At 47.0% G+C, this 142,052-nt stretch overlaps 6 protein-coding genes and 1 pseudogene across 24 annotated transcripts; 4 read left to right on the top strand and 3 right to left on the bottom strand.

Moving 5' to 3' along the window:
* Positions 1 to 17,579: 17,579 nt before the first annotated feature.
* LOC100272618 (aldose 1-epimerase) lies at positions 17,580 to 20,800 on the top strand. 3 transcript variants are annotated; one of them, NM_001147081.1, is made up of 5 exons: positions 17,627 to 17,781; positions 17,883 to 17,932; positions 19,345 to 19,471; positions 19,825 to 19,929; positions 20,000 to 20,800. In NM_001147081.1, exons 1-5 carry the CDS (start codon positions 17,676 to 17,678, stop codon positions 20,620 to 20,622), a joined length of 1,011 nt encoding a protein of 336 aa, NP_001140553.1. In that variant the 5' UTR covers positions 17,627 to 17,675; the 3' UTR covers positions 20,623 to 20,800. The 3 variants fall into 3 exon arrangements, with proteins under 3 accessions (XP_008666819.1, NP_001140553.1, XP_008666812.1); XM_008668597.4 differs by lacking the exon at positions 17,883 to 17,932 and having other exon boundaries at positions 17,580 to 17,781; positions 20,000 to 20,744; XM_008668590.3 differs by lacking the exons at positions 17,627 to 17,781; positions 17,883 to 17,932 and adding an exon at positions 18,037 to 19,208 and having other exon boundaries at positions 20,000 to 20,726.
* Positions 20,801 to 39,888: 19,088 nt separating this feature from the next.
* On the top strand, positions 39,889 to 62,776 carry LOC100216602 (uncharacterized). 8 transcript variants are annotated; one of them, XR_004855455.1, is made up of 13 exons: positions 39,889 to 40,407; positions 43,492 to 43,602; positions 45,457 to 45,531; positions 46,466 to 46,526; positions 52,921 to 52,994; positions 53,093 to 53,197; positions 53,825 to 53,932; positions 54,879 to 54,982; positions 55,530 to 55,795; positions 60,799 to 61,017; positions 61,823 to 61,967; positions 62,048 to 62,140; positions 62,258 to 62,776. XR_004855455.1 is itself a non-coding variant. In XM_008666633.4 (12 exons), exons 1-12 carry the CDS (start codon positions 40,108 to 40,110, stop codon positions 62,348 to 62,350), a joined length of 1,488 nt encoding a protein of 495 aa, XP_008664855.1. In that variant the 5' UTR covers positions 39,911 to 40,107; the 3' UTR covers positions 62,351 to 62,776. The 8 variants fall into 8 exon arrangements, 4 of the variants coding, with proteins under 4 accessions (XP_008664855.1, XP_008664860.1, XP_008664867.1 ...); XR_004855456.1 differs by having other exon boundaries at positions 62,037 to 62,140; XR_561014.4 differs by lacking the exon at positions 55,530 to 55,795 and having other exon boundaries at positions 39,903 to 40,407; positions 62,037 to 62,140.
* Positions 62,777 to 62,819: 43 nt separating this feature from the next.
* Positions 62,820 to 63,515, bottom strand: LOC100272462 (uncharacterized). The gene has a single exon (NM_001146935.1). It carries the CDS (start codon positions 63,375 to 63,377, stop codon positions 62,997 to 62,999), a length of 381 nt encoding a protein of 126 aa, NP_001140407.1. The 5' UTR covers positions 63,378 to 63,515; the 3' UTR covers positions 62,820 to 62,996.
* A 27,910-nt stretch (positions 63,516 to 91,425) lies between these two features.
* Positions 91,426 to 92,566, top strand: LOC100384854 (uncharacterized). Its single transcript, NM_001177290.2, has one exon. The coding sequence runs from the start codon at positions 91,793 to 91,795 to the stop codon at positions 92,345 to 92,347; it is 555 nt and encodes a 184-aa protein (NP_001170761.1). The 5' UTR covers positions 91,426 to 91,792; the 3' UTR covers positions 92,348 to 92,566.
* Positions 92,567 to 93,345: 779 nt separating this feature from the next.
* Positions 93,346 to 95,921, bottom strand: LOC109943565 (glucose-1-phosphate adenylyltransferase large subunit 2, chloroplastic/amyloplastic-like). Of its 10 annotated transcripts, none has more exons than XR_004855676.1 (5): positions 95,601 to 95,747; positions 95,158 to 95,217; positions 94,856 to 94,939; positions 93,642 to 93,781; positions 93,350 to 93,526 (listed from the first exon to the last, which is right to left on the bottom strand). XR_004855676.1 is itself a non-coding variant. In XM_020547046.2 (3 exons), the coding sequence occupies exons 1-3, from the start codon at positions 95,761 to 95,763 to the stop codon at positions 93,413 to 93,415; spliced, it is 417 nt and encodes a 138-aa protein (XP_020402635.1). In that variant the 5' UTR covers positions 95,764 to 95,921; the 3' UTR covers positions 93,346 to 93,412. The 10 variants fall into 10 exon arrangements, 1 of the variants encoding a protein (XP_020402635.1); XR_004855678.1 differs by having other exon boundaries at positions 93,351 to 93,526; positions 94,856 to 94,934; XR_004855675.1 differs by having other exon boundaries at positions 93,354 to 93,526; positions 94,856 to 94,904; positions 95,601 to 95,744.
* An 11,609-nt stretch (positions 95,922 to 107,530) lies between these two features.
* On the bottom strand, positions 107,531 to 121,978 carry LOC103644320 (uncharacterized). Its single transcript, XM_023301056.1, has 10 exons — positions 121,680 to 121,978; positions 121,502 to 121,577; positions 112,010 to 112,153; positions 111,587 to 111,860; positions 111,405 to 111,507; positions 110,595 to 110,731; positions 110,441 to 110,522; positions 110,217 to 110,343; positions 109,976 to 110,130; positions 107,531 to 107,867 (listed from the first exon to the last, which is right to left on the bottom strand). Exons 3-10 carry the CDS (start codon positions 112,151 to 112,153, stop codon positions 107,531 to 107,533), a joined length of 1,359 nt encoding a protein of 452 aa, XP_023156824.1. The 5' UTR covers positions 121,502 to 121,577; positions 121,680 to 121,978.
* LOC109942546 (DCN1-like protein 1) lies at positions 118,012 to 121,230 on the top strand (annotated as a pseudogene).
* Positions 121,979 to 142,052: the final 20,074 nt, after the last annotated feature.

Raw genomic sequence — 142,052 nt, 5'->3', positions numbered from 1 at the left:
TTGTTAGTGCACAAAATTCTCTTGCTTTAGAAGTTAAAAGAAATGAAATGCTCTCATGTGAATTATCTACATGCCATGAATCTATTTCTAGCTTAAAGAGTATTAATGATGACTTGAATGCTAAGTTAGAAGTAGCTAAAAAATCTAGCTCATGTATTGATCATGTAGTAATTTGTAATAGGTGTAAGGATTTTAATGTTGATGCATGTGTTGAGCACCTTACTTCCATTGCAAAGTTAAATGGTGAAGTGGCTAGTCTTAGTGCCCAACTTAAGACTAGCAAAAATGATTTTGATAAACTAAAATTTGCAAGGGATGCCTACACTATTGGTAGACACCCCTCAATTAAGGATGGGCTTGGCTTTCAAAGGGAAGCCAAGAACTTAACAAGTCAAAGGGTTTCTGTTGGGGACTTGCTCTCAAATGCTATGAATTAAGAACAAGGCAACATAAAATGTTAAATATCAATGCCCTTCGTCCGTCGAAGCATTATCTCCACAAGGATCAAATGAGCTTCGGACGAAGGTCATAGACATAATATTACGAAGGTTTCACCTTCGTAATTAAACTTATAAAGTTAATATAAAGTAAGGCAAAACATGAAACATTAAAGATAAATAAATAACAACATTCACGTATATTATTATATGAATTTAAGATGTTTAAACACAATGATTAGGTACATTTGTACCTTTGCCTTGACAAACAATAATTCCCGAGTGATGTGTTAGCAATTACAGGAATGCGTGAACAGTAAAGGAATATTGTTCACTATTTATAGGCACAGGACACAGCTCATGAAGAATTACAATTATGCCCCTCATAAAAGTCTACAACAATGACTCAGACCTTTGAGGGCTAAAAGGTCATTTTATCTTTAAGTCGGTTCGACCCTTCGTCTTCGGATATGTTGTAGTTCCGAAGCTTCGTAAACGGTGTCTTCGGTATCATGTTCAAGCAGCTTCAGCTGAAGCTGTTTCTTTTTGCAGGACCTTCGGCGACGAAGCATGGTCCCAACAGTAGCCCCTTCGCGGTGCTAGATCGTTTTTCGTAACGAGCTTGATCCGTGAAAAAAGTCTCTTAGGCTTCAGGAAGCCGAAGGTCCGAAAAACACCTTCCCTGAGCTCGTTGTCGAGAAACGATACAGCTTTCGAGCGTGTAGCGGTCCCACCATGCAGGTTCACTGTTCTGGTTTTTGCGGCCCACCGTTCAGCGGGTGCGAGCGACTGTTTGCCTGGTGTAAGAATCCTGACGATTCACCTTCTTACCTGCAACACTATATAAACAGACGTGTAGGTGTGAAGTTACCACAACATTCATTGCTATTGCACTGTTTTGTTGCCAAAATTTTCAACCATAGCCGAAGCTTGACTTTCGCATTCAAACGAAGCTCCAATTTAGTGTTTGCTTCGGCAGAAGAATAGCTTCGGAAAAGAAGGCTATTATTTTCCAAGAAATTTTTCAAGAAATTCAAAATTAAATGGCCAGAGTGCGCTCTACTGCCAGAGTTGAGCGCGAGGGGGACGAAGCCGAAGGTGTGGAAACTGTTCCTATCTCGGAAGCAATGCAGCGATCTGGATTGGTGACATCGGAAGAAGTTCCCGCTGCCGAAGCAGAACAAGCCGCTGCCGAAGCAGAACAAGGAGATATTGAGGAGGCTGATTCTGACGGTGATTACAATATCACAGTACCGAGCAAGCCTAGCCATCTGGACATCGGAAAGTCGACTATCTCCAAGGCTGATTTTCCCAAGATGGTGAAGTCGGGCTACTTCATCGAAGATGAGAAAAAACTGATTTGCTTCGGTGGAGAGGAAACTACCCCGAAGCCAGAGAAGGATGAAATAGTGATTTTCAAGAGTTTTCTTAAAGCTGGCTTGAGATTTCCTTTGAATAGGATGATTGCTGATGTGCTACAAAAATTTGGGATCTATTTTCACCAACTGACTCCTAACGCCATTGTTAGGCTTAGTGTTTATATCTGGGCTCTCCGAAGCCAGGCGGTGGAGGCATTTGCCGAAGGTTTCTGCCAGGTACACGAGCTACATTACCAAACCAAGGCCAGAGAGGATGGGTTACACGAAAATTTTGGTTGTTATAATTTTGCCTATCGGAAAACCACAAAATTTCCTGTGATCAGCTACCGAAGCAAGTGGCCGGCAGGCTGGAAATCAGAATGGTTCTACGTCAAAGTTGACGATGACAAGGAAAAGCTGGTACAGAGTCCACTTGAACTGATCTTCGGAGAAACCAGACCCCGATGCAATATGACAGCAGAAGGTCCAACCCGGATCGCGCTGGCTGAATTCAAGACTATTGCAGAGCACATTGGCACTAGAGATTTAGTGCAGGAATTTCTGGCCTTCAGAGTATTTCCAACTATGAAGGAGTGGACTATGCTGAAGCTTACAGGGGAGAAGAAAGAGGGGGAGCTTGTCCGACTACCCTACCATTATAAGTTCAAGAAATATTTTAAGGCACCCTGCCAAGAATGGCTCGATACAATCGAAATAATGAGTACTAAAATTCTTGGAAATTACTCTAAAAAAGAGGACCAATTGATGACAGCAGCCTTTGGTACCTGGCCGAAACGAAGGCTAAACAGAGTACTTGATGCTATAGGCTTCGAATATCCTGACTATGGTCGATTGGGCGGAGATGCTGACGGCCCGAAGAGAAAAAGAATTGCCAGCGCTGTTGACGAAGAGAGCACCAAAGTGGCCAAAAAGAAAAAGGAGATTTTTGAAAAATTGAGTCCTGAAAAGTTGAGCCCTGAGCCGAAGGTGGCTACTGCAAGAAAGAGAAAAACTGCACCTCCAGAACCAAAAACGTTGGTTCGAGAAGAAGATACTCCTGCAACGCCTTCTGCTACCGATATAGAAGAGATTATGAAGGTAATGACTGAACCCTTGCCTGTCAAGCTAAGTCCGCTGGCGCCGGAACTGACGAAGTTTTTTCAGAAGGACAAAGCAGCTTCGGCAGAAGAAGGTCCTGCACTGCCAAAAAAATGAAGAATTATTCAGATAGCAGATGTGATTCATCAGACGCCGCCACCGGCGACAGTGTCAAAAGTTGCTTTTGTCGAGACCGCCGAAGCAAAAGGCGCCGCAGCCGAAGCCACCAGAGTGGAAAGCCCCCGAAGCTGAAACCGGCGCAGCCGAAGCTACCGGGGCTGAAACCGGGGCCACAGAAGATCCGAACCTGGAAGACACACTTGAAGTTATTGATAATATACTCCTGAAAATGGCTGAGGAAGAAGCTGCTGTGGCTGCAGCGAGCACAGCTACTGAAAAGGGGAAAAAGCAAGTTGAAGACATTTTGGAAGAAAGAGATTTTAACTTTCAAGATTTACTTGGGCAAGAATTGACAGATGCTGAAAAAGAAGAGCTTAAAAAATATGCCATATCCTGCGGATATAAGCCAGGGGCTACACTGTTTGGTGGGGTTAACGAAGGAAAGCTGAGATGCCTTCGAAACCGCAGCGAAGCTAAAATTGTTAGAACCCTCTCCAAAAACATTGGCCTGCCGAAGCTAGAAGCGGACCTCTACCGCTACCAACGACACCATATCGCAGGAAGTTTACTTTATGCTAATTTTAAGGTAACAAATATTATTGCTATTTTTTTATTATTATTATTATTATTATTATTATTATTATTATTATTAAGGTCGTTTTTTAACGAAGATTGTTTTGACAGAGCATATTGTTAAGTAAGGTTCTAAAAATGCAACAAGATCTCGAAGACGAGAAGAACAAAGCCATCATCCAAGATTTGGCTGAAAAGGTTGAAAATTACGAAGCTGATCTGAAAAAGAAGGACTTCACCATCCAAGACCTTGAAATCATGGTTAAAGAGCACGAAGGTGCATTAGAAAAGAAAGACTTTGTTATCCAGTCTATAGAAGGCTCCTTGGCTGAAGTCCAAGCAGAGAACGACAGCTTAAAGAATGAATTGCTGAAACAATCAGAAAAATTTGAGCAAGAAAAGAAACACCTTGAAGCAAGCCTTAAAATTGAGATGGATAAAAATTCAAATTTGCAAAAATCCTTGAAGGAACTTCAGGGGAAATGCCTAAGCTTCGGCAGCCGATGCGTGCAGCGGCTGAAGGATGTGTTTCATTCTATCGGAGCCAGCTCTGAAAAATTTACACCTTCAGCTGAAAATCTGCCCAACACATTAGAATATATTGAAGGCGAGGTTGATGCTCTTGACGAAGTTATTGGTGGGCATGCCGACTTCTGCGCCCTGGTAGCTTCTCGGGGCACAGCTACCGCTTTTCTGAAGGCTGGCTGTACGCATGGAAATATTGTGAATAGATCAAACTTCAGCTTATCAGCATCAGATCTGATAGATATCCCAAGCCTGGCCCGAAGCATTGGAAATAGATTCATGACCCAGATCTGGGTAAATGGCGGGCGAAAAATGGCGGGTGATGAAGCTCGAAGTCATCTTAAGCCGGTAAGAAACTTATATTTGTTACTTTTACCTTCTCCTTGAAATTTGCACCTTTCTTATTCTGCTGTTTGATATACGCAGGATGACAAAGCTGAAGAATAACGAAGCTGAAGTTTGACGAAGCCTAGCCTGAAGCTTAATAGTTGCTTACAATATACTTTCCTGCAAAAATTCTAGAGAAACTTTTGTAATATAGTTATGGAACAACTCATGTAAATTTGTACATACCTTGTAATATATTTTGTTTCTGCTATCTGTGTACAATCTGCTTTGCTGTGGACGAAACTTCTCTTTTGAGCCGAAGGCGAAAAACACCTTCCCTTCTTTTCGTACACAACGAAGCATAAAAAATTTTCCTTCGAAGTTTTTCCTCATTGCTGAAGCACCTGTCTTTTTTGTGTGGTATGATGATGATTCTATATATGTCTAAATGAATGTTTATGAATGCAGATGACATGATGAAATGTATTGTGCAAATGAATATTGGGACACATGTTCAAAAACCATAATCACAGCCCTTCATCCCCTTAGGAATGATTCAAATCTTTTTGCCGTTTACTTTTCGGCTTCACCGTTTACTTTTCGGTGTATCAGCGTTGACTTTTCGCTGTAAGCCTCCCTTAGGAGCTTCTTCGCCTTTTACTTTCAGCGGAATCAGCGTTTATTTTTCGCTGTAAGCCTCCCTTAGGAGCTTCTTCGCCTTTTACTTTCGGCGGAATCAGCGTTTATTTTTCGCTGTAAGCCTCCCTTAGGAGCTTCTTCGCCTTTTACTTTCGGCGGAATCAGCGTTTATTTTTCGTTGTAAGCTCTGCATTCCCTTAGGAACAACTTTTGAGCTTCTCCCTGTTTCCTTTTCTTTTTTCCTTTGCATTTACATTTACATCTTTGGGGGATATCACTCTCATAGAATTGAAATAAGGAAAATTACATGTTGTGGCCCCATTAAAAACCTTTCTCCCCCTTTGGAAAGGAAAATGGTGCCACAAAAAAGAATAGAAAAAATTACATCAAGCTAAACATAATATCGCCGAAGCTCATCCGCATTCCATGATCTAGGAATGTCGTTGCCGTCCATATCCTTCAATCTGTAGGAACCGGGTCTTGATGAAGATACTACCAAAAAGGGGCCTTCCCACTTCAGCTGTAATTTGCCTACTGTCTCAGGGTTGGCTACTCTTCGAAGTACCAAGTGTCCTGGTTCAATGTTCTTCAGCTTGACCTTTCTGTCACGCCATTTTATTGTTTCAGCTTGATATTTATTGATGTTTTCCACAGCTTGAAGCCTGATCCCTTCTATAGCATCTTTTTCTACATAGCAATCAGCTTCGTCTTCGCCTTCCGCCGAAGCTACTGTTCTTATTGATCCTGCTTTGGCCTCCTCCGGGGTTATTGCTTCGTCACCAAACAATAGTTTGAAGGGCGTAAAACCTGTTGATCTTGACATGGTTGTGTTATGGCTCCACACCACTTTGATTAACTCGTCTGGCCACTTTCCCCTGGGCTGATTGAAGATTGACTTCATTATTCCTGTCATTATGATCCCATTAGCTCTTTCGACAAGTCCATTTGACTCTGGATGTCGGACTGATGCAAAATGGATTTTCGTGCCAATTTGATCACAAAATTCTCTGAAGGCTTCAGAATCAAACTGTGTCCCATTGTCCACAGTGATGGCCTTCGGCACTCCGAAGCGACAAACAATGTTTTGCCAGAAAAACTTTTGAATAGTAAATGAAGTTATTGTAGCTAAGGGCTTTGCCTCAATCCACTTGGAAAAATATTCCACTGCCACTACCACATATCTTAAGTTCCCCTGTGCTGGTGGTAATGGGCCTAGCAAATCAAGGCCCCACCTTTGCAACGACCAAGTGGGTTGTATTAATTGAGTTAAAGACGAAGGTTGTTTTTGAGCTCTTGCACATTTCTGACAACCTTCGCACTTTTGGACTAAATCCGCTGCATCCGAAGCTGCCTTTGGCCAATAAAATTCTTGACGAAAAACTTTCCCAAGCAAAGGCCTAGATCCAATGTGAGATCCACACAGGCCTGCGTGTATTTCCTTCATCAATTATATGCCTTCGGATCTGGATAAACACTTGAGCAACGGGGAACAGACCCCTCGCTTGTATAGTTCCCCTTCTATTATGACATATGGTCGAGCTCTTGCTTCTATCCTCCTGTTATAAGCTTCGTCATCTGAAAGAAAATTACCCTGAAGGAAAGAGATGATTTCAGTTCTCCAATCTTCACTATAGACAGGGGATATGTTAAGAACCGCTCTTTCAAGAAGCTCGACCGAAGGTGCTTTTATTGTTTCGAAAAATACTTCCGAAGGTAAAGGCAGCCCCTGTGCTGCTGACTTGGCCAATAGATCAGCGTATTCATTTTCTCCACGAGGAATATTTTTGACAGAGAATCCTTCGAAGGAAGCCTCAATCCTTCGGACTGTATCTAAATATTTTTCAAGCTTCGGGTCTCTTGCTTTATAGCTCTTGTCAATATGACCAGAAATAACTTGGGAGTCAGTTTTAAGAATGGCCCTTCTGATTCCCATTGCCTTTAACTTCCGAAGACCCAAGAGCAGAGTTTCGTACTCAGCGATATTATTTGTGCAACTAAAATCAAGTCTTGCCGCATAACAAGTTTTAACTTTGGAAGGTGAAACCAACACAGCAGCCGCTCCTGCTCCGAAGGTTCCCCAAGACCCATCGCAAAACATTGTCCATGCTTCGGCATCTTTATTCGTTTCTTCCTCCTGAGCCCCTGGCGTCCAGCCAGCAATGAAGTCTGCCAACGCTTGGGACTGAATCGAAGATCTATGGACATAATCAATACAAAATTCATTGAGCTCTGCAGCCCATTTTCCAATCCTTCCAGTAGCTTCTCGGTTTCTCATAATATCCTTCAGAGGTTGTGAAGAAGGAACAATTATGTTGTAAGCTTGAAAATAATGCCGAAGCTTCCTGGAGGCCATCAAAACAGCATACAGTACTTTCTCCAATTCTGTATAATTTTTCTTTGATAAACTAAGAACTTCGGATACGAAATATATTGGAGTCTGCCTCTTAACTTGGCCTTCAAGCTTCTCCTGGACAAGTGCTGCACTTACCGCTGAGTGCGAAGCTGCCACATATAATAACAAAGGAGCCCCTGGCGTTGGTGGAGTTAATGTTGTTAGATCTATCAAATATTACTTCAGTTCTTCGAAGGCTCTCTGCTGAACTGGTCCCCATTGAAAAACTTCGGCTGACTTCAGCACTTCGAAAAATGGTAAATTTCTCTCTGCTGATCTAGATATGAATCTGTTGAGAGATGCCAGCCTTCCTGTCAATCTTTGAGCCCCCTTCTTTGTACTTGGTGGTTCCATTCGAAGTATAGCTTCGATTTTGCTTGGATTAGCCTCAATTCCCTTTGTTGAAACTAAGCAACCAAGAAATTTCCCCTTCTTTACTCCGAAGACATATTTTTCTGGATTCAGCTTTAAGCCAGCCTGTCTAAAATTAGCGAAAGTCTCCTGCAGATCAGCAATGTGGTTATCTTGCTTCGTGCTTTTTACAATGATATCATCAACATAAGTTAGCACATTCCTGCCTATCTGAGAATGGAGGACCTTCGCTGTCATTCTGCTGAAACTTCCTCCGACATTCTTGAGCCCCTCAGGCATCCGAAGGTAACAATATGTTCCACTGGGGGTTATGAAGCTGGTTTTCGGTTCATCCTCCTTCTTCATCCAGATTTGGTGATAGCCTGAATAACAATCCAGCAGACTCATAAGCTCTGATGAAGCTGTTGCATCGACTAAGGAATCTATCCTTGGCAATGGAAACTCGTCCTTCGGACAGGCCTTATTGAGATCAGTAAAATCGATGCACATTCTCCATTTACCATTGGCCTTCTTTACCATAACAGTGTTAGCCAACCATTCTGGATATTTTACCTCTCTGATAACTCTAGCACTGAGGAGTCTTTTCACTTCGTTGCGAGCACTTTCGGCTTTGTCATCAGACATCTTCCGAAGCCTTTGCTTTCTTGGTCTGAAGGATGGATCAACATTGAGCGAGTGCTCAATAACATCCCTATTTACTCCGCAAAGATCATTAGCTGACCAAGCAAAAACATCTTTGTTGTTGAACAAAAACCTTATCAAGGTTTTCTCCTGCTCTTCGGACAGTTGAGATCCCAATAGCACCTTCTGCTCTGCTATGTCCTCACATAAGAGCATGGGCTTCGGCTGATCAGCCGAAGCAGCTTTTTCCCTTCTGAACTTGTATTGCTCACAAGCTTCAGCTCCATCTATGTTGTGGATTGCTTTTGAGTCTGTCCAATTTCCTTCGGCCCTTCTGGCAGCTTCCTGACTTCCATGAATAGCAATGGGCCCTTGGTCCGAAGGTATCTTCATGCAAAGATAGGCTGGATGAAGGATTGCTTCGAAGGCATTGAGAGTACCATGACCAATGATTGCATTGTAAGGGTATTCCATATCAACAATATCAAACACAACTTGTTCAGTTCTTGTGTTGTTGATAAATCCGAAGGTTACTGGCATTGTGATTTTGCCGAGTGCGACAATCTGCCTTCCTCCGAAGCCACAAAGGGGATGCGTGGCAGCATGAATTTTGTCTTTGGGCTCTTGCATTTGTCTAAAGGCCTTAGCAAATATAATATCAGCTGCGCTGCCTGTATCAACCAAAACATTATGGACCAGGAATCCTTTGATCACACAAGAGATAACCATAGCGTCGTTGTGTGGGTAATCCTTGAGCTGAAGATCCTCTTGAGAGAAAATAATTGAAATGTGAGACCATCTTGACTTGATGAAGGGTCCCTGCACCCCGACATGTTGTACCCTTCTCTGTGCCTCCTTCTTCTGCTTCTTATTGGCTGGCTCTGAGCATGAACCGCCTGTTATCGGGAGTACCAGCTTCGGAGCCGAAGCAGCTCCAGCTTGATCGTTGAACGAAGCCATCAGCTCAAAAAAGTGGAAGTGAGTTCATCGGAGGTGGGCGCCAATGTTGGGGACTTGCTCTCAAATGCTATGAATTAAGAACAAGGCAACATAAAATGTTAAATATCAATGCCCTTCGTCCGTCGAAGCATTATCTCCACAAGGATCAAATGAGCTTCGGACGAAGGTCATAGACATAATATTACGAAGGTTTCACCTTCGTAATTAAACTTATAAAGTTAATATAAAGTAAGGCAAAACATGAAACATTAAAGATAAATAAATAACAACATTCACGTATATTATTATATGAATTTAAGATGTTCAAACACAATGATTAGGTACATTTGTACATTTGCCTTGACAAACAATAATTCCCGAGTGATGTGTTAGCAATCACAGGAATGCGTGAACAGTAAAGGAATAATGTTCACTATTTATAGGCACAGGACACAGCTCATGAAGAATTACAATTATGCCCCTCATAAAAGTCTACAACAATGACTCAGACCTTTGAGGGCTAAAAGGTCATTTTATCTTTAAGTCGGTTCGACCCTTCGTCTTCGGATATGTTGTAGTTCCGAAGCTTCGTAAACGGTGTCTTCGGTATCATGTTCAAGCAGCTTCAGCTGAAGCTGTTTCTTTTTGCAGGACCTTCGACGACGAAGCATGGTCCCAACAGTTTCCATTCTCAACAAAGGGAAAGGGAAGGCCCCTATGACTGGTAGTAGTCAAAAGAACCATGCTTTCATTATCATGATAGGAAATTTTCTAGAAATGTTCATCATGATAGGAGTTACAATGCTTTTGATTCACATGCCATGATTGCTTCAAGTTCTTCCTTTGTGCATTGTAGAGATATGCCTAGGAAAAATGTTGTTCATCATATGCCTAGGAGAAATGTTGTTCATGTACCTAGGAAAATGCATAATGAAAATGCTACAGTTATACATGCCTGCAACACTGATTTTGTACTCACATGTAAAAATAAGAAAGTAGTTGCTAGGAAATTAAGGGCAAAATGCAAGGGATACAAAACTTGCATTTGGGTCCCTAAAGCTATTGTTACTAACCTTGTAGGACCCAACAAGAGTTGGGTACCTAAAACCCAAGCCTAATTTGCCTTACATGTTTATGCATCCGGGGGCTCAAGCTGGATTATCGACAGCGGGTGCACAAACCACATGACGGGGGAGAAGAAGATGTTCACCTCCTACGTTAAGAACAAAGATTCCCAAGATTCAATCATATTCGGTGACGGGAATCAAGGCAAGGTTAAAGGACTAGGAAAGATTGCTATTTCATCCGAGCACTCCATATCTAATGTGTTTTTAGTTGATTCGCTCGGGTATAACTTGTTGTCTGTTAGTCAACTTTGTAATATGGGTTATAATTGCTTATTCACAAATGTAGATGTGTCTGTCTTTAGAAGGAATGATGGTTCATTAGCTTTTAAGGGTGTACTAGACGGCAAACTCTATTTAGTTGATTTTGCAAAAGAGGAGGCCGGTCTAGATGCATGCTTAATTGCTAAGACTAGTATGGGTTGGCTGTGGCATCGTCGTCTAGCACATGTGGGGATGAAGAACCTTCACAAACTTCTAAAGGGAGAACATGTGTTAGGACTAACAAATGTAACTTTCAAAAAAGATAGACCTTGTACAGCTTGTCAAGCAGGTAAACAAGTGGGAAATGCTCATCACAGCAAGAACGTGATGACCACATCAAGACCCCTAGAGCTGCTGCATATGGACCTCTTCGGACCCGTTGCCTACCTAAGCATCGGGGGAAGTAAGTATGGTCTTGTTATAGTTGATGATTTTCCCCGCTTCACTTGGGTATTCTTCTTGCAGGATAAAACAGAAACCCAAGGGACCCTCAAACGCTTTCTAAGAAGAGCTCAAAATGAATTTGAGCTCAAGGTGAAGAAGATAAGGAGCGACAACGGGTCCGAGTTCAAGAACCTTCAAGTGGAGGAGTATCTTGAGGAGGAAGGAATCAAGCACGAGTTCTCCGCTCCCTACACACCACAACAAAACGGTGTGGTAGAGAGGAAGAACAGGACGCTCATAGACATGGCGAGGACGATGCTTGGAGAATTCAAGACGCCCGAGCGATTTTGGTCGGAAGCCATGAACACGGCTTGCCACGCCATAAACCAGGTCTACCTTCATCGCCTCCTCAAGAAGATGTCGTACGAACTACTAACCGGTAACAAACCCAATGTTTCATATTTTCGTGTATTTGGGAGTAAATGCTACATTCTAGTGATGAAAGGTAGGAATTCTAAATTTGCTCCCAAAGCTGTAGAAGGGTTTTTGTTGGGTTATGACTCAAATACAAAGGCGTAAAGAGTCTTCAACAAATCATCGGGTTTGGCTAAAGTCTCTAGCAACGTTGTATTTGATGAGACTAATGGCTCTCCAAGAGAGCAAGTTGATCTTAATGATGTAGATGAATATGATGTTCTGACGGACGCAATTCGCACCATGGCGATTGGAGATGTGCGACCACAGGAACACCAAGAGCAAGATCAACCTTCTTCCTCAACAATGGTGCACCCCCCAACACAAGACGATGAACAGGTTCATCAAGGAGAGGCGTGTGATCAAGGGGGAGCTCAAGATGATCATGCAATGGAGGAAGAAGCACCACAGGCCCCTCGAACTCAAGTCCGAGCGACGATTCAAAGGAATCATCCCGTCGACCAAATATTGGGTGATATAAGCAAGGGAGTAACAACTCGCTCTAGATTAGTTAATTTTTGTGAGCATTACTCTTTTGTCTCTTCTATTGAGCCTTTCAGGGTAGAAGAGGCCTTGCTAGATCCGGACTGGGTGTTGGCCATGCAGGAAGAGCTCAACAACTTCAAGCGAAATGAAGTTTGGACACTGGTGCCTCGTCCCAAGAAAAATGTTGTGGGAACCAAGTGGGTGTTCCGCAACAAACAAGACGAGCACGGGGTTAGTGCTGTAAGTTTGGGTCGTGCCTGCTGGGCCAGCACGAGCCCGGCACGAAATTAATGGCACGAAGCCCGGCCCAGCGCGACCAAAAAATACTTGGGCCAGCACGACACGTTACGCGGGCTGGGCTGTGCTTCGGTTTTCGGCCCGACGGCCCAAGTAGCCCGGCACGCCATAGTGGGCCATGCTCGGGCCAGCCCGGCACGATTTAGGGTTAGGGTTATTTTTTGGACGTCTCACGCAGCAGTCACGCGGTCACACCCTCACGCGCCGCCGCTCGCTCATTTTATTCGCCCTCACGCTGCAGCTCTCGCAGTCTTGCTCTCGCTGGCTCCTCGGTTCCTTCGTCAGTCCGTCCGCCGTCCTCCTCCGGTCCTCCCTCCAGTCCTCCGCTGGCGATGGATCTGTGGGCGGTGGCTCCTCGGTTCCCGTGACTCCATGCAGTCCTCGCCTCCTCGGTTCTGCGGCTCCTCGGATTCGGAAGGAGTCTTTAGAGGAGGCTGTTGCGACCTGCGATGGATCTGTTGAGCTCTGCCGGCATGGATCTGTTGAGCTGGCCGACTGGGCTCTGCTGCTGCGACCTGCGAGGAGTTTCCCGTCGAGCGTGATGTTGTGCCTGAATGCCTAGCTGGCCTCTTTTTTATGGAGAGGTATGCATGCTTCATCGTTGCATACATACGCATACGCTGCTGCAGCTGTCCGTCTACGAACGTACTACAAACGACGTGTGTGATCGAAAGTCTTAGGACGAACACCCATGTATTTGTGTGACTCGAAGAAAAAAACTTAGTGTATATGATGATTAATTGCGGGTCGGGTCTGGGCCAGCACGGCCCGATGCAAGCCCGTCGTGCTTTAGGGTCGTGCTGGGCCTATGTTTTAGGAGGTGAGCAAGTTTTGGCCCGACCCGAAAGAAATTCGTGCTAGCACGGCCCGAAATATTTAAGCCCGAAGCACGACTGGCCCATGCCGTGTCGGCCCGGCACGGCCCAACTTGCAGGACTACACGGGGTGGTGACAAGGAACAAGGCACGACTTGTGGCAAAAGGTTATGCCCAAGTCGCAGGTTTGGACTTTGAGGAGACTTTTGCTCATGTGGCTAGGCTAGAGTCCATTCGTATTTTGTTAGCCTATGCCGCTCACCATTCTTTCAGGTTGTTCCAAATGGATGTGAAGAGCGCCTTCCTCAACGGGCCAATCAAGGAGGAGGTGTACGTAGAGCAACCCCCTGGCTTTGAGGATGAACGGTACCCCGACCACGTGTGTAAGCTTTCTAAGGCGCTCTATGGACTTAAGCAAGCCCCAAGAGCATGGTATGAATGCCTTAGAGACTTTCTAATTGCTAATGCTTTCAAGGTTGGGAAAGCCGATCCAACTCTTTTCACTAAGACATGTGATGGTGACTTATTTGTATGCCAAATTTATGTCAATGACATAATATTTGGTTCTACTAACCAAAAGTCTTGTGAAGAGTTTAGCAGGGTAATGACTCAAAAAATTGAGATGTCGATGATGGGCGAGTTGAACTACTTCCTTGGGTTCTAAGTGAAGCAACTCAAGGACGACACTTTCATCTCCCAAACGAAGTACACGCAAGATTTGATCAAGCGGTTTGGGATGAAGGACGCCAAGCCCGCAAAGACTCCAATGGGAACCGACTGACATGTCGACCTCAACAAAGGAGGTAAGTCCATTGATCAAAAGGCATACCGGACTATGATAGGGTCTTTACTTTATTTATGTGCTAGTAGACCGTATATTATGCTAAGCGTATGCATGTGTGCTAGATTTCAATCCGATCCAAGGGAGTGTCACCTTGTGGCCGTTAAGCGAATACTTAGATATTTAGTTGCTACGCCTTGCTTCGGGATCTGGTATCCAAAGGGGTCTACCTTTGACTTGATTGGATACTCAGACTCCGATTATGCTGGATGCAAAGTTGATAGGAAGAGTACATCAGGGACGTGCCAATTCTTAGGAAGGTCCCTGGTGTCTTGGAGTTCTAAGAAACAAACTTCCGTTGCCCTATCCACCGCTGAGGCCGAGTATGTTGCCGCAGGACAGTGTTGCGCGCAACTACTTTGGATGAGGCAAACCCTCCGGGACTTTGGCTACAATCTGAGCAAAGTCCCACTCCTATGTGATAATGAGAGTGCAATCCGCTTGGCGGATAATCCTATTGAACACAGCCGCACTAAGAACATAGACATCCGGCATCACTTTTTGAGAGACCACCAGCAAAAGGGAGATATCGAAGTGTTTTATGTTAGCACCGAGAACCAGCTAGCCGATATCTTTACCAAGCCTCTAAATGAGTCAACCTTTTGCAGGCTGCGTAGTGAGCTAAATGTCTTAGATTCGCGGAACTTGGATTGATTTATAGCATACATGTGTTTTATGCCTTTGATCATGTTCATTTATGCATTTTGTTGTTTATGGTGCTCAAGTTGTACGAGCAATCCTCGGACCTCAAAAGTCCATGTGTGAGTGATGCACATATTTAGGGGGAGATGTGCTATAAGTTGATCCTTTGAGACTAACCATGTGCTTGAGTTTTCTTAAATTAGTCTCAAAGGTGTATTGGAAGGGGAATGTGGACTTGGACCATGAAAGACTTCCACTGCACTCCGATGAGAGGGTAACTTATTCCAAGTTCATCTCCATGCTCTTATTGCCTTTTACTCCTAATTGAAGATTTTGGTGAGGCAATGAGGTTACAGGGCCAAAAATGATCCTGTTTTGGTGTTTGATGCCAAAGGGGGAGAAAATAAGGCTAAAACAAATGGATCAGCTACCACTTGAATTTTAAAAAAAAGTAGAGTTAGAGCTTTTGTTTTGCCAAAATACTCTTACCGTCTCTTATTGTAAAAAATTGGTCTCTTGTGGGGAGAATGTTTGATTATGGGAAAGGGGGGGAGTCTTTGAGTATTTGATAAATTTCTCTTAGAACACCTCTCTTTATGTCTCAACAAGTGTGTTTGACTTAGAGATAGTAAATTGAGTTTGATTTGCAAAAACAAACCAAGTGGTGGCAAAGGATGATCCAAATATGCCAAATTTGAATCAAAAAACAATTCTTGTTCTTATTTGCATTGATGTTGCACTTCTATGTGTTGCTTTTTGTTGTGTTGGCATAAATCACCAAAAAGGGGGAGATTGAAAGGGAAATGTGCTCTTGGGCCATTTCTAAGTTTTTTGGTGATTAAGTGCCAACACAAAATGATTTAAGTGTTAAACTGTGCCAAATGGTGGATGAAGTGCAAATCAACACAAAGGTATGATTCTAGACTTAGTACATTGGTTTTTGTGTACTAACATATTTGTCTAAGTGCTAGAATCAGAGAAAAGATAAAAGGAAAATGACTTGGCTGAAGCAGCCAAGACTCTGCGCAGTCTGGGTGCACCGGACTGTCCGGTGGTGCACCGGACAGTGTCCGGTGCGCCAGGCTGGCTTTGGTCAAACTGGCCGCTCTCGGGATTTCGTCGGTGGCGTACAACTATAATTCATCGGACTGTCTGGTGGTGCACCGGACTGTCCGGTGGTGCACCGGACTGTCCGGTGAGCCAACGGTCAGCCGCGCAATCCGCGCGTGACGCGTGGCCGAGCCAACGGTCTGATGGGGGCACCGGACTGTCCGGTGTGCACCGGACAGTGTCCGGTGCGCCAACGGCTCTAATTCGTCAACGGTCGGCTGCGCCAGATTAGGAAAGCAATCAGCACCGGACACTGAACAGTGCCTGTCCAGTGGTGCACCGGACTGTCCGGTGCGCCACCCGACAGAAGGCAAGGATTGCCTTCCTGGATTGCTCTCAACGGCTCCTAGCTGCCTTGGGGCTATAAAAGGGACCCCTAGGCGCATGGAGGAGTACACCAAGCATACTTTGAGCATTCTTAATCATTCACACTCCGTCTTTGCGCACTCGATTGACATTCTTAGTGATTTGAGCTCCGTTCTAGTGGTGAAATTTGTGCTATTCATTTGAGCTCAAGTCTTAGCTGTGTGTGTGCGTATTGCTGTGGATTTGTGTGTGTTGCTTCCCTCCCTTACTCTAGTGCTTTCACTTTGATCCTTATTGTAAGGGCGAGAGACTCTAAGTTGTGGAGATTCCTCGCAAACGGGAAAGAGTAAAGAAAAAAGAACACCGTGGTATTCAAGTTGATCATTGGATCACTTGAGAGGACTTGAGTGCAACTCTCGTCCATTGGGACGCCACAACGTGGAATAGGCAAGTGTTATACTTGGTCGAACCATGGGATAAATCATCGTGTCTTGTGTGCTTGTTTTTCACTGTGACCATTGTGTTTCACACGAGCTTAGTTATTAGCCACGTGATTTAAATTGTGCTAACACTTAACCAAGTTTTGTGGCTTTAAGTTTTAAGTTTTACAGGATCACCTATTCATCCCCCTCTAGGTGCTCTCATATACGCAATCGAAATATGTAGATCCAACCTGGTTCTTCTCGGATCTGGTTCGGTGGACCGAATCGAAGAGGAAGACGACGGCGGCGACGAGTTGCGCTTCCTTTTGTCGCCAACCTTGGACGAAGACGGCGGACGACGAAGCCGTTTGGCGATGGCGACTCTCCTCCGAGGAGCTGGGGGGACCTCGCTTCCAACTTCGATTACGGTGGGTCGCTCCTCCTCGCTTGCAAGAGCCGACACCGCTCCGCCGCCAGACCCGCCCGTGCAAGCCCTCTTCTCTCCCCGCTTCCTCGATGCCAGTGGCGAAGCACGCCGGATCGAGGGCTCCGCCCCGGGAGACGCAGTCGCCAGCGCGCGGAGGGAGGAGGCGGAAGTTTCAGCGCGGCGGGTGCTCGATCCGTCGCACGGATAGCGCACGGTGGGGAACCTCCACATTTACGGTGTATGCCTGATGCGCTATAGTTTAGGGGACGCTTTAGAGGACCTTGTTGGAGCCGTAGGGAACCTGACGGACCCCTATATTTAGCGGACATGAGCATTTAGCGGCTCTTGTTGGAGCTAGCCTTAGTTCGTCTAACCATAGATAAGTTGTGGGAGAGTTAGTCAAGAACCAATGAGAACCTAAAATACATTGTTGATTTCAGATTCGGACGCTGAACATAGTATGTGCGTTCTCATCTATTTACTTTTTTTTTTACAGAATGATGTAAACATATAGACACATAAGATAATTATAAAGAGTATTTTTTGTTTGTTATAAAAAGTACAGAATTATTATTATATATATAAAACAATATATAGATACATTATAATGTTATCCCACGCTAGTAAAGGACCCCCGCTAGTAAATCGAGCTCGGAGGCGAATCTCTCGCTAACTGTCATCAATGGCGGCCGAGCCCAAGATCCTAGAGCTCTCCAACGGCAAGATCACCGCGAGGATCTCCAACTGGGGCGCCACCATCACCTCCCTCCTCGTCCCCGACGCCCAGGGTCCGCATCGCTCGCTTTTCTCTTTGTTTCGCCTCCTCTGGGTTACTTCTTGGCTTCTTCGGTTCCCCGGTAACCCATCCTGTTGGCTAAAATCGGCACAGGGAGTGTCGCTGATGTGGTGCTCGGATTCGATGGCTTGGATCCGTACGTGGTGAGAGACCCCCCTCGAATAATCCTCTCCAATATCTGTTCTTAATCTTGGGTTTGCTCGTCAGGTGTTGTGCCCTTTGACTTTTGACTGTTGATCGAGTGAGTTGAACATCTGTAAGGCACCAAATCATCAGTTATTAATCAGTGGGGCAAGCTCAGTCATTGATAGGACATTTGGTCTATCATTATCTTTATAAGGATGACAAAAGATTAGATTGTCCTCCCTCCCTCACTAAAGTCAAGCAGTTTGTGATCTGTATTACAATTACAGTCCTAGCAAGGACAATTGGAACGGCAAATTGGTGCCAAAAGTATTTTTCGGTACAGCTTCAGATGCAAATGACAAGGGGAAGACTCTTCCAATGGAAAATTGTTAGCTTTCTGGCGATATAAGTTAGTTGCCTATCCAAAGATGGACCTTTGAAACCGAGGGAATTTCCTCTAGAAAAAAAGATCTATGAGTGACTGTGTTTTAATTAGTTTTATGAGGGGGCTGTTTGGTTTGCTGCATTAGCCTATATTTAGGCTTATGTAGTGCAGCTTACACATATTTGGTTGCCCGCAGAGCTTCTTATGCAGGCGTACACAATGCTCAAAATAGGCCCAACGCAGCATTACTCAGTATGTCAGATTAGATCATACTACCTCCGTTTTTTATTATTTGACGCTGTGTAGTATAATTTTACACTAACAAACATCAACTAAAAAAAATTGGAGGGAGTATTATATAATGCATATCTGAATAAGCTGAAAGTGCACACAAAAATGGAGTCTCCTCACCTCCCACCTTTACTAGAACATAAGTTCTCTACTAGCACAATATGAGTTTTAATCTCAAATTTTGTAGAAATGTACATATATAGATGAAGTATGGGTGTGTAATGTTTCATTTTTGTTTTGGAACTCCTAAGTATGTTTTTCTAAGGGTTTTCACGATTCCACCAACGTGTAATTTCGAGTGAATATTTTCCTGTGCTGCATAATGTCTATTGCTAATTGAAGCAACCAATCACACCTTAAATAAATAAGTTGCAGATCTGTATGTATCTGTTCTTAGTTTTGGTGTTTGTTAACAACCTGAAAGGTAGGTTTGGTCTTTGTTGCAAAACCAACCTGATACGGAGTGCTTGGGTGTTTGTTACCACCCTTAAAGATGCTCCATCCAGAGGTTTCCGGACATAACTTGTTCAGTTCATGTCTATTGATTCAAAGCAGATCTACAGCTGTGTCTGTAAACCACATCCGAGTATCATTGCATAACCCAGAATCAAATAATGGTAATCATTTAGATATTCACTGAACGATATTTGTATGTTTTACTTTTCATGTATATTGTTTTGAACTTCTAATGGTCATTAAATGAAAAAATGTTGATAGTTCATTTCTTTTAATCTCTCTCTCTCTTCTTTGCAGAAAGGCATGTCACCTTATTTTGGCTGCATAGTTGGCCGTGTCGCGAATAGGATCAAGGATGGGAAGTTTACACTAAACGGACTTGAGTATTCATTACCTGTCAACAATGGACCTAACAGCCTTCATGGTATGGTTTCAGGCACAGTGTGTGTGTGTGACTGCTTTTAGATTAGTGACTGATTTTAATGCAACAGCATCGTATGTATGTAACAATTTCATTGACGGTCAGCAGAAAACTTTTGCACTCATATAATCAGCGCTCAATATTTTACGCATGTGCATTGCAAACTTGGTAATTCTAACATCCCATCATTTGTAAATGACTAGTCGAATGAATTCTATGGTAAATTGGTGTTTCTGGAGAAGAAGAATAAAACCACCTTCAAGTCATCAGTGCTCAGCATTAATGTCTGCATTGTGGTCTGTGTTTATGCCACATACCTGTGACTTCTCATCTTGTTGCTGAATTGTGAATGCCAGGTGGGTTGAAGGGATTTGATAAGGTCGTGTGGGATGTCGTGGAGCACAAAGATGGCGAATGCCCTTCAATAACTTTTCAGTATCACAGCAAGGACGGGGAAGAAGGTACACATTGCTAGCATTCTTGTTCTGATGTCTGCATCTTAAACAACTCACCCAATTCAGCATCCCCCAGGCTATCCAGGCGATGTAACCATTCGAGCAACATACTCTCTTCCTGAAGCTACTACTCTAAGGCTTGACATGGAAGCTACACCAGAGAACAAAGCAACTCCTATAAGCCTGGCGCAGCACACCTACTGGAACCTCGCAGGTCACGCCTGCGGCGACATCTTAAACCACTCGCTGCAGATCTGGGGCAAGCACATCACTCCGGTCGACGAGAACACAATTCCCACCGGCGAGATAATGCCCGTCGATGGCACCCCTTTTGACTTCACGACGGAGCGCAGGATTGGCGAGCGCATCGACGGTGTTCCTGGAGGGTATGATCATAACTACGTGCTGGACTGTGGCGACGAGAAGGACGGCCTGAAGCGTGCGGCCAGGCTGAAAGATCCGTCGAGCTTGCGGACCCTGGACCTGTGGACTGACGCACCCGGCATGCAGCTGTACACTGCCAACTACGTGGATGGCATCGGTGGCAAGGCGGGCGCTGTCTACGCGAAGCATGCTGGAGTGTGCTTGGAAACCCAGGGGTTCCCGAATGCCATCAACCAGCCTGAGTTTCCCTCTGTGGTTGTTCGGCCCGGTGAGAAGTATAAGCATACTATGCTGTTTGAGTTCTCGGGATGTTGAATAGTGACTGGACAGCATAAATTGATGTAAAACATGTTGAATGAATAAACAAGCAGAAGGATAAGCTGTGATAATAATGCACTAGTTTGCTTCAGATTATTGTAGAGGGGTAATCTTGTCCAGACCTAGCCATCCTTTTCTGTGACATTATTGCAATGACTGCGTGTTTATGCTCAACAACAAATACATAGTTCGCCAATTTGCAAAAGCTCTTAGGCCCCTAAATTTCATCATTTAAAAAATATATTCTATGTCTTTTATGTTACTCTCTAAAAGATTCCGTCATCTATATCTTCTCAATCTTCAGCAATATCCTCTAAATTTCATCCAATATATCAACAACGTTACCAGATTTGACATTCTATATTATTTCTTACCGCTCGTGAGCACGTGAACGCACATACACAGGAATCGGTACAATGTATAGTGGACCACCGTACTCTGTACACCCTCTATGTATAGCGGACACATGCCATCCTCTAAATTTTAGAGGACCTTTTAGAGTCTCTTGTCGGAGGTATAAACGATCTGACAAACCTCTATATTTAGAGGTAGGGGTGGGCGTTCGGGTTACCTGAATATTTCAGGTCGGGTAATTCGGGTTTTTAAAATTTCGGGTTTTGAGAATCGATACCCGAAATTACAACGAGTTTTGCAATACCCGAAAATTCGGGTACTCGGAATTTCGGATTCGGGTATTCCCGAATTACCCGAACTATTGTGTCGGCTTCATAAAAACACATACACCCTATTAAATTAGTATAAAAATATAGTTTGAATAATGATATACATGGACATATAAAACACAAGCAATATACAATCACAAGTTATGCACACTTACACATAATTATAGATGTACAGATTAATAATTAAGCATGACATGAGTACATGACACATGAAAGTTCGGGTCATTCGGGTATTTCGGGTACCCGATTGTAATACCCGAATTACCCGAAATAAATTCGGGTTTTGCAAGTTGCTACCCGAAATTCACGAACAAAATTCGGGTTTCGGGTATTTCGGGTTCGGGTTCGGGTATTCCGGGTTCGGGTTTCGGGTTACGGGTTTTTTGTCCAACCCTATTTAGAGGACGTGAGCTTTTACAGGTTCCTGCTGGAGCCAGTCTTATATAATACTCTCTTCGTCCCAAATTAGTGTCCGTTTTAACTCTTGATTTTTATGTCTATATATTCAAATGGATGGTGATAAATCTAGATATATATGCAAAACACATACTACATTATTAATTATGATATACATTTATTAAAAAAACTAAAACAAGTTTTAGTTTGGATCCGAGGGAGTAGTAAAATAGAGGTCATCGATAGCCATGGATAAAATAAATGTCATATATACAACTCTGCAACCAGGACATAAAAGTGAGACACAAATGAGAGAGAATTGTTTTGAAACAGAATATTTTTAAAGAAGACCTCCCATCTCCATGTGAATTTGCAACACCTTCAAGCAATTCAAAGTTCTCTTTCGAGTAGAGAGACGCTCAATTCGCATGCTTTTCAAGATTTGACATTACTATCACAGCGATATGATGGGTCACTGTGAAATATTGACATGTACCAATTATGTGTCAAATATTAAAATCTCTCAGCAATTCATGAATTGATCATTTTTTCATAAAAAAAAGACAAAACACCCAATTGCTATCCGTCCGTACCGTACCAGGCTGGATCGCTCGCTGGGCTCACTCGGCACCATGACGAGCGGTCCAATATCTCGATTGCCATACGGGCTTTACGATCCAATTCATCCATTCCATAGAAGGAAGGCCCACCTTAGGTTCAGTAGACCCACCTTGTCAACCGCGGGCCCCACGCCCCCGACGCGCGCGCGCTGATGTGCTGCAGCAGCAATAGGTAGAGATGGCAGTAGAAATCGATCCTCGATTTTTTTCCATTAGACCGTCTAGCAATTCACATATATCATCATTTAAAACATTATTTTCATTATTTTTATACTATTTGTAGATTAGAGTTAGAACATATGAATAAAGATAGATAAACAGAGCATGGGAAAGTTTTCTTCCCATGAAATATAAATAGGAAAAAATTGTTCCCTGACGGACAAACGGACGAGAATGGGAAATCATTCTCTATCCCTATTCACCGTGGGTTAGTTTAACTTGAATATGGCTATATTTTCATGTAATAATTAATAATAAAATAAATAATTACTTATCAAAAAAATCACATATTTTACAAATAAGTTTATAGTTTTTGTGTATAAATGATAATATTTTGGATTAATAACAAATGACGTATATACTAATTACAATTTAAACAGGACAGAGATCACCGTTAGGAAATCTCATGGGAACCGAGATAAGAGAGAAACGTCTCTTAGGGGTATTTGAATGTACTAGAACTATTAGCTAGTTGCCTAAAAATTGTTAGTAGAATTAGTTAGCTAACAAATAGTAATTACCCAATTATTAACTAATTTACTAAAAATAGCTAATAATTGAACTAGGGTGTTTGAATGTCTTAACTAATTTTAGTCACTAACTATTATCTCTAGTGCATTTAAACATCCTCTTATTCATGCGAATCTTTATGGAAAAAAATTATCGTGAGAACAAAGAAATGGAGCTATAATAAGGGGTGTTTGGTTTCTAGGGACTAATTTTTAGTCCTTACATTTGTTGGATCTTTTATGGGCTTGGCCCATTTATTGAATAAACTCTATGGTGTGTAATGGTGGAGAATACCAATAGTACCACATTGGAAGTCCAAGGGTCTTTTGCCTTGACTTATATGGTGGGATTTATTCCACTTAACTTGAGAAGTCAAGAAATGGACAAGGGCGTGCCACACGCGCGCGCGCCGCCGCCGCCGCCGCCGCCCGGGCGTGGCGTGGCGTGGCGTGGCGTGGCGAGGCAGGCAGGCGAGCGGGCGTGGTGTGGTTGTGTTAATTTTTAGCACTCACTAACCGCGTCAGCCGAGTGACCCTGTCTCTTCGTCAGCCAGCCGAGTGACCCTTCTCCTTCAGCTGCCGACTTATGGCGTGACTCGGCGAGAGCTGGCCGACTCATGACATAACTCGGCAGAGCTGGCCGACTCTTGGCGTGACTCGGCGACCTTTCTCCTTCAGCTTCCCTCTGCGAGAGGTTAAATAGAGGAGCACCCCTGTCACTCGGTACACGCGAGAAAACATTTTTTCAGAACACAGTCCAGCAGCCGAGTGAGGGTATTTCCATCTCGTGACTCTGCGCGCACAGAGAAGCGAGAGGGCAGGTGCCTCCGGAGCCCTTGCCGTTCGAGACCTTGCACGGGGGATCGGCAATTAGGTTTTTGGGGAGCGTCTTCGCGACTGCCCAACATCTGTCTTCATCGCTGGTTCTTGGCGTCTTCAACTCGATCGGATGACAAGAGAAGTTGGACAAGGATCAGGATCCTCGGAGCGCATGGGAGGGTATGATCAATTCAGTTCATTACAGTTTTATATTCTGCATATTATTTATGTCGTATGTAGCTTTGCTCTATCGTATTATAATATGTTATATCTGTTTGTCTTAATTTTACAGTCATTCTGTTTATATTGTTATCTGTTTATTTCCAGTTGTTCCGCAATAAACCATGAACCATGCTTATATACTTATTTTATTTATATGATTTACATGCTTCATATGCTTGCTGTTCTCATGATCCATATTGTTATGGATATTTTTGAGATCACGTTTTCTATGATTGATTATCTATTATATGTCATCATCATAATGTTAATTTATGGAATTAAAATGATACAGAAAATGCATATAATTCTAACATTCCAAAAACCTAATGTTAGGCATTTTTCTGTCAGAGGTTTTGCTGCTGTGCTAAAGCCTGATCCTTTTGATGGTAAAAACTTCTTGATATGGAAAGCTAAAATGGCATTGTGGCTAACTGCAATGTCTTGTTTTCATGCCGCTGAGGGCAAGCCTGCAAACTTACCTCCTGAGGATGAGGCTAAGTTTAAGGCTGAAGACAACCTCTTTCGAGGAGCAGTAATTAGCGCACTGGATACCAAATTCCATAAAAGCTATATCATCCTTCCCACAGGGAAAGAGCTGTGGGATGCACTTGTCGGAAAGTTTGGAGTAACTGACGCTGGTAGCGAGCTGTATCTCATGGAGCAGCTGTATGACTACAAAATGGTTGAGAACCGATCTGTAGTGGAACAGGCTCATGAGTTTCAGGCACTAGCTAAGGAACTCGAACTTTTTCCTTGTCCTTTGCCTGACAAGTTTGTGGCTGGCGGTATAATCGCCAAGTTGCCACCTTCTTGGAAGGACTTTGCTACCTCTCTCAAACATAAGAGACAAGAGTTCAATGTGGAAGAGCTCATTGGTACTCTTGATGTTGAGGAAAGGGCTAGAACAAAGGACAGTGGAAAAGGTGTTGAGACCTCTACTGCTAATGTGGTGCAGAAGAGAAACTTTCGCAAGTTTAACAAGAAGAAAAACCAGAACAAACTAGAGAACGCGAATAAACCTGTTCATACAGCACAATTTAAAAAGAAGAACAACAATAACAAGGGAAAGGGAGGATGCTTTGTCTGTGGCAGTGATCAACATTGGGCAAGAGAGTGCCCTGATCGCAAGTTCACTCAAGACAAGAAATCAGCTAATGTTGTAACCACTGAAACTGAAGAAGGAACATCTGGGTATGGTAATTCTTTACCATTTGTTCTTTCAGTCTGTAATTCACCTGAGTGGTGGATGGACAGTGGTGCAAACATTCATGTGTGTGCTGATGCCTCTATGTTCACTTCCTATCAGGTCGGGAGGTCTGGCGCCTTGTTGATGGGAAATGGGTCGCGTGCTCATGTTCTTGGTGTTGGTACGGTCATTCTGAAGTTTACTTCGGGAAAGACGGTGCCATTGAAGAGCGTGCAGCATGTGCCCTCTATCAAGAAGAATCTCGTTAGCGCTTCAATGCTATGTCGAGATGGATATAAAGTTGTTCTTGAGTCTAATAAATGTGTTGTGTCGAAACATGGTACCTTTGTTGGTAAAGGATATGATTGCGGAGGCTTGTTCCGCTTATCACTGCATGATGTGTGTAATAAACTGGTGAATTCTGTTAATTTTTCTGATGAGTCAGATTTATGGCATTCACGGTTTTGTCATGCAAGCTTTGGCTGTCTTATGCGGTTAGCAAATATAAATTTAATTCCTAAATTTAACTTGGTCAAAAAGTCTAAGTGTCATGTGTGTGTTGAATCAAAACAACCCCGCAAGCCTCACAAGGCTGCTGAGGCGAGGAGTTTGGCACCTCTAGAACTTGTTCATTCTGATCTGTGCGAGATGAATGGAATTTTGACCAAAGGTGGTAAAAGATACTTTCTCACTTTTATAGATGACTCCACTAGATTTTGTTATGTGTATCTCTTAAAAACAAAAGATGAAGCGTTCAATTATTTTAAGGTCTATAAAGCTGAAGTTGAGAACCAACTTGAGAGGAAAATAAAACGGTTAAGGTCTGATCGAGGTGGAGAATATTTCTCTAATGTGTTCGATGAGTTCTGCGTGGAACATGGTATTTGATAGTCGCCTAGAGGGGGGGTGAATAGGGCGAAACTGAAATTTACAAATATAAACACAACTACAAGCCGGGTAAGCGTTAGAAATATAAACGAGTCCGCGAGAGAGGGCGCAAAACAAATCGCAAGCAAATAATGAAGTGTGACACACGGATTTGTTTTACCGAGGTTCGGTTCTCTCAAACCTACTCCCCGTTGAGGAGGCCACAAAGGCCGGGTCTCTTTCAACCCTTCCCTCTCTCAAACGGTCCCTCGGACCGAGTGAGCTTCTCTTCTCAAATCAAAGCCGGGAACAAAACTTCCCCGCAAGGGCCACCACACAATTGGTGCCTCTTGCCTTGATTACAATGGAGTTTTGATCACAAGAACAAGTGAGAAAGAAAAGAAGCAATCCAAGCGCAAGAGCTCAAATGAACACGGCAAATCACTCTCTCTAGTCACTAGGGTTTTGTGTGGAATTGGAGAGGATTTGATCTCTTTGAATGTGTCTAGAATTGGATGCCTAGAGCTCTTGTAGTAGTTGAGAAGTGGAAAACTTGGATGGCAATGAATGTGGGGTGGTTGGGGTATTTATAGCCCCAACCACCAAAAGTGACCGTTGCTGGCAGCCTCTGTTCGATGGCGCACCGGACAGTCCGGTGCACACCGGACAGTCCGGTGCCCCTGCCACGTCATCACTGTCGTTGGATTCTAGCCGTTGGAGCTTCTGACTTGTGGGCCCGCCTGGGTGTCCGGTGCACACCGGACATGTACTGTTTGATGTCCGGTGCACCGGTATGGGCGATTCTGACTTCTGCGCGCGCTGCGCGCGCATTTAATGCACCGCAGGGAGCCGTTGGCGCCGCAGGGAGCCGTTGCTCCGCTGGTACACCGGACAGTCCGGTGCACACCGGACAGTCCGGTGAATTTTAGCGGAGCGACTGCCGCGCGAACCCGAGGCTGGCGAGTTCTGGAGACCGCGCTTCCTTGGAGCACCGGACATGTCCGGTGCACACCGGACAGTCCGGTGAATTATAGCGCGCCGGCCTTCGCGAATTCCCGAGGGCGAAGGGTTGAAGTCGAAGTCCTCTGGCGAAGGGTAGAAAACGAAGTCTACGGGCGCACCGGACACTGTCCGGTGCACACCGGACACTGTCCGGTGCACACCGGACAGTCCGGTGCCTCCAGCCAGAGGTACCATCGGTTGCCTTATTGCTCCTTTGTTGAATCCAACACTTGGTCTTTTTATTGGCTAGATGTGAACCTTTTGCACCTGTATAACTTATACACTAGAGAAAACTAGTCAGTCCAATATTTGTGTTGGGCAATTCAACCACCAAAATTATTTAGGAACTAGGTGTAAGCCTAATTCCCTTTCAATCTCCCCCTTTTTGGTGATTGATGCCAACACAAACCAAAGCAAATATAGAAGTGCATAATTGAACTAGTTTGCATAATGTAAGTGAAAAGGTTACTTTGAATTAAGCCAATATAACTACTTATAAGATATGCAAGGAATGTTTCTTTCTTATTTAACATTTTGGACCACGTTTGCACCACTTGTTTTGTTTTTGCAAAACCTTTTGTAAATCCATTTCAAAGATCTTTTGCAAATAGTCAAAGGTAAATAAATAAGAGTTTGCAAAAGCATTTTCAAGATTTGAAATTTCCTCCCCCTGTTTCAAATGCTTTTCTTTTGACTAAACAAAACTCCCCCTAAAAGAGATCCACCTCTTAGTGTTCAAGAGGGTTTTGATATACCATTTTTGAAATACTACTTTCGCCCCCTTTTGAACACAATAGGATACCAAATGATAAAGACTTTTGGAAAGCACTAAGTTTTTGAATTTGGTGGTGGTGGTGCGGTCCTTTTGCTTTGGGCTCATTTCTCCCCCTTTTTGGCATGAATCGCCAAAAACGGAATCATTAGAGCCCTTGACGTAAGTTCTTCCCCTTTGGTCAAAAGTAAATGAGTTAAGATTATACCAAAGACGAGATCCGGTCCTTTTGCTTTTGAGCTTTTACTCTCTCCCCCAAGGATAGAGTCCCTTTTTTTTTTATGCTCATTTTTCCCAAGGAATAGAGAGTTGCTCGGAGTGATGGCGAAGCATGAGTTACGGAGTGGAAGCCTTTGTCTTCGCCGAAGACTCCAATTCCCTTTCAATATACCTATGACTTGGTTTGAAATAGACTTGAAAACACATTAGTCATAGCATATAGAAGAGATATGATCAAAGGTATTCAAATGAGCTATGTGTGCAAGCTTAGCAAAAGAAATTTCTAGAATCAAGAATATTGAGCTCATGCCTAAGTCTGGTAAAAGATTGTTCATCAAGTGGCTTGGTAAAGATATCGGCTAATTGATCTTTAGTATTAATGTAAGAAATCTCGATATCCCCCTTTTGTTGGTGATCCCTAAGAAAATGATACCGAATGGCTATGTGCTTAGTGCGGCTATGCTCGACGGGATTGTCGGCCATTTTAATTGCACTCTCATTATCACATAGCAAAGGGACTTTGGTTAATTTGTAACCGTAGTCCCGCAGGGTTTGCCTCATCCAAAGCAATTGCGCGCAACAATGTCCTGCGGCAATGTACTCGGCTTCGGCGGTGGAAAGAGCGACCGAATTTTGCTTCTTTGAAGCCCAAGACACCAAGGATCTTCCCAAGAACTGGCAAGTCCCCGATGTGCTCTTCCTATTGATTTTGCACCCTGCCCAATCGGCATCCGAATAACCAAGTAAATCAAATGTGGATCCCCGAGGGTACCAAAGCCCAAACTTAGGTGTATAAGCCAAATATCTCAAAATTCGTTTTACGGCCGTAAGGTGGGATTCCTTAGGGTCGGATTGGAATCTTGCACACATGCAAACGGAAAGCATAATATCCGGTCGAGATGCACATAAATAAAGCAATGAACCAATCATCGACCGGTATACCTTTTGATCCACGGACTTACCTCCTGTGTCGAGGTCGAGATGCCCATTTGTTCCCATGGGTGTCTTGATGGGTTTGGCATCCTTCATCCCAAACTTAGCAAGAATGTCTTGAGTGTACTTTGTTTGGCTAATGAAGGTGCCTTCTTGGAGTTGCTTCACTTGAAATCCTAAGAAATACTTCAACTCCCCCATCATCGACATCTCGAATTTTTGTGTCATGATCCTACTAAACTCTTCACATGTAGACTCGTTAGTAGACCCAAATATAATATCATCAACATAAATTTGGCATACAAACAAGTCATTCTCAAGAGTTTTAGTAAAGAGTGTAGGATCGGCCTTGCCAACTTTGAAGCCATTAGCAATAAGGAAATCTCTTAGGCATTCATACCATGCTCTTGGGGCTTGCTTGAGCCCATAAAGCGCCTTAGAGAGCCTATAGACATGGTTAGGGTACTCACTGTCTTCAAAGCCGGGAGGTTGCTCAACATAGACCTCTTCCTTGATTGGTCCGTTGAGGAAGGCACTTTTCACGTCCATTTGATAGAGCTTAAAGCCATGGTAAGTAGCATAGGCCAATAATATGCGAATTGACTCAAGCCTAGCTACGGGTGCATAGGTTTCACCAAAATCCAAACCTTCGACTTGTGAATACCCTTTGGCCACGAGTCGAGCTTTGTTCCTTGTCACCACACCATGCTCATCTTGCTTGTTGCGGAAGACCCATTTGGTTCCTACACCATTTTGGTTAGGACGTGGAACTAAATGCCATACCTCGTTCCTCGTGAAATTGTTGAGTTCTTCTTGCATTGCCACCACCCAATCCGAATCTTGAAGTGCTTCCTCTACCCTGTGTGGCTCAATAGAGGAAACAAAAGAGTAATGTTCACAAAAATGAGCAACCCGAGATCTAGTGGTTACCCCCTTATGAATATCGCCGAGGATGGTGTCGACGGGGTGATCTCGTTGGATTGCTTGGTGGACTCTTGGGTGTGGCGGTCTTGGTTCTTCCTCATCCTCCTTTTCTTGATCATTTGCATCTCCCCCTTGATCATTGCCGTCATCTTGAGGTGGCTCATCTTCTTGATTTTGCCCTTCATCAACTTGAGCCTCATCCTCATTTGGTGGAGATGCTTGCGTGGAGGAGGATGGTTGATCTTGTGTACTTGGAGGCTCTTCGGATTCCTTAGGACACACATCCCCGATGGACATGTTCCTTAGCGCGATGCATGGAGCCTGTTCTTCACCTATCTCATCAAGATCAACTTGCTCTACTTGAGAGCCGTTAGTTTCATCAAACACAACGTCACAAGAGACTTCAACTAGTCCAGTGGACTTGTTAAAGACCCTATATGCCCTTGTGTTTGAGTCATAACCAAGTAAAAAGCCTTCTACAGTTTTAGGAGCAAATTTAGATTTTCTACCTCTTTTAATAAGAATGAAGCATTTGCTACCAAAAACTCTAAAATATGAAATGTTGGGCTTTTTACCGGTTAGGAGTTCATATGATGTCTTCTTGAGGATTCGGTGAAGATATAACCGGTTGATGGCGTAGCAGGCGGTGTTGACCGCTTCGGCCCAAAACCGGTCCGGTGTCTTGTACTCATCAAGCATGGTTCTTGCCATGTCCAATAGAGTTCGATTCTTCCTCTCCACTACACCATTTTGTTGTGGAGTGTAGGGAGAAGAGAACTCATGCTTGATGCCCTCCTCCTCAAGAAAGCCTTCAATTTGTGAGTTCTTGAACTCCGTTCCGTTGTCGCTTCTTATTTTCTTGATCCTTAAGCTGAACTCATTTTGAGCCCGTCTCAAGAATCCCTTTAAGGTCCCTTGGGTTTGAGATTTTTCCTGTAAAAAGAATACCCAAGTGAAGCGAGAATAATCATCCACTATTACAAGACAATACTTACTCCCGCCGATGCTTATGTAAGCGATCGGGCCGAATAGATCCACGTGGAGTAGTTCAAGCGGCCTGTCGGTCGTCATGATGTTCTTGTGTGGGTGATGGACTCCAACTTGCTTCCCTGCCTGGCATGCGCTACAAATCCTGTCTTTCTCAAAATGAACATTTGTTAATCCTAAAATGTGCTCTCCCTTTAGAAGCTTATGAAGATTCTTCATCCCAACATGGGCTAGTCGACGATGCCAGAGCCAACCCATGTTAGTCTTAGCAATTAAGCAAGTGTCGAGTTCAGCTCTATCAAAATCTACCAAGTATAGCTGACCCTCTAACACTCCCTTAAATGCTATTGAATCATCACTTCTTCTAAAGACAGTGACACCAACATCAGTGAATAGACAGTTGTAGCCCATTTGACATAATTGAGAAACGGAAAGCAAGTTGTAATCTAAGGAATCTACAAGAAAAACATTGGAAATGGAATGGTCAGGAGATATAGCAATTTTACCAAGACCTTTGACCAAACCTTGATTTCCATCCCCGAATGTGATAGCTCGTTGGGGATCTTGGTTTTTCTCATATGAGGAGAACATCCTTTTCTCCCCTGTCATGTGGTTTGTGCACCCGCTATCGAGTATCCAACTTGAGCCCCCGGATGCATAAACCTACAAAACAATTTTAGTTCTTGACTTTAGGTACCCAAACGGTTTTGGGTCCTTTGGCATTAGAAACAAGAACTTTGGGTACCCAAACACAAGTCTTGGAGCCCTTGTGTTTGCCCCCAACAATTTTGGCAACTACCTTGCCGGATTTGTTAGTCAAAACATAAGAAGCATCAAAAGTCTTAAATGAAATGCTATGTTCATTTGATGCATTAGAAATTTTCTTTCTAGGCAACTTGGCACGGGTTGGTTGCCTAGAGCTAGATGTCTCACCCTTATACATAAAAGCATGATTAGGGCCAGAGTGAGACTTCCTAGAATGAATTTTCCTAATTTTGCTCTCGGGATAACCGGCAGGGTACAAAATGTAACCCTCGTTATCCTGAGGCATGGGAGCTTTGCCCTTAACAAAGTTAGACAAATTTTTAGGAGGGGCATTAAGTTTGACATTGTCTCCCCTTTGGAAGCCAATGCCATCCTTAATGCCAGGGCGTCTCCCATTATAAAGCATGCTACGAGCAAATTTAAATTTCTCATTCTCTAGGTTGTGCTCGGCAATTTTAGCATCTAATTTTGCTATATGATCATTTTGTTGTTTAATTAAAGCCATATGATCAAGAATAGCATTAACATCAATATCTCTACATCTAGTGCAAATAGAAACATGCTCAACATTAGATGTAGAGGGTTTGCAAGATTTAAGTTCTACAACCTTAGCATGCAACATTTCATTCTTAGTTCTAAGGTCGGAAATAGTAGCATTGCAAACATCAAAATTTTTAGCCTTAGCAATTAAATTTTCATTCTCTAATCTAAGGCTAGCAAGAGATGCATTCAATTCATCAATCTTAGCAAGCAAGTCAACGTTATCATCTCTAAGATTGGGAATTGAAACATTACAAACATGTGAATCAACCTTAGCATTTAAGATAGCATTTTCATTTCTAAGGTTGTCAATCGTCTCACGGCAAGTGCTTAGCTCACTAGACAATTTTTCACATTTTTCTACTTCTAGAGCATAAGCCTTTTTAACCTTAACATGTTTCTTGTTTTCTTTAATTAGACAATCCTCTTGGGAGTCCAAAAGGTCATCCTTTTCATGAATAGCACTAATCAATTCATTTAGTTTTTCTTTTTGCTCCATGTTAAGATTGGCAAAGAGAATACGCAAATTATCCTCCTCATCACTAGCATTTTCATCACTAGAAGATTCATATTTAGTGGAGGAGTTAGATTTAACCTTTTTCCGTTTGCCGTCCTTTGCCATGAGGCACTTGTGGCCGACGTTGGGGAAGAGGAGTCCCTTGGTGACGGCGATGTTGGCGGCGTCCTCGTCGTCGGAGGAGTCGCTTGAGCTTTCGTCGGAATCCCATTCCCGACAAACATGGGCATCGCCGCCCTTCCTCTTGTAGTACCTTTTCTTCTCCTTTCTTCTCCCCTTCTTGTCGTCGCCTCGGTCACTGTCACTAGACATAGGACATTTAGCAATAAAATGACCGGGCTTACCACATTTGTAGCAAACCTTCTTGGAGCGGGACTTGTAGTCTTTCCCCCTCCTTTGTTTGAGGATTTGGCGGAAGCTCTTGATGACGAGCGCCATTTCCTCATTGTCGAGCTTGGAGGCGTCGATTGGTTGTCGACTTGGTGTAGCCTCCTCCTTCTTCTCCTCCGTTGCCTTGAATGCAACGGGTTGGGCTTCGGATGAGTCGCCAAGCTCGTTGATTTTCCTCGAGCCTTCTATCATGCACTCAAAACTTACAAAATGCCCGATAACTTCCTCGGGGGTCATTTTAGTATATCTAGGATTACCACGAATCAATTGAACTTGAGTGGGATTAAGAAAAATGAGAGATCTTAAAATAACATTTACCACTTCGTGATCGTCCCACTTCTTGCTCCCGAGGTTGCGCACTTGGTTCACCAAAGTTTTGAGCCGGTTGTACATGTGTTGCGGCTCCTCTCCTTTGTGAAGCCGGAACCGACCGAGCTCCCCCTCGATCGTTTCCCGCTTGGTGATCTTGGTGAGCTCGTCTCCCTCGTGCGCGGTTTTGAGTACATCCCAAATCTCCTTGGCGCTCTTCAACCCTTGCACTTTGTTATACTCCTCTTTGCTTAAAGAGGCGAGGAGTATCGTCGTTGCTTGAGAGTTGAAGTGCTCGATTTGGGCCACCTCATCTTCATCATAGTTTTCATCCCCTACCGACGGTACCTGTGCACCAAACTCAACAACATCCCATATACTTTTGTGGAGCGAGATTAGATGAAATCGCATTAAATCGCTCCACCTAGCGTAATCTTCACCATCAAAAGTTGGTGGTTTGCCTAATGGGACGGAAAGTAAAGGTGTATGTTTGGAAATGCGAGGGTAGCGTAGGGGGATCTTACTATACTTCTTGCGCTCTTGGCGCTTAGAAGTGACGGAGGGCGCATCGGAGTCGGAGGTAGAAGTTGATGAAGTGTCGGTCTCGTGGTAGACCACCTTCCTCATCCTCTTGTGCTTGTCGCCTTTCCGATGCGGTTTGTGGGAAGAAGATTTTTCCTTCTTCTCTTTGTGGTGAGAAGAAGATTTCTTCTCCTTCCCTTTGTTGGAGGAGCTCTTCTTCTTCTCCCTCCTTTTGGTGCGGGACTCTTCCGATGAAGTGCTCCCGTAGCTTGTAGTGGGCTTTTCGCCGGTCTCCATCTCCTTCTTGGCGTGATCTCCCGACATCACTTCGAGCGGTTAGGCTCTAATGAAGCACCGAGCTCTGATACCAATTGATAGTCGCCTAGAGGGGGGTGAATAGGGCGAAACTGAAATTTACAAATATAAACACAACTACAAGCCGGGTAAGCGTTAGAAATATAAACGAGTCCGCGAGAGAGGGCGCAAAACAAATCGCAAGCAAATAATGAAGTGTGACACACGGATTTGTTTTACCGAGGTTCGGTTCTCTCAAACCTACTCCCCGTTGAGGAGGCCACAAAGGCCGGGTCTCTTTCAACCCTTCCCTCTCTCAAACGGTCCCTCGGACCGAGTGAGCTTCTCTTCTCAAATCAAAGCCGGGAACAAAACTTCCCCGCAAGGGCCACCACACAATTGGTGCCTCTTGCCTTGATTACAATGGAGTTTTGATCACAAGAACAAGTGAGAAAGAAAAGAAGCAATCCAAGCGCAAGAGCTCAAATGAACACGGCAAATCACTCTCTCTAGTCACTAGGGTTTTGTGTGGAATTGGAGAGGATTTGATCTCTTTGAATGTGTCTAGAATTGGATGCCTAGAGCTCTTGTAGTAGTTGAGAAGTGGAAAACTTGGATGGCAATGAATGTGGGGTGGTTGGGGTATTTATAGCCCCAACCACCAAAAGTGACCGTTGCTGGCAGCCTCTGTTCGATGGCGCACCGGACAGTCCGGTGCACACCGGACAGTCCGGTGCCCCTGCCACGTCATCACTGCCGTTGGATTCTAGCCGTTGGAGCTTCTGACTTGTGGGCCCGCCTGGGTGTCCGGTGCACACCGGACATGTACTGTTTGATGTCCGGTGCACCGGTATGGGCGATTCTGACTTCTGCGCGCGCTGCGCGCGCATTTAATGCACCGCAGGGAGCCGTTGGCGCCGCAGGGAGCCGTTGCTCCGCTGGTACACCGGACAGTCCGGTGCACACCGGACAGTCCGGTGAATTTTAGCGGAGCGACTGCCGCGCGAACCCGAGGCTGGCGAGTTCTGGAGACCGCGCTTCCTTGGAGCACCGGACATGTCCGGTGCACACCGGACAGTCCGGTGAATTATAGCGCGCCGGCCTTCGCGAATTCCCGAGGGCGAAGGGTTGAAGTCGAAGTCCTCTGGCGAAGGGTAGAAAACGAAGTCTACGGGCGCACCGGACACTGTCCGGTGCACACCGGACAGTCCGGTGCCTCCAGCCAGAGGTACCATCGGTTGCCTTATTGCTCCTTTGTTGAATCCAACACTTGGTCTTTTTATTGGCTAGATGTGAACCTTTTGCACCTGTATAACTTATACACTAGAGAAAACTAGTCAGTCCAATATTTGTGTTGGGCAATTCAACCACCAAAATTATTTAGGAACTAGGTGTAAGCCTAATTCCCTTTCAGTATTATTCATGAGAGGACACCGCCATTCTCACCACAATCCAATGGGATTGCTGAAAGGAAAAACCGCACTCTAACAGATTTGGTGAATGCCATGTTGAGTACAGCGGGATTATCCAAGGCATGGTGGGGTGAGGCGATTTTGACGGCATGTCATGTCCTGAATAGAGTTCCAACAAAGAATAAAGAGATCACTCCATTTGAGGAATGGGAAAAGAGAAGATTAAATCTCTCATATTTGCGCACTTGGGGTTGCTTGGCTAAAGTGAATGTGCCAATCAACAAAAAGCGTAAACTTGGGCCTAAAACTGTTGACTGTATATTCCTTGGGTACTCTTTTCACAGCACTGGGTATAGGTTCTTAATTATAAAATCTGATGTGCCTGATATGTATGTTGATACTATCATGGAATCAAGAGACACAACATTTTTTGAGAATGAGTTTCCTATGAAGAATACACCTAGTGATATAAGTCATGAGACTATAATTCCCCATGAGCACGAACTGTCGATTCCTATAGATCATGCTGAGGATTCTCACATGCACATCCCTGAGGAGGATGACACTATAGTCACTCAAAAGAGCAAGAGACAGAGGGTTGCAAAATCCTTTGGTAATGACTTTATAGTGTACCTTGTGGAAGACACACCAACTACCATTAGTGAGGCATATTCCTCTCCTGATGCTGACTTATGGAAGGAAGCAGTAAGGAGTGAGATGGAATCTATTATGTCTAATGGAACTTGGGAGGTCGTTGACCGTCCTTATGGTTGTCAACCTATAGGTTGCAAATGGATCTTCAAGAAAAAGCTTAGGCCTGATGGTACAATTGAGAGGTACAAGGCAAGGCTTGTGGCCAAAGGATATACCCAAAAGGAGGGTGAAGATTTCTTTGATACCTACTCACCAGTGGCTCGATTGACTACAATTCGCACATTAATAGCCGTGGCAGCCTCTTATGGTCTTATCATTCATCAGATGGATGTTAAGACAGCTTTCCTAAATGGAGAGTTGGATGAGGAGATCTATATGGATCAGCCAGAAGGGTTTATTGCGGATGGTCAAGAGAACAAGGTGTGTAGGTTGATAAAATCATTGTATGGCCTAAAACAAGCACCTAAGCAATGGCATGAAAAGTTTGATAATACTCTTACAACAGCTGGCTTTGTTGTAAATGAATCTGACACGTGTGTATACTATCGGTATGGTGGGAGTGAGTCTGTTATGCTGTGTCTTTATGTTGATGACATTTTGATCTTTGGATCAAATCTCAATGTGATTGAGGAAGTTAAAAATCTTCTATCGAGCAATTTCGAGATGAAAGATTTGGGAGAGGCTGATGTCATTCTAAACATCAAGCTTGTTAGAGAAGCTGATGGTGGGGTAACTTTGTTACAATCCCATTATGTGGAAAAGGTATTGAGTCGCTTTGGTTTTAGTGACTGTGATCCTGCTCCAACACCTTATGACCCCAGTGTGCTATTAAGAAAGAATCGGAGAATAGCAAGGGATCAATTGACATACTCCCAGATCATTGGCTCGCTCATGTACCTTGCAAGTGCAACAAGGCCAGACATCTCTTATGCTGTGAGTAAGCTAAGTCGGTTTGTGTCGAAACCAGGAGATGATCACTGGCGTGCTCTTGAGAGAGTGTTGCGATATTTGAAAGGTACTATGACATACGGTATTCATTATACCGGAAGCCCAAAAGTGCTGGAAGGCTATTGTGACGCCAACTGGATTTCTGATGCTGATGAGCTTTATGCCACAAGCGGATATGTGTTTCTGTTTGGAGGTGGCGCTGTTTCCTGGAAGTCTTGCAAGCAGACTATCTTAACGAAGTCTACAATGGAAGCAGAACTCGCAGCATTAGACACTGCTGGGGCTGAGGCCGAATGGCTTCGTGATTTCCTATTGGACTTACCGGTAGTTGAAAAACCGATACCGGCTATTTCCATGAACTGTGACAACCAAACGGTGATTACAAAGGTTAACAGTTCTAGGAATAACATGAAGTCTACAAGGCATGTTAAGAGGAGGTTGAAATCTGTCAGAAAGTTGAAAAACTCCGGAGTTATAACTGTGGATTATGTCCACACATCAAATAATCTGGCAGATCAATTCACTAAGGGTCTATCACGCAATGTGATAGAAAGTGCATCGAGGGAAATGGGTATGAGACCCATGTGAGATCTACTCTAGTGGTAACCTGCTCTATGTGATCGGAGATCCCGTGAAGTAGAGTGGAGAAACAAGTTAGGAGTAGATTGTGAGGAAAGATCCCTTCTTTAACTCATTTCTGATGCACATCTTTCCTATCTGTAAGGCAGGATGGTTTTTACCTTAATGTATTCCAAGAGTCTTATAAAGGTGAGATGTTGTCCTACAGAACATCTTCTGAGGAATACACCTATATGAGTCAGACTGCTAGTCACAGTCTATGGGATTTGGGTAATCCCTAAATACTCATGAAAGGCACTGAAGTGTGACTTATATGCTTCTAATCAGCGGGAATACCCTTTTGCAGCCTAGTACCAGCAAAGGATTTGAGTGAATCTTATTTCGCACAAAACTGTCAATTCAAGGCATAGTCCATTGTTCAGTTGTGAATAAGTGAAACTCTTATTCTAGATGGATGTTCAACTTAACAGTCTCCATCGAAACACTGGTATATCAAAGGATTGTGATTCTGATACTTCATCATTACAAACCCTAGAGTTTGGTGGGGATTGTTGGATCTTTTATGGGCTTGGCCCATTTATTGAATAAACTCTATGGTGTGTAATGGTGGAGAATACCAATAGTACCACATTGGAAGTCCAAGGGTCTTTTGCCTTGACTTATATGGTGGGATTTATTCCACTTAACTTGAGAAGTCAAGAAATGCACAAGGGCGTGCCACACGCGCGCGCGCCGCCGCCGCCGCCGCCGGCCGGGCCGGGCGTGGCGTGGCGTGGCGTGGCGAGGCAGGCAGGCAGGCAGGCAGGCAGGCGAGCGGGCGTGGTGTGGTTGTGTTAATTTTTAGCACTCACTAACCGCGTCAGCCGAGTGACCCTGTCTCTTCGTCTGCCGAGTGACCCTGTCTCTTCGTCAGCCAGCCGAGTGACCCTTCTCCTTCAGCTGCCGACTTATGGCGTGACTCGGCGAGAGCTGGCCGACTCATGACATAACTCGGCAGAGCTGGCCGACTCTTGGCGTGACTCGGCGACCTTTCTCCTTCAGCTTCCCTCTGCGAGAGGTTAAATAGAGGAGCACCCCTGTCACTCGGTACACGCGAGAAAACATTTTTTCAGAACACAGTCCAGCAGCCGAGTGAGGGTATTTCCATCTCGTGACTCTGCGCGCACAGAGAAGCGAGAGGGCAGGTGCCTCCGGAGCCCTTGCCGTTCGAGACCTTGCACGGGGGATCGGCAATTAGGTTTTTGGGGAGCGTCTTCGCGACTGCCCAACATCTGTCTTCATCGCTGGTTCTTGGCGTCTTCAACTCGATCGGATGACAAGAGAAGTTGGACAAGGATCAGGATCCTCGGAGCGCATGGGAGGGTATGATCAATTCAGTTCATTACAGTTTTATATTCTGCATATTATTTATGTCGTATGTAGCTTTGCTCTATCGTATTATAATATGTTATATCTGTTTGTCTTAATTTTACAGTCATTCTGTTTATATTGTTATCTGTTTATTTCCAGTTGTTCCGCAATAAACCATGAACCATGCTTATATACTTATTTTATTTATATGATTTACATGCTTCATATGCTTGCTGTTCTCATGATCCATATTGTTATGGATATTTTTGAGATCACGTTTTCTATGATTGATTATCTATTATATGTCATCATCATAATGTTAATTTATGGAATTAAAATGATACAGAAAATGCCTATAATTCTAACAACATTTTATTCCATTTTAATTCCAAAGTTGACAAATATAGAAACTAAAACTCTATTTTAGTTTCTATATTTAGCAATTTATAGACTAAAATAAAATAAAATGACTAAACATTAGTTCCTAAAAACCAAACACCCCTTGAATTTCCGTTAACTGCAGCCGCGCCGCTCCACCATCCACCGGCCCACGTGCGTATCCGCGCCAAGCCACGCGTGAATTGTGCGCTGGTGGACTTTCAGTCCACTCCGAGCGTTCGCCTTGCGGGCGGCTCCTGCTACAAAAAAATAAAAAATCCGTCGTCGCTTTGCTCTGCCTCCGCGGCTCCGTGTGCCCGACTGCCCGTCCCGTGCCGCCCCACTTGCAGTTGGAGTCGCCACTCGCTTGCTGTGGTCGGGTACTCGGGTCGGCCCACCGCCTCCTACCAGCCTCCGACCACCGCCTCGCCACTTGCCCCGCGTGCGTCCCCCGTCTCCAACTCCAATGGCGGCGCCCTCCCACCTCCACCTCCCGGGCTGCCCCCAAACCCTAGCCCTGCCCCTGCCCTGGCCACGGGGCTTCTCTGCTCCGCCCGGCCTCCTCTCCCGCTCCCGACGCCTCCGCCCGGTCGCCGCGCTCGGGCCCGCCGACGCCGGCGACTTGCTCGGCCGAGTCGAGGCGTTACTCTACACCGTCGCGGACGCTGCTGTCTCCGCGGAGCCCGTCGCGGCGGCCGGGACCAAGGAGGCCGCCGCCGGTGACTGGCTCTCCAGCATCACCAATTCCATGGAGACCGTGCTCAAGGTGCGTTCTCGGCCACCGCGCGCATCGCGGGCGATGCGATTCCGTGCATCGGTTCCAGCTGCAATTGGCTCAGGCGTCAGGGGGTTATGCCGCGGTTGCGTGAGTTGCTGCGGCTGCTTACCCGTGCCGCGTGAGGACGCGTCTCCTCTGTTTTGTTTGTTTTTTGAATTTTCTTTTTGGGATTTTTTTTTGGGTAACGGGACTGTGAGGTGAGTAGGTGACGGTGACACCTAGCCCATTTTTGCGCTCAAAATGCTATGGCACGACAGTACCAGTGTTAGCTGGAATCTACTGCTAAGAACTTGCTTACATTGTGCGTTGCCTGCAGAATCTAGCTGAGGTATTCTACTGTTGTTGTTGCAAAGGTGCTTTTATGCTTTCTGAACGTGCTCCGCAATATTTAATGTTGCCTTGCTATTCTCTGGACTAGCTTTGTGACCACCCACTAGAGGCACTGCGATTATTAGTGCTACCATTTTTTTTAATAAAAATAGTGGGATGATTACTGACCCTTGGGGACATTTAGGGTGCATGTGGTTGTGGGACACCTCCCTCAATTTTGAGGGACAACTGGAGACAACACTGGGATAGTCCTATCCCAACTCCTGATCCTGAAAGAAACAACCTTATTTGAGGGATAGTCACATCCCGTCCCATTCTGTCATTGCAACCAAACACCTAGGCCACCAACAACTCCGGATTCTGCAATATTATGCATCCCATGCCACTAAGACAAAGCCTTGGTTTCATATGGATAAACAAAAGTTCTAACCATCAAGTTAGAAATTTGAACTTGCTGGCCAAGAGAGGTCTGTCTCATCCAGAGCGATGTCCTCTTTGTGATCAAGCTTCGGAGACCATCAATCACTTGCTGGTGGTTTGTGTCTTTGCCAAACAATTTTGGTTTGAATTCCTCAGGCTAGCGAATCTGCAGGAACTGTCTCCCCAACAAGTTGATCTCTCCTTGTTCTAGAGATGCAGTCCACCTGAAGAACCGTCTCAACTCCATGGTCATCTTGGGCGCTTGGATCACTTGGAAGCATAGGAATAAGTGTGTGTTTGATAAGTGTCGTCCTAGTGTTATTTCTGCTGTTAGAATGGTTAAGGAGGAGCTTCTGTACTGGTCTGTGGCCGGCGCTAAAGCTCTCTCCTCTCTTCAGGTCGGTGGTTAGGATTTTAGTGTGTTGGTCGTGGTAGTGTTTGATTGTATCAAGTGATAGTTGTGTGTGTCCTCTTTGTAATAGGGTCTTTACCCTTACCTTTTTCTTCTTAATATAATTATATGTAGCTCTCCTGCGTATTCGAGAAAAAGAAACCAAGGCTTTGATATTCTAGTGATTACTCAAACTCCTACCCATATATTTTAGGATGGCATTGTCCATGTTCGTGCGAACGCTCCCAACAGAGCTTTTTCTCCCATTCCCGTCCCCGTCGAGGAATTTATCCCTGTGGGGAATCCATTCCTGTTAGGAAATGCAATATTTAGAGGCAAATTCAAATTGATTATATCAACTCAATATAAATTGAAAAAACAAAATATAAAATTACAAGAGACATCTTCTTTAGAGTTTAGTTTGCTATTTTATAATAGGCTATGTATTGAGTTTTTAGTATAATTTTAACATGTCAATGGATTAATTTTGATCAAGAGAAGTTCGTGGGGCGTGTATGCGGGGAACGGGGGATGGTTCACATCCCCATCCCCGCGAACCCGACCGGGACTAAATTTTCCCTATTTTGATCCCTGTGCTAGGACTAAATTACCTCCATCCTCATTCCCTAATAGGGAAATTCCTCGTAGGGGATCGAGTCCCCATTGCCATCTCTAGTCTGGTCCGATGTTGTCTAGGCCACATGTCTGACAATCATGTCTGATGCCCTATCCTCAGCCGATTAGGTCCACCTTATAGTCCACTGCTCTTTGGCGAACAACACAGATTTGACGCTTTTGTGAGGAGAACAATAATAGGGTATGATTAGATGCCTTGACACCAGACACCCTATAATGTCTTATGTTCTTTGTTTCTTTGTGATCTTTACGTCTGGCTGGGCTCTATCTCGTGTCTTGGGCTATTGCATGTTATTGTAGATCTATAATGAGTCTTCTAATGTCTTTTTTGAGGTGTTGATAATCTCGATCACCACTTTGCCTTCATCCAAGTTCACGCTGCATCCTTTGAACTATGACTAAAGATATTAGCAAATAATATTAGTTTAAATAATTATGTTAATCATCAAGCACCAACAATCTATTATCAAATAGGCATTGGTTCATTTTTCTTTCACCATGTTCTGCTGTGTACTTACCAATAAAAAAATATTAGCTATAGAGGATAAGGTTTACGCTTTGAACATTGATTTATCTTACAACATATTGTAAACTGCTATTAGTATAATATTTTTTCAAACACTAATCTATTGATGCAACTTGTACTAAAAATGCATGTACTTTGACTAAATGTTAGTCAAAACTTACAAAATTTGACCTTCTCAAATCCTAATTAGATAATACTTGTAGTTAATGTTGAGAAAGAAGATGAAGAGAGAATCAGTATTTACGTCCCATTTTCCTTCATGTTTGTACATATGATCATTTAACTGTATAAGTGACCCCCTCTAGTAGTTCTAATATGAACTTGTTTTTTTCCCCTGAAACTATATTATAAACTTGTTGGAAAGTATTACAATTGTTAGAGTGGACGCACTGACCAGTTCAACCCAAAAGCTTAAGCTGATAGGAGAAGGTAGTCAATCCACTTATACACTTCAACACCCCCATTCACGTGCAGCCAGAGGGAAAGGCGCGAACATGGAAATAAATGGGTGGAGGCACAAATAAAGCCTCTGACATGATTCGAACTGGACCTCCGACTTTGATACCATGTTAGAGTGTACACACTGACCAGTTCAACTCAAAAGTTTAAGCTAATAGGAGAAGGTAGCCAATCCACTTATACACTTCAAGAACAATATATAAATTTTCATCATGTGCATATACAAACATATGTTTATTCTCAATCTGTGCGTTCTTACATGTTTATAGAATTTGTATCACACTTCCAACACATTTTCTCCATTTTTCAGGTGCTGAAAGATGGTCTATTGTCTCTCCATGTTCCTTATTCATATGGCTTTGCAATCATTCTCCTCACCGTTCTTGTTAAGGCAGCTACATTTCCTCTAACAAAGAAGCAGGTGAAGTCTCTTATGGTATCTGGACCTCCCCCCCTCGGAAAAAAATACTAGGAGAAGTCAGGATGCACTGTGATGTAGTTGAATGTAGGTTGCCATAAATGCTATTCAAAGTTGAATAGTGGAGGGTACCTTTTTTTCTTTCAAGATCTCATTTGATCAAGTGATAGTGAATGACTTCATACTTTCTATGTGCTTTCTGGCAGAAACTTCAATGCTGGAACTGTGGTTACAGAAATGTGAAACACATGATTTTCCTTGGGAGATTAATTGCATGCTCTCTGAGCCAGAGACAATTAATGAGACAGGGTCTTTTTTGGTTAAATTCAACATTCAAACATTACCCACTGTCGATAAATGATATAAAATTAAAGCCGTACACTTGCAAGTTCCAACCAGCTGAAATATTCTACTTTAAACCTACCTGTCGGGTTCCCAGGAGCGGGGTACCCAAGGTGAGGCCCATAAACCTCTCTCTGGCCCATTTACCGACCAAGTCCGCGTCGAGCAAGTCTGCAAGGTGGGGGTGTATGATCAAGTTCACACCGAGCAAGTCTGCGAGGGGGGGGGGCAAACGACCAAATCCCAGCCGAGCAAGTTTGCGAGGCAGGGCATATGATCAAGTCACCGCCGAGCAAGTCTGCGAGGCGGGGCGAACGACCAAGCCCCCGTCGAGTGGATCCACAAGGAAGGAACTCAGGTCGACGCTGTCGGCCCACGATGGCCGCGACAAGATGCAACATCACCAAACCACGCCCGGATCGTACGTACAGTACCAAAAGGTCTTTGACAGACACGATGGAACACCCCCGCATGCGCCCATGGATATACCTTCACTGACTTGTGGGGCTAGTCAACCTCGGTCGTAGGGGGCTCAGCGCCGAAGTCTCTACATTGACCCGTATGCCCGAATGAACGCAACAGATACACCATACCGGGGTATATGCCTACGCACGCCCGTGACGACAGACAGAGCCACGCCACGCACGACCGCACTATGGGATTAAATCGTGGGACCCACCACGCACTACTACGAGGTGTCAGCGACGAACTAGCTACAAGGGTCTGTATGACGAACGAGCGAGACGATACACCATACCAGGAGTACGGCTACGCACGACCCTATGGAGAACCACACGATAACCCGGAGGAGCCGATCTCTCTCTCTATCTCTCTTCTCTGGTAGAAAACATAGCTCCTCTGTAAGGTCCAACCCTTGAGCTATAAAAGGGTAGGCCCTCTTTCCTCTAGGGACACAAGCGCACTTGCTGTAACACACCCCAGAGCAATACAACGATTTGCACTGCACTGGACTAGGGCCTCGGCCTGAACCAGTATAACCCGGTGTCTCAGTTCCCAGCTTGGATCCTCGTGATTCATCATTCGGAGTGAGTCCGCGCTTACATCCCCCCACCGAACACGAATCTATTGTACCCCGGTTTCCGAAACCACGACACTACCATTTACTTGTTTTTGCCTTTATGGAAACTGTGGGCATACCACTTGTCTAGGCATTAGTTGCTGTACTTTTATACAAATGTTTTTGTTGCCAGCAGTTGCTGATGGAAGCAAAATAGAATTACTTTAACAAGTTCCATGCTCATTAACATTCGAGTAGGGTATTACACTTACGGTTTCTTAGTACCATCATGTTTTGTAGAACTTGTTTTGAAATGTCAACATTTCATTATTCCTACAAAGATCTTTGCAACTGAAAAGTTTCAAATCTGGACATTGCTTAGATATGCCCTCAAGTTCTGCAGATTTGCTGCTTGCTGCTATAAGCCGCGCATGTGCTTTATATATTCATTTTGAATCCATTAGTGAAAATAGCACATTATATTGTTTTTCTTATAGGTTGAGTCTGCACTTGCAATGAGGTCACTGCAACCTCAAGTGAAGACCATTCAAGAACGATATGCTGGTGATCAGGTGATTATATTTTACATATTGGCTATGCTCAACTGTGATTTTTCCACAGTGGCTGCTGCTGGATTGACTATTGTCTAGCAGCTTTAGGTTCTTCTGAGTGATTTCTGCAGCATTTTCTTCCGAACACAATCATTGATCTATAAAATAATATATATTGGATTGCTGCATGTTTTCTTATGCCAAATCACTTCACACGCTCTTACATTGTGTTCTTCGACGTTCACTGTACGACAGTAAGGGTAAACCTTACAGTCATTTTATCACCATTAGTTGAAATATTATGTCAGTGTAATTTGAGGTCCTTATCAAGTGGAAGGTCAACTTTTCTCATCTTGCTCAGTTTTTTTTCCCTTCAGGAAGCTGTTACAATGGTTTTAAGAAAGCATTGTGATTAGATCTTTGATGTAGTGTTAGCTTATCTTAAAGTCCATTATGACATCAATCTAACAGGGGTCATTATTCCCATGGGGTGAAGTGCACATTTTTTTCAAGACCTATTTAATACAAAATCTCACCTTTCTTGGAAGAGTTCTCACTTAAGAATTGCCGTAGCGTGTTTTTTAGATCACATAAAATGGCGAAAAGGCCTCTACCTTAGTTGGTTAGGTGGTCTTAGTAGCACTTCTCAGGTCCTGAGTTCGACTTTCCATGGGAGTGAATTTCAGGCTTGGGTTTAAAAAACCCTCTCGTCTGTCCCACGCTAAATCATAGGTCTAAGGTCTGGCTCCGGTCACGGTCGTTCTCATATGGGCTACGGTGCTGTTGTGTATGAGTGGGGCAGGAGTTCGGAGGTTTTCTCAACCTATGCGATAAGGTTTTCTCTTAATACAATACCCAGGGCTGTCTCCCGCCCCCTAGTAGTTTAAGTTTTTTAGATCATAAAAACGGATTTTGATTACAATTTTAAGTTCAAATCATTTCTTTGCTCTACCAGGAAAGGATACAGCTCGAAACTGCTCGCTTATACAAATTATCTGGTGTTGACCCACTTGCAGGTTAGCTCTGAATTTACAATGTTTGATGTTTTTCATATCGTGCTCCTCAATCCTTAATGGATAGCAAGTCTTAGAAAGTCTTGTCATTTTGGGTTCAGACTTTTACTTTCTTGTTACCTTTTCTGTTTTGTATATGTGAATGCATTGTTCTGTTAGTTATTCACATGCTCCGGTGTGGCTGCGTTTGTCTGGAGTGGACAATTCTGGCCCAACGGTGATGGATCGTCCAGTCATTCAGCGCAAGGCCCCAGTCTGGCGAAGGCTTTCCCCTCCAGTGAACTCCCCATTAGTGGAAAAAGAAGCACAGGGTGGCATGCTTCTGCCTGTTGGACGTATGAAGAAGAAGAGAAGACGTTCTAAACGCGGGAAAGGCAGCTCGGGACTGCAGTCGGGCCCAAGTCAGCCGCATCCCAATCCCCCTGTTGCTGTCCAGAGCGCCTTGCCGCGGAAACCTTCCTGCGTATTGGAGTTTTCCACTGATTTGGCAAGAAAGGAAGCTGCTCTTCGGAGAGCCTTGTTTGTTTCGGTGGTTGGCACCAGGCCGATGGTTCGCGGGGATGAGGTGATTGAGGAATTGGCGCGAAGTTTCAGCATCAACCCTGATGATATGTCTATCCAGCAGGCCACGCCGGAAGATTTCCTACTATTCCTGCCTGATGAACACACAGCGACCCAAATTCTTAACGAAGGACGACCTTTCAGAGGCCCTGGATTTTCTCTCAATTTTAAAAGATGGACAAGATTCTCTCATGCCTCGACGACGTCTATGGCGGCACTGGTTGATATTGAGATTCGAGGAATTCCAGCTCATGCTTGGGATATCTCCACGGCAAAAATGTTACTACAGGATTCGTGCTGGGTTTTGGAATTGTTAAGGGATTCAGGAACAGCATTTCTGCTACGCGCCTGGTGTTTTGACCCAAAATATCTGCATTCAGAAATGGAACTTCATATCGTCGAGCCGGGCAGTGATGAGCAGAAGAAACGATGTTTGACATACAACATTTCCATGACAGTGTCATCGGTGCCCTTTCAGATGACCAATAGCACTGAAACTCTATCCCCTTCCTCTGACGATGGTCAGTTTGATGAAGGAAATGACAGTGATCCAGCTGACTCCCAGCAGCGCCGCCTTCCACCTCAGCCACCTAGGGAATCTGTTCACCTTCGGATAGGCGCCCAGTTTGTGTCTGGAAGGAGTAGGGCGCTGTGTTCGGTTGAGGAAGCTGAAAGGATGGGCTTAGGCGCCTCTTCGGGACTTAATGCACAACATTCAATGCGGCCCCTTGAAGATTGCCCGACCTGGGGAGATGAGATGGGAATGCAGCTGGTCTGTGGCGCCTCGGGTCCTTCCAGGCAGATATGTGGCGCCTTGGGTCCTTCCAGGCGGATATGCGGCCAGCCGTCCATTGATGCTTGCGTTGCCCAATTAAATAACGCACAGCTCGATGCTCGGGCCGGCTCCTTCATATCGGTGGAGAGATCCCAGGAGTCGCCTTCCCCTTCATGGAAGCAGTGTAGACAGTTGGCTAATGAGGCACGCGACCTTGGGGTCCGAGCTGCCTCCTTTAATGATGAAGAAAGAACCAAGGTGCCACTAGCTGTTGGGTCGCTGAATCAGTTGAGGTCAGCCTCGCCCCAGTACCATTTAGCTGCTGGGCCGCTGGAGGGGGACCGGACTGATTCGCCCCAAGCTACTGGGCCTTTGGGATTTACGGGTGAAGCACGCCAGGATGATCTTGTGGCTGAACCGGTGGATTGGGCTACGACGGACCTCACCCATCAAATGTGCATTTCTGAGACTGAGAGGACGACCTTGACTCTGGGCGATCATGTGGCTGCGGACAGCGGAAGGAAGTCCTCAACCGGGAATTTGCTACACCAATCCATTCACTGCACTACTGGCATTGAACAGCCAGGGATGCTACATATTAGGGGCCTTCAATCATCCAAAAAGCTGATGGTATACTCACGAAAAAGGTTCAACAGTAGGGACAAGTCTGGAAATATGAATGAAGAAGGGAGTGGGCCAATCGCTTCTGTACTGAGGATTGATACTGATGAAAATACAGTGTCCACGGTGCGAGAGGTCAGCCTAGCTGTTACTACTGATGGTAGTCAGTCAACTTCGCAAGAGACCCAAACAGGCAGTACGCAGCTCAAGAACAAACAATTCCTTAGCAAGCTCTCCAAAAAGATTTCAGGCCTCCTTGCAACACCAGAAGATCCCCCTTTTATGACGTCTAAAAATGCCCAAGTTGCAGAAATTATCCCACGCCGCAGCCGTCGAATTGCTGGCGTGGGAGTTGAATTTGACAACATGGATTTATCCTCAAGAACCACAAAGAAAGTTATGCAGGCCTTGAAAGTAATTGGGGATCCTGGGGCAGTCACCCAGCAAGCCAAAGAAGACTATCTGAAAGTATTCTCCACTGAACTTCCTATTTCACATATTGAAGCGCTGGCGTCCTTTTTTGGATGGGTGGTACCAGATGATCTCAAGGTGGGCAGCATTAGTGTTGGCATTAGTGCCTGTTGAGTTGTCCTGTAGAGGTCGCTGATGTAAGAGGTTTGTAATGGATCCAAAAAAAATCTTGAGCTGGAATGTAAGGGGTCTCAATTCTACATCTAGGCAATGTTCTGTTAGAACTTGCATTGATGCTTGTGGCGCAGACGTTATCTGTCTTCAGGAAACAAAAATGCAGGAAATTAACAGAGGAAAGGTGCTGGCTATTTTGGGAACAGATTTTGATCAGTATGTAATGCTGCCGTCCGAGGGTGCTAGGGGGGGAATTCTGATTTCCTGGAAAAAGCATATAAAGGTGACAGGGCTGAACAGAGTGGATTCTTATAGTATCTCCTTGCAATTCCAGAGAAATAATGGGCAGTCTTGGTGGCTGACTTGTGTCTATGGACCTCAAAGTAATTCTGAAAAGATCCTTTTTCTTCAAGAGTTAAGGCATTTCAGAAGCATCTGCTCTGAGCCTTGGGTAATAGTGGGAGACTTTAATCTCATCTACAAGGTTGAAGACAAGAATAATGATAATATTAATAGATCTATGATGGGTCGCTTCAGAAAATTTATCAATGATGTTGGTCTGATTGATACTCCCCTAATTGGTCGCAAATATACCTGGTCCAATCATCAATCTTCACCAACACTGGTCCGACTGGATAGAGTTCTCTGCACTACTGATTGGGAAGCGTTGTTCCCTAACCATCTCCTTCAAAGTGCTGCTTCAGAGGACTCAGATCATTGCCCACTGATTCTTGGACTTAACAGTATGTGTTCTGGCAAGCGTCGATTTCATTTCGAATCCTTTTGGCCAAAATTGGAAGGGTTCCAAGAGGTAGTTCTGGAAGCCTGGAATTCGGTTAATGAAAGAAGTTGCCCTTTCCTGACATTCGAACTGAAATTGAAATCAACTGCCAAGGCTCTGCAGAGATGGAGTGCTAAGAAGGTAGGCCATGTGTCCTCCCAGTTGGCACTTGCTAGAGAAATTCTTCATCAGCTGGAGATTGCCCAAGACTCTCGGCTCCTGTCTCCTTTGGAGGTTTGGCTCTTGAGAGGGCTTAAAAAACACTCCTTAGCCCTTGCCTCCCTCAAACGCACTATTGCCCGCCTACGGTCCAGAATCAGTTGGATAAAGGAGGGCGATGCCAACTCTAAGCTTTTCCATATGCATGCTAGGCACAGGCAAAGGAAGAACTTTGTTGCCAAGATTGTGTCAGGGATGAACACTTTCACTGATCACGGCGAGAAGGCTAGAGCAGTAGATGAGTTTTATTTCAAACTTTTGGGCTGCAAGGCGGACAGATCCTTGACTGTTGATTTGGATTACCTGGGTCTACCTTCTCATGACCTGACTGATTTAGATGCGCAGATTGATGAAAATGAGGTTCTGGAATCCATAATGCAACTACCTTCTGATAAGGCTCCGGGGCCTGATGGTTACACAGGCAGATTTTATAAAGTTTGTTGGCCAATTATCAAGACGGATGTGATGGCTGTTATTGCTGCAATTTGGTGCAGAAAATTCCAGCAGTTTGGAAGACTTAACACTGCATTTGTTACTCTTATCCCTAAGGAGGGGGCTGAGGAAGTAAAAGACTTTCGACCTATCAGTCTGGTACACAGCATTGCTAAACTTGTCACCAAGTTGATGGCCAACAGATTGTCCCAACGACTGCATGATCTTGTTTCTCTTAGGCAGAGCGCCTTCATCAAGGGCCGTTTCATCCAAGACAACTTCATGCTGGTTCAGCAGACTGCCAGATTGCTTCACCAGCAAGGCCAACCGAGGGTTCTTTTGAAGCTTGACATCACTAAAGCCTTCGATTCTGTTTCTTGGCCTTTTTTGCTTGAAGTACTTCAGAGATTGGGTTTCGGGCAGATTTGGAGGGATATCTTAAGTGGCCTTTTAGCAACTTCCTCCACACAGGTTTTACTCAATGGAGTTCCGGGGAACACCATCCCCCACAAGAGAGGGCTGCGGCAAGGGGATCCCCTCTCCCCTATGCTTTTTATTTTAGTGATGGACATCCTTGGTTGCATTGTGGCCAAAGCTGATGAGGAGGGGCAGCTTGAGCCTCTCTCTTCCAAACCACTGCACCACAGAATTTCGCTATATGCTGATGACGCGGTTCTTTTTTTCCACCCAAGGGAGAGTGAAATTCATACTGTCCTAGGTATTCTGAATTTGTTTGGAGAAGCTTCAGGATTAAAAACTAATATTCAGAAAAGCAGTGTGTATCCAATCCGTTGTGGGCAGGATGAGCTGGACATCCTCAATGATTGGCTTCCTTGTGAACTTTCGTCTTTCCCATGCAAATATCTTGGTCTACCTTTGTCCTTAAAAAAGCTGTCCAATAATCAGCTGCAGCCCATTATTGACAAAGTGGCTGATCAACTTTCTGGGTGGAAAGCGGACCTCATGACACGGGCAGGTAGAAGAGTGCAGGTTCAGTACGTGATGACTGGCATGCTTATATATCTAGTCATGGCAGTTGACATTCCCACAGGCTCGCTCAAAGCTATCGACAAGATCAGAAAAGGATTTCTCTGGCGTGGGAGGAAAGAGGTCAGAGGAGGACATTGTTTAGTGGCTTGGGGAAGAGTTTGTAGACCTCTTGAAATTGGTGGACTTGGGATTTCTAGTCTTAAAGAACTAGGATGGGCCTTAAGAATGAGATGGTTGTGGCTGCGCAAAACGGATCCGGATAAGCCTTGGTCCTCATTGCCCATGCAGATATCCAACAAAATAAAGGCCTTTTTTTGCACCGCCCTGCTCACTGAAATTGGAAATGGGTCCTCAACCTTATTTTGGCTGGATCGTTGGGTCCACGGAAAGAATATTGAAGATATTGCTCCTCGACTGCTTGCAGCGGTACCAAAGAGAATTAGGAACAGCAGAACTGTGCTTGAGGCCTTGACAGACAGGAGATGGCTAACTGATATTAAAGGGGCCTTGACAGTAGGTGTCTTTGCCGATCTCCTAGATCTCTGGGATGAACTTCAAAGTGTCCAGCTTCATTCAGACAGGGAGGACAAACATATTTTCAGGTTCGCTAATGATGGAATTTATTCAGCGAAAGCAGCTTACAATGGCCTCTTCATCGGGTCGACCATGGCTAAGTATTGGGAACTAATTTGGAAAACCTGGTCCCCTCCCAAGTGTAAATTCTTTTTATGGCTTGCTGATCTTGGAAGGTGCTGGACAGCAGATCGTTTGCAGAAGAGAGGTCTTAGCCATCCTGACAAATGTGTCCTGTGTGACCAAGAGCAAGAAACCATAGATCACATTTTGGTGGGGTGTGTTTTTGCTAGGAGTTTTTGGTTTCAGCTGCTGGGACAGGTCAACTTATCTGCCTTTACTCCTGTGATGGGAGGAACTAAAATGATGGAGTGGTGGAGCAGAAGCAGTGAGCAGTTACAGGGGATTGCTAAAAAGGGATTCAATTCTTTGATTACCCTTGGGCTTTGGACTCTCTGGAACCACAGAAATGGATGTGTTTTTGATAGAGCTACACCTAGCATGGAGGGTGCTATCAGAAGAGCTGAAGAAGAAATTATTATTTGGAATTTTGCGGGGGCCAAACATCTTGCCCTTATTACAGCTCCCATTCCAGGTGTCATGTAGGGATCTAGGAGTGAGTTCAGTAGTTAACCTCACTAGGGAAGGGTGTTGGTTGGTTAAGTTTAGATTGTGGGGGTAGGTTGGTCTAGTTTGCTTTCTTTCTTCTCCTTTTTCTTTTTCTTTTTCTTTATATTTCTTTTTCTGTTGTGTTTGTAATTGGTCTAATTTTTAGACCCTTCTTCTTAATACAATGATACGCAGCTCTCCTGCGTGTTCGAAAAAAAAAATGTACTTCCTTTGCCATTTTCATGCAATAGGATGCTTGCCTACCCTTGTGACAATACCAGTTTGGATTGGTCTATACAGAGCTCTCTCAAATGTAGCTAATGAGGTTGATATGCTGAAACATCTATTCTGTCGTTGTCAATTCTTCATTATTGAGCAGTAAATGTTTACTCTGCCTGACGTGTATGTGTCTTCATTAAAAAGGGACTTCTGACTGAAGGCTTTTTTTGGATACCTTCTTTGGCCGGTCCTACAACAATTGCTGCTCAACAAAATGGCCAGGGAATATCCTGGCTTTTTCCTTTTACTGTAAGCACTGATTCCATTCCATAGGATTTGTTATATTGTACACAACAGCACAGTGCAAAGAACTATTGGAGCTTCATTGCATCCTCTGTTTTGAAGACTATTGTGTTTTCATAAATTTTGGAAGATTCACAACAATTAGTTTTTTTGCCCCTAGGATGGGTGAATTTTCATCCGCATGTGAAACTTGACTAGGAAATTGAGGTCTGGTTGATTTGTTTAAATTCGGTTTTATTTGCTGGTGTATAGTTGGTAAATTATATTATGGTTGAACATGATTTTAGTGCCTGTTTGAAAACTGTAGATGCTTTTAAAATGGTGACTTTGTAAAGGAAACACATTTATGGTTCTGTAGTTCTGTTACCCTTGAAATTTGCCTGTCAATGCTGCTTTAACGCCTTATGGTGATCTATAAGGGCTAGTTTGGCAACCCCATTTTTCCAAAGGATTTCCATTTTCCCAAGGGAAATTAGTTCATTTTCCCAAGGGAAAATGAGGGAAAATGAAGTTGCCAAACTAGCCCCTAAGTGTTTATTTAGATAGGACTGTTTCAAAATGGTGATTGACACTTTTTGAGAATATGGGATCTGTTTTATATTTCTGACATCAGTATAATTGCTGAAACTGTAGGATGGTCATCCACCTCTTGGCTGGTCAGACACTTTGGCATACCTCGTGTTACCAGTTCTTCTTGTCATTTCACAATACATATCTTCTCAAGTAATGCAGCCACCACAGGTTAGTTTTAGCAACTTTTGAACATCTTTATTTGCTGAAGGTACTATTCTACTTTGTGAAGACACGCAACTTGGTCTTCAATATTTGTATGGAATTTTTGTTTCTGATTGAATTATATCAATTTGTCATGGTTCTAAAAATTGATATCATGTATTCCGGTCACTCACTTTGGAGTGATTCAGCATTGTAACTGTATTGATCGTGCCTTCGAACTAATGAATAATATGTGTATGGAAATTTTGTTTCTGATTGAATTATATCTATTTGTCATGGTTCTAAAAATTGATAACGTGTATTCCGGTCACTCACTTTGGAGTGATCAGCATTGTAACTGTATGGATCATGTCTTCGAACTAATGGATAAATGGATAATAATTGCAAGATAAAGAGTAGGGGCAATGTTCCTTAGCCTACCTGCTAAGTGCTAACAAATATAACCATACAAGATATATGAATTGTATTAAAGACTTCAGTTCAATACACTTGATTCTTTAGGTAGATCAGATAGCTTTCTTTTGTCAGTTCGCTTCATGTCTGTGAAGTGTTTGGTAGAAGTGGCATGATGATGGATGATCCAATCCTAGCTCTGAATCTAACCTACTTGTTTGGTTTGAGGAGGAATTGGTATATCTGTCATCCACTCACCCTAACAAGCAAATAATTATTGTAAACTAAGGACATGTGATCCCAGTAGAATGAACCCATGATAGACAGCCCTTCTTATATTGGTTGGCACCTCAAATTGAACATGCTATTAAAGATATGTATTGTAGTAATTTTTCAAAAAAAAAATCAATTTTCATTATTCAAGAAAAAGAACTGTGGAATTGAGAGAACTTAAATATTGAGGGCTTACCTTTTTTATGCCCTACACAAGTATACATCACTAGCCCAACTTCTATTTTTGAAGTCTCTAACATGCTGTTTGGCATGTTATTGTTTGTAGAGCAATGATCCTAGCCAACAAGGTGCTCAGGCTGTAACAAAGTTCTTACCATTGCTAATTGGTTATTTTGCTCTTTCCGTGCCTTCTGGACTAGGTTTGTACTGGTAAGTGTGTTTTACAAATTGAACTTCTATATATTTAAATCATCCAGAGTCCCGATACTGCCCTTCTGCAGCGGCATTTCTAAATGGGCTGGGCGCGCTATCCCAATTGCTATGTATGTAAACAGAACTCAGGGGAGAAGATTCCTTGGCTTTAGCTTATGAGAGATCACCAATCTTTTAGGACTAGTTTGGAAACTACATTTTCCCAAGGGATTCCTAATTTCCCAAGGAAAAATGAACTAATTTCCTAAGGGAAAATAGAAATCACTTGGGAAAATGGGGTTCCCAAACTAGCCCTTAGAGGGGGATTTGGGGGGGGGGGTACTCACATGACCTGTGAGCACATGGGTCCGTGCTTTGGACGGTCTCTCGACTGGAGACTCTACCAACTGAGCCATTGCTTGATTCTGGAGTCAATGAAAACACTGCCAGTTTTTTGCTTTTGATTTTATAAGCTTGAGTAAATTTATATATTGAATGCTTCCTGACTATCCATGCAGTTCAATCATTTAATCTGTATCACTCTATTTATTATGATTGGTTGCAGGCTCCATTGATACAGTTCCTCCAAATAATCAGAATATTTATCAGTATTGCCTTTAACAAGTCGGAATATGGGTTTTTTTTTCCGAGAAGAAGAGAGGTTCAACATAGACCAGTTACAAGATGCAATCCTCTTTACAGAGGGCGGAAACAGAGATAATAAAAAGTTCCATTAAAACAAATCTAGGCTACAACTAACCTGAAAACAGGGAGCAACATGACCAGGCAGGAGGCTATGACTAAGAGCCCTCAACAGGAGCAGTGAGGAAGGTGATTCCCTTCTCTCCAGCTAACTCCAAAAGAAGACGGTTCTCACCAGCTTGTACTAAAACTCTAGACAACCTAGGAGAGATCCCATCGAAGTCGGAATATGGTTGACTACTAAATATGTTGAAAACTTGTTTTAGCTCAAATATAGTGTTACAAGATTTGGGGAGAATAATTGAGATATCTATTAATTAGGTGTATGGATTAAAATATATAGGTCTAGGGTTTCTGCCTAACCCTAATAGGCCTAATAGGCTACATGGCTGGGCTAGGCCCATAACCCACAACCATAACAACGACCATAATACAAATACATTCTAACACCTTCCTGCATTCGGAACACTAGCCATGGCAGCTGTCGAGACTCGACTGAAACCTCGATAACACCAAGGATGGAAGACCTTTTAGTGAAGATGTTTGCAAACTACGAGCTTGTCTTGATGCGGAGAACACGAACGTCCCCGACAGCTCCACGTCCCTGATGGCAACACACTCACGGACGAAGTAAAGATTGATCTCAACTGCTTTGTGCGTTGGTGCTGGACTGGATTGACGGAGAAGTAGACGTCATTGGAAGCCTGGTGAGTGGGTTGTGGAGCTCTTGAAGGAGCTGGCGGAGCCAGCTCGCCTCAGCCACGCCATTAGCGATAGCATGGTACTCAGCCTCAACACTGGAGCGGGAGACCACGTGCTGACGTTTGGAGGACCAGGAAATGAGGTTGTCCACAAGGAACACAACTTAGTAGGAGGTGGACCTACGGGTGTTCGAGCACCCTGTCCAGCTAGCGTTGGCGTAGACTGTCGACGGTCAACTCGTGGGTGGAGAAGTGCCAAAGAAGCCCATAGTTGAGTACTCGAGTGTACCATGGAGGTACCAGAGAATCTGTTTGACGTTGTCAATTGCGTCTCCTGTGGATCATGCATGTGGAGGCATACCTCCTAGACTACATAGGCGATGTCGGGTCTGGTGAAGGTGAGGTACTGGAGGGCTCTAGCAAGGCTCCACTAGGCGGTGGGGTCGACTGGAGGACCATCATCAGAGACCTTTGCCCGTGTGTCAACCAGAGTCGCACACGACTTACAATCCTACATGCCAAAACGCTCCAATACATCCAAGGTGTATTGGCACTGCTGAAGAAACATGCCATCCGAGCGATGATTGATAGTAATGCCATGAAAGTGATGAAGGGGGCCTAGATCTATGCTGAAGAGCTATAATCATCTAGTGCAAGAGAACCGAAGTAGAGGCAGTGAGCATAATGTTGTCAACATGCAAGAGGAGGTACACGGTGTCACTGCCACGCTGATAGATGAACAGGGAAGTGTCTGACTTGGTCTCAGTAAACCCCAAAGAGAGACGAAGAGCAAGTAAGAAGCGAATCAGTTGTACCAAGCCCTGCCTATCAGAGCCTTGTCGACGTCCTCTAGTACCTCACCTTCACCAAGCCTGACATATCTTATGTGGTCTAGCAGGTATGCCTCCACATTTATGATCCACATGAATCACATGTGACAGCTCTCAAGTGGATTATCTGGTACCTTCATGGTACACTCTACTAAGGGCTTCTTCGGCGCTCCTCCACCCACGAGCTGATCGTCTACACCGACGCTGAATTTTTTTCTCGAACACGCAGGAGATCTGCGTATCATTCCATTAATAGATAGAAGAAGGTACAACACACCACACACGACACACACCTGACACGACACACACACACATGACACAACAAGACACAAGACGTAACACAACAACCACACACAACCACTCTGAACAAGCCACTAGACTATCCCCCTGGGTCAAGCATAAACATAAGAGTTGAAAGCAGGTTCAACCCTTTCGCCCCGGCACTACACCACATCCTGAGCTCATCGCCAGCGAGGGTGAGAGCACTCGCCAGGCTCGGCGATCTCCCATTAAACACACAGTCGTTGCGATGACGCCAAAGGCTCCAAGCGCCAAGAATAACTAGAGAATTGAAGCCGGATTGGAGATCACGGGGAATCTTCTCCACAGCCCTGCTCCACCAGTCATCAAGGCTGCAATTAGCATTATCTGGTGAAAGGTTAGGCAACCCAGACCTGCTTAACAAGGAATACCATAACTGTCGTTCAAAGACGCAAGAGATGAGAAGATGTTGTATTGTTTCCTCTTCTTGGTCGCAAAGGGGGCACACACTGGGGTGGGGTAGCACCCTTCTAGCAAGACGGTCTGCGGTCCAGCATCTGTTGTGCATGACAAGCCAAAGGAAGAAACTGCACTTTGAAGGTGCCCAAGATTCCCAAATGCACTCATATGCGCCCAAAGAAGTGGAACCAAGAAATAACATATCATAAGCCGACTTTGAAGAGTATTGGCCTGTCGGGGAGAATTTCCAGATATGCTTGTCTGGCACTCCAACATTAATGGAGTAATCTGCAATGGCTTCACTAAGAGTTAAAAAATCAGAGAGGACATCCCAAGTGATGGTGCCTCTCAGGTCCCGAATCCAAGCCATCTCCACGATACCTTCAGCCACCGTTCTCCTATTGGTAATCCTGGTCGGGACGAGGGTGAAAATATGAGGAGTTAGATCCTCAATCCTCAACCCCATCAACCATCTGTCCCTCCAAAATAAGGTGTTACGACCATCACCAATTTCTGTAATCAAAGCTGTAGAGAGGATAGATTTCAGAGTGCTGGAACTCTGGAGCGGTAAATCAGCCCAAGACTTCGAGGGATATGTTCTTTCCAACCACAGCCATCTAACCCGAAGGGCCCAATTCAGCTTTTGTAAATCTGAGATGCCAAGCCCACCAAGCTCCTTTGGGCGTGTCACTTTGCCCCAAGCGACTAAGCAGTGGCCACTGAGCACATCCTTACGACCTTTCCAAAGAAAGCAACGTCTAATCTTGTCAATGGCTTTGATAGCCCACTTAGGTAAATCCAATGCCATGGCGTGATATATAACTGTTGCCGTGAGCACATGCTGCACCTGGATGGCTCTACCAGCTCGAGTCATCAGGTCGGCCTTCCAATTAGGTAAGAGGTCCGCAAGCCTATCGATTAGTGGTTGCAGCTGCTCCTTGCTTAGCTTCCTGAGGGAAAGAGGCAACCCGAGATATTTAAGAGGAAGTGTTTCAACTTTGCAAGGAAAAATCTGGGTTACCATTTCCATGTCTACCGGAGAGCAGTGAATGGGAGCCACACTGCTTTTCTGAACATTGGTTTTAAGCCCCGAGGCGTCCCCAAACAGCTCCAAAATCCTTGTTACCAAGTGCAGATCACTAGCAGCCGGTCTCAAGAAAATTACCACATCATCAGCATAGAGCGATATTCGGTGCTGGATGGAGCGAGTTGAGAGGGGTTGAAGCAAACCCTCATCAGCAGCTTTAACAATTAGGCCATTGAGAACATCCATAACGATGATGAAGAGAAGAGGGGATAACGAGTCCCCCTGCCGCAGGCCCCTCAAGTGTTGAATGAATTCCCCAGGAACTCCATTAAGCAAAATTTGGGTAGAGGAGGTCATAAGCAGCCCACTGATCACATCTCTCCAAATGGGGCCGAATCCAACCTTTTCCAATACTTCAAGTAAGAAGGACCAAGACACCGAATCGAAGGCCTTGGAAATGTCCAACTTGAGAAGGATTCTAGGCTGTTTTTGAGCGTGCAGCAGTCTTGCAGTTTGCTGAACTAACATGAAATTATCTTGGATGAATCGGCCCTTGATAAACGCAGTTTGGTTCCTAGAAACTAGCTTGTCCATATAACCACTAAGTCTGCTTGCCATGATCTTCGTGATTAACTTTGCGAAGCTGTGGATCAAGCTAATAGGCCGAAAGTCCTTGGCAAGGATGGCATCCTCTTTCTTAGGTAAAAGAGTAATGAAGGCTGTGTTGAGGTATCTGAAATTCCGAAAGTCCTCTTTTTTTCCTTGTTCCAGATAGCCATGATACCAACGCTGACTAGACAGGGTGTCCGAACACCCGGCGGTCCATTTCCGTCTACGTCGTGTTCCTTAGGAACAACCTCATCTTCTGGCGTTAGTCCAGGCTAGTAGAGGTGCCTAGGTCGACGGTGGCTGCATCGAAGCCGGCTAGGCCTAGACACTTTTGGCCACCGGTGCTCTTACCCATGGTGGTGGCTGGAGAGGGGGTGGTGGCGGAGAGGCTACTGGGTCTGGGTGACGATGCATGACTGTTGGGCGGCGACTGGAGAGGTGTGGCAGGGACCGGCGTCGCCCCACTCGTCGGTAGTGCAGACGGCGGTGGGCCAGCACTCGGTGCGGAGGACGTCAGCAGCGGTGCAACAGAGGAGGTGGTGAAGATGGGGGCTGCTGGAGAGGAGCTGGCAGCCATAGGTGCCCAAGAGTGGCCATGAAATGGAGGGGAAGAAGAGGAGGGGGCGCCGGCCATGGTGGAGGGAGGCAATTGTCTATCGCCAACCATGAGGAGGGCGGTTGCTGCTCAGGGGCCACTAAGGTTGGAGGCTAACTGATTCCATGCTAGAGGATTTGGGGAGAATAATTTAGATATCTATTGATTAGGTGTAGGGAGTACAATATATAGGCATAGGGTTCCTCCTAACCCTAATAGGCTGGGCTAGGCCACACAACCATGCCTAATAAGAATGCAATCTAACAGATAGATGTAGCCATTGATTGTCTTGTAAACCCTTACAACTAAAAGGTATGCAGTTTTGTCATGTCATGCTATAATTGAAAACAAATAGGACAGACATAGTGTCGGAGGCTCCACATGAGTGAGGTCTAAGGAAGGGAGAAACCGACGCAAGCCTTCCCCCGCAAATATGGAGAGGCGGCTTCGAACCCGCGCCCTGATGACTCAGTGAGACCGATATAATTTAAGAACAAATCCTTCACATTTCCCCTTGTTTTAATTGTAACCGTTCTAATTTTAAATTCACTTATGTGATAACTTTTACGAAATATTGTTTGTTGTGTGTTTCGTTTTCTTGCTATTTTTTATATTTATTTAAGGCTTTCATGAGTTACCGCTTCCTGCAGGCTTACAAATAATATCCTCAGTACTGCGCAACAAGTGTGGCTTCAAAAGCTTGGAGGTGCAAAAAATCCTGTCAAAGAATATATTGACAAACTTTCAAGAGAAGAATCCACCAATGTTCAGAAGAATGGATCCACTGTTCAGAGCAAACCTCTGCCCAAACTTAGTAAAGCCCAGCCCAGCCAAGAGCTGAAACCAACTGGACCGCAACGTGGGGAAAGGTAATGTTTAAAGATTGTTTGAGACCACTTATAAATGCTTGTACTATTTCAACACTGAAGTCATGGTCAGTTAACACTATTGGATCCAGGACCGGGATCCTTGCAGCCACTAACACATAGGTTAAGTATGATTGGAATATTATGAAATGGGAATCCATTTACCATGGACAGATGCAGAATCCAACGTTTGGTGATAATGCTGGAACCCAATGTTTGACTAAAACGTAGGGTCAGATGGAAGTTGCTACTGACATTTTAAACTCAGCTAGAGGTCAGCCCCTACACAAGGATCTGCCCCCTTTATGTCAGTCCATCTCATATGCACAAAACCATGGGACCAGCGAGTGACATTTTTTAACCTCAGCCTGAAATTCGCTTCCACTGGGATTCGAACTTAGGACCTAAGGAGTGCTACTCAGAGCATCTAACCAACTTAGCTAGAGGCTCTTTCGCTTCTACTGACATTTTGGCACTGTAGTAAGTAGTATCATGGGTATTTGGTTTATTCTGCGCCACATTTAGCGTGTGGTTGTGCTTATTTACAGTTGGCATCTATAATTTTCATTTGTACTCTAAAATAAGGTCGCTGTGTCTGACAGGAAGATAAAAATGTAAGTTTATAAAAAATTGGTTTTTCCAGCTCTGCATTGAACTGCCAAGGCAAAAATAGCAAGAAAAGAATAGGTTGGAGCAAGCTGGTCACAAGCCTAATTTTGTCCTGTCCCCCTTGAAGGGTTAATGGATAAGTTAAGCGTGTTTAACCTGAAAGTCTTTAATGTTTTATTCTTCTGCATTTTTGCGCCAGATTTAGGAAACTAAAGGAGGAAGAATCAAGGAGAAAAGAGGTTCTGGGGCAAGCAGAACAATCAGAACAGTCAAGTTTTGAATCTAGCGTCGTAGATGGAGCACAAATTTCTGATGCGTCTTCTGGAGACAAAAATGATGAACAGGTAGTCTCTATTTTTGCTACTTGGTATATGGTAAATTTCAGCAGGTAAAGTCTTTTTGACTGATGATAGGTATTAAACAGGAGCCTCATGAAATTGGACCGATCGTAGCTAATAGCAACGGTGGAGTTAACCATAGTAGAAATGAAAAGACTGAGAATTTTTCATCAGAAAAGGTATGCTGTTGTTTCCTTAACATGTCTTTCCAGTATGAAATCGCAAACAAAAAGGTTGTTAAGGGCATCCATCGAAAGACTAGAGTTTTTACCTATTCGGTTGTTTATGAATTTCAGGAAGCAGCTGACGATCATTCCTCGGTAAGCAAACCTATGTTACCGGATGCCCACAAATTAACGGACCAAGACAATGGAAACGATGCAGTATAGAGAGTGGATGTTAGCGTAGCTAGTCGTTCTGCTGCTTTGATGCGTTCACTGAAAATCAGTGGCTCAGACGTGTCTGCTTCATCACGCTGAGGTATAGCTGTGAGGCATAGTGAGCAATAGTTTCACGAACATCTATCAAGAATCACACGAAGATGCAGCAGGAGGCAAATTTGTTTCAAACTAGAAACCACGCTCTAGGTCTAAGCCCTTTTTCTTTTCCCCCACGAATTTGTGCTGTACTGTAGGTTATGTGATGCATATAAGAGTAGTAGGTGAAAGGATTCTGAGATATCAAAGGGATTCTGTCCATAACGTGTAATGTTGTTCAGTTGGGGGTGGGATGGATGCAAAGGTGGCAATTCGACATTTTACTACTTGTCGTGACAATAATTTTGGAATGGATGATGATGCCTGTCTTGAGAAGCACGTGCAACCTCAAACTTTGACGTTGCTGATGTAAAAAAAAAATCATAAACAACCTGGATATGTTCACTGGAAAGTAGTTACACATACGAATGGACGATTAGCTTTAGCTGTGTGTTTACATACAAATATCAAACCGAGGAAAGCGACCATGTTAAATAAATAAATAAAATATCGCAGAGATTTTGCAACCCCTGCACGAAACGAAACCAGTCTCCGCTCCTCAGAAGGAGGCGAAGGCTCCCGCGGCGACAGCGGCGGCGGCGCAGACGCGCGCCGCGGCGCTGGCGAGTGCGACGGGCGCGTTGCTGGCGGCGGCGCCGCCCGCGGTTGCTTCGGCGCCGGGCGGGGCGGGGACGTCGTCCCTGGGCTCAGTCATGGTGGCCCCGTTGGGCGCGCCGACAGGGGCGGCGTCCTCGTCGTCGTCGACGGCGTCCTCGTCAGAGGCCGGCTTGTCGCCGTCGAAGGACCCCAGCGGGGTATGCGCCACGGGGGTCAGGATGGTGGGCATGGCGTTGGCGTCGTCGGCGGATGCGACAGAGGCCAGCGCAGCGACGAGCGCGGCGGCGAGGAGCAGCAGCAGCAGCGCCCGGTGCGAGGCCATGGCGGCACGGACGGAGATCACGCTCGGCGCCTTTGCGTGGGAACGGGATGGGTCGCAAAATAAGCAGGTTATCGTACGTCTTTGTTCTTATTAGGTCTATATATGTATATAGAAAGAAGAAGAAGCGAAGCAGCTGCGAGAGGCGGCAACAATGGCGAATGGTGGAAGCGTGTTATATATCCGAGAGCACGACGAGCATGGAGGGGGCGTCAGGCGTCCGACGACTCCGACGGGACACGCCAGAGCGCGGGGTTGGCGGGTACGTTTGACTCCAACCGTGGCCATGCGTTGGGACACTGGCTACGCGGGTCCCACGGAGGCTGCCCATTTTGGGACCCTTGTCTTCAGACACGTGCATTTTTACAGTATCTCGTTTTAGAACTGAATTCTACATTAACTATCACAGTGCAAGTGTATATCACCCTCTGCGTCCTAAACTATGTTTAGATCGTTTTGGAATACTCCCTAGTGGTAATAGACTCTAAAATTTTATACTATAAATTTAAGGTCAGATTAATGAGGTGTTTGAATGTACTAGATCTATTAGTTAGTTAGATAAAATTTGCTAGTAGAATTAGCTAGCTAATAAATAGCTAACTAACTATTAGCTAAATTGTTTGGATACCTCAACTAATTTTAGCAGCTAATTATTATTCTAATGCATTCAAACACCGCCTAAGATTGGGATCTATCTCTATTTATTTTTGTACTAAAATTAATTAAGGCTCAAAATAATTATGAAGAATCGTTTGGATCATGATCTATTAACATCTTTACCTATGGACAATATTTACACAACCAAATAAATTAATTTTTTAAAATTTATTTTATGCATTGGCTCATTTGAGTTGGTTCAATTTACCTTTAACAAAATTTATTTTTTCATTTCTTTATGTACAAACTAAATTTTTAGTTCAAATTTTGTTGGTTAGTAGCTAATAGTATAATTTAGCCTAGAAAGATATATTATGATTTGTTATAATTATTTTGATAGGTTAGGGATCAGATAAATAATAACTTTAATGATATAAAACTAAATATAAAATGATGTGTAAAATTATTAACATATTTTTCTAACATAAGTTATGGTGTCAATCACCTTAGAAAATATGAACTTTGAATTTAACTTGTACATATATAAACAAAAAGACAAATTTGTTCCTAATAAGATTTTATGATACTTTAATCAGTGTTATTGTATATAATGTAAGTAAAAGTGGTTTATAGCAACCTAAGGCTTGAGCTGGTTTCTCAAGTGCTTCACCCTAAGGACCAGCTTGTTGAGAATACAACTTAGACAACAATGTAACCATAAGGGTAGTATAGAAAGACCTTAGCTGATTAATTAGAAGAACTAAATATATAGCTTGCTTCGTTGTTGTCTCCTATGGGGGTCTAGGGAATATGCTTAGCTCTACCAAGCATGGATGCAAAGGTTTATTTGTTTAGTTTTGTTAGCCACCACCTTGGAGAGAAGTCATATCTTAGTAACTGAAGAAGTTAACGAGAATCTTTATAAAGATTTCATAGTGAGACCCTACTAATTCATATCGGGAGTGATCAAATGAGAAGTCATGATCCTCGAGCAAAAAGGAATCACGATTTGTGGGTAAAGTGTATAACTCTCTATACAGAGTTAATTAAAATTGAAATATTAGTCGTGCTCACGGTTAAGAGTGATATAATTTTCCTCTTTGATTAAAGCTATTGTGTTTACGATGATAGAATGATTCTTGGAAGTCATATTCTTGTGTTAATAATTATTGGTTGATGCTAAAATTGTTTAATGCTTATAAATACTTATTTATCTAAAAGAAAATGCTATCAACCTAATTACTTCTAAAGCTAGTTCACCTTAGTCAAATAGGACACTTGTTGGGTATGCTATATACTCACCCTTGCTTTCACACAAACAACACATGTTGCTCCCAATACACCATTGGTCTGATAGAGAAGCTCTTGAAATAAACATCCAAGACTTGCAAGACTTCGACGAGTATAAAAACTATGCTAACAATCTCCCCCAGTCAGATAAATGTAGAGAGTCGTGTTACACTTTTCATTTCTCGTGTTTTTGCAGTGTCTTATAAGTTGCAGTGTAGAAACATATTCCGTTGATACATAAAATTATTTTCCATATCCCACACCCATGAATTTGATATAAACTTATATCTAAGCTTTGGAAAGTAGTGGAATGACAAATTCTAAGTCAAATAGACTACTTTATTAAGTAAATTTTATTTCCTTCGAAATGAATAAATCCAAAAGGCCCCTAAGAGAAAAAAGACTCGTGAAATATAGATTGGAGTATTGGACGATATGGCGCTTGCTTACACGGCGGCTACTGAAAATACTGCTTGTTTGATAATTTGATGAGTGCTGTCGGAGAGGGAATTCTCCGGCCGGGTGGCGGAATGCACCCGCCCTAAATCCTAAGATGAGGAAGGGGTTTAAGCGTTTTTCCTGTCTTGCTAAGCGATCACCGAACACATGAACACGCGAGGATTTAGAGTGGTTCGGGCCGCCGGAGCGTAATACCCTACTCCACTGTGTGTTGAATTGATGTGGAAGCTTGAGAGCTGAGAGTCTTTGTCTAAGTTTGGTCTAAGAGAGCTTGTGCGGCCTCCCTTTGTAACGTTGCATGCCTCCCCTTTTATAGTTAAGGGGGGCGTGTACAAGGGTACTGAGCCCCGACATGTGGGCCCAAGCACATAACAGATGTAGTACTTGGAGCTACTAACGTTTGCTGTTGGAGCAATCTTCTTGCGCCCTGACATCCGAGATCTGCGTAGCATCGGCGTGTAGGGGAAGCTTCTCGTATAAGGGATGATGAGCACAGTGTTTCGCGCAGCACGGGCGCACTGTTTGACAATAGACTGGACAGGTGCGCCGTCTGCAGGATGGCCCTGGCGCCGCCTACCAGTGGAGTGGACAGGACACATTAAATGCTGAGAGGGCACATCGTCTGTCAGCAGGGTGGACAGGCGGCACGTCCTCTCCGCAATAAATGCAGAGACCACGCGGCCTAGAGGCCTTACGTCAGGCTCCGTCCGCTGGCTTATGTCACGGGCAACAAGCCACATGGCAACATCGGGTCTTCACCTGAGCGGGGAGCGCAAGCGCACAGGATAAGGCCTAGACACGTGTCAGTACCGGACCCTTGCTTATGTTAGGGTCTCCCCTGCCCCGGGACCTCGTTGGGGCCTGGACCTTACTTGGAGGGATCTGGACCCCATCCAAGGGACCCGACATGCTTACTTGGGAGTCCCGGGCTGTAATCGGGGGTCTAGGTTGCGCGCACAGGGGTCCGGTGCTTCCTTGCGGAGGTCCGGTCCAACTAATACATCCTGGGATGTGTCATCTTTTCTCGCCACGTGGTGCCCCTTAGGCCGCCCACGTGGTGGGGTCGGGTGCTGTTCACCGTGCGGCTAGAGAACGTCGTACGAGCACCGTGTCTTCATACTGTAGTAAGGGGTACCCCTGATTCAGGGTACCGATAGTGGCCCCCGGGCCCGCCTCAGGGGAGGATACGAGCCTGCAAGTGGGGCCAAAGTTTGATTGGCGATTAGCTCGCTGCCCCTGCGCGCCCGTTGATGCAATTACTGCCGGTCCGCCCATGGTCACGCCGACTGCCACGCCTGCCCCCGCGGCTGACTGACCCGTGACCTCCGCACTTAATGTCTTTGTTGGGCCATGCGCGGGGTACCTCGAGTCGCTGCATTGGTTTTGAAAATTTATCTTCTCAGTCTTCTACGACGGCCCCGAGGAGACGCGGTATTGGCGCGAGCGGCGGTGCGACTTCTCTGCACCCAGAAACCGGCGCGCCGGGTGCATGACATGTGGGCCTGGGCCCCCATGCCAGAGGTTGGACCGCTGGTTGCAGCGAAGACGAGGGGGCGCACTACCGCGGGGCGGTAGCATGCTCCTTGTGCGGCGGTTCGCCTTCTTGACCGTTGGTCGTAGCGAAGATGAAGGAGGCATACTATCGCGGGGCGGTAGCACGCTTCCTGTGCGGCGGTTCGCCTTCTTCGCACTCGAAGGCCAGCGCGCTAGCTGTATGACCTGTGGGACCGGGCCCTCGTGTCATGGGATGGATACCTCGTGTGCATCGAGGGAGGCTTCTCGCGACGCTTCAAGGCGGGAGCAGGGGAGTCTGCCTTTAAAGAGGGGTTCATCCCTCGAGTAGCAGCCATGCCTTGCTTCTCTCCCACTCGCGGCGTCCTTTCGCCTCCAAGCTCTCTGTGCCCCTTTGCCTTCAAGGTCTCTGCTTCGCGTTGCCATAGTTTGTCATGGCCTTGTGACTTCATCCCGAGCGCGCCCAGACTGAGTGAGTGCTCGAAATGGTATACCGCCTGCTTGGATGGAATGTGCCAGCGCTCGGCGGAAGGATTTGCACCGGCGTCATCCACCCCGATGAGCTTGCCGTTAGAGAGTTTGTGCATTTTGTCCTCCCTAGCGGGCCGGTGCTACCGGTCTTGACTTCCCTCTGCTGGAGGTGCGCGGCCTTGTGGGAGCGGCGCTCTTCCACTGGTGCTTGGCTTCAAGGATGTTCATCAGCCTCGCGGTGGTGGGGAGCAAGCTGAGCCGCGGCTTCGCCTCCCACATGGGCTGGTGCCCGCCTCTTCCTCCAGCATTCGGAGGAAAAGGATGATCACCAGCCTTGTGAAGGAGGCGAACTTCGGCTACGCGGTCCCAGCCAGACCGCAAGCACCGCCTTCCGCCGTGCTCCCAACTCCATGGCTTGGATGGTCTTGTCCTCACCCCCGTAGGGGGACGGAGGCGATGACCTCTTCGCCATGGCGCGCATGCTGAGGTGGTTGCCACCGCTGGGGAGGCTGCCCGGCGTAGAGGTGGTCACCGCCGCTGGTGAGGCTGCCCGTTGCAGAGGTGGTTGCCTCTGCTGGCGAGCCGCTCGGAGCTAGCTACCCACACAACCCTACTGGTGTGGAGGTAGTTCATACCTGTAGAGCAGAGATGGAGCTAGGACTCCGCTTGAAGGCGAATGTAATACTTTTGCTTTTTGTAAGGTACTTTTGGGTACTATTTATCAATCAGTATTAGCACTTATCTGTGTACCACTTGTCCCTGTTGTGTGTGGTGTAACTGATTCCTCCTTGGTACCTGCCCCCCTGGGATGTAGGCTCGATTTGTCGAGGCTGCAGACCATCATACCTAGGAAAGAGTTAGCAATGGCCCCCAGGAGGTAGCCTCGACTGGGACCTAGGCCTGCACACAGCTTCGGCTAGGGAGCATTAGTAGTACACCCACAGGACCCACCATCTGACACTAGCCATCCATTTATACATGCTCGGGACCTGCAGGGTCTAGTCTGGGAAGCCAAGTTGTGCGTCCGGACCCCCTGGATGGTGGTTCTAGGTACTAGGACACCCGTCGCAGAGTGGTGGAGCGTGCAGGTGTGAATCATCTAGGCCCCTTAGTGATGTTTTGGTAATTAATAACAATTGTTTGTGGACTAACGGTTCTTGGAAAAATAAGAATGCAGGGTTGGACCACATAGAACAGGAAATCTTGGAGATCCATAAGCATTGGTTGTGGATCAAGTGAAGGCAAAGATATAACATAGGTTTTGTTTTTGCCAGTCTTCAGGAGTTTAGAAAAGATACTTGACCAGATTAATAGGTTAGATAGTCGTACTATTAAGAGGGGTCAATGACTTTGATCTGTGTAAAACTTAGTGCCTCATAGAGCATCTAGTGGTTGCATTTGCATGAGGACTAACAGCGCTTCAAATTTCATGAGTTAAAAATCCTTTCAAAAGCTTGTTTGAAAAAGTGCAAAGTCTTGGATGCGCGGACCGTTCGGATCTTGAGGGCGGACCGTCCGCGATCCACCAGTGGGGTCCGAAGTCTGACCACTTCGGACAGGACCTGTTCATTTGCACTGCGGACCGTCTGGGCCTTGGGGCCGGACCGTCCGCAGTCCTGACCAGAGGAGGCTGCTTTTGGCATAGTCCCTGAATTATAGTGCGGACCGTCCGACCTTGATGGGCGAACAATCCCCAGGTGTCAAATATGGTTTGGGCAGGGACTGTGTGGTTTTTGGGATTTGTACCACGGACTGTCCAGAGGATAAGTTCGGACAGTACTGTCTCCAGGTCTCGGACCATCCGGCCTTGTAGGCGGACGGTCCGCCTGTGTTAACTGCTCTTGGTCAGAGGTCCGGGTGCTTCAAGTTGCCAGGTCGCGGACGGTCCGGCCAAGGTGGGCAGACTGTCTGGACCTAACTTTTCTGATAGCTCTGGCAGATTTCAAACGAGAAATATAACCGTTATGTGTACGGCGGACCGTCCGGCCCTAGGGCGCGGACCGTCCGCGTGTGCGTAGAACAAGTGCTTTTTGCTCATAACAGTTGGAATTGAGTGGGGGACTATAAATAGAAGGGTAGCTCGTGTGTGAGGGTTCTCTTGGCTATTTCTTGCATACATTGAGCTCAATTGTGATCCTCCAACTCACTCTCTCACACTCTTTGCTTGAGATTGCATTCTAGTGAGAGATTGAGTGATCCTAGTGCATTTGCATCCATCGATGATTCTTGAGGCACTAGGTGGTACACCAAGCAAGCGTCATTGGCTTGTTACTCTTGGAGGTTGCCGTCTCCTAGACGGCTCGGGTGATTGTCTCCGTCGAGCTCTCCAAGAAGATTGTGGAGAAGCCGCGGTGTTGATTGTGAGGGGTTCGCGCCTACCTCGCCGGAGCGGCAAAGGTGACATTAGTGGAATCGTGGTATTGAGTGATTTCTTGTCCACTTGGCTCAAAGATCAAGCCGTGTCTTGATAGAGGAGCAAGTGAGAGCTTGAAGTCCACCTCAACGTGGATTAGGGGTGATCGGCAAATCACCGATACCACGGGATAAAATTCGGTGTCTTTACTTTCTTGCATTACTTATTGCCGTGCAAGTGATTACTATTTTGCACATTGTTCATCAAGTATTCAATCTCCCTAGTTGATTCTCATAGATTGTTTACTTGTTATCACTAGAGAATTTATACCTCTTTTTATATTGATTAAATTTCCCTAGTGTTTTTGATTTTAGTCAAAACCGTCTATTCACCCCCTCTAGCCGGTGTCCTAGATCCTACAGCAGGCCCACGGTACGGAACCAGGCTGAGTGGCTACACGGGCTCCGGATCACCCCAGGAGACAAGTGTCCATTCTCTAGTTCCGAACCCCAGGTTGTCGGACCCACAGGACTTATAGCTCCAAATACTAGGGTACCCGTCACAGAGTGGTGGAGTGTGCAGGCTTTCGGGTACGGGACCAGGCTAAGCGGCCACACAGGCTCCGAACCACCCCATGGAACGGGCTCCCGTTCTCTAGAACCGGCTCCTAGGCTGTCGGGCCCTCTTGCTTTCACAGAGAGGTCCTAAACTGCAAGCCTGGCTGTTCAATTCGGATGTCATTATGTCTGATGGAAAGGGAACTGTTCGGGTGGGTTAGATAAAATAACATCCGGAAAACTGCAAGGTAAGACCATGGAGCAGTAGGATAAAACTATCATAGAGGCACATCTGAGGGGGTAAATATTTTCTTCATAACTTGTCATGCATGGGTGCAGACCAACAGGCCGGGTTTATGAGGCGGACCTCACCGGGTTGGCGTACACGTATGCGGTACCTAGTTACAAAAGGGAGAAAAATTCGACCCCTCAGACTTGCTCCTATGGATAGAAGTTACAGAGATGCTCCAGTGGCCAGGAAGAGGTACTCCTTTAGTCATAGCAAGATAGTCACCCCCGGGTCGGCGTATTCCCGTCACCTTGAAGGGTCCTTCCCAGCTGGGGGAGAGTTGCGGAGCCCTTCTTGGTTTGGTACTTGCCGTAGGACTAGGTCCCGACCCTGGGTTCCCATCTGCGTTGATGAGGGAGTCCTCGCCCTCGTGCTGTAGCCATTTCTGCATGGACGACTTGTCAGAAGCTTGGACCCGTGGGGAGTCCAAAAGGGTTTCCGGGGGAAGGCAGGCTTTGGCCCCATAGACCGAGGAGCACGGGGTCCCTCTGGGGGTCCATCTAGTTGTCCCCACCGGAGTAGGAGCCTCCAGCGAAGACATCCTTCAGGTCCCCCTCGGGTGACTGATACCCGAGGTCCCATTCAGCCGTGGCCACCTCACCGTCGTCGACCTTTTCTTTGCCAGGTCGGCGACGAGGTGGGCAGCCGTCCTTGGAAGACTGCTCGCGCCGCTCGCTAACGCGTTTCGCGAGGTCAATGATCTCGCGACACTCTGCGACGCTATGGCGACCGTTGGGGTGCACACGGCATGAGCCGCTGTTACCCTTCTACGGCCGTGGGTGTTTGTTGCGGTCGCCCCGGCCCCTGGTCGCGGCTGCAACAATTAGAGCGGTGGACCGCGACTTCTGGTAGCCGCGGTCCTTCTTCTTTTTCTTCTTACCGTCCCGGGGGACGGCACCCGAGCCACCCGACTGGGCAGCCCCAGTTTGTGGGGCCGAGTGCCATGCACGGCCCTCGGTGGCTCTGGCGCATTTGTCGGCCAGAGCGAAGAGTGTGGGGACAGTCTCCACGTCATGCGTGGCCAACTTCTCCAACACTTTATCATCACGTACTCCCTGGCGGAAGGCCGTGATGATGGAAGCATCAGAAATGCGAGGTATAGTACCTCGCACCTTGGTGAAGCGGGAGATGAACGTCCGGAGAGTCTCCTCGGGCTCCTGCCTTACCGTGTGGAGGTGGGCCTCCACACCGTGCTGCTGGTAAGCGCTGGCGAAGTTCGCAACGAACCGCGCGCAAGCTCTTCCTAGAAGTAGATTGAACCTGGGGCGAGGTTCATGAGCCAAGTCCGGGCAGGTCCAGACAAGGCGACATGAAAATATGTCGCCATCACAGCGGTGTTTCTACCTGCTGGTGTGATAGCGGTGACGTACACCTGCAGGAATTCCGACGGGTTTGACGTTCCGTCGTACTTTTCCGGCAGGTGCGGCCGAAACTTGGGTGGCCATGATGCCGTGCGGAGATGATCTGCGAGAGCGGCACAACCTACGCCGGCCAAGGGGACACCTGTCGGTGTTTTGGGTCCAACCGCACACCCGGGGTTGCCCCTCAAGGTGTTTTTAGGAGTAGGACGGTGTTGACGACTGTATCAAAATGGTTCGTGCCGGATGCACGAGGGACAATGGACAATGTTTACAGGTTCGGGCCGCTTAGAGACGTGTAACACCCTACGTCCTGGTGAGTATGCTTGGTGAATGAGGTTACAAGAGAGCTCTCTGAATTGAGAATGCAGAGAGTTAGAGTGGGTGGCTAAGTAATAGGGTCGATCGTTCTGAAGGGGTGCCCCCTAGGCCTTATATACTCGACCGTGGGGCAATACATGTGGATATGATAACAACATGTAGCTAAAAGATAGTGAACTGTTTGAGTTTATCTTCCTGTAGTTCTGCCGACTTATCCTCGCATGGCTCCGTTGCATGGGGGCTCCAGCGCGGGAAAGTCGGATCTCTGTTGTGGTCGCTCGCTCGACGTTGTGGGCTGTCCGGGTTTGCACCAATCCGGCCCCATGTCGATCTGCTTTGCTGGTTGTCCCTCCCCAGGCCCACGAAAGAATGACCTTACGATTTATTGGGCCCTTGGGCCTTTCGTGAGGTCTTTTACTCTTTTAGTGGACCCGGGGGATATCTGTCCCCCACAAGCCCTTGATCTTTGGGTTAATTTAGAGGTAATCAACCCAAAGATCCCAGGTCCAGCTTGCAGGCGATTTGAAGAAAACGGCTTCTTACTGTCTCCTCCTGCTTTGATCACTCGCAAACCGAAGCTTTGTTTCGTGTTTGTGCCTTAGAGGTCGGCATTTTGTTTTGTAGGATCCTGAACTTCATTGGGTGCACTGGAGGTGCACCCAATGGGTGTAGCCCCCGAGCTTCGAGTAGATTTTGGAAGATAATCTACTCGAAGGTCTTCACCAGAAATTATTTCCATTTTTACTCCTGCGTTTTGGTCGAAGGCCAGCCTTGTCTTTAACCTTGTCCCATGCCTTAGAAGTCGGCACTATCTTTGGTTTGAAATGATGATCCATGGGGTGCACCGAAGGTGCACCCAATGGGTGTAGCCCTCGACCTTCAAGTGGATTTTTGAGGACAATCCATTCGAAGGTCTTCCTTTTGTGTCTTTTTGCTGAAGATTACCCTTTCTGCTTGTAAAAATCGGCATGATGCCATCTGCATTATGCTTTGGAGGTCAGCATTATGTCACCAATATTATGCTTTAGAGGTTAGCATGTATTTTGTCTTTTGCAGCCGAGTTCGCAATCTATCCATATCTTGCTAGGTAGTGTAATTTATTTGCTCTGCGACTGATTGGACACTTGATGGACGTTCTCTGTCTAGTCTTCACGTCGCTTCTGTCGGCCATATTTTGTACTTCACTTGGCTATATTTGGCTTTCCTCTGATCCTTACTGATATCTCATTTTTGTCTTGAGGTATTCACTGCGTGCTCTGCACGGATGTGACCGTTTTGAAAAATATACTGATAATTCCTGGGCGTCCCCCCCAATGGGTGTGGGCAAGGGACGGCTTGGTACGCTGAGTGTTTTAGCCGGCTGCTTCCGAGTAGTAATGTGATGTGACGGCGGGTGTAATCATATCCTTCGCGCTGTTGACTGGAGTCCCAATGGGTGTTGTGTTGCGTGAAACGGCGTCAGCCGCCTGACGTGTCTTCAGACGGGTTGAAGTGCTTATTGAATGCTTTGCGACTGTTCAGTGACCGCGGTTGGAGGTGAGCGGTTGCCTTCTCCTTCTATAAATAACGTCGTTGTCTCTCCGGCTTTTTCACATCTCTTGCTGTTCTCTGTTGCTTGCCTTTCTTCCCTTCCTTTCGCTTCCACCATAGGCAAGAACAACAAGCGCAAGCGTGAGCCAACTCCTCCATCGGAGGATTTTGGTGACTCGGAGTACTCAGAGGAGGAGTTCTCCTCTGAGTCTGAGGTGTCTCCGGCTCCCATCCCCCTGCGTGAGTCGTCTGACGACTCAGACGACTCCCAAGGGCTCGCGGCGGAGGTCTGGACGTACATCCGGGCCGTCGAGCGCTCCGGGCTCGAGGGCTCGGATGAGTCGGAGTACTCCTCGGATGAGGAGGACTCGGACGACGGCGGCGAGGACGAGGACGACGACGACGACGACGACGACGAAGGCGGGGGCGGCGGTGATGGTGACGGCAGCGGCAGGGGCGGCGGCAGCGGCAGCAAGGACGGTGACGGTGGCGGCAGCAGGGGCGGCAGCGGCAGCAGCAGAGGCAGCACCAGGGGCGGCAGCGGCGGCGACAGCAACAGGGCCAGTGGCTAGATGCCACTGGTCTTTTAGATATTAGTATAGTATAGTTAGAATAATGTAATAGTAATTACTAGTGTAGAGTAGTATAGTGTAGTGTAGTAGTAGCAGTAATGTAATGTAGTAGTAGTAATAGGGAAGTATCAACTCATAAAGAGTTGATTTGTAAGCATGATATCTTCCCCTTAATGAAGTAATGATGTTGGTTTCTCTGTGGTGATTATCCTGCTCATTTGTGAAGCTGATTTCCTTGGAGTTGACGCGTAAATGACTCTGGCATCGTTTCGACGCTTTAGAGGTAGCTGCCGAACGACTTGTAGATGACGTCGGAGTTATAGAGGTGACTGCCGAGCGACTGAACATGATGTCGGAGTTTTAGAGTCAACTGCCGAGCAACTTGAGGGCGACGTCAGCATTTTAGAGGTAATGTCGAGCGACTTGACACGATGTCGGAGTTTTAGAGTCAACTGCCGAGCGACTTGAGGGCGACGTCAGCATTTTAGAGGTAATGTCGAGCGACTGAACATGATGTCGGAGTTTTAGAGTCAACTGCCGAGCAACTTGAGGGCGACGTCAGCATTTTAGAGGTAATGCCGAGCGACTTGACACGATGTCGGAGTTTTAGAGTCAACTGCCGAGCGACTTGAGGGCGACGTCAGCATTTTAGAGGTAATGCCGAGCGACTGAACACGATGTCAGCGTTTTAGAGGTAACGCCGAGTGACTTGGAGGGCGACGTCAGCGTTTTAGAGGTAACGCTGAGCGACTTGAGGGCTACGTCAGCATTTTTAGAGGTAATGCCGAGCGACTGAACACGATATCAGCATTTTAGAGGCAACGCCGAGTGACTGGAGGGCGACGTCAGCGTTTTAGAGGTAACGCTGAGCGACTTGAGGGCGACGTCAAAATTTTAGAGGTAATGTCAAGCGATTGAACACGATATCAGCGTTTTAGAGGCAACACCGAGTGATAGCAGGCCGCGCGAGCCACTTTGAGGATGATAGCCGAGTGATGAGGTGGCACACCGGTGTTCTGGAAATATCTGCCGGGTGATCACGTGGTACGCTGGTGTTTTGGAAGTAACCGCCGGGTGCTGACTGGGCACTTTTTGAAACGGTATCTGGCTCGGGAATATCCCATAAGTGCTGCGCTTTTAGCCGCCTCTGCTTTCCGTGCCCTAGTTCTTGCTTTCTTGCTTCCAAATCCTCTCTGCAATTCGCCTCCCACTCTGCTCGCCGGTAGAATCGAGATGGCGCCCAAGAGGAAAGCCTCGAGTTCGTCTGCTGTGGTGATTCCTCCAATCGACCCCAATCGCAGGTAACCACATGTTCGTCATCTCTGAGCCCGAACTCCTCCATCTCGTGTCCATCGGGGTTCTTCCTCCGCGGGAACTCTGTTCTTGGCGGATTTGCCATGGGGTTACTGTCCCAACTGAGGATACCCATGAGTCCGTTGTTTATGCTCCTTTCCTTCACCGCGGCCTTGGCCTTCCCATTTCTCCCTTTTTCCGCGGCCTCCTTGATTTCTACCATCTTAACTTGACCCATCTGAATCCCAACTCTATCCTGCAAATCTCCATTTTCGTTCATTTATGTGAAGCCTTTCTTGGCGTGCTGCCACATTTCGGGTTGTGGAAGTATTTGTATCATTGTCGCCCTGGGATGGCCGGGGACAACATCAGTTGGTTGGGGGTGCCAGCTTGGAGATGCGCCGCGGGAGGAAGACTAAGTATCTTGAGATCCCTCTCAAAGATAGTATCAAGGGATGGCGCTTGGAGTGGTTCATAGTTGAGAATTATGGAAACTCTCTCCCCCCCTCGGTCGGGAAGACAGCCGGATGTTCGCACTCCTAGCTGGACCGAGTCCCCCTCAGATCAGGAGGTAGCTGAGGCAGGTGCTTTGCTGGCTGAAGTTGGATTGTTGAAGGAGAGGGGTCTGACTGCTGAAGCTGTGGTTGCTGACTTTGTCTTCAAGAATATTCAGCCGTTGAAGGACATGGCATACCCAGCTTATCTGTATCGAGGCCTAGCCGACTCAACTCGGGTTACCAACAGAAGAATTCCCTCTGCAGACTTGGTGAGCCGACTTGAGATGATCCTTAGAGGCAGAGTGTCAAATGTTGGTGCTCCAGTGGCATACTCGGCCTGGAACCTGCCTCCTCCCAAAGCCTTCACCATTTTTGTGTCGAATCCACCTGTTACTGATGGCAGTTTGGGCCTTAGAGTGCGACCCTCTGCTGAAGAAGTTAGTGCCTTGGTTGCCTCGCTTGGGGAGATTCTTGATGATGAACGACAGGTCCATTTTGAGGTGCCCCTGAACCCTAGTGATGCAGAGATAAGCGCTATGCTTGATTTGCTGGCTGAGGATTCTTCCGACGCTGCTCCTGCTGGGGCATTGGTGGTGGCGCCCCTCCCGGAGGCTGATACAACTTTGGATATTCAGAAGCCTGCCAGTACTCGCCCGAGGCGCCCTTGCCGAGCCAGTCAACCTGATCCTTCTGCTGATGAGCAGAAAAAGAAAAAGAGACGCCTCCGGTGAGTATCTAGTTTGGATCGGGATGTTGGTACCTCGGTTCCTGCTGCTGAAGAAATGCCTGTGGCTGAATTTACTGATGCTGATCCCAATGGGTGTACCCAATCTGTTGCTGATCCCAATGTGGGTGCTCCATCTGTTGTTGATCCCAATGGGGGTGCTGCTTGTGTTGCCAATGTGGACGACGAGGAGGAAGATGAAGTTCCTTTGACTCGGAAAAACACTCGGCAGTTCATCGCCAGCGGTGAAAGTAGTGGAGTTCCCTCTCCTGCTTTGTCTGCTCTCATTGGTCTGCAAGAGTTTTACCTGGCCATCTTTGATCAGACTCTTGAGGATATGGTTCCAGAGGACTTGTTATCGGAGCCAGTGGATGATGGTGTGATGGAGGTTTGCGCTGATGTGCTTGATGCTGGGTTGAGGTCATCCTGTGCCTCGTCGACCTTAGAGCGCGATCTCGAGGGTCGGGAGACTGATTTGGATCGTCCTGGTCCTATGGAAGCAGCTGAGGGCCTGTCAACCTTAGAGGTGGCTACTGCAGAGAACTTGGACCCCAAGGATGGTGTTGACACATGCCCAGCCCCCGAGGATGTCCCTGGGGATGACTTGGCTCGGGTGGGAAGTGTAAGCCACTGCCCAGCCCCCGAGGGTGCTGCCGGGGATGATCCGGCTCAAGTGGGCAGTGCAAACTATGACCCAGCCCCCGAGGGTGTCCAAGTGGGGTCTCCCTCCTGTACTTCCATGGACGTTCATGCGGGATCGCCTCCACACTCTGGCTGTATGGTGGTAGCCCAAGCCTTGGACCAGGGAGTCGCTTTAGAGGGCAGCGTCCCCGCTGACCGAGTATTGGGCTCTGTTGAAGGCACCGAGCTGATTCCTGCTGGTTCGTTGCAAGCTGCTTCGGGTGGTGGCCTTACGCCTGGTTATCAATTGATCTCTCCTGATTTGGGGTTCCTTCGTTCTTTTCCAACCTCCAGGTACTGTGATGTATTTTAGCTTGATTTTTACATTGCATGAACTGTTGTCATTACACTCATCTGTTCTCCTCATCAGGCTTTGGTGGATGGAATGGCTAGCCAGCTGAGGTTACAGGGTGCTTCTGTCCCAGAAGTAGCTTCGTCTCTTGCATGTTGGAATCCAGTGTCTCTTCAACATCGCGTCTCTGAATTGGAGGTAACCAACGCTGGTTAGTGCTTTTTTGCTTCTCTTTACCTTCACTGTGGACTGCTTTACATTCTGACCCTTTTTTGTTTGATTGTCTCCTGCTAGGAATGACTCGGCAGATTTCCACTCTTGAGGAAAAACATTCCCGAGATCAGGCTGAATTGGTCCAGCGGTGCATTGACTTTGAGGAAAAGTACTCTCAGAGCCAGACTGAACTGGGTCAGGTCTCCGCTGCCTTAGATGACGCCAATGCACTGAGTTCTTCTCTTCACGCTCAACTCAATTCTGAAAAGGTGATTTGTGAAACTGTGCTTTGCCTTGTTGTGTTCCTATTACTTGCTTGGTTTTTGAGGGAGTTGACTTTTTGTTTGCAGGAAGAAAAACGTATCCTTGCTGCTTCTCGCGACAGTCTTGACAGATTGTATCGTGATTCTAGCAACTCGCTGACTATCCTGGAGAGGAGTCATCGCTTCACCATGGAAGAGTTGGACAATCAACGTTGTAAGCTGCAGGAATCTTCGGATGAGGTGACTCGGCTCAAGCAGCTGATATCAGCGAAGGACGCTACCATCAAAGAACTCCGAGCTTCCAAGAAATCCATTGTCCAGGAGTTAGAAACTGCTCGACTGGCTGCCAAGGTTGCCGAAGAAACTTCTGTTACTCTCAGAGCCCAGCGCGACAGAGCCATGGACAAGGCTATTCGGGCGGGGCGAATCTTGATGAGGAGACCCGGCGTGGTTGTTCCCGAAGATATAAGGGCTGATGTGAATGTTGCCCCTGATTCCTCGAGTCGTCCTTCCTCGTCGATCGCTCCTGAGAAGAATATCACCAAGTAGTGAAATATTTTGCGTGCTCTGAGCGCGCGGTTAGCATGGTCAGACATTTGTTAGAGGGCGTCATTTCAGTACTTAAACGACATTGTTATTCTCGTATTGTTTCAGAATTCATCAGTCTGTAAATTTGCATTAGTAAAATGATGCGCGATGGTTATGAAATTTGTTTGCGGGATATAGAAGTCATCCTTATATGAGTAATTGTAATCACGTCAGATCACCTTAAGTCGCTGCTGACTTAAGTCGATTGCTTTTGTTAATAGGGCGTAGTGGTCACCCTGAATTGCGTAGGCGTGAGCATGTTGCACCGGCTTAAGTCGCCACTGACTTTAGCCGATTGCTCCGTTAGCAGGGCATAGTGGTCACCCCGAGTTAAGTAAGCGTGAGCATGTTGCACCGCCTTAAGTCGTTGCCGACTTAAGCCGATTGCTCCGTTAGCAGGGCATAGTGGTCACCCCGAGTTAAGTAAGCGTGAGCATGTTGCACCACCTTAAGTTGTTGCTGACTTAAACCGATTGCTCCGTTAGCAGGGCATAGTGGTCACCCCGAGTTAAGTAAGCGTGAGCATGTTGCACCGCCTTAAGTCATTGCCGACTTAAGTCGATTGCTCCGTTAGCAGGGCATAGTGGTCACCCCGAGTTAAGTAAGCGTGAGCATGTTGCACCGCCTTAAGTCGTTGCCGACTTAAGCCGATTGCTCCGTTAGCAGGGCATAGTGGTCACCCCGAGTTAAGTAAGAATGCAAGTCAATTGTGAACAAATTGAGTATCTTTGAAACCCCTTTTTTATTGATGACATATTTCCACTTTACAGAGTACATCGTCGTCCCGATAGCTTTTGAAATACAGCTAGGGATAAAACTTCCTGAGGTGTTCTATGTTCTAGGAGTTCCCGACTTCTGTGCCATCCATCTGAGTGAGACGATATGATCCTGGCCGAGTGACTTCTGCTACTGTGAAGGGTCCTTCCCATAAGGGTGATAACTTGTGCCGTCCCTCCCCCATTAGAATTCGGCGGAGGACGAGATCTCTTACTGAGAAGGATCGCTGTCGCACAGCCTTGTCGTGATAGCGCCTTAGAGTCTGCTGGTACCGTGTTGATTGGATTACCGCATTCAGCCGTTCTTCTTCAAGTATATCAATGTCCTCCAGCCTGGTGGCCTCGACTTCTGCTATGTTTTCAAAGATCAACCTTGGCGCCCCGAACTTGAGATCAGCGGGTAGCACTGCCTCCGACCCATAGACCATGAAGAAAGGAGTGTTTCCATGCAGAGCTCGGCTAGGTTGGGTTCTTAGGCTCCAAACGACATAGGGCAACTCCCTTATCCACTTTCCTGCGAATTTTTCATTCTTATCGAAGACCTTTTTCCTGAGTGCCTCTAGTATCATCCCGTTGGCTCGCTCAACCTGCCCGTTGGCTCTTGGATGTGCTACAGATGCATACTTGATCTGAATGCTTTTTTGCTCGCAGAAGTCGAAGAACTCTGAACTTGTGAAGTTGGATCCTAGGTCAGTTATGATGCTGTTTGGTATCCCGAATCTGAATATTATGTTCTGTATGAATTCCACGGCCTTAGCTGAGGTTAAAGAAGCGATGGGCTTGAACTCTATCCATTTAGTGAATTTGTCGATTGCTACCAATACATGAGTGTATCCTCCTTGAGCTTTCTTGAAAGGTCCAATCATATCCAGCCCCCAACATGTGAAAGGCCAAGTTACTGGTATGGTCTGTAGTTGCTGTGCTGGCAGATGCTGTTGTTTTGACAGGTATTGGCAAGCTTCGCACCTCTGAACTAACTCGGCTGCATCATTCTTCGCTGTTGGCCAATAGAATCCTGACCTGAAGACCTTCCCGACTAGTGTTCTGGATGCTGCATGTATTCCACATTGCCCAGCATAGACCTCCTCCAGAAGTTGCTTCCCAGTAGATGAGAGAATGCACTTCATGAGGACGCCTGACGCACCTCTTCTGTACAATGTCTCCCTAATGAGTGTGTAGTGAGCCGACTGTCTGGCAATGCGCTCGGCTGAATTCTTGTCATCTGGTTCCTCTTCATTCTTTATATACTTGATGATTGGCCTTCTCCAGTCATCAGAGTTTGACTCGGGTTGATCTATAATATTACACTCTTCTGCTTGATCCATTGAGATGCTCGGCTGTAGTATTTCTTGCACAAAGACTCCAGGTGGGACCTGAGTTCGACTGGATCCTAGCTTGGACAATACATCGGCTGCTGTGTTCCGATCTCTTTCTACATGATGAAATTCCAGGCCCTCAAATTTATCTTCCAGGTTTCGGACGACGGTGCAGTATTTTCCCATTGAATCACTTGAACAATCCCACTCTTTGTTTATCTGGCTAATGACTACCAGAGAGTCTCCGTACACCATCAATCTCTTGATGCCCAATGATATGGCGATGTTCAATCCGTGGATCAGAGCTTCATACTCGGCTGCATTGTTGGAGGCCGGAAACAGCAACTGGAGGGTATATTTGAGGTGCTCGCCTCCAGGTGCGGTGAAGAGAATTCGTGCTCCTGCTCCCTGCAGCTTCAGCGAGCCATCAAAATACATTCGCCACACTTCTGCAGTCTCTGGGTTATCTGGTACTTGCTATTCAGTCCACTCTGATACGAAATCAACCAGTGCTTGAGTTTTGATGGCGGTGCGAGGTCGGAACTCGATGTCATGAGATCCCAGCTCGCAAGCCCACTTGGCTATTCGGCCAATGGCCTCCTTGTTGTGAAGAATACCCCCTATCGGAAAACCAGTGACTACTATGACCTTGTGGTCATCAAAGTAGTGACGTAGCTTGCGGGCAGTTAGAAGTACTGCATATAATAGCTTCTGAACTTGAGGATACTTTTTCTTTGAGGGGCCCAGAACTTCACTGATGAAGTAAACAAGATGTTGCACTGGGTAGGCATGTCCTTCTTCTGCTCGCTCGACTACCAACGCGGTGCTTACCACGTGAGTCATGCAAGAGATATACAGTAGCAGATCTTCAGCTGGTTGAGTTGATGTAGCTCGTCGGGGTGGCTTCAGTACTGGTGGTGTCGTCAAGAATTTCTTTAGTGCATCTAGAGCCTCCTGTGCTTCTGAAGTCCATTGAAACTTATCCACCTTCTTGAGTAGCTTGTATAATGGCAAACCTTTTTCCCCCAGCCTGGATATAAATCTGCTCAGAGCTGCCATACATCCAGTAAGTCGCTGAACCTTCTTTTGTGATCGAGGTGCTTCCATCTTCATGATAGCTTCAATCTTATCCGGATTAGCCTCAATTCCCCGGTGGCTGACAATAAACCCGAGTAACTTTCCTGCTGGTACCCCGAAAACACATTTTTCAGGATTAAGCTTCCATCTATATCGTCTCAGACTGTTGAAAACCAGCTGTAAGTCTTCGATGAAGTTTTCCGAATTCTCCGTTTTGATTACCACATCATCTACGTAGGCCTCCACACTCTTGCCCCAGTGATCAGCTAAGCACGTTTGAATGGCTCTCTGATAAGTCGCTCCAGTGTTTTTGAGGCCGAACGGCATGGAGGTATAACAGAAAGCACCAAACGGAGTGATGAACGCTGTTTTCTCCTCGTCTTCCTTCGCCAAACTAATCTGATGGTATCCGGAATAGCAATCCAAGAAAGACAGCACAGAACATCCAGCGGTGGAGTCCACCACCTGATCTATCCTTGGGAGCCCGAAGGGATCCTTCGGACAGTGTTTGTTGAGATCAGTATAGTCGACGCACATGCGCCAATCCACTTTATTCTTTTTGAGTACAAGAACAGGGTTGGCTAACCACTCGGGGTGTAACACCTCTCTAATAAATCCAGCCGCGACCAAGCGACCTAACTCGGCGCGAATGGCCTCTCTCTTGTCGGGCGTGAAACGACGTAGCTTTTGCCGAATCGGCCTTGCCTGGGGATAGACCTTCAGTTTGTGCTCGGCCAGTTCTCTTGGGACTCCCGGCATATCCGCAGGTTGCCATGCGAATACATCTCGGTTATCTTGCAGAAACTGGACGAGCGCGCTTTCCTATTTGTCGTCCAGGCTGGAGCTGATGATGGCAGTCTTGCGTTCATCAGCGAACCCCAGGTTGATCCTCTTGGTTTCTTTAGTCGGCCGCATAGAGGTCGCGGCCTGAGCTTCGTTTGCCGATACTGCGAGGTCCTCCTTAGGCTTAGAGTTCGCCTGTGCTGAAGAGACCGTCGACAGCTTGGTGGTGAGGGCTGCTTGGATGGCCACTCAGAAACACTCTGCGGCGCCTTGGAAGTCGGCGCGCACAGTTATGATTCCTTGCGGTCCTGGCATCTTCAGTATCATGTATGTGTAATGTGGAATGGCCATGAATTTGGCCAATCCCGGCCTCCCGATGATGGCGTTGTACCCGCAGTCGAAGTTTGCCACTTCGAACCTCAGGAACTCGGTTCTGTAGTTCTCCGGAGTTCCGAAGGTGACATGCATGTAGATGTGGCCCAGTGGGTATTCCCCTTCCGTCGGCACGATGCCGAAGAAAGGAGTGTCCGACTCGTGGAGCTCTTTGAGGTGAACTCCCAAGCCTTGGAGTGTCCGGGGGAAGGTGACGTTGATGCTGCTCCCCCCGTCCACTAGCACCTTCTTCACCCGGCTCTCTCGGATCACCGGATCGACGAGCAGCGGGTATTTGCCTGGATGGTCGAAGTTGAGCCATTGATCCTCCCGAGTGAAAGTGATCGGGTGCTCCGACCACCGGTATGGGGCGGGAGGACCGGTGGTCGCCACCAGTATCTGGCGGTCGTTGAGCTTTTGTTGTCTTTTGTTCTCCTACGACCCATGTCCGCCGAAGATGACGTTGACCTCCCTGTCAACGCGCGGGAAAGCTCCTCCTCCTCCCTCCTCCTGCTGATGGGGTTGTCGTGGTTCATCTGGTCCTCCCCTCGGCGGAGGAGGAGGTAGAGGTTGGAAGGGTCGGCCGTGCCCGACGGAGTGCTTGAAGTCCCGGCAGTTACGAAGAGTGTGGCGCATGTCCTTGTGGTACGGGCACTGGGCGTCGAGGATGTCGTCCAGCATGCGCTCGCCTCTGCGAGGTCCTCCTCTGGCGCGAGAGGCAGGTGGTCCAGCAGCGTGTACTTCTTCGCGAGGCCTCTTCTCCCAGCGTTTGTCGGGTTGCTGGTTCGCGTCGTGTCGTGGTGCTGCCGGTGCGGGCTTTGCTCCTCCGATGAGGTCCTGGGCCCGCTCGTCGGCGGTGATGTAGAGGTCGGCCTCCCGGAATAGCTCCTCGGAAGTAGTCGGCGCCTTCTGTAGTATGGCTCGGACGAAAGCCGAGTCATTGGATCCTCTGTAGAAGTCTTCGATCACGGCCGCCTCCGTGACCTCGGGGATACGATTTCTCATGGTCTGGAACCTTTTGAGGTACGACCGGAGAGTTTCGTCCCCCCGGCGCTTGATGGATTTGAGGTCCCATGGTTGCGCTGGTTTGTCGGAGAGGGACTGGAAATTGGCGGTGAAGCGTCGACTGAAGTCGCCCCATTCGTCGATGCAGTGTCGGGGTAGATGTCGCAGCCATTGCAGCACGTCTTGCCCAAGGAAAATGGGTAAGTACGCGGTCATCACATCTTCGGACGCCCCGGCAGCTCGAGCAGCAGTGGTGTAGACGGCTAGCCAACCCCCTGGATCTTGCTTAGGTTCATATTTGTCGACATTGGATACCTTGAAGTTGGGAGGCCATTGGATGGCCCTAAGGCGCGGAGTAAGAGCAGACACTCCGCATGTGTCCTCCTGTCGTCGGGGATGATGTCTGTCCTGGGGAGGGGAGTAGTTGTTGAGGTTCCTCGACCGTCCTCGGGTGGTACCGCTAGTTGAGGCCGTTGCCGACTCAGTTCTGGTGGCCTGGCTCCGAGCTGGGATGCCATGATCCCTGTCGTACTCCTCCCGGCGGTGGATCTCGTTCTCATGCCGCCGTTCACGCGAAGCATTGATGGAGCTTCGCGTGTCTCGGCGGCTGTTGATGGCGTGTCGTAGATCGTTCGGCGGGTGAGCAAGCGGTAGAAGATGGTTGGTCGCCTGGGTGAACAGTCGTCGGTAGCCCTCGGCGTCGGGAGTCTGAGGGAGTCCATCAGCTATCCGAGCTAGTACTCCTCCGACTTCGCTCGGCGTGTTCACGGCTCGGGCGAAGTCGGGGTTCAGGTTGCGCCCGAAGAATGGATTCTCCCGGTGTTGCCTTGCGTCTTGCTCGGCTTGTTCCTGAGCTCGGCGACGATCACGTCGTCGGGAGTTCCTTCGTTCTCTGAAGACGCGTTCCTCCGGAGTTTCTCCTATCTCCGAGACCTCGTCTCGTGAGACAGGTTGTTCCGGATCCCGTTCTCTGGCCGCGTGATGTCGTCGAACGTTCCTGCGCCGGTTCCTCCATCGGCGGGATTCTCGTTGAGGTGGTTCCTCTCCGGGTGCAGTCGGCTCATCGTCGGAGACGGTAGGCGACTCCACTCTCCCGATGAAGAGGACGTCGGGGTAGAATGGTGCTGCTGTCGTGGCGACCTTCTTTCCGTTCTCCTTTGAGGGCGGAGGAACAGAAAGAACAACTTGCTTCCCCTTGGTTTCCTTCTTCCTCGCGATCTGTGTCCATTCTTTTGTCGGGGAAGTAGACAGTGGAGTTCTCCGGGTCAGCGGGCCCTCGGCCCCTGACTTTCCGGAAACGATCTTTTTCCGGAGAGCTGGAGGTTGCACTTCTCCGACATTTTCGGAGTTTGTTGGAGGAGACTTCTTTTCCGGCAGATCCGCAATGCGGTGTAGAGTTCCCTCTTCATCTGCTACGGATGAGATTTTTCCGAAGCAGAATACGGATCCGGGACGAAGGGTGATCTTGCTGTGGAAGGTGACGGCCATTGAGCTAGCTTGGATCGTCGACACACTCCCTACCTGGCGCGCCAGCTGTCGGTGTTTTGGGTCCGACCGCACACCCGGGGTTGCCCCTCAAGGTGTTTTTAGGAGTAGGACGGTGTTGATGACTGTAGCAAAATGGTTCGTGCCGGATGCACGAGGGATAGTGGACAATGTTTACAGGTTCGGGCCGCTTAGAGACGCGTAACACCCTACGTCCTGGTGAGTATGCTTGGTGAATGAGGTTACAAGAGAGCTCTCTGAATTGAGAATGCAGAGAGTTAGAGTGGGTGGCTAAGTAATAGGGTCGATCGTTCTGAAGGGGTGCCCCCTAGGCCTTATATACTCGACCGTGGGGCAATACATGTGGATATGATAACAACGTGTAGCTAAAAGATAGTGAACTGTTTGAGTTTATCTTCCTGTAGTTCTGCCGACTTATCCTCGCATGGCTCCGTTGCATGGGGGCTCCAGCGCAGGAAAGTCGGATCTCTGTTGTGGTCGCTCACTCGACGTTGTGGGTCGTTCGAGTTTGCACCAATCCGGCCCCATGTCGATCTGCTTTGCTGGTTGTCCCTCCCCAGGCCCACGAAAGAATGACCTTACGATTTATTGGGCCCTTGGGCCTTTCATGAGGTCTTTTACTCTTTTAGTGGACCCGGGGGATATCTGTCCCCCACAACACCCGCTTGGGACTGGGTGCCCATTGGGGCCTGCGGTGGTACCGCAGCGAAGTCTTGATCGAGGTTGCGACCCTCGATGTTTTGGCGGCACTCGCGCGCCCTCTCTAAAGAGACCCGGGCGTCCTATCCCGCTCGCCTACGGTTGAGTTCGGTCTGGAGGTCGTTGGTCTGTGCACCCCTCACTGAAGGTGAGCGCACAGACGCCGACGCCTCATGTTGGCGCCGGGATGACCGTGGCCTCGACCTGGTCGAGGTAGAATGTGCCATGCCGAGCAGCCGATCGACGTCGTCCCACCACTGCTTCATGGCCCCCGGTGAGGCCGTGGAGCTTGGAGGGTGACGCAGCAACTCCCTGGCTGCTGACAATGCTCCCAGAGCCGCTCTTAAAGGAGTCCGGGATGTCTGCGCAGTTGTATGTTGCCGTGCAGCGTGCACAACAACAGTGTCTAGCATTGGGCGATTGGGAACCTGTGGCGTGGAAGAAACAACTTCTTCCTCCACCAGGAAATCCGTTGAAGTCTCGGCGCGGTGCTCAACGATTTGCACCATCATGCTTAGCGAGGAAACAAGCAAAAACCTAATGCCAAGCCCCCTACCTGGCGCGCCAAATGTCGGAGAGAGAATTCTCCGGCCGGGTGGCGGAATGCACCCGCCCTAAATCCTAAGATGAGGAAGGGCTTAAGCGTTTTGCCTGTCTTGCTAAGCGAACACCGAGCACATGAACACACGAGGATTTAGAGTGGTTCGGGCCGCCGGAGCGTAATACCCTACTCCACTGTGTGTTGAATTGATGTGGAAGCTTGAGAGCTGAGAGTCTCTGTCTAAGTTTGGTCTAAGAGAGCTTGTGCGGCCTCCCTTTGTAACGTTGCATGCCTCTCCTTTTATAGCTAAGGGGGGCGTGTACAAGGGTACTGAGCCCCGACATGTGGGCCTAGGCACATAACGGATGTAGTACTTGGAGCTACTAACGTTTGCTGTTGGAGCAATCTTCTTGCGCCTTGACATCCAAGATCTGCGTAGCATCGGCGCGCAGGGGAAGCTTCTCGTATGAGGGATGATGTGCACTGTCGGCGTTTCGACCCGGGGGATCCCTGGACCGACAAGTAAATTGTCGCTGCGTGTCCCAGCCCAGATGGGTCGGCGCGAGACGGAACACAAAGGGGGGGGGGGGGGAACAGCAAGGGGAAACCGCGACCTTCGTGTTGTCCTGCGCCCAGGGCGATGCGCTTGCAGTAGGGGGTTACAAGCGTTCGCGAGGGAGAGAGAGAGAGAGAGAGAGACTGTTCGCCAGCCCGTTCTCCCGCGCGGCCACCTTCTCGTACGAGAGCCCTGGGCCTTCCTTTTATAGACGTAAGGAGAGGGCCCAGGTGTACAATGTGGGGTGTAGCAATGTGCTAACGTGTCTAGCAGAGAGGAGCCAGAGCCCTAAGTACATGCCGTCGTGGCTGTCGGAGAGGTTTTGGCGCCCTGTTCATGTGATGTCGTGGCCGTCGGAGGAGCGCTTGAGCCATGTGGAAGTACAGCTGTCGGGGCTGTCGGATCCTTGCTGACGTCTCCTTGCTTCTGTAAGGGGCTGAGAGCCACCGTCGTCATGGAGCACGCGGGGTGCCATCATTACTTGTTTACCGGGGCGAGCCAGATGGGACGCCGGTCTTGTTCCCCGTAGCCTGAGCTAGCTATGGGTAGGGTAATGATGGCCCCTCCTGTGACGTGGTCGGTCCGAGCCCGAGGTCGAGCGAGGCGGAGACTCCTCCGAGGTCGAGGTTGAGTCCGAGCCACGGGGGTCGGGCAAGGCGGAAACCGTCGTTCGAGGTCGAGGTTGAGTCCGAGCCCTGGGGTCGGGCGAGGCGGAGACCGCCTTCCGGAGTCGAGGCTGAGTCCGAGCCCTGGGGTCGGGCGAGGCGGAGTCCGTCTTCCGAGGTCGAGGCTGAGTCCGATCCCTGGGGTTGGGCGAGGCGGAGACCGTCGTCCGGCGTCGAGGTTGAGTCCGAGCCCTAGGGTCGGGCGAGGCGGAGTCCATCGTCCGAGGTCGAGGTTGAGTCCGATCCCTGGGGTTGGGCGAGGCGGAGTCCGTCGTCCGAGGTCGAGGTTGAGTCCGAGCCCTGGGGTCGGGTGAGGCGGAGACCGCCGTCCGGCGTCGAGGTTGAGTCCGAGCCCTAGGGTCGGGCGAGGTGGAGCTTCCTATGGCGCCTGAGGCCGGTCTTGGCGGCTGTCAGCCTCACTTTGACGGGTGGCACAACAGTCGGAGCAGCACAGGCGGCGCTGTTTTCCTGTCAGGTCGGTCAGTGGAGCGGCGAAGTGACTGCGGTCACTTCGGCTCTGTCGACTGAGGAGCACGCGTCAGGATAAGGTGTCAGTCAATCCTCGCATTAAATGCTCCTGCGATACGGTCGGTTGGCGTGGCGATCCGGCCAAGGTTGCTTCTCCGTGAAGCCTGTCCGAGCTGGGCCTCGGGCGAGTCGAAGGTGCGTCCGTTGCTTGAGGGACCCTCGAGCGAGACGTGAATTCTCCTGGGTCGGCTGCCTTTGCCCGAGGCGGGGCTCGGGCGAGGCGAGATCGTGTCCCTTGAGCGGACGGAGCCTTGACCTGAATCGCGCCCATCAGACCTTTGCAGGTTTGTGCTGATGGGGGTTACCAGCTGAGATTAGGAGTCTTGGGGGTACCCCTAATTATGGTCCCCGACAGTAGCCCCCGAGCCTCGAAGGGAGTGTTAGTACTCGCTTGGAGGCTTTTGTCGCACTTTTTTGCAAGGGGACCGGCCTTTCTCGGTTGCATTTCATTCCGGTGGGTGCGAGCGAGCGCACCCACCGGGTGTAGCCCCTGAGGCCTCGGAGGAATGGTTTGACTCCTTTGAGGTCTTAGCGCGTTTCGTGATGCCTCGGCCGGTCTGGTTGTTCCCTCATGCGAACTGGCCGTAGCCCAGGTGCATAGTCAGGTTCCAAGTTCTCGGGCTGGTATGTTGACGCTGTCAACGGTTTGGCCAGAGCCGGGTTTGCGAGAGCAGCCCCCGAGCCTCCGCGCAGAGCGAGAGGACGGTCAAGGACTGACTCGGCTTTTTTCATACGCCCTTGCGTCGCCTTTCCACAAGGAGGAGGGGGGAAAGCGCCATGTTGCCCTCGGGGGGCGCCGAACATGGTGTCTCCAGTGAGTTGCTAACGGGTGATCCGAGTGGACGCCCGTGCCCCATTCGATAAGGGTCGGCTAGTGGCCCAGAGGCGCGCTCCAAAATTACCTGCAGGTGATTTGCCGGACCCGGTCCCGGTTGATAGGGTCCGAGGGCTCGACGCCTCCCTCTAATGGGATTCCGTTACAGAATCGCTCCTGCTGGTCTCAGAAATGTCCTAGGGTACCTCAGGAGCGTAGCCCGAGCCTCGGCCATGTATCGGACGTACCTAGAGTCATCCCTCGCTTTGCGTGCTCTGAGGCGGCTGTCGAACCTTTCGGGGGCCAGCCTACGAACCCCTGATCAGTAGTGGGCGAGGAGCCCGAGTGGTCTGAGGCGGCTGTCGAACCCCTCCGAGGGGCCAGCCTTCGAACCTCTGACCAGTAGTGGGCGCGGAGCCCGAATGCTCTGAGGCGGCTGTCGAACCCTTCCGAGGCGCCAGCCTTCGAACCTCTGATCAGTAGTAGGCGCGGAGCCAGAGTGCTCTGAGGCGGCTGTCGAACCCTTCCGAGGGGCCAGCCTTCGAACCTCTGATCAGTAGGAGGGCTCGGGGCCCGCTTCCTTCACGGAGAAGGATCCCTTTCGGAGTATCCCCTTTCCCGGTCCCTGTAGCAAGAGAGAGAAAGGGGAAGAGAAAAAGGGATATGAATTTGAACGACTTGGCGTACCTTTTTGACACGGTCATCATGGCGGAGGTGAAGCGTCGCCTGCTTCGCCTGCCAAAGGTGCCGCCTGCCCTGCCGCAGAGTTAATGCGACGGGACGAGTGGTTGGCGGTGTAACACCCCAGGTGTTTATATTCCGCTCGACAACGAGTATGGATTTAAGCACGTTATATCAGTGGATAAAACAGATGCTAAATTTTAAACATCTTCGCTTATCGTGATTTTAATATCGCATCTGTTTCGGCGGTCGTGAGTTCGACATTGTTTTTATCTATCCGGGCTCTTCCTAAATTTTCGTGATGTTCGGAACATAGCTGTTTCGAAAATCGGTGCGTCCGGTGATTATTTAAAATTCATCGCTCGCGCGAATACGAATTCGGAAGTTCGACTCACTCGGATGATTTTATTCCGGACAAATTAATTTGAACTCGACAACTAAAATGTTCGGGGCAATAATCTGTATCGCGCGTTGTCTGAGAGAAATCGTGCGCGAGGTTAGGATCCAATTTCTCCGTCTGCACGCTGTTTTGACGACGAAATCGCGTATACATTAGCGGCTCTTGTTTCGACTAATTTCGGTCGAATCGCAGAGAACAATTATCAGTGCCGAAATCAATTGATTTCGGGCTAGCATTTCGCGCCCAAATCTAAATCTTCTGAGTTAGGAATATCTGTATCGCTTAAAAAAAGAAAAATAGGAAAATCCTATTCTAAATATCTCCTACGTGCACATCCTCTCTCGGCCTTCATCTTCTTGCGCAGATTTTTCTTCCAGCTGTTGTTCTTATCTCCCTCGCGCGTCTAGACTGATATTTTGCAGCTGCCGCCTTTATCTGTTGGCCGCGTCGCTCCAGCTCCTGGGAAAGTATCCAGTCGCCGGCTGATTTTTTTTCCTTCAGCAGCCGCAAGCTCTAGCTTCATTCTTCCTCTGTGCGCTGATCGATCCTTATCCCGCCGCCCTTCCCTGAGATTTTTCAGGCGCCACCGCCCTTGGGCTCCTACAAATCTCCTCTGCCGGTGCTCCAATTCACGAAATCGCGTTCCTGTTCTTCCCAGCTGAGTTCTAGCCATGGTGCCGGTCGAGTTCCTCCCCAGCTTCTTCTTCTAGCTCGCCCAGCCGAAGTTCCATGGCGCTCCTCTCTGCCGGCGTTCTCCCCAGCCGCGCTCTGGCGTCCACCTCCGCTCGGCCGCGCGCTCCCTCCCTGCCCAGATTGCAGACCTCCCTCTGCTCGCGCGCATGGCCGTGGAGGGCCAAATCCACACTGCGCTCGCCGAATCTCACCTCTCTCTGCTCACCTGTGCCGTTGCCCAGCTCGCGGCGCTCTCTCCCTGGCGCGCTCGTCCGCCCCTGCTCCACTGCGCCGAGCAGTTCCCAGCCGAGCTCCTATCCAGCCATGCCGCGCCCTCCCTACTCCCTCCTGCAACTCGGTGCCTCTCCCAGCTCGCTGGTCGTCGAGTCCTTCTTCTCCCCAGCGCATGGATCAAGTTGTTGCCCCCAGCCATGTCTTCATCTCCCTCAACTGACACTTTCTGCTCGGCCACCTGCCATGGAGCTCGCCCTGCCCCTGTTTCCATGACCGGCGTCCCCAAGCTCCTCCCCTGTGCGTCGCGATTTTCCCTGGCGCAGCTCGCTCCCTGTTCGCCGCGTGCTCTGGGATCCTCCCTGAACCGCGCCATGGCGACGTTGGACCGGTCGTTCCCTGCGCGCCAACTTCCCTGTGCGCGCCTCTGTTCCTCGTCGTGGTGGGGTCGTGGTGTGGCAACGTCGTGTGCATCGCGACAGCCGTCCTGACCGCAAAGCAGTCCGCGCAATAAAGTTCGTCCGGCCGCGACCTCGCTTTGCTCTACTAGATCAGGAGGCGCACTTCGTGCGCCTTGCAGTAATCATGGCTATTATGAGGCAAGTGGTTTGTGGATCAATTCTTTTTATTATAACCAGAACCTGCAGACTCTGAATGATATATTCTTTTTTTCTCTCAGCACACATTTTATTAATCTAAGAAATTACTAACCTGCTTGATGAGATCTGTCTCGACCATTTCTCTGGTCAACATCCGGAGTGAGATTAAATTCTGTATCTGTGTTGCCATATGCAACATCAGTAGGACGACAAAAAACGCCATGAACAAGTACCAGCACCGTTATGTGTAATAAGTATAAAAAAAGCATACTGATCTAAATCAATGGCACAAAAAAATCGCGAAGATGCAATAAAAAAGAAATCACACTCATCTTTCCCCTTATATGTTATTGACTCGGTTATACATTGACTATCCTACATCACAGTTATAATACATACATGGGCTATCCTACATAAGTCAACATCACAGGATTTGACTGCAGTTATGTACTTGGTTATACATTGTCTATCCTACAGCTCGGTTATGATACATACATGGGCTATCCTACATAAGTCAACATCACAGGATTTGACTGCAGTGGCATCTCAACGATTGGCAGAAGTAGCAGAGGAGTTTTTTACCCAAGCATATGGGTGGAAGTTTAGTGTACGGATTGACTCTGTGTCATGGTTATATAGAAGCCAGGAGTGGTACAAGGTTTTTATATCGTTTCAAGGTAACAATCTTGAAAATAATAAAGCTTCCCTTATGAAAAAAAGAAAGAAAGAAAGAAATCCATGTGGTCTCTCACCTTCCTGTTTGCCATTGTCGGTGCCGTCAGTGGCATCGTGAATGGTATAATTCGAAACAGTTGGGAGGGTCAACTTGTGCTGCTGGTGCTCTTTGTGTCCCTCTTGCTGGCTTTTCCTTCCCCGGTCGTCTTCCCCAGCTACAAAGATGCCACCAGCAAAGATTCAGAGGTAAAGCACACCAGTTTCACTAAAAGAGCCTGAACCCTAGCGATGTGCCGATGTGAGAGGGAGAAGCTGAGTCTCGGTACCACCACCCAAAATGACAGCAGTGACTTCGTTAGGATCAGCATAATTCCTCTGAAAGGATGTTCGGACGACCTGTAAGTTTTTGCATTCAGAATTCGATAATTATAGCAGCTAACATCAAGTCAAATAAAAAATAGAAAGGGCTGTGATGAAACACCAACACTATTATCGACAGGATGAGACTTACAAGAGTGTCTGGGCCAGCATCTGATGTGAGCACACACTGGGTGCTGCTCACAGCACCCCTTTCACTGAAACACATCCTCCTCAGTGCCTTGTTGCGCCAGATGCTGCAGCAGTTGATCCTCATCTTCTCACTCCCAGAACCTCCATTTCAACATATGGAACACCAAATTGAAATCCACGCTCACCAAAAGTAAATAGCAATGGATATTGCAGTGGCATATAAACTGGACATATGGAACAAATACGTTTAAGGTCTTTGTTGTGTTTTTGAATGATAATGTCCCTTTTAAATGTACCAAAAGATAAGTCTCCACGGACCATATGCTACAGACAACCAGCAGAAACCCAATCCAAAAGCATGCTACAAATGTTAGCTGAACGGACAATTCGCCAAGTTGGAAGATGACGCACATTGTTATGTAAATTAGGGAATGACGGATGCATAACGCCCATTGGTGATCAGTAAATGGAGGCGTCAAGATCCAGGAGGCTAAAGTAAACTGCAACTACTAGCTGTTCCTAAGCTCCTTGCTGATATGACCTGAGACTATGGTTGCTTCAGGCACCATTATCCTTCAGCAACCCCACCCATAGAGGTGGAGCTGCGGCTTATAGAGCTCGAATATACTCCGTAGAAGACCAAAATAAGAAAGGTGCGCAAGAACTGTTCCTTTAACTGGAACTGAGCTTCTTGAGTCAACAATAGAGGTAGAATAAATATTTTTGATATTAGTTGATACATAGCAGGGCACCAATTCATTGATGGTATAAAGGAAAACGTATTTAAATCATAGATGGCAAATCATAAGCATACGGTCCATGGTTTAACATAAAGAAATTTGTATGAACAATATTTTTAGTAGTATTATTAAAGTAGATAAATAGTGTCTGTAATTTGAAACTACCGTTGGTTCACATACCTTTAAGCGCAGCCACATATTCACTTAGCATGGGTGTTTTGATGATATGCATAGGTCATGTGTAACAATTAATCAAATCCAATGTTCTGTTTGGGATAGTTTTAGCTCCAAAAAATTTGGTGGGGTTTGTGAAGTAAGTCATTAGATGATCCAGAAAATCGTAGAGCTGGAGTTGTAACCCTTTAGAAGTCATTTACACTTGAAAGAAGAAATATATGATAATACAGAAAACTTTAGAAACTAAAAACATTACACATTGTTGGAAAGGCATAAAGGAAGACGTAATCAAAGGTACCTTAATGAAGCACTGAAATCCTCAGCAGACTGATAGAAGTTTATGAAGCCTGAGTTGGCCAACGGAAGTTTAGAGTTTACTGCACTAAAATATTCATATGCGAAAAAGATTGTATTGGGGAAAACGATAAATGGGGCCAACACAAATTAAGAAGCGCAACAGATTGTATGAAAGCTTTAGGGAGAAAAGAGGATGCATATGTAGGTACAACAAACACAATAAAGGACAGATCACACCTAGCAAGTTAAAAGCATAGATACGAAAGTCGGGAAAAATAGAGCTAAAACAAATTTATGCGTCACCTTGACAAAGTAGCGGCCTTCTCAGATTGGAAAAGACTTGTGTTCAAATTGGCAGATTTCCTAATAAAATAAGCTGTTTAAAACTAAAGCCTCACACGCTGTAGAAAACGGTAAAATAATAACAATAACGGAACGACAACAAAACAAACACACTAAATACAGAGCATTTGGGCACAAACTTTCCCAAAATAACAATATTACATTCTATGTAAGATACTGTGGACAAATAGCAGAAGTTAGGGTTTCAGCCACTACATTGACCAATTATTTGGCATAAACACATTATAATGATAAATAACTTAATTAGAAAAAGAATAACACGTCATGCACATCATAACTTGAAGGAAAATCGATAGTGAAGAGAATAAACTGGGGGGAGGGGCAATCGTTGTGGCTGATCGATTATATCGAAGTTAGAAAAAAGATGAAGAAATAAACAGTACCTTGAGAAGTAGGATGTCGAACAGGTACCAGTTCAAGTCGAAGGAAGAAATAGTCGGAAATGATTGTGCCTAGGGCGATCGTTGTAGTCGTCCGGAGTTTCCCTCTAGGGGAAGCACACTGCTGAACTGCATAGGTGAAGCACACCTGCACGATCACAACCATTAACCACCAGGCAGTCCTGGAAATCTATTTCACTATGTACTGAATCAAAATGCAGGGCAAGACTATATAAAAAAACTGACTTTCTTGCCTAGTTCCTGACAAATCCCCGCATCAATCAAGGGAAAAAGGAGCCATACTTTTGCATAATCCTTACTGCCGTAAGCAGGGAGCATCAACGTACTCACGGAATAACTGAAAGGGAAATGTGCCCTTGGGCCATTTCTAAGTATTTTGGTGATTGAGTGTCAACACAAGTGCTTATATGAGAATCAATGCCTATGGTTGAACAAAGTGCAAATCTACAACAAAGGTATGTTTCTAAGTCTTAGTACATTGGTTTTGTGTACTAATATATTTGTCTAAGTGTTAGAAACAGAAAGAAGAAGAGAAGAGAAGACTTGGCTGTATACAGCCAAGGGGCTGTTTCGGTCTGGGGCACCGGACTGTCCGGTGGTGCACCGGACAGTGTCCGGTGGTGCACCGGACAGTGTCCGGTGCGCCAGGCTCCCTCGGCCGAAGAGGCCGCTCTCGGGAATTTGCTGACGGCGTGCGGCTAAAATTCACCGGACTGTCCGGTGTGCACCGGACTGTCCGGTGAGCCAATGGTCGGCCAGGGCCAACGGTCGGCCGCGCGATCAGCGCGGGACACGTGGCCGGGCCAACGGTCGGAAGGGGGCACTGGACTGTCCGGTGTGCACCGGACATGTCCGGTGCGCCAACGGCTCCCGCATCTGCAACGGTCGACTACGCCAAACAAGGAAAGGAATCGGGCACCGGACACTGTCCGGTGTGCACCGGACTGTCCGGTGCGCCCGACGACAGAAGGCAGAGATGGCCTTCCAGATTTGTTTTCAACGGCTCCTAGCTGCCTTGGGGCTATAAAAGGGACCCCTAGGCGCATGGAGGAGAAACACCAAGCAACTCTTGAGCATTGTTGATCATCCACACTAAGTTCTTGCGCATTCGTTTGTGATTCTAAGTGATTCGAGCTCCGTTCTTGTGAGAAACTGTGAGATAGTCTTTGAGCTCGAATCTTGGCCGTGTGTGTGCGCGTTTCGCTGTGGATTTGTGTGTGTTGCTTCCCTCCCTTACTCCGTGTTTCTTTGTGAATCTTAAGTGTAAGGGCGAGAGACTCCAATTTGTGGAGATTCCTCGCAAGTGGGATAAAGATAAGCAAGGCAAAACACCGTGGTATTCAAGTGGGTCTTTGGACCGCTTGAGAGGGGTTGATTGCAACCCTCGTCCGTTGGGACGCCACAACGTGGAAGTAGGCAAGTTTTGTACTTGGCCGAACCACGGGATAAATCTCTGTGATTGTCGTGCAAGATCTTTCCTTTAGCCACTTGGCAATTATTGTGCTAACCCTTAACAAGTTTTTGTGGCTATAAGTTAAGGTTTTTACAGGATCACCTATTCACCCCCCCTCTAGGTGCTCTCAATTGGTATCGGAGCCGTTCTCTTCAAGAAAGGGACTAGCCGCCCGAAGAGATGGATCCTAAGGGGAAGGGAATCGTGATCAACGATAAGGAGAAGGAGTCCTTCGTCAATGAGCTCAAAGATGACAAGCCTACCGACTCCGGCTCGGGTCATAGACGAAAGGAAGGGAAGAAGAAGAAGACGAGGCGCATCAAGGAGATCGTCTACTACGACGACAGTGATGAATCTACTTCTTCCCAAAAGGATGACGACCACAACGACTACGAGCAAAGGAAACCGGTTAATTCTAACTTTTCCTTTGACTACTCTCGTTTTCCGCAAAGCTCAAATTCACATTTGCTTTCCATTCCACTCGGCAAGCCCCCACACTTTGATGGGGAGGACTACGGATTTTGGAGCCACAAAATGCGTAGTCACCTATTTTCTCTCCATCCTAGTATATGGGAGATTGTAGATAGTGGAATGCACTTTAATAGTTCAGATAGTCCTATATTCATTAATGAGCAAATCCATAAGAATGCACAAGCTACTTCTGTTCTTCTAGCTTCATTGTGCAGGGATGAATATAACAAAGTGAGTGGCTTGGATAACGCCAAGCAAATCTGGGATACCCTCAAGATCTCTCATGAGGGAAATGACGCTACCTTGCTCACCAAAATGGAGTTGGTGGAGGGCGAGCTTGGACGGTTCGCGATGATAAGGGGCGAGGAGCCAACTCAAACATACAACCGGCTCAAGACCCTTATCAACAAAATAAGGAGCTACGGAAGCACGCGATGGACAGACCACGACGTCGTCCGACTAATGCTAAGGTCCTTTACCGTTCTTGATCCTCATTTGGTGAATAATATTCGTGAGAATCCCAGGTACACCAAAATGTCGCCCGAAGAAGTCTTAGGAAAATTCGTCAGCGGGCGAATGATGATCAAGGAGGCAAGATACGTGGACGACGCCTTGAATGGACCGATCAACGAACCACAACCTTTTGCTCTCAAAGCATCAAGAAGTAAGGAGGCGCTACCTAGCAAGGTGGCACAAATTGAGGCGGTCGGACTTAATGATGAAGAGATGGCTCTCATCATCAAACGCTTCAAGACGGTGCTAAAGGGTCACAAGGGGCAGCCAAGCAAGACCAAGACGAAGGGAAAGCGCTCATGCTTCAAGTGCGGTAAGATTGGTCATTTTATCGCTAACTGCCCCGATAATGATAGTGACCAGGAAAAGGGAAACAAGAGGGAAAAGAAGAAGCATTACAAGAAGGCAAAGGGCGAGGCGCATCTAGGCAAGGAGTGGGACTCGGATTGCTCGTCTTCCGACTCCGACAATGAAGGACTCGCCGCCACCGCCTTCAACAAATCAACCCTCTTCCCCAACGAGCGTCACACATGCCTTATGGCAAGGGAGAAGAAGGTATGTACTCGCAACTCTACCTATGCTTCTTCAAGTGAGGACGAATCTAGTGATGAGGATGAAGTAGATTATTCATGTTTGTTCAAGGGCTTAGATAGATCTAAGATAGACAAAATTAATGAATTAATTGATGCCTTGAATGAAAAGAATATACTTTTAGAAAAGCAAGAGGATTTGTTGTATGAAGAACATGATAAGTTTGTAGAGGCTCAAAAATCCCTTGCATTAGAAATTAAGAGGAATGAAATGCTTGCTTGTGAAGTGTCAACATGCCATGATTCTATTTCTAACTTAAAGAGCATAAACGATGATTTAAATGCTAAACTAGTAGAAGCAAATAAATCCAACTCTTGTGTTGAATATGTTGAAATTTGCACTAGGTGTAAGGATATTGATATTAATGCTTGTAGCGAACACTTAGTTTCTATTTCAAAATTGAATGATGAATTAGCTAGTCTTAATGCTCAACTTAAGACTAGCAAGAGTAATTTTGATAAACTAAAATTTGCTAGGGATGCCTACACGGTTGGTAGACACCCCTCAATTAAGGATGGTCTTGGCTTCAAGAGAGAGGCCAAGAACTTAACAAGCCATAAGGCTCCCATCTTCGTCAAGGAGAAAGGGAAGGCCCCTATGGCTAGTAGTGCTAAAAGGAACCCTGCTTTCTTGTACTATGATAGGAGACATGCTAGAAATGCTTATAATGATTTTGAGTCACATGCTTATGATTCTTATGCTATGACTGCTTCTAGTTCTCATGTTGTGCATATGCCTAGGAGAAATTTTGCTCATGTTCCTAGAAAAGTTGTGAACAAACATTCTACCATTTATTATGCTTGCAATGCTCCCTTTGCTATTTGTAGAAAGGGTAAGAAGGTAATTGCTAGGAAATTAGGGGCAAAATGCAAGGGTGACAAAACTTGCATTTGGGTCCCTAAGGAAATTTGTACTAACCTTGTAGGACCCAACAAGAGTTGGGTACCTAAGTCCCAAGCCTAAATTTGCCTTGCAGGTTTATGCATCCGGGGGATCAAGTTGGATTATCGACAGCGGATGCACAAACCATATGACGGGGGAGAAGAAGATGTTCACTTCCTACGTCAAGAATAAGGATTCCCAGGATTCAATTATATTCGGTGATGGGAATCAAGGCAAGGTAAAAGGGTTAGGTAAAATTGCAATTTCTAATGAGCATTCTATATCTAATGTATTTTTAGTAGAGAGTCTTGGATATAATTTGCTATCTGTTAGTCAATTATGTCATATGGGGTATAACTGTCTATTTACAAATGTAGATGTGTCTGTCTTTAGAAGAAGTGATGGTTCACTAGCTTTTAAGGGTGTATTAGACGACAAACTTTATTTAGTTGATTTTGCAAAAGAAGAGGCCGGTCTAGATGCATGCTTAATAGCTAAGACTAGCATGGGCTGGCTGTGGCATCGCCGCTTAGCACATGTGGGGATGAAGAACCTTCACAAGCTTCTAAAGGGAGAACACGTGATAGGTTTGACTAACGTGCATTTCGAAAAAGATAGACCTTGTGCAGCTTGTCAAGCAGGTAAACAAATGGGAGGAGCGCATCACGGCAAGAACGTGATGACCACGTCAAGACCCCTGGAGCTGCTGCATATGGACCTCTTCGGACCTGTCGCCTATCTGAGCATAGGAGGGAGTAAGTATGGTTTAGTTATTGTTGATGATTTTTCCCGCTTCACTTGGGTGTTCTTTTTGCAGGATAAGTCTGAAACCCAAGGGACCCTCAAGCGTTTCCTCAGGAGAGCTCAAAATGAGTTTGAGCTCAAGGTGAAGAAGATAAGGAGCGACAACGGGTCCGAATTCAAGAACCTTCAAGTGGAGGAATTTCTTGAGGAGGAAGGGATCAAGCACGAGTTCTCCGCTCCCTACACACCACAGCAAAATGGTGTGGTAGAGAGGAAGAATAGGATGCTAATCGATATGGCGAGGACAATGCTTGGAGAATTCAAGACCCCCGAGTGTTTTTGGTCGGAAGCTGTGAACACGGCTTGCCACGCCATCAACAGGGTCTATCTTCATCGCCTCCTCAAGAAGACTTCGTATGAGCTACTAACCGGTAACAAATCCAATGTATCTTACTTTCGTGTATTTGGGAGCAAGTGCTACATTCTAGTGAAGAAAGGTAGAAATTCTAAGTTTGCTCCCAAAGCTGTAGAAGGGTTTTTGTTAGGTTATGACTCAAATACAAAGGCGTATAGAGTCTTCAACAAATCATCGGGTTTGGTTGAAGTCTCTAGCGACGTTGTATTTGATGAGACTAATGGCTCTCCAAGAGAGCAAGTTGTTGATCATGATGATGTAGATGAAGAAGATGTTCCGACGGCCGCTGTACGAACCATGGCGATTGGAGAAGTACGGCCACAGGAACAAGATGAACAAGATCAACCTTCTTCCTCAACTATGGTGCATCCCCCAACCGAAGATGACATACAGGTACCTCAAGTGGAGGCGCTTGATCAAGGGGGAGCACAAGATGATCAAGTGATGGAGGAAGAAGCGCAACCGGGACCTCCAACCCAAGTTCGAGCGATGATTCAAAGGGATCATCCCGTTGATCAAATTCTGGGTGACATTAGCAAGGGAGTAACTACTCGATCTCGATTAGTTAATTTTTGTGAGCATTACTCCTTTGTCTCTTCTATTGAGCCTTTCAGGGTAGAGGAGGCTTTGCTAGATCCGGACTGGGTGTTGGCCATGCAGGAGGAGCTTAACAACTTCAAGCGCAATGAAGTTTGGACACTGGTGCCTCGTCCGAAGCAAAATGTTGTGGGAACCAAGTGGGTGTTCCGCAACAAACAGGACGAGCACGGGGTGGTGACGAGGAACAAGGCTCGACTTGCGGCAAAAGGTTATGCCCAAGTCGCAGGTTTGGACTTTGAGGAGACTTTCGCTCCTGTGGCTAGGCTAGAGTCAATTCGTATCTTGCTAGCATATGCCGCTCACCATTCTTTCAGGTTGTACCAAATGGATGTGAAGAGCGCTTTCCTCAACGGGCCAATCAAGGAGGAGGTGTACGTGGAGCAACCCCCTGGCTTCGAGGATGAACGGTACCCCGACCACGTGTGTAAGCTCTCTAAGGCGCTCTATGGACTTAAGCAAGCCCCAAGAGCATGGTATGAATGCCTTAGAGACTTTTTAATTGCTAATGCTTTCAAGGTTGGGAAAGCCGATCCAACTCTTTTCACTAAGACATGTGATGGTGATTTGTTTGTGTGCCAAATTTATGTCGATGACATAATATTTGGTTCTACTAACCAAAAGTCTTGTGAAGAGTTCAGCAGGGTGATGACGCAGAAATTCGAGATGTCGATGATGGGCGAGTTGAACTACTTCCTTGGGTTCCAAGTGAAGCAACTCAAGGACGGCACCTTCATCTCCCAAACGAAGTACACGCATGATCTGCTAAAGCGGTTTGGGATGAAGGACGCCAAGCCCGCAAAGACTCCGATGGGGACCGACGGACACACCGACCTCAACAAAGGAGGTAAGTCCGTTGATCAAAAAGCATACCGGTCAATGATAGGTTCTTTGCTTTACTTATGTGCTAGTAGACCGGATATTATGCTTAGCGTATGCATGTGTGCTAGATTTCAATCCGATCCTAAGGAGTGTCACTTAGTGGCGGTAAAGCGAATTCTTAGATATTTGGTTGCTACGCCTTGCTTCGGGCTCTGGTATCCAAAGGGGTCTACCTTTGACTTAGTTGGATACTCAGACTCTGACTATGCTGGATGTAAGGTCGATAGGAAGAGTACATCGGGGACGTGCCAATTCTTAGGAAGGTCCCTGGTGTCATGGAACTCTAAGAAACAAACCTCCGTTGCCCTATCCACCGCTGAGGCCGAGTACGTTGCCGCAGGTCAGTGTTGCGCGCAACTACTTTGGATGAGGCAAACCCTCCGGGACTTTGGCTACAATCTGAGCAAAATCCCACTCCTATGTGACAATGAGAGTGCTATCCGCATGGCGGAGAATCCTGTTGAGCACAGCCGCACAAAGCACATAGACATCCGGCATCACTTTTTGAGAGACCACCAGCAAAAGGGAGATATCGAAGTGTTTCATGTTAGCACCGAGAACCAGCTAGCCGATATCTTCACTAAGCCTCTAGATGAGAAGACCTTTTGCAGGCTGCGTAGTGAGCTAAATGTCATAGATTCGCGGAACCTGGATTGAATTATAGCATACATGTACTTATGCTTTTGATCATGTTCCTTTTTGCATTTTGTTGCTTATTATGGTGCTCAAGTTGTACAAACACTCCCTGGACCTCACAAGTCCGTTGCAAAGTGATGCACATGTTTAGGGGGAGATGTGTTACAACTTGACCCTTTGAGACTAACCATGTGCTTGAGTTTGATGATTTAGTCTCGAAGGAGGATTGAAAGGGAAAAGGTGGACTTGGACCATGAAAGACTTCCACTGCACTCCGATGAGAGGGTAACTTATTCCAAGTTCATCTCATGAAATCTTATTGCCATTTGCTCTTAATTGAAGACTTTGGTGAGGCAATGGGGTTCAAGGGCCAAGATTGATCCCGTTTTGGTGCTTGATGCCAAAGGGGGAGAAAATAAAGGCCAAAGTGATAAATGGATCAGCTACCACTTGAGAGATTTTGAAAATAGTAGAGTTTTTGTTTTGTCAAATGCTTTTATTGTCTCTTATTGTCTCTCTTGTCAAAAGTTGGCTTCTTGTGGGGAGAAGTGTGAAATAGGGGGAGTTTTTGAAATCTTTGATCAATCTCTTTTGGAATGACTCTCTTTATGTCTCAACATGTGTGTTTGACACAGAAATAGAGATTTGAGTTTGATTTGCAAAAACAACCCAAGTGGTGGCAAAGGATGATCCATATATGCCAAAATTGAATCAAAACCAATTTGAGTTTTTATTTGAAGTGATTTTGCACTTGTCCTATCTGCTTTATGTTGTGTTGGCATAAATCACCAAAAAGGGGGAGATTGAAAGGGAAATGTGCCCTTGGGCCATTTCTAAGTATTTTGGTGATTGAGTGTCAACACAAGTGCTTATATGAGAATCAATGCCTATGGTTGAACAAAGTGCAAATCTACAACAAAGGTATGTTTCTAAGTCTTAGTACATTGGTTTTGTGTACTAATATATTTGTCTAAGTGTTAGAAACAGAAAGAAGAAGAGAAGAGAAGACTTGGCTGTATACAGCCAAGGGGCTGTTTCGGTCTGGGGCACCGGACTGTCCGGTGGTGCACCGGACAGTGTCCGGTGGTGCACCGGACAGTGTCCGGTGCGCCAGGCTCCCTCGGCCGAAGAGGCCGCTCTCGGGAATTTGCTGACGGCGTGCGGCTAAAATTCACCGGACTGTCCGGTGTGCACCGGACTGTCCGGTGAGCCAATGGTCGGCCAGGGCCAACGGTCGGCCGCGCGATCAGCGCGGGACACGTGGCCGGGCCAACGGTCGGAAGGGGGCACTGGACTGTCCAGTGTGCACCGGACATGTCCGGTGCGCCAACGGCTCCCGCATCTGCAACGGTCGACTACGCCAAACAAGGAAAGGAATCGGGCACCGGACACTGTCCGGTGTGCACCGGACTGTCCGGTGCGCCCGACGACAGAAGGCAGAGATGGCCTTCCAGATTTGTTTTCAACGGCTCCTAGCTGCCTTGGGGCTATAAAAGGGACCCCTAGGCGCATGGAGGAGAAACACCAAGCAACTCTTGAGCATTGTTGATCATCCACACTAAGTTCTTGCGCATTCGTTTGTGATTCTAAGTGATTCGAGCTCCGTTCTTGTGAGAAACTGTGAGATAGTCTTTGAGCTCGAATCTTGGCCGTGTGTGTGCGCGTTTCGCTGTGGATTTGTGTGTGTTGCTTCCCTCCCTTACTCCGTGTTTCTTTGTGAATCTTAAGTGTAAGGGTGAGAGACTCCAATTTGTGGAGATTCCTCGCAAGTGGGATAAAGATAAGCAAGGCAAAACACCGTGGTATTCAAGTGGGTCTTTGGACCGCTTGAGAGGGGTTGATTGCAACCCTCGTCCGTTGGGACGCCACAACGTGGAAGTAGGCAAGTTTTGTACTTGGCCGAACCACGGGATAAATCTCTGTGTCTTCTCTGTGATTGTCGTGCAAGATCTTTCCTTTAGCCACTTGGCAATTATTGTGCTAACCCTTAACAAGTTTTTGTGGCTATAAGTTAAGGTTTTTACAGGATCACCTATTCACCCCCCCCTCTAGGTGCTCTCAATAACGAACAGGATAATAAAGGATTAAGGGTCAACGTACTGCCGTAAGGAGGTAGCAGAGAGATTGGAGCTAGGCTAGGTGCGAAAACGGTCTGAAACCGATAAACACTAAGACGATTTTTGTTTTTTATATTTTTCCCTGGAAACGAAATCGAAAACGATAACTGTAAAAACGAAAATGACATCAGTAATTTAGAAAAACTGGAAACTAAAGTTTAGTACTAAAAATACATTGGTTACGGTCGAAACCTAAAATGCATTGAAAGCGACCCTCTTCATGGTATGATCTATATTTTCTATAAAAAAATGTAAAATAAATTTCCGGAGCATTATTCAGGATGAGTTCATTACGTACCATGGTAAGTGTGACTATCATGATGCAATAGTACAATTAGAGGCTAGCTCAGTTGGACAACCACGCAACTCTATTGGTAAATTTATCCACCATGACAATATAGCCAACCTACAGCACATGAATAAAGGTAATCTAGAATTCAAGGATGGGTTACATGATATACCTTAGTATCTTTCTCACTCATCATCCAGAATTGGATTGTCTTCGTTCTTCAACGGAACATAGGAGCTGCTCCGGCGTTTATTTCCTGTACTATAAGATAAAGAGATGGCTGGTAGTAGCACATAATAGATGGATGGCAGTAGCACAAAACAACACATAGACTATATAGGCATGCTTTACATATTAACGACAAATACATGGCTGGTAGTAGCACAGAACGACAAAGAGAAATAGTAGAAGCACCAAAGGAAGCAACGTTTCTGGTTTGGTCAGGCCTAGACTATATAGGCATGCTTTACACATCGCGAGTATGGTCCTCGCAGGATTGCACGCATAGCATAGCTATGACCAAGCAACAAAAGGCATATCTTGCAGTCAAGCACACAACATAGCGTTGTCCATATCTTACAAGCATAAAACCATACGCCCTACACAGTAGGGGGAAGTTCTAACAGCAACCTAGATGAACTGGGATAGTTCCCAAAAGCGATCCTCAGTTCCCAAAAGCGGGCCTCCATAGCTGGTGGTGCTTGTGTCCAAAAGCACTGCAACTAAAAAAAGGTAGCAATCAATTAACAAGTTTTGGCAAGCATTGCAATCTCAAATATAACATGAGGCAACAACTAATTGACGCGTTGAAATCCAGTGGTACTTGTTTGTGTCAATCGCTCTTTTTCTACAAAATATGATTAAATGTTGTTTGCAAAGTAACTTAATCTCTTCTCCATTACCATTTCTTTCATGGTCTTGTATTGCAACTCTTGGTGCAAATGTTTTTCTTTTGTCCTGGAATGATGTAGCTGCTTAAGGCAAGCTACATAGCGTTGAAATCCAGAGGTACTTGTTTTTGTCAATCGCTCTTTTTCTACAAAATATGATTAAATGTTGTTTGCAAAGTAACATAATCTTTTCTCCATTACCATTTCTTTCATGGTCTTGTATTGCAACTCTTGGTGCAAATGTTTTTCTTTTGTCCTGGAACAATGTAGCTGCTTAAGGCAAGCTATGTAGCTACTGCTGCATCCAAGATCTCTTGGAGTCTTGGGTTATGAGCAACTATTGTACAGAATAAGAGAACTCTCTTTTTACCTTCTCAGTTGATTTATCAAGAAATTGCATCTGACCTTAAAATAGTTATCAATCTGTGTGACTTCTTTGGGGGAGCACTATTAATCTGTGCTTGGAATGTTTCTGTTGTTTATCTGAATTGAAAGGCTGTAATGTTACATTTTTTTTGCACCAGAAAAGAAATTATGATTATCGAATCTCAATGTATTGTTCCTTTCTTTTTTGTCTTTCGTTTTGGGTTTTGGGTTATAGCACGATGGCACTCAGTCTCCTTAATAAAGTGCAGGAACCCCTGGAGATTGGAGGCATATCATTAAGCAAATTGGGGTTTAGGGTTGCCTAGTACCCACTGCCTTATACTACATGCAATTGGAACACTTGGAAGCATATATCTCATGAAGTTGTAGGGGAGAATTGGACATACCGTTACTCAGCATCAACGTCTGCGGAACCAGCAGCATCGTCATCTCCTGTGCCATCATCTCTAAAAAGTTTCTTGACAACCTTCTTGGAAGGCGATGTGCGAGACCTATGTAAAGTTTGGTCCCATGGCATGCATGTAAAAGTGATGACATGATATGGGAATAACAGGGTAGGTAGATTGCTTGGCATGGAGCTAACCTTTTTCCATTAACACTTTTATGAGTCTTGTTTGTAGACCCATCTAGCACACTGTAAGCAGCTCCTGATGGCGTCTGCACGTTAGGCGGAGAAGTGATAATTTCTGTTCCTAGCAGCAGATTGGCTCCCTGATGTGTGGCTGTCTGTAAATTACACTGCAATGAAAAGACATGTCTAGGGCTTGTTTCTTAGTGTCTATGGAAGGAGAACATTGCTCTATACTGTAGGTAGCTATTTTTCCTCATTGAGTACAACAGCGAACCTTGGCGCTAAACGAAACTTTGTGACTCTCTGGTGTCAGCGACGGCTCGCGGATGAAGGCAACCCCCTTGTTTTGTGTGAGACCTGATCCTTGTCCTGGTGCGGAGTTAGCGGGCAGAAAAAAATAGGTTAGAGCTAGAAGAGTTGCAGTTGATGGGGAGAGGGCGCAGTGAAAAGACCTGCACTCAAAAAGAAACATACTCAGTCAGAAGGGGGAAATGCCTGACCTTGCGAAAGTATGGTCGACGATGGCTGTGAGGACGATGTAGTTGGAAGTATGTTGCCACCATCGATTTCTGCGTTTATAGCATTCACTTGGAAGGAAACACTGCTATAAATAATTGTGCTTTCAGTGAAGCTAACATTCCACTCGAAAGACTTTTCCAGTAGATTTGTAATTTCTCTTGGAATGAAACCGGGTGGATTAGTCGAGATGAGGGCGTCCACATTTTTTTTAATGAGGCGCTGTGCCATTCGTCCAAAGAAGATAAACTCGGCGGTGTCAGTATCGTCTTCAGCGGTGAGGGATATCTTGTACCTGCACAGAGCGGTTTGATTGTTGGACATCACAAATCATGAAATTTGTAGACGGTGAAGCCCTTAGTTCAATTTAGTTCTAAATTTTGTCCTAGACACTAAAGGTCTCCTTTAGTTGCCATAGTTTGCTTTCACGACTTTTCTTTCAGCTATATCAGCAAAACAAGCACACTTGCAAAAACTGGCATAAGCCATTCTACACAGAAGTTGATGAAACTGAAGTTTCTCAGTGATGTAAATGGATATTGATGAAACTATGATGTGTCGCTGACAATCTCTTTTTTAATGCAGATCTGAATTAAACTGCAAGATATCAGGGCAGATGGACATGTCCCGAATGGAGACGTTGTATCATGCTGACAAGGAGAAGACCGAAGCACTTATCCTGGAGCTGGTCGTGTGGCTTCATCATCTAATCAGCAAATCAGGAAACACCAGTGGAGGTGTAAGGTCTCCTATCAAATCTCCAGTCAGCTCACCAACACAAAAGGGTGCTGCAATGACAATGTTGTCGGGCAAAACAAACAATTTGCCACCAATTCTCACCCAAGAGGACCAGGATATGCTAAGGGGTGTTAAGTATAGGAAATTTGTTCTAGAAATAAGCAAAAGTCAAGAGTTTGACACAAAGTCAAGTCACAGCAAACAGAGTAGGTTGAGCAAGAGCAACAGCCACTCTCCGGCTAGTGGCAGCAGAAAAGACTTGTTCCCAGCACTAAACTTCACTAAAGCTAAGATACTATAACTGCACAAGCCACATACTGGACAATCTCCAACATAGCAACTCTTGTGGTGATTTTTACATCTTTTTTATTATTTACTTGCAAACTGCAATATGCAACTGAAAGGGGTAAAGTTGGTCTGTGTCTATCATGCTCAGTGTGTCTAGTTTGGAACGCCCTTTTAGAGAATTCACTGTTTCATACAAATTCCTGTTGGGTCTGGTTCGGTCGGCTCGGGTTCATTTGCTATCCAGGGGCACCAAAACGAAAAAAACTCTCCTCTTTCAGGCGTAAAGAGTATTTTAATGGGCCCCCTGGCACCCAGCTAACAGCTACAATTTGACAGCGCCTCCCCCCCCAAAAGTGACTTTTGCTGTGTTCTATAGGCTAGAGCTAATAATACGAAGTCGTGATGTCCCACAACAAATTTTCCGTAAGGGAATATCTAGGCCTTTTGCTCAAGCAAACTGCTGAGAGAGCAACTCAAATAAAAGATATGTGGGTAGAGAAAGCTAAAATTAAACCACTTAGTCTCATCGAAATAGTATAAGTCGGGTAGCATGAATGCATCTATCAGAAATGATCTTGTGCTGGACAAAATTTTCAAGCTAGTCATTCTTAAATACTTATCCTTATATCTTTGCTTTTCAGTGTGCGGACATCCATATCGACGCAGTTCTTTCGACGCTTCTTCTTGCTGTATTTTTTGGTTTTCCATATCTACTTCTGTGAGGCAAAAACTGTTTCTTTCAGTATCTTGTAAGAACGTAAAAACTGCGAGGCACAGGAACCTACTTGCCAAATCCTGTAAGAACCTAATATTTCTTTCAATATCTTGTATCATGCATAGAGAGCCTGTTAGTAATGATATACCATGGACAAAAACTGAACAAGGACCCTCTAATGTATTAGAGCATTGGAATTTTAATATGTGGTTAGCTGAGAACATCAACACTATCAATACCTATATCAAGCGTGTATCAAACTTCTTTTTTCTGATTGAACTATTGACTAACTAATGACACATTTCTGGCGCTTTATGACTTATGCTTTACCAGGCTTCTCATATTTGGCTTTCTCTGCTACGGCAGCATTCATGCAGCACCTGATTTTATATTTTTGGAACCGTTTTGAGGTAATTTAGTGTCTCATTTTTGTGTTTTTGTATTTCTTTATCTAATGCTTGTTACTCCCTCCGTCCTAAAACAGTTACCTTATAGGTCTGGGCATGGGAATTTTTAAGGAGTGAAAACGTTTTGGTACGCAGGAAACAAAAAGGAGAGAGATAGATAACAGTGTTTTTAAGGCATCGCCTAGGTGACGCCTAGGCGTCCAGGCGATCTAGCAGGACCTTAACAAAAACAGGGAGAGACGTATAAGAGCTGACCTTGGGGTAGGCGATCCTATGTTGTCACAGGAAATATTGGTGCACTTGTATGTGTCACCGTGCGGTTTGGTTGTCCTAAGGCATTTTTTGCATGCGTTGTACCACCATGAGCTATCAATCTTGAGCACCTTTACGATGACAAGCCATTCCTTCTTCTGTAAACAATGTAATTGAAGTGAACAGTTATGAACCTGTGATAAACCCTATGACTGCAAGGTTTAGTCGAGTAGAGGGACCTCACCTTATTTTCAAAAGGATGGAGGTACTTAATATCCTTGAGCTTCTTATGTTCAGGAACTGCAATTACTGTACTCTCAGCAGCTGCTTTGCCCTGATCCCAGATGACAGGGTGGTGGTTGGTTTCAGCACTGTTTACCCACACCAGTTTACGAATGACAGTAATCAGATTTGGTGAGAAAGACGAATGAAAATTGTATGTCTGAAAACCCAGAATGAGTAAGTTACCTAGCTCTGAGAGCGTTTACTTCTGGGACCGGTTCGTTTATGTACCACTTGCATGACGATCCTCCCGACAAAGACACATTATCTAAAATACAATGGAACCTTTTAGATGCTCATGTGTATTAGCAGTGCAACCAAAGGGATGTAGTAGACCTACCAGCGTAGCTCCTCACGAGAGTGCCAACAAATATTATGATCTGTGGTGAGGATCCACTGTCCCTGTGGACCTGTTCAGCTGGGAAAGCTGTGGCCCGCTCGCCCCAAAGCACAACATCAACGGTTGGACCGGTATCCCTGTCGGAGTGAAGAACAGCGAGTTTACAAATAAATTGGTCATTGTATCGCGTTAGGTGTGGACATCGCAAAGAAACAAAAGTCGTAAACTGTGCATCTAGAGCTTCAAAATAGCTGCTTGTTTAGATGGTCGATGGTAGCTGACGCTGTTTAGTAATCTTCTATATGAGCACAGTGTGCATGGTATGCCCATGTAGTAAAGGAAACTTTGTCCGGGCAATGGATAATATTAGACATGGAGGATTGGCTGAGCAGGAAAAATGATCTCTTCTAAGGTACATTGCAATGAAGTATGGTCAACTGAAGACATATAGGTAGTTTAGAACCAGTTTTCCTCTGCAAGGAAGATGACATTTTTTCCCGCTATGGGCAACTTGTTTGTAGCATATTCCATGCATGATCTGTGGACATAGTGTCTACTGAGTTTTTGGACGCAAATTGACCCCCAACGTGATGTAATGGCGTTCTTACTGTCTTGGTGCATTTACCCTTCATCTATTCACTTGAGCGTATGGACAACTTTGCTAGCGTGGAGAACGAGAAGTGGTAATCTGTGGTCTAGGTTGAGGCTGTTCACGGGTTCCTTGCTATGTTGATGCAAACAAAATCAGACTACATATGCGTATGTGGCACCCAAAAGGAATGTGTAGTATGATAGGAATGCACATGGTACCTTGCATTGCTTATAGTGACTGTTCTCTTCATAACCTCAGCCTGTCGTCCCCTTGTGCGTACTGATGAAACCTGGGAGATCACGCTGACAACACCGAGCACATCTACCATAGAGATGGCGAGGCCATTAGTACTGTATTCATGTTACCTATAACATGTAAACCACTATGCGTAGAAGGTTACCAGTGAAATATTCCTTGTAGTCCACGCGCGGTTGGAGCTGGTCTATGGGAGTGAGGTTATATGTGCAAACCGGAAAAGCAGGGGGGATCTGGAGGACAACCTCAACCGTAGTCCACTTTGTAAAGCTGATCATGTTGCAATTTTCTACCGGTTTGTAGAATCTGTTAGCTTTCCTGACTAAGAAATACTTCAAGTTGTATATCCCTCCCTCATCGAGCAGCGCACTGAACTGTTGGCACAACGGAGGATAGATCTGGGCATGTATGCTGTTTCCCTAACAAAAGGAGGTACCATTTTAAGCAACACGCAAGAATTGCATAGAGCACTGTATAGAAGAACTGCTAGGACATTATATAGCATGTTGGCTGAGCTGGTGGTTACTATGCATGCACAAGTATTAGACCAGTATAAAGATGGATCTACCTCTTCATCAAGCAAAACAAGATCAGTATGCAGGAGCCTACTGTCATCCTGAGGATCAAGGAATTCCCAAAGCCTAGAGACACGCAAACACAAGGTGCGAGAGCAGTCTCCAACCATAAGGCTAGGAATGAGTATGTCCCCCATCTGCAGTAATGAAGCAGAGGTCAGTCATTTGCAGCAAAATAAGCAACCAATAAACACTACACTCGATGTTGACAAGGGCAGCATGCTTACAAAAAAAATATTTAGGATAGGAGAAACATGCCCGGTAAAGTTAGGTCAACATCATTGAGTAGGCATCTACCACGGATGTTGTATGACAAGATCAATTGGAGCACGCAGACATAGTGGTTTCCCTTTGTAAACTTGCGACGTATAGTGCTCGCTTGCCGGTAGGCCGCTAGACGAACGATATAGGAGACCAAAAATTCTTTGGTGGGGAAGCAGTCATAGAACAGAATAGGTACGATATCTAAACGCGTTGCCGGTATACACATTTTTATTTTACACATTGGTTATGTACAGGTTTGAGTCGATTATGCACTAAGAAGTCTGCAGGGGGGCCGCATCTACGGCCTGCAACACTTCTTGGTAAACAACGTTTCGAGTCTGTGATCCGCAGGAACCATCAGGATTTTCAATCAAAATTCTAAGACCACTTCTAGATGTAACCCTTGAAACAGCGACGTAAAGCTGGCCATGCGTAAACACAGGCCTGTCAAGGTAGAGGCCAACCTTTGAGAGGGTCTGACCCTGGCTCTTATTAATCGTCATGGCATAGCATATTCGTATCGAAAATTGTCTTCTTTGCAATGTGAAGGGCCATTTGACATCGGTAGTGTTAAGCGCAATCCTCGGTATGAAAACCTCTTCGTCGACTCCGGAGGGCGTTAGTACTATGCATTTAAGAACACGATGTCCGACCTCAGTTACAAGCATCCTTGTTCCATTACAAAGCCCCGCGGTCTGGTTCAAGTTACGTAACAGCATGACTGTGACGCCTCTTTTTAGCACGAGTTTGTGGCAAGGGAAATTCGCTGCATTAATAGAGTTTAGGAATTCAGTAGGATATAGCATGTCAAAATCAGGTATGCGTTCAGACGCCTTTGAGATCGTGTCGCAGCTAAGGCATTGGACACCATGTCCAGGGAGCATTGAGACAATGTAGTCGTTTATTTTATCGGTTGTAAGGTTATTAGGACATACAATGGCGTGTGTAGCTAAGTATGTAGGGTCCATATATTTCTCTAACAAATCTGGGTAGACCTCGGATATGAGTGCCACAGCAGCATCACCATCCGTATGTATCAACAAATCTTCAGGAATCGTAATCCATGTAGGTTCGGACTCGTCTCCTCTTGTCATTGCTGGCAGAGCACCATCGCCGATATCTAAGACCCATTTGCTAAACTGTTCCAAGTCCGCACGTTCCTTACCATGTAAAGACGGGTTGGAAAGCCTCATATTTGTTCGCAGTTTTAAAACAGTAGCGTGTTGCCACAATGGTGAGCTGGTAATTGATGCGTTAACTATTGCAGATCGTGAACCTTTGCGCACCACGGGTAAAATCTGGCGAAAGTCTCCTCCAAGCACAATAGGTTTGCCACCAAATGGGATGTTCGCATTTTCCGCTCTATGTTCCGAAAGAATATCACGCATAGTCCTGTCTAGGGCCTCAAAGCAATGTCTATGGGTCATCGGTGCCTCGTCCCATATGACAAGAGAAGTCTGCTGTATAAGTTCAGACAGCATGGTACCTCTCTTGACACCACAAACACCACCCTCATCTAGATCGAAGGGTATTTTAAAACGTGAATGAGCTGTACGGCCTTTAGGTAATAGTAGTGAAGCCACGCCGGAGGACGCTACAGCCAACACAATTTTTTGTTGGGACCTTAAATGCGTGAGTATAGCGTTCCACAAGAAAGTTTTACCCGTCCCACCATGTCCATATACGAAAAATACGCCCGGCAAGCAGGAGAGAGCAGACTCAGTCAGCTTTTCAAAAATGAGCCGTTGGTCAGCATTCAACTGCGAGACAGCAGCGGCAGCATGGTCACGCAACAGCAATGGTTCAGGACTCAGTTCGTTGTTTATCAGCCGGTTGCTAAACACTACGTCACAACAGGACGATTAGATTGGAAGGTCATAATCAGCTATGTTGGCACCACTGTTAGCGAATGTGTCTGCTAGCTTCCTCAAAAGCAACGTAAGGAGTTGTTCATGTGGAGCTGTGTAGTGCGGGTTGCCAAGGGCTTCTCTAAGACCACGGTGTATGTCATCGGTGAAGTAGATCCAATATTTGTCAAACAAAGGACGAACATTGCAAACAGGACAATGAACGACAATGGTAACGAACATTTGTCGAAGCTGAAACGCCGAGGCAGAGACTATTGCCTCATCAAATAGAAGGTTCCACTCGTTGTCACCTTCGAGCAAACCACGTGCTTCGCACGCCTCTCTGAATGTTGCGTACACAGTATTTTGGAAGGTCCTTATATAAACGAAGCTCGTCGCACCTGAAACAAACATCAAGAGCATACGTAGATAGTATAGCTCCCCAGCTGTTGGGTGCACGTAGTACATGCGACCAATCTTGGCAGACGACAACCTCCTTCTACGCCAACACCTAACAGAAACGTCCCACGACCACTCTTTGGGGAAATCACAATAAGTCAGGCGACGTGCATCACTATGTTTCATGTTTGTTTCAAACCATTCAGTTAACATAGTCTTTTTTGTTGCACGGCTCAAAAGCAACGCTTGTAGGTCTGCCCCAGGCTCGTACTGCACGGCGTTCTTTTTAGGTAAGTGCACCGCCAGACGTTCCACAGAAGGTACTCTAAAGTGAATGTCAAATTCGAAGATTCGCCATAGAGCTTCACATGTTGATAAGTATCTAGCATCTATGTATTCGCGAATCTCATTTGGCGGGGCTATTTGAGGACCTGGAGATGCATTAGTTGTGTTCGCAGTCAACTCAAAATATATCTTGGCTCGATCACTTCCCTTGGTAACATATTTAAACAAGTACTTGATCATGTGTGTTTTGTTGCACCACTCGACATTAATATGGGCATTGTATTTTTTGAGCAATTGCATATTGTATGGCACTACGCTTCTATTGTCTAATTTTACTCCACCTTTTACTACGAACCGGCAGCTGTTTCGTCTTCTATAAAGGGTATAGCCAAAAGCGTCAATGACAGTCTCGTCTTGGTACGTCTTAGGGAATTTCTTAGAGCATCTGTCGTTTTTCATGCATGGACACCGCCTGTTGTAATCACCGCATGGACCATGTATCATGAATTCATCAACGAGAGCATAACCCAAGGGGTCTATGGCAACGTCAGGTATCTCAGCACATATGAAAGCGTCAATGGCACAGGCCTCTGTCTCTGAACGACCACCAAGCAACCATAGAAGACAGTGTATGTGTGGTAGGCCCTTTTTTGGAATTCTACGGTATAAATCACTGCATAGGAAAGGCTACAGATGAGAGCATGCAAAGCAATATTAAGGGACCACTCAATGTGTCAAGTTAAGTTGAAGCTCACCAGCACGGATAGGACCAAAAATTTTATTTTCTCTAATGTCTGCTATGAATTCATCGACCTTCATATGGAAGACCCTTACAACGATATCGGAACGATCGCATGCCTGCTGACCAGGCTCAAAGCGAAGCGCATCGACTATCTCTTTCCATTTAGGATTGCATGTGAAGGTGACGAAGAGATCTGGCGGGCCGTATACTCTGCAGATGGCCATCGCGTCTTGGTAGTTCATTACATGGTACCTTCGGCCGCCCGTAAAAGATGCAGACACGATCACTCTTCCACCAACTGAATCTGCACTGGTGAGACCCCTGCCAATGGCGTCGGTTATCCCCTGTACGGATTCACAACGCAATTCTTTTTGGTGGTCCGCTATGAATTGCAATCGAGATGCCTCGATCGTAGAATACGCATCGACAGCTAGCTGGTTGCTCAACCTACCATAGCAAGTGAATGGGTTCGGTTCGTTGAGCCTATAGTGTGAACGATGTCTAACAAATTCAAGCATCGTAACATACTTGCGGCATGTGGCATCGCCTTGTCCTACGTCAGTGTATTTTATTCCAAGGTGATATCCACGATCACCGTAAGGGAAAAGCAGCGGGTACTGCAGGGCCATGTAGGATGGGTGCAAGCACGAAACATGTTTGAGTCCACCCTCTCTAGCATGCACGAGGACATCGTACTTGTATTGTGAAGGTAAGCAATCACCCACTATTACAACAGCGAGCTCACCATTGGCCGGTAAGTTGTATTGTGCGTCATGACGTGTGTTACAGCCTAACAATCGCAACGTCACCTTTTGGTCACCTTCTTCATCTAAACGTTCTTTAGCAAAGCGAAATGCCGCGACCAGCTTGTTATGCTCATCTAGCATGTTAAGTAATAAACGGGCCACCTCCGGATCCGGGCGATCATGGACATCAGGCTCGTTCTCAAACATGCCCAGCCTATTTTGCACCTCGTGTTCAGTGTCATATATGTAAAGTTGCGCAAACTGTGGTCGCAAGCCATTACTGGGTAGTAGCGAGCCAATGCGATGGTGTACGACACCATTGATTTTGAAAACATAAGGTGCAGTACCGTTATTTATCAATCTATCAACGACGGCGCCTAGTGAGGTAAACGCGAAAAGGGAATTGTATGACCGAATTTGCCTAAGGAACCTTCTGGCACGACTATCACCATCGAATCGCAGCAGGTCACATAAGGGTGCCAGTGGACATTTGTAAGGCTCCAAAACTATCTTGCCTCCTCTGCAACAAAGGTTGTACACAAGCCTGCGCTGCACAACAGCAGACACACTTTTGACCCGTTCCTGAAACCAGAAAACGGCGCCACAATGTGGGCACTCGTCCGACGGGCCACCATAGTATGAGCGATCTTTGTAGGTCTCTACAGGCAAATATGTGTAAACGCAGCATGGATTACTTTAGGAACATGTAGAGGAAATAGTCTAGATGGTACACAAGTACCTTTAAGCAACTCGATGTATGATCGCTCAAGAGGCGGTGAGGCTCCATCCGTGCTAACTATAAGCAGGAAGGCGAGCAGAATTTCATAGGCTTTCTTTAACGCACACCAGATATGAAACCAAAAGATTATTTTGGAAAAGACATGCGGTAGGGAAAAACCATTGTTGGCACATGCTCGTTCAGCAGACGCAGACGTACGACGCATTCTCTGTTTGCGATGGTGTCTGTTAGCAGTGGCAACCGTCGTAGGAAAGTTGAGTAAGGACTTGTCGCCTACAAACGGCATGCACACGCATCTTAGTATGAGCATAGAGTTGTAGTAGATACAAGCAACATCAAAAGCTTGACAGTCACTAACCTGGCCGCTTTTGACGAACCTGTTGAGAACGCAACGAAATCGCATAACGCGACGCGTGTGCCGGCGCCGAAGCGGATGGCTGCTCAAGTGTGTTCATGTGTTCGATAGTAGCTGTTCAAAGACATAACGAACGTTCGCTTATCTATGCGAAAGGGAAAGAGATGGATTGCCTTAAACAAAGGCTATATTCAACTCAAAGAGCGCCTAATATTAGTGCAGAATTTGAGAAATTGCAGAACGTTGGGCAATGGGGTTTCGACGGCAACACACCATGTTCTCACATGTGCCCCCATCGATTAGCAGCAGCACACACAACAACAGGAATGCCAAACTAACAGGTTCGTATGGAAGGGCAGATACCACAGGCATATCTCTGCGAGAAAATAGGCAGTTGGCGGGAAGAGGAGGAGGTCCCGCGAAACGGCGGGAAGCCAGCTAACGCGCTCGATAGTAGTTGTTCGAAGACGAAACGATTCTATGTTTGTGTAGGCGAAAGGGAAAGAGCTAGACTGCCCTAACCAGGGGCCATATTAAACCTAAAGAAGGTAGCTATACCAGTACATACCTCACAAAATCGCAGAACGCTGAGCACTTGGGCTTTGACGGCAGCACGCCATGCTGTCACGTGTGCCCCCATCCATCATTGGCAGTGCACACAAAAACATGGATACAAAACTAACAGGGCCGTGGTCGTATGAAAGGGAAGGTAATGCAGTTGTGTCTCTACGAGAAAGAAGGCAGCAAGAGCGGCAATAGAACCGATGAGTAAGCTGCAAGCACGCTGATTCGAAAGTGTCTACAGACTCTGAAAACAGAATTACGTACCAATGTCTTGTAATATGAGTTCCTAGGTATTGCATGTTAGTCAATCTGATCCACCAAAGATTTTGGAGTGTAGGATTCGGTCTATGGGCCATCATTTGTTCACGACAATTGGTGACCCAGTTGAGAAAGCCATATTTGTAAAGCCACATAAGCTAATTTGTATTCTAATATGTTGGTCGAGCCATATTTTCTAATTTAATCTTAGGCATGGCGATAGCCTAGATAACTCTGTTTCTCCCCAAAAAAGTACAGTTCCAAGAAATTGATGTGCGACATAATGACAGGTAAGGAAGCGCCACAGTACCACACCCAATCTGAAAAGTCTACTTGAATTATTTGAGTGTGTCATATCTTATCTCTGTTTTTCTTTTCATTCCCTTGTTCTTTTTCCAAGAATACCATGAATGAGATAATATACATGGAGGTGTATCAGAAACAGACCCTATTTCTTTTGTTAATGCAGGTGTAAATCAGGGCCCTCACAGGAAAGGCACATGCTATGGGCAAAGGCACCGCAGAGCACAGCGGCGTATGACGAGATCCACAGAAGAGACACATGCTGTGATAAGCAAGGTTGCTTTACCTTGGTATGCATTACATACTGCTATTCAAGTGTTCAATGAAGGACCTGCTTTAGTTCTAATACTAAAAAATTGTTCTATGCTTTCAAGTGTAGACTAATACATGTTTTTATGTTATCCGGATGAATGGAGAACTGGCTTGAAAGCTCTTCGAGCTGACAGTATCAGTATACTGAAGAAAGCATTTCCAGAACTGGTCCAAGAGGTGATTCTGTCTCCCCAAACATTATCTTATGTTCAAGTGAGCCATGCATATCAGAGATTTAATTTATGGAGTGAAGAACTTCCATCTAACAGATATATCATGATATATTGCCACCTTGTGACTGTAATGGACAATGAGCTATCATTAATTGTTGATATTTTTTTGTTGAAGTGTAACGTTGCTGACCACTTTCATCTGTTTATAAAGCCAGGTTACAAGGCCATCCAATTTCTAGGATTTCTACATATATGCATTTCGTTATTGCCTCACAGGTATGGCTGGTTTCTATTGTAAATTATAACGCTCCAAAGCAAAGTGATCAAGATGACTGCTATTTTTGTGATTTTTCACAATGATTATCTTTCCTCATAGGATAAGAAGAAATGTATAGAAATACCAGCTGCCTGTGAGTTGCTGAATCTAGTATTAAGCTTGCAGTTGCGCGAGGGATGCCAAATTATATGGCAACATGATTTCCAAGTTGAGCAGGCTTGAAGACACGGAAGATAATGTAAGTTCCCTCTGACCCTCGCCCCACCTTGCCTTGTGGGATACCTTGATGGCCATTGGTCTAACTGTAAATTTGGTGTTGTTGCTGGTTTAAGGGCCAAATGAGTCAGACAGTAAACAAGAAGCGTGGGCTCTTATGGCCACTGTCGGAAATGGTTAGGAGATTCTTCACTGCCGATGGTAGCAAGGGTTCCACGTTGTGGCCTGCGCTGAGGCTATTGATCCCGATAATAGCATTGGTTGCAGTTTGTGTGGGTTACTACATGCACAACAGTGTTGAAGAGATAGACTGCACCAACTGTTAGTTGAGCAGGGTATCTGTGCGTACCTTCTGTCCTTTTTCAGGTGAGTGTTTATCGTTGTATAGATCTGATGAGTACTACACGTATTTGTTGGCTGTGTGGGTTTAGGACTTGAGGGCGAAGTATTCACGTGTACTGTACTGTTAAACTTGGCTTGTCTAATAGTTGCTTCCACTGTCTAAAAAAGAAAGATAGTCTTGTTTTTTCAGTTGTCAATCAATCATAAGTTTTATAAACAAGTTTACTACTAAAATTTATTACGTGATCAATCAAATGACTTATTACTTGTCAAACATGAGTTCATCCAAGGCTATAGAAATAATCTTTTTCGACTGAAGGGGTATACTAAAGTAAACCGTATGACGAGATCCACAGAAGAGGCACATGCTGTGATAAGCAAGGTTGTTTTACCTTGGTATGCATTACATATTGCTATTCAAGTGTTCAATGAAGGACCTGCTTTAGTTCTAATACTAAAAAACTGTTCTATGCTTTCAAGTGTTGACTAATACATGTTTTTATGTTATCAGGATGAATGGAGAACTGGCTTGAAAGCTCTTGGAGCTGACAGTATTAGTAAACTAAAGAAAGCATTTCCAGAACTGGTCCAGGAGGTGATTCTGTCTCCCCAAATATTATCTTATGTTCAAGTGAGCCATGCATATCAGAGATTTAATTTATGGAGTGAAGAACTTCCATCTAACAGATATATCATGATATATTGTCACCTTGTGACTGTAATAGACAATGAGCTACCATTAATTGTTGATATTTCTTTGTTGAAGTGTAACCTTGCTGACCACTTTCATATGTTTATAAATCCAGGTTTCAAGGCCATCCAATTTCCAGGATTTCTACATATATGCATTTCGTTATTGCCTCACAGGTATGGTTGGTTTCTATTGTAAATTATAATGCTCCAAAGCAAAGTGATCAAGATGACTGCTATTTCTGTGATTTTTCACAATGATTATCTTTCCTCAGAGGAAGTAGAAATGTATAGAAATACCAGCTGCTTTCGTTATTGCCTCACAGGTATGGTTGGTTTCTATTGTAAATTATAACGCTCCAAAGCAAATTGATTAACATGACTGCTATTTCTGTGATTTTTCACAATGATTATCTTTCCTCAGAGGAAGTAGAAATGTATAGAAATACCAGCTGCTTGTGAGTTGCTGAATCTAGTATTAGGCTTGCAGTTCCACCCTCAGGTTGACAAGCTTAATAATTACCTCATGGTAATGGATTATACTTTTCTTCCATGGTTTTGTTCATGCTTTCTTCATTGAGGCTCGGTGCTTAATTGACATGCTATATTTGAAATGTGTTTCAGTACCAAAATGACTACAAGGCGATAACAATGGACCAGTGGATGGGATTTATTCGTTTGTGTAATGAGGTCACGTTTTGAACACTACCTATTTTGCAACATTTCATTTGTCCAAAATTTTAAAGAACAGCTCAACCTTGGAAACCACTTTCCAATGTTAGTATTCTTTTTATGCTGTCGCTGACATCTGACATTTGCCTTTTCTAATGTAGATAGACTTCTCAGCGAAATGGGAAACAACCATCTATGCATGCAAACAGAATAGAAAGCAGGGCTAAAGCGTGTAGGACCAAATGAATCACGACACCAAATCAAGATAACAAAGAGAGGAATGGTGGAAGGACTGGCTCACCTGGAACAGCTGCAGAAGAGGCCGACAGGACAGCCAGAGGATCTGCGCGTGCCTGCCCTTCTGCTACGTAGCAGATCTACAAGAACAACAGACACTATGAGCCAATGCACCCGGATCCAACGAAGAGATGAGCAGGAATCGACGCAAGAGAAATTAGGATCCGAAGAAAGGAACGGACCACGGCGACGGAGTCGAGGAGGAGAAAGGCGCTTGCGCCGAGTACCAGGCGGAGGGAAAGAGGAAGAGACGAGTGAAGGTGCTCCATATATGTAGTAAAATGAAAAGCAGCGGCATGGGCGCTATGGCGAAGGACAGAAGCACAGTGAGCCGGCGCTGTTGCAAAAGCAGTGGCGACGGGACGGATGCGGAGCACGCATCGAGGCAAGGCAGGGCGCGGATTTGTGGGATTTTAGAATCCGGTGACTAACCCTCACCTAACCCTATGGGCACGGGCACCGCGGAGCACGGCTGCGTACTTCGAGATCCACAGAAGAGGCACAGAAGAGGAGAGCACTGACCTGGCAACCCACGCGCCGTCCTTGGCCGGCGTCACTCCGTCGCAGTCTCACAGACCCGGTCGCCCGCGCCGTTCGTCGCAGATCACTGCACCACGCACGCCCAACAGCCGACGACCGTCCTCGCGTGCGGACGCCGACGCGCTGCCGTTGGCAGCCGCGTCGCAGCCGAGATCTGCATCGCGGTCTGGGGCTGTGTCGCAATCGAGCTCCACGCGAAGCGCCGGGCGGGCGCAACCCACGCGCCGTCACGCGCTGTCGCTGGCTGTCGTGGCTCCGTCGCGAGCTGAGAGGAGACGGGCGCCCGTGCCGTCCGTCGCAGATCCAGCCGCCCGCGCCGCCCATCGCGTCGTGCTGTTGCCCCACACCCACGCAAGGAGACGGGACGACCTGAGAGGAGACGGACACGTCTTGCTGTCGTCCCCACTGCGGGCCCACACCCACGCGAGGAGACGGGCGCGTCGTGCTGTCGTCTCACTGCGGGCCCACTGTACCGCACGCACGCGTCCCAGCCTAAAAGGATGGAGTCGCGTGAAACGCTCTGCGCGCAGCGTTTCCGTGTAACTTTTAACTAGAAGTAATGCGTCGCTGTTCGCTGGGTCAAGCCTCATGTTGTCGCGTCCTGTTTCATGCTCGCCAGTGCGCCCTCTCGGCTCGCTCGGCTTTAATTCCCAATCATGTCGTCGACCTTGTCGTTCGTCGTCACGTCGTTCGCCATCAAGCCTCACTGCCATTCCTGCTGTGCCTCGCTTCCGATGTGTTCGATTAAATGTCGGACCAAGAATCCAAGATGACGCTCCTCCTCGCTGTGAAATCCTCACGCTCACCATTCTCTATTCGATCTCGTCGTCAAGCTGAAGGCCGTCGTCGTTCAGGCAACTACCAAATCGAGTTGTGATGTGGTGAGCTGATTCGCTATTTTTACTATCGGTTTTATGATCGTAAAATAAGACGCTACGTATGCGTATACGATTAAGTTAGAAATACCAGTAAGGCGAGGTATGCTTCGAGGAGTTTAGTTGCCGAATATATTCGAGCTAGTTCTATTTTGTAGAATATAGTATTTCGGTGACACGTAGGTTAAATTTAGTATTTTAAAATGTCTAGACAATAATATTGTTAGTATTACTATTGACGAATTATAATTATTTGATAAAATTAAATTGGTTCTTGGGAAGCAAGGTGGTATAATTTATAAAGCGGGGAATGAATTTAGCATTTAACCAATTAGCTAATGAGTTGTGTTTAGGCTGATTATGTTTAATGTGTTGTTCGTGATGTTTGCGTTAGGTTCGTTTAATCTAGAAAACCGTGATTATTGCGCTTAGTCGTACGCTGATAACTAGTGTTTTCTGTAGAAAATAGTACAACGCCTTGCCGCTAGGTGTTTAATTCGCTATCGCGTAGCACTATTTAGATTTGTGCTATTCCTGCCTATATGCATTCATGTGCATAATGCATTCCATTCAGGTACGTTAATTAATCGCGTGATGCGGAAGACAAGCCAAGTCGACCCCAAGCGCGGGCTAATCCGCAGGATAATACGGATGGATGAACCGAAAGATGGATAATCTGATCAAATGCTAGGCCAAGGATGAACGTCAAGTGATCGACGTCACCTAACAACACTAACCTAGTGTTACCCAGGCAAGCCCTGGTGCATGCAACCCCTTTCCTTGTGTTTTTAAATAATTTTCGCACACTTTAAGTCTAGTGAAATGTGCATTAGGTTTATAAGAGTTGCTTGGAACCCTTTGATGCATTGCTTTCCTTGATATCCATACCTTTATAGATACTTCTGTGAAGTATCAAAATATGGTTTACAAAAATGCTTAGCCTTGCTTAGATCTTGTGGATAGAGGTTGTCCTTAGCCTAGCTCGAGAAAGGATGGCTTCTACCTACAAGAATATTTTCATTTGGAGCAATGGTGGGATCTTACTACAAAGTTCCCTGTGATGCTCTTGTCATCCTAAGGAACAGAAACAATCCTAAGGATGGAAATACTTAAATTGAGACTTGGGTTAGGAACAGGTGATGTTCTACCCAGGTTGATTAAGGATTGAATGCGTATGTAGGCGTGCTGATCGAGGACCCTTTAACTGGTCACATGCCTCGTCATGGGTAAGCCTTGCCTCGGGCAGACTAAGGCCAGAATAAGATAACACGAAATGGGCGTGGAGCGGTGGCGAGAGTAGCGTGTACCCTCCGTGGCAAGAGGCTAGACGGTGGTGTATCTGTGCTCTCGGTTTGCGTGAACCTGATCTGGTCTTAAGAACCCCGGTGGTGGGTTGACATATGCAAGGGTTAAGTGCTACATATGTCGTGTGATTGGAGATCCTCAGCTGAGTATAATCGATTCGGATCGCCGTACCTTCGCGGTTATGAAGACTTGGTCACTTCCCTACAACCTAAGTCAGGATGTGAACCTCAAGAATAAAAATGATGTTGTATTGATGAGATGGTGAAATTAGACTAGATGCAAACAGAGTCTATTAATATTTAATCTGGCGTTAAAACATTGAAAGTAAGGATTCACTTTAGTAAGCTATTTCTGCAAAAGTATCTAAGTTGATTCTTGCTAAAGCCTCTCCTTGATTCATATTTATCCAGCATACCCTTGAGAGTCTTTTCCTTAGTCGGGTAAGACTTGCTGAGTAATTCCATACTCAGGGTTTTATTCCCTGTTGTTTTTCAGGATATAACTTTGTGCTGCTGTGATGGTGTTAAGTGCCGGTGGGCTCGGCCTTCTTATATAAGTATACCCAGTCTTTATCTTCTTACTGAGGATGGTCATTTGAGCTAGCATATATTTCAAACTTATACTTTTGTAATCACTCCGATAAAATAATATAAAATTTTTGTAACTTGTAAAATTTGGTAATAAGATTTCCGCTGCAAAATATTGATGTGTGTGATTTGTGTTACTTAATCCTGCGGTTCTGGTTGTAAGTGGTTTATCCGATGTTCTTGGGGCAATCGGACGGATCCTGTTAAGTTATCTGGTGCACATGCATAGCAGTCTGAGGTCTTTGAGACAAGGACAGGTGCATGTGGGCCCAATAACTTGGGAGGTGCTGCCACAGGCGGGGCGGCTGTTGTGCGCGCGCGAGCCGTTCGAGGAATGGAACACGGGCGCGTCGTCTTCACGCCGTGGGAGAGGGCTCTCTCGCTATCCCAGGAGGGGACGTGAGCCTGCTGACGACTTGACTGCTGCTTCCGCCCGCCTGCTGCCGCCATTACTGCCGGCCCACTTTTGGCCATATCGACCGTCGCGCCTTCTCCCGCGGCGAACTGACCCGTGACCGATGTGCTCGGTTGGCACTGTTGGGCCATGCGCAGGGTTGCCTCGAGTCGCGGTACCGGTTCCGCAGTCGAGAAGGCGCGGTACTGGCGCAAGTGGCGGCGCAGTTTCTCGCACGTAGTAACCGGCGCGCCGGTTACATGACGTGTGGGCCTAGGCCTCCATGCTGGACGCGCCGAAGTCGAAAGGGTGCGCCCCCTTGGTGCGGTTGCATGCCGCCTGCATGGCGGTCCGCCCTTTCACCCGCTGGTCTGGGCGAAAGTGGAGGAGTGCTTGTAACCGCTGGGCAGTTGTGCGCTCCGCGCGCGGTGGTTTGGCTCCTTCTGTCCTGGGCCAGCTTGCATGACGCGTGGGACCCAGCCCCCGTGTCGTAGAGGGAGGACCTTGGAGCGTGTTGGTGAAGACTCAGTCCGCAATGGCTGAGGACGCAAGTGGGGAGAGTCGCCTTTAAAAGGAGGGCGACCCCCTTGGATGGCAGCCATGTCTTCGCACTCTCCTCATGCATCGCGTCCTTCCACATTCCGAGCCCCGGATGGGGAGCGCCCGTGTTGCTTTCGCCTTGTCGTCGTTGGAGGAACGCAACTTCGCGGAAGTTGGTACCTTTCAGCCATCGCTCGGCTTCAAGGATTTTCATCAGGCAGCCCGGCTGCATCCCCTCGCCGGTGGTCACCCAAGACGGTGACCACCAGTTTGATGGTGGGGAGAAGCAAGCCAGGCTGCGTACTCTGCCCCGCCCTCAGCTTCAAGGATGTTCATCATCAGTGCTGGGGAGGGGAGTGCACCGAGTTGGGGCCTGTCTCCGCGCGGGCAGCGGCCCGCTCCTTCCCTCAGTGACCGGGGGGAAGGGTGCTCGCCGTTCGTGGCGCTGGCAGCTGCCGCGTGTCTGGCTCTCCGGCCTGAGCGGCTTCGGCGCTGCTTCCGGTGCCACCTCCCACCGAGGCAGCCAGAAGAGGTTTCTCTGTCGACGAGATAGTCGGTGCCACCCGCGGACTGACCTCCGGCTCTACGGCCTTGGTAGCTTGTCCTCGCCCCTCGAGTGGGGATGTGGGCGAGGGCCTTGTCGCAGCAGCGTCTGCCCTGAGGTCATCGCTGCTGCTGTTTGGCCGCCCGGAGCGGAGGTCGTTGTCGCTGCTGCCGGAGCGGGCGGCGGCGAGCCACCTGGGGTTTTGTCGCCCCGCAGGCCCTCCAATGTGGGGGGTTGTTCGTACCTGCGGGAGTGGAACCGGAGTTCCGTTTGTAATGGCACCTTGAGTGCCGGTGTATTGTTCATTGCGGCTGTCGGGGCCTGAACATGTATGTATTTTAGCGTAAAGTCATGTTTCTTCCTTATTTCGAGCACCAGGACTCGCCTGTCGGCTAGCTGAACCGCTTAACCAAGTGTGAGTTGCCTCGTGCGAAGGCGACGAGTGAGGTATCCGTATCCCGGAGGCGTAGGAGTCCCTCGACTCAGTCGGCCTTGCCGCCCGAGGCTTCTCTTGCTTAGTTAAAGGAACCCTCGGCCGCTCTGCGATGAGCCAGAGGCAGCGGTGTCAGCATGGACAGAGGCTGAGTTGGCTCGAAAAGAAGCTTCGTCGGCCGGAGTCTGGCTGGGTCGTCCGCTGGCGGGACCAACGCCGGAGTCGGGTTGCAGAGGCCATGAGCTGGGCTGATGTCCTCGGGGGACAGCTGGCTGAGGCTACGGAGCGGCCGGTCGAGCCGTCTACTCGGGCCGGGTTCCTGGAGGAGACCCTAGCGGCGATGGCCCAGGCGCGGTGCCGACAGGTTCCTTCGAGGCGGAGATCCTCCGACCGTGTTGCCGTCCGAGGCCGGGTCGGATTCCGCCGAAGGTGGAGTCGACGCCGAGGGTGCTGCTGCTCCCCCACTGATGTCTGATCCTGCAGGAACAGTTTATCTGTAGTGTGCGTATGTTTTTTGCGGCCGCCGAGGCCCAAACATACCGTCGTCGTGTTGTAAAGCTGCGTTTCTTTTCCCTTTGTTTCGAGTATCAGGACTTGTTTGTCGGTAACAGAGTTATTTGTCCGAGCGAGAGTTACTTTTCACGGAAGGTGATGAGTGAGGTATCCGTATCCCGGAGGCGTAGGAGTCCCTCAGCTCGGTCGGCCTTGCCGCTTACGTGTACTCTTACTCGTCCGTAGGATTCTGTTATCGATATAGTCGAGAAGGCACGAAAAATCGTTTCGTCAGAAGAGTTTTCGAGCGTTAAGACTTGTTCGGTCAGCGGAATTGCTTATCCGAGCGTGAGTTACTTATCGCAGAAGGTGATGAGTGAGGTATCCGTATCCCGGAGGTGTAGGAGTCCCTCGGCTCGGTCGGCCTTGCTGCTTACGTGTACTCCGTCGTTTTCAGGATCCCACTTTCAAAGTAGTCGAAAAGCACGAAAGATGTTCTGGCAGAAAGATTTTTTCCGAGGAAAATTTTGACGCAGAGGGGGTTCCCCCCTTCTAGCCCCCGAGGGAGGGTCGGGCTTTGCCGAGGCAAGGCTGACCCTTCCTTGATGGTTAGACTTTATTTGCGTATGTAAACGAGGTGTATGAACGACTTGAAAACATCTTAAGGGTAGAAGTGACGTAGCTGTCGGATGTTCCAAGCGTTGTTGTAGACCTCGCCTTGGCTGTTGGCCAGCTTGTACGTTCAGGGCTTCAAAATCTTGGCAATGATGAACGGCCCTTCCCAGGGAGGCGTGAGCTTGTGACGCCCTCGGGCGTCTTGTCGTAGCCGAAGCACCAAGTCGCCCACCTGGAGGTCTCGGGACCGAACCCCTCGGGCGTGGTAGCGTCGCAGGGACTGCTGATACCGTGCCGAGTGTAGTAAGGCCATGTCCCGAGCCTCCTCCAGCTGGTCCAGTGAGTCTTCTCGGTTGGTTCGATTGCTTCGGTCATCGTATGCCTTCGTCCTCGGGGATCCATATTTTAAGTCTGTGGGCAAGATAGCCTCGGGCCCATAGACTAGAAAGAACGGCGTGAAGCCCGTGGCTCGGCTTGGCGTTGTTCTCAGACTCCAGACCACCGAGGGGACTTCCTTCATCCATCGCCTGGCGAACCAGTTGAGGTCGTTGTAGATCCACGACTTGAGTCCTTGCAGAATCATGCCGTTGGCACGCTCCTCTTGCCCATTCGTCATGGGGTGAGCTACGGCGGCCCAGTCCACCCGGATGTGGTGATCCTCGCAGAAGTCCAGGAACTTTCTGCCGGTGAACTAGGTGCCGTTGTCGGTGATGGAGTTCGGGACCCCAAAGCGATGGATGATGTTGGTGAAGAACGCCACCGCCTGTTCGGACCTGATGCTGTTTAGGGGTCGGACCTCGATCCACTTGGAGAATTTGTCGATAGCGACCAGCAGGTGCGTGTAGCCCCTGGGTGCCTTCTGCAAGGGATCGACGAGGTCCAGACCCCACACAGCAAATGGTCAGGTGATTGGTATCGTTTGCAGAGCCTGAGCGGGCAGGTGGGTCTGCTTTGCGTAGAATTAACACCCTTGGCAGGTGCGTACAATCCTAGTGGCGTCGGCCACCGCGGTTGGCCAGTAGAAACCCCGTCGGAAGGTGTTTCCAATGAGGGCTCGAGGTGCTGCGTGGTGACCGCAAGCCCCCGAGTGTATTTCTTGTAATAATTCCTAACCTTCGGTGATGGATATGCATCGCTGGAGGATGCCTGAGGGGCTGCGGTGGTAGAGCTCCTTCCCGTCACCCAGCAAGACGAACGACTTGGCGCGCCGTGCCAGTCGCCGAGCTTCGGCTCTGTCGAGGGGTAGCTCTCCTCGTTGGAGATATTGCAGGTACAGGGTCTGCCAGTTTTGATTAGGCGTGACCCCATTCCGCTCTTCCTCGACGCGCAGTGCCTCACCCTTGGGGTCGAGGGTGCCTCGGGCTGAGCCGAGGGCGCCTCGGGCAGGGCCGAGACCTTCTCGGGCTCGGGCGTGTCGTCGGTCTTGTCGGAGGGTTGATGTAGGTCTCGGGAGAAGACGTCCGGGGGAACTGTTGTCCGCCCCGAGGCTATCTTAGCCAGCTCGTTCGCAACCTTGTTGTATCGTCGGGCGATGTGGTTGAGCTCGAGCCCGTAGAACTTGTCCTCCAGGCGCCGAACCTCATCGCAGTAGGCTTCCATCTTAGGGTCGCGGCAATGGGAGTTCTTCATGACTTGGTCGATGACAAGCTGCGAGTCGCCACGAGTGTCGAGGTGTCGGACCCCTAGCTTGATGGCGATGCGCAACCCGTTAACCAGAGCCTCGTACTCGGCCACGTTGTTGGACGCCGAGAAATGGAGGCGCAGCACGTAGCGGAGGTGCTTCCCGAGGGGTGAGATGAAGAGCAGGCCCGTGCCCGCTCCTGTTTTCATCAACGACCCGTCGAAAAACATGGTCCAGAGTTCCGGTTGGATCGGAACTGCTGGAAGCTGGGTATCGACCCATTCAGCCACAAAGTCCGCCAAGACTTGAGACTTGATGGCCTTCCGAGGGGCGAACGAGATTGTCTCGCCCATGATCTCCACCGCCCACTTTGCAATCCTACCCGAGGCCTCTCGGCACTGGATGATCTCCCCCAGGGGGAAGGATGACACCATAGTCACCGAGTGAGACTCGAAGTAGTGTCGCAACTTTTGTCGCGTCAGAATTACCGCGTACAGTAGCTTCTGGATTTGCGGGTAGCGGGTTTTGGTCTCGGACAGTACTTCACTGATGAAGTAGACCGTCCTCTGGACGGGCAATGCGTGCCCCTCTTCTCGTCTCTCGACCACGATCGCGGCGCTGACCACCTGAGTGGTAGCGGCGACGTAGATCAAGAGGGCTTCTCCGGCAGCGGGGGGCACCAAGATGGGCGCGCTTGTAAGGAGCGCCTTTAGGTTCCCGAGGGCTTCCTCGGCCTCGGGGGTCCAAGTGAAGCGCTCGGTCTTCCTTAAGAGGCGGTACAGAGGTAGGCCTCTTTCGCCGAGGCGCGAGATGAAACGGCTCAGAGCCGCAAGGCATCCCATGACCCTCTATACTCCTTTCAAGTCCTTGATGGGCCCCATGTTGGTGATGGCTGCGATTTTCTCCGGGTTGGCCTCGATGCCCCGCTCGGAGATGATGAACCCCAGGAGCATGCCTCGGGGGACTCCGAAGACACACTTCTCAGGATTGAGTTTTACGCCTTTCGCCTTGAGACACTGGAATGTCGTTTCAAGGTCGGAGAGGAGGTCGGAGGCCTTTCTCGTCTTGACTACGATGTCATCGACGTAAGCCTCGACCGTTCGACCAATGTGCTCTCCGAACACGTGGTTCATGCACCTTTGGTATGTCGCACCCGCATTCCTCAAACCGAATGGCATAGTAACGTAGCAGCACATGCCAAAGGGTGTGATGAAAGAAGTCGCGAGCTGGTTGGACTCTTTCATCCTGATTTGGTGATACCCTGAGTAGGCATCGAGGAAAGACAGGGTTTCGCACCCAGCAGTGGAATCCACGATTTGATCGATGCAAGGCAGAGGGTAGGGAACCTTCGGACATGCTTTGTTTAGACCGGTGTAGTCTACACACATCCGCCATTTCCCTCCTTTCTTTCTCACAAGCACAGGGTTGGCAAGCCATTCGGGATGGAATACCTCTTTGATGAACCCTGCAGCCATCAGCTTGTGGATCTCCTCACCTATGGCTCTGCGCTTTTCTTTGTCGAATCGGCGCAGAGGCTGCTTCATGGGTCGGGCTCTAGCTCGGATATCCAGCGAGTGCTCGGCAACATCCCTCGGTATGCCAGACATGTCCGAGGGACTCCACGCAAAAACTTCGGCGTTCGCGCGGAGAAAGTCGACGAGCACTGCTTCCTATTTGGGGTCGAGCTTGGCGCCGATCCGGATCTGCTTGGAGGCGTCGTTGCTGGGGTCGAGAGGGACGGACTTGACCATCTCAGCTGGCTCGAAGTTGCCGGCGTGGCGCTTCGCATCTGGCGCCTCCTTGGAGAGGCTCTCCAGGTCGGCGATGAGGGCCTCGGCGTACTCCACGCATTCCACGTCGCATTCGTACGCGTGTCAGTATGTGGAGCCGACGGTGATGACCCCGTTGGGGCCCGACATCTTAAGCTTGAGGTAGGTGTAGTTGGGGACGACCATGAACTTAGCGTAGCATGGTCTCCCCAGTACTGCGTGGTAGGTTCCTCGGAACCCGACCACCTCGAACGTGAGGGTTTCCTTTCGAAAGTTGGAGGGAGTCCCGAAGCAGACGGGCAGATCGAGCTGCCCAAGGGGTTAGACGCGTTTCCCGGGGATGATCCCGTGAAAGGGCGCCGCCCCGGCCCGGATCGAGGACAGATCGATCTGTAGGAGCCCGAGGGTCTCGGCGTAGATGATGTTGAGGCTGCTACCTCCGTCCATGAGGACCTTGGTAAGCCTGATGTTGCCGATGACGGGATCAACAACGAGCGGGTACTTCCCCGGGTTCGGCACGTGGTCGGGGTGGTCGCCTTGGTCGAAGGTGATGGGCTTGTCGGACCAGTCTAGGTAGACTGGCGCCGCCACCTTTACCGAGCAGACCTCCCGGCGCTCTTGCTTGCGGTGCCGAGCCGAGGCGTTCCCCACTTGCGCACCATAGATCATGAAGCAGTCGTGGACCTCGGGGAACTCCTCCGCCTTGTGATCCTCCTTCTTGTCGTTGTTGTGGGCTCTGCCACCTTCCGTCGGTGGCCCGGCCTTGTGGAAATAGCGCCGAAGCATGACGCACTCCTCAAGGGTGTGCTTGACGGAACCCTGGTGATAGGGGCATGACTCCTTGAGCATCTTGTCGAACAAGTTGGCGCCTCCGGGAGGCTTCCGAGGGTTCCTGTGCTCGGCGGCGGCGACAAGGTCTGCGTCGGCGGCGTCGCGTTTCGCTTGCGACTTCTTCTTGCCCTTCTTCCTCGCGTCGTGCTGAGCAGACGCCTCGGGGACGTCTTTCGACTAGCGCCCCTGAGGCGGCTTGTCCTTCCGGAAGATGGCCTCGACCGCCTCCTGACCAGAGGCGAACTTGGTGGCGATGTCCATCAGCTCGCTCGCCCTGGCGGGAGTCTTGCGACCTAGCTTGCTCACCAGGTCGCGGCAAGTGGTGCCGGGGAGGAACGCGTCGATGACATCCGAGTCGGTGATGTTGGGCAGCTCGGTGCTCTACTTCGAAAATCGTCGGATGTAGTCCCGGAGGGACTCTCCCGGCTGCTAGCGGAAGCTTCGGAGATCCCATGAGTTCCCAGGGCGCACGTATGTGCCCTGGAAGTTGCCGGCGAAGGCTTTGACCAGGTCGTCCCAGTTGGAGATCTACGCAGGAGGCAGGTGCTCCTGCCAGGCTCGGGCGGCGTCGGAGAGGAACAGGGGAAGGTTGCTGATGATGAGGTTGTCATCGTCCGTCCCACCCAGCTGGCAAGCCAGCCGGTAGTCCGCGAGCCACAGTTCCGGTTTTGACTCCCCCGTGTACTTGGTGATAGTAGTCGGGGTTCGGAACCGGGTCAGGAACGGTGCCCGTCGTATGGCCCGGCTGAAAGCTCGCGGACCGGGTGGTTCGGGCGAGGGGCTCCGATCCTCCCCGCTGTCGTAACGTTCCCCACGCCTGGGGTGGTAGCCTCGGCGCATCTTCTCGTCGAGATGGGCTCGACGATCGCGGTGGTGGTGCTCGTTGCCGAGGCGACCCGGGGCCGCAGGCGCTGTGTTCCTCGTGCGCCCGGTGTGGACCGAGGCTTCCCGCATGAATCGGGAAGTCGCGGCGCGATGCTCCGGGGGGTACCCCTGCCTTCGGGAGGCAGAGCTCTCGGCCCGTCGGACCGCGGCATCTTCCAGAAGATTCTTGAGCTCTCCCTGGATACGCCGCCCCTCGGTGGTGGATGGTTCCGGCATCGCTCGGAGTAGTATCGCTGCTGCAGCCAGGTTCTGGCCGACCCCACTGGAAGCCAGGGGTAGCCTCGCCCTGGCATCATTGGCGATGCGGTGTTGGTCGTCCTGGGCCAGATGACGCGCTTCTCCCGCCGGTGCTCGGCCTGCCCACTCCTACCCGATATTTTGCCGAAGCTGCACAAGTTGTCCTGCTTCCTCGTCGAGCCTGGCCTGCATCTCGCGGATCTGCTCGAGCTATGTGTGAAAGTAGCCTAGAGGGGGGGTGAATAGGCTACACCTGAAAATTTTCACTAAAAACTTCGAAATAGGTTAAATTAAAGTTGCACAGGTGCAAACCGGTTCAGTCGATTTTAATCACAACTGAACAAGTTTGAACCCACTCAACTTAAATTTAATAATCTATTGAACAAATTCGAAGTAGTAAAGAAAATAGCTAAAGATTTGCCCTACACAAGAACTACTTGAATGAATAATATGAACCAACCACCGAATATGAAATGCTTAACAGGAACACACAAGAACACGCGATATAACCCGAGGTTCGGCAACCACCACAAAGGTGTCCTACTCCTCGTTGAGGAACCCACAAAGGGCCGGGTCTTTTCCAACCCTAATCCTCCACAAGCCGACCACAAAGGTCAAGGCAATCTCTTCTCAAATCTGCTCAAGGAGCGGGTGATACAAACTTCTTGGGGTCGTCCACAAATTTGGAGACTCCCAAGCAACCTCTAACCGTCAAGGAACACGAGGTTCCAAGAGTAACAAATCCGCACACGGTTAAGTTTGCAACGAGCTCAAGAACAAGAGAATGGGAGAATCGAGATGAAATTGACAGCGAGTTCGATCGAGTTCACTTCACACCAAGGGTCCTTCAAATGATTGAAGGAGATGCGATTGCGGGTGTGAGAGGTGAAGTGAATGCTCTTGTTTGAGGGTTGGTCAGCCAAAGATTCGTGGGAGAGGCAGAAGTAAATGAGAGAGAGAGTGTGAGGGGGTATATAAAGGATCCCCCAAAAGCTGGCAGCCGTTGGGAGAAAGTGGGCAAAAACCGGTTGAACCGGTTTTCAAACCGGTTGAACCGGTTTCTGCCAGGGGGATCCCGGTCCACTGGTCTACTCAGCCGGACACTGGACCGGTTTCAAAACCGGCTGAGTAGGGTCAAATTTCGGCTCAACCGGTTTCAGAAAAATATCTGCTGCGACTTTTCTGACAGCTCTGACTGTCAGACAGGTCAGAGCAGAGGTGGCAGGGTGAACAGTACCAAAACCGGTTGAACCGGTTTCAGGACCGGTTGAACCGGTTTTGGGGGCTGAAGCCAAACTTTGAGAACTTTGAAGAGAACAAAGGGAGGGACTTTGTGGGAAGTGAAATTTGTTTTTCTCAAGAGCATTCATGATCTGGGAAAAAATGATCTCAAAGGAGTTTTCAAAAGAATTGAACTTGGCTCGTTTCACAACTTACTTAACCTTCGCGGATCCCTCTTAATTGTACGGCAATTCCTATGACTCAAGAATTATAAACTTAGCACCGCCTTTGTTTCATAGCACTTGGAGCACGCCATTTGATGTGGAATTTTAAATCCGCTGTGCTTTATACTTTTATTCTCGTAGGATCTGTGCTTCTCCTGTCTGTAGAAATACTGTGTACATACTAGGAGCAAACTTGTTAGAATCTCAGTTTGTTTTGTCATTAATCACCAAAACCCTTAATTAGGGTTGATTGCACTTACAATCTCCCCCTTTTTGGTGATTGATGCCAAAACAAACTGGAATTGAAATAATAATTAAAAGTTGCAAATACTTGCGATATAAAATCTTTTGTGTATGTGTAGCTCCCCCTAAATATGTGCATGAGTTTTGCGATATTAACATTGACTTGATATGTCAATTTGCAACATATTTAGAGAGAGAGAACAATTAACACCATACACAAAAATGATGAGATATGAAACATAATTGAATATAAAGAGTAAAAGCACATTCAAGCTCATCATTGCATAGCATATGATATGAAAAAGTTCTACCGCTATTACAATAATGAGAGCTCGTCTCATCACATCATCAAGTGTTTATGGCTTTCAAGCCATGCATGCAGCCAATAGTTATTACAGACCAAGTGTTCATTACAAAAATAAAGTACTGAATAATAAACGTTCTCCCCCTTTTTGGCACCAAGAACCAAAAAGAGAGAGAGAGACGCGACAATCCAAGGATCACCAATGGGGAGGAGGTTGATGAGGAGCAAAGAGGTGTTGCGCCAGGTCGTAGGCAAAATGTTCCTCTCCAGACTGGGCCGGAGGAGGAGCACTGCCAGACAGGTCCTGGGGCGGAGGGTAAGAGGACGATTGACCCGGATCCCCGCGATATGGGGGTGGGTCAAACTGCTCCGGATCATCAAAATAGGTCTCTTCTTCGACGTCATCGGCTGAAGAGAAAGGTACCCCATACGTCTGCTGGTACCACTCATTGACATCTGGAGGAGGAGGGTGAAGAGGTACATCAGGAGAGCGAGGGGCGAAGGGAGTACCCAAAGCAGAAGCTTGACGATGAAGGTTGTCGTCGGTCTCCCGCTGACGTCGAGCCACCTCATGGACATCTACAGCAATATTTCGGCACATGGAGAAGAAGGCCGCAAACCCGTGGGCCAGGCGGGCACCCATCCCACGGCCACGACCTCGACCACGACCACGACCACGTGGTGTGGGAGATCCGCGGCCAGGGGAAGGGCGCGAGGCCCCAGCAGCAGCAGCAGCAGCAGCACCAGCACCGGCAGACGGACCAGCAGATGTAGGACCACGAGAACTGGAGGGAGCTTTCCTGAGACGCCCAGCTGGATTGTTGGGATCAATCCAGAAGGGAGTGTATGACTGATGTCGGGTGCCTTTCTCAAATCTGAATTGGGTCACGACCTCAATCATCTTCATAATGAATGGGGCATGAAGACACCCCTTCAAAGGAAAGCAGGCTGCATGAATAATTTCCTGCCATATCATGTCAAAGACATTAATCCTTTCTGAGCTGTTTGGTTTCATAAAAGAGAGCAAGACCTTGCTCTCCCCAAGGATGTTCATCTGATTTCCCCCTTTTGGAATGAGGGTCATCCTGCAGAGGGAGTTGATATAGCGATAATACTTATGAATGTTGGTTGACTCCCAATACTTGCCAGACTCAGACAAATGAAGGTCCTTGGCTTCATCTCTTGTGGGCTGACGGAAATCATGAATCTTGATCCTGTCTCCAGATATATCCTCGTCAGAAAAACCAAGAATGTGAGCAAATCGACGATAGCTCACCTTGTACCAACTACCTTCAATGAAGAAGTTCAGATAGGGGTAGTTGTAATGGCTCTCCTCGTCAGCACGCTTTATCCAGAGAGTGGAATAAAATTGTGCAATCACTTCATCATTCCAATCATATTGGAATGTCATGATGTTCTTCATTTGCTTCCTTTCACAGGCCCTCAGTGCCTGTGACATCTCTGGGTCCCCAATTGCTTCACAACCTTCCCAGTTAATATACCGTTGATGAAGGATGGGTTGATGCTTCTTGGGAAGAATAACTGAATTATAGAAGTCCACATGGTGAAGAGTCCAGAAACGATTTCCATCGATCCTGGCATCACGAATACGCAATACCGGATTTTGGAAACGCAGATCCTGGAGAAGTGCAGACCCTCCACTGGCCGTGAAGTCCGTGACTGGCTCATTGCCAGCACGCCGAGCCTCGGCCCGGTGGAGCACCAAGCCGCGAATCACAGGAGCCGACGCCGGGGGAAGATCAACTTCATCGTCCTTCCCACCGTCATCATCACTTGCAGGCTCCCATGCCTGCGGATTTGTCGCAGGTCGAGACCGACCGGAGGGAGTCTGGGAAGTCCGACCGCGAGCACTTTGAGACCCGGAGGCCTCAGTACCCGGCATGACATTTCCGCATCCGCGCCCTCGCTTGGATCGAGAGCGAGGAGGGGTATCACCATGGATCTCCTGTTCATCCGATGAGTCGGATTCTACCACTGACGGGTTCCTTCGACGCACCATTCTAAGAAATAAGAAATAAGAGATAGAACCTATGATGAGCAAGGATCAACCACGTTTGAGAAGAAACGCATAAGAGATTGAATCATGCACTTCAACCGTTCATATGAGCGGTTCAACTACAACGAACAATATCAAATCGCTAATCTCAAACAGTGTTTGTGACACAATGAAGATAGTCTAAGTGATGCAATCTCTTAAACTAAAATGTACCCAACGAATGATACATAAGATAATCAAGAACGCGTAGGATCGAGTACAAGGAAAATAACAAAGAACAATACCTCGATCCGAAGATGGGGGTCAAGATCTCCCAACGAGAAGGAGGAAGATGGTGGAAATACGCCGGGAAGAACGGATCTCCAACCACACTTCCAAAAGGGTGAGAGCACGAGAGAGTTTGGAGAGGAAAGAGGAAAGACAGAAATGGCGGCGGTGGCGGCTGGAAACAAGACTGAGAAGGGAAGAGGAGAGAGGGAGAGGTATAAAAAGGAGAGGAGTCGGCCGCTAGAAAACCGAAAACCGGTTCAACCGGTTTCAAAACCGGTTCAACCGGTTTCAAAACCGGTTCAACCGGTTTCAAAACCGGTTCAACCGGTTTCGGGTCAAACGGCGCAGTAAAAGCGCGCAGAAAACAGTGTTGACTGCGCGAAAAACCTGGCAGTCTGACAGCATAGACTGCAAAACTGACAGCGCAGACTGCGCAGCTGTCAGCGCAGACTGCGCGCGGACTGACGGCGCGACGGCCAAAACCGGTTCAACCGGTTTTTATACCGGTTCAACCGGTTTCCACCAGGAAGAAACCGGTTGAGTGGTCTACTCAGCCGGTTTACTCAACCAGATTTCAAATATTGCCCGGAAGGGCTGTAATATCACTTAGCAAATATGACATGAGATATTTTAGAGATAAAAATGACATTTCTCAATTCATATTGCTCAAACAATCAATTTTCAATCATCAAATTTGATCAAAATTTTAGTTATTAAGTCACGTTTCGAGAATCCAAGATATTTAGCTCACTCCTAAGAAAACAAAACCTAGTCTCATCAAGGGGTTTTGTGAAGATATCGGCTAGTTGATTTTCGGTGCTCACATGAAATAGTTCGATATCTCCTTTGGCTTCATGGTCTCTCAAGAAATGGTGTCTGATGTCAATATGTTTAGTTCTAGAGTGTTGCACTGGATTGTTTGCAAGTTTTATGGCACTCTCATTGTCACACAAAAGAGGAATTTTGTTAAACTCACAACCAAAATCTCTAAGGGTTTGCTTCATCCATAGCAACTGTGCACAACATGCCCCAGCTGCTATGTATTCAGCTTCTGCAGTGGAGAGTGCAACACAATTTTGTTTCTTGGAACTCCATGACACTAAGGACCGCCCAAGGAATTGGCAAGTCCCAGTAGTGCTTTTTCGATCTACTTTGCAACCGGCATAATCTGAGTCAGAATAGCCAAGCAAATCGAAAAAGGAGCCTTTAGGATACCATAATCCTAGGTTTTGGGTGTGGACTAAGTATCTTAGAATTCTCTTAACGGCTACAAGATGGCAGTCTTTAGGATTTGCTTGAAAACGTGCACACATACAAACACTCAACATTATATCAGGCCTAGATGCACATAAGTAAAGCAGTGATCCTATCATTGATCTATATAATTTTTGATCTACAGGTTTACCTTCCTCATTTAGGTCGAGATGTCCATTTGATGACATTGGAGTCTTGGCGTGCTTTGCCTTTTCCATGCCAAACTTCTTGAGCATATCTTGAGTATATTTAGTTTGGCATAGAAAGGTACCTTCCTTGAGTTGTTTGACTTGAAATCCCAGGAAGTATTTAAGCTCGCCCATCATAGACATCTCAAACCTGTTCGTCATTACTTTGCTAAACTCTTCACAAAATTTTTCATTAGTACTACCAAATATAATGTCATCAACATATATTTGGCACACAAATAATTCATTATCAACTTTTCGAGTAAACAAAGTAGAGTCAGCTTTTCCTATTGTAAATCCATTTTTAATTAGAAAATCTTTAAGACAGTCATACCAAGCTCTAGGGGCTTGTTTAAGCCCGTAGAGTGCCTTGTGAAGAAGATAAACATGATTTGGCTTCTTTGGGTCTTCGAAGCCCGGTGGTTGCTCCACATATACTCTTTCTTGTAGTGGTCCATTTAGAAAAGCGCTCTTGACATCCATTTGATATAGCTTGAAATCATGGTTAGTAGCATAGGCAATTAATATTCTAATTGATTCTAACCTTGCTACCGGCGCATATGTTTCACCAAAGTCAAGTCCTTCCACTTGAGTATAGCCTTGGGCAACCAACCTTGCCTTGTTTCTTGTAACAACGCCATTTTCATCTTGCTTGTTCCTAAAGACCCATTTAGTCCCAATCACATTTTGTTTGGGTCTTTGGACTAAGGACCAGACTTCATTCCTAGTGAAGTTGTTCAACTCCTCTTGCATCGCAGTTATCCAATCCGGATCACCCAATGCTTCTTCAACCTTAAGTGGCTCAAGAGAGGAAACAAACGAGTAAAATTCACAAAAATTAGCTAAACGAGATCGAGTCGTTACCCCTCTCCTGATGCTACCCAGGATGTTGTCCACCGGATGATCCCTTTGAATTGAATGATGGACTCTTGGATGAGGCACTGATGGATGTCTTTGTATTTGCTCTTCCTCATCAGTTACTTGATCAAGAGGCACTTCACCATCAATATTTTCTTGTTCATCTTCTACCACTGTTGGCATCCTTTGATGATTTTCTTCGTGGTTTGGATGACTTGAGGTTGATGGGTTTGCTTGGGTGGAGACATTGTCACTCACCACCCTTGCACCCACATCAACTACCTCATTGGTCATCCACAAGGTTCCTTCTTCATCATCCCTTTCTTGAGGTCTCACCTCACCTATGGCAAGTTTCTTTATGGCCTCACAAGGTAGTTTTTCATTTCCTGCAGTGTCATTAGAAACATGCCCTTGCGAGCCATTAGACTCATCAAATGTCACGTCTATCGCTATTTCAACAAGACCGGTGGAATTGTTGAAAACACGATATCCATGCGCATTTGATGCATAACCAAGCAAGAAACCCTCGTCCACTCTAGGAGCAAACTTTGAGCTCTTGACTTTCTTGTTAAGAATAAAACATTTACAACCGAATACTCTAAAATAATCAACTTTAGGTTTGTTACCAGTGAGAAGCTCATAGGCAGTCTTTTTGTAGATCTTATGAAGATAGAGGCGGTTGATTGCATGACAGGCGGTGTTGACCGCCTCTGCCCAGAAGTTGTCAGGTGTCTTGTATTCATCCAACATGGTTCTTGCAGCTTCAATTAGAGTCCGGTTCTTTCTTTCCACAGCACCATTTTGTTGTGGAGTGTAAGGCACCGAGAACTCATGCTTGATTCCCTCTTCTCCTAAGAATTCTTCGACACCTGTGTTCTTGAATTCCGTCCCATTATCACTTCTCACTTTCTTGATTTTGAGCTCAAATTCATTTTGAGCTCTCCTCATGAATTTCTTTAAGATTTCTTGAGTTTCACCTTTGTCACTCAAAAAGAAAACCCAAGTGAATCGAGAAAAATCATCAACAATAACTAAACCATACTTACTACCACCAATGCTAATGTAGGCCACAGGTCCGAAGAGGTCCATGTGAAGAAGCTCCAATGGCCTCTTTGTTGTGACCACATTCTTTGATTGATGTGGGACTCCATGTTGCTTTCCTGCTTGGCATGCGCCACAAACCCTATCTTTCTCAAATACAACATTTGTTAGTCCAATGATGTGATTATCCTTTTGAAGTTTGGCCAAATTCCTCATACCGACATGGGCTAGCCGGCGATGCCATAGCCAACCCTTGTCGGATTTTGCCACTAAACAAGTCTCAGGCGTCACTTTACTTGTTGTGAAATCAACAAGATAAAGCTTACCCTTCAAGCGACCTGTAAAGGCAACTGAGGAGTCCTCCCTTCTAAGGATTTTCACATCCACATCCGAAAATAAGCAATTATAACCCATTCCACAAAGTTGTGAAACGGACAACAAATTATAGCTCAAGGAATCTACTAATAAAACATTTGAAAGTGATTGTTGGTCAGAGATAGGAATTTTACCAATACCAATCACCTTACTCTTGCCACTATCTCCAAACACAATTTCTTGTGCTTCTTGAGTTAGTTGCAATGTATGAAACATGTCTTTCTCCCCGGTCATGTGATTTGTACATCCACTGTCAAGCACCCAACTTGACCCACCAGAGGAGTAGACCTGCAAAACAAGTTTAGGCTATACTTTTAGGTACCCAAATTGAATTGGGTCCTACAGTGTTAGTTATAGCCTTGGGTACCCACACACTTCTTTTCATGACTTTTTGTTTAGTGTAGGCACCCACATATTTCACAACCAATTTCCCTGAATCCCAAGTCAACATATAATCACAAAGATATGAGTGGGAAATGGGAGCATTAGATTTTTGTCCACTTGAGGATCCCACTTCCTTCATCTTACCCTTTGTGGAACTCAAGTTAACCTTTACCTGAGATGACTTGTCATTTGAGGAGTGGATCCTCCCCAAGGCATCATATAGAGTGGTTCCCTCTATGAACTTGGGGGATCTCCACCCCTTATGCACTGTGATAGGGTTTTCCTTGAATGAGTTGAACCCAAGCCCCCTTCTACCCTTGTTGGGCTTAAGGGACTTGTACTTGGGTTCAACTTTCTTTAACCCATCATTGCTAGAGCATCTTTTCAAAATTTCTTTGACCTTCACCTGTGGGCTTTGCTTCCTTGCATGGTTAGTTAGACAACAAGAAGCATGATATTTGGCACAATGCTTGCAGGAATTATCATTAGAGCTAGACTTAGATTCAAA

The sequence above is a fragment of the Zea mays genome, chromosome 1 (genome assembly GCF_902167145.1).
Source record: "Zea mays cultivar B73 chromosome 1, Zm-B73-REFERENCE-NAM-5.0, whole genome shotgun sequence".
Classification (NCBI taxonomy): Eukaryota; Viridiplantae; Streptophyta; class Magnoliopsida; order Poales; family Poaceae; genus Zea; species Zea mays.
This window is presented reverse-complemented; position numbering and strand designations above follow the sequence as displayed.

Bases quoted from the DNA above. Each gene is read 5' to 3' on its own strand.
- LOC100216602 (XM_008666633.4), top strand. From the start codon at position 40,108: ATGGCGGCGCCCTCCCACCTCCACCTCCCGGGCTGCCCCCAAACCCTA. The intron at 46,527-52,920 runs GTTAGCTCTGAA...TTCATGCAATAG, and splicing joins TGGTGTTGACCCACTTGCAG to GATGCTTGCCTACCCTTGTG. The intron at 61,018-61,822 runs GTAATGTTTAAA...TTTTTGCGCCAG, and splicing joins GGACCGCAACGTGGGGAAAG to ATTTAGGAAACTAAAGGAGG.
- LOC109943565 (XM_020547046.2), bottom strand. From the start codon at position 95,763: ATGGTTGTGATCGTGCAGGTGTGCTTCACCTATGCAGTTCAGCAGTGT. The intron at 93,782-95,600 runs GTACTGTTTATT...GTTGAAATGGAG, and splicing joins TCGACATCCTACTTCTCAAG to GTTCTGGGAGTGAGAAGATG. The intron at 93,527-93,641 runs GTAAGTCTCATC...AAAAACTTACAG, and splicing joins ATGCTGGCCCAGACACTCTT to GTCGTCCGAACATCCTTTCA.
- LOC103644320 (XM_023301056.1), bottom strand. From the start codon at position 112,153: ATGGGGGACATACTCATTCCTAGCCTTATGGTTGGAGACTGCTCTCGC. The intron at 110,732-111,404 runs GTACCATGTGCA...TCACTCCGACAG, and splicing joins GTCACTATAAGCAATGCAAG to GGATACCGGTCCAACCGTTG. The intron at 110,523-110,594 runs GTAGGTCTACTA...ATTGTATTTTAG, and splicing joins TCTCGTGAGGAGCTACGCTG to ATAATGTGTCTTTGTCGGGA.
- LOC100272618 (NM_001147081.1), top strand. From the start codon at position 17,676: ATGGCGGCCGAGCCCAAGATCCTAGAGCTCTCCAACGGCAAGATCACC. The intron at 17,782-17,882 runs GTCCGCATCGCT...AAATCGGCACAG, and splicing joins CCTCGTCCCCGACGCCCAGG to GGAGTGTCGCTGATGTGGTG. The intron at 19,930-19,999 runs GTACACATTGCT...AGCATCCCCCAG, and splicing joins CAGCAAGGACGGGGAAGAAG to GCTATCCAGGCGATGTAACC.
- LOC100384854 (NM_001177290.2), top strand. From the start codon at position 91,793: ATGGCCGTGGAGGGCCAAATCCACACTGCGCTCGCCGAATCTCACCTC.
- LOC100272462 (NM_001146935.1), bottom strand. From the start codon at position 63,377: ATGGCCTCGCACCGGGCGCTGCTGCTGCTGCTCCTCGCCGCCGCGCTC.